At 41.0% G+C, this 144,179-nt stretch overlaps 1 protein-coding gene across 1 annotated transcript; it reads left to right on the top strand.

The window, feature by feature from the left end:
• Positions 1–28,023: 28,023 nt before the first annotated feature.
• On the top strand, positions 28,024–87,152 carry snx7 (sorting nexin 7). Its single transcript, XM_073488381.1, has 9 exons — positions 28,024–28,185; positions 37,802–37,990; positions 39,551–39,661; positions 41,530–41,688; positions 42,022–42,220; positions 42,417–42,616; positions 43,816–43,902; positions 52,968–53,120; positions 86,002–87,152. The coding sequence occupies exons 1-9, from the start codon at positions 28,102–28,104 to the stop codon at positions 86,080–86,082; spliced, it is 1,263 nt and encodes a 420-aa protein (XP_073344482.1). The 5' UTR covers positions 28,024–28,101; the 3' UTR covers positions 86,083–87,152.
• The last annotated feature ends 57,027 nt before the right edge of the window (positions 87,153–144,179 follow it).

Here is a 144,179-nt window from a genome sequence, read left to right as displayed (position 1 = left end):
GCAAATATGATATGATATGAATAGTTTTGTCAGACCATGCTTCTGTCTCCATGAATGTTTATTTCAATAAGTTCACTAACACATGTCCACTCTGGCATCTGAACACTCTCTTATTGTTAGAGGAAGATTTTGTCAAATTTGTCTCTAAGTGAGCTCCAGATGTGTCGGCCTCTTTGCAGTGAGAGACTTTGAAGGCTTTCACAAGGGGAGAGATCATTTTCTATGTGGCACACAAAAATAAGCTTAAGAGAGAGAAATTGACTAAGTTCTCTCAATTAGATTCTTTGTATGCAACCTCTTAATTACCGGAAACTTATAAAGAGCATATATATTTGCAAGCAGAATATGTTTTCATCATGTCACAACACACCACTGAACTTTTACTGAACTCTAGGTCCAAGTTTTATGAGCAGGGAGCTAAAACTGGCAAATTACTGGCACATCGGTTGTGACAGATAACTACATCCCAATTGATTACACAAATTAAATCAATCAATCAATTAAATCAATGAATTGGAATGTCCTATCACTGCTATTGAACTAGAGGCAGTGTGAATGCGTGTGTAATGTGAGTGATAAAAAGAATTTCCCCTTGTGGGATTAAAATAGTATAATAAAAACATTTAAAAAAAAAAAAAAAAAGTGGCAAGAATCCTGTTCCTGACAGTTTTCCTGCTGAGTTTTATAAAACATTTTGGAAACAACTGGCCCCATTTTGTCAGAGATGTTTGTTGAAGCCTTTACCTCTGGTGTGCTCCCGTACACGTTGAATCAAACAAGTATTTCATTGCTCCTTATTGTGTGGTTCATATTGCCCTAAAAGTTTGTTAAACCTGGATTTTAAATTGCTTTCAAAATTGCTTGCTCGATGTGTAGAAACCATTCTTCCATCCATCATCTCTTTAGATCAAACAGGGTTTATTCGCGACAGATACTCTTTTTCCAATATTAGAAAGGCTCTAAATGTGGTCTATGATCCCTCGACAACTACTCTTGCAGAAGCCTTGATAGCTCTAGTCCTTGAAAAGGTGTTTGATGGAGTGGAATGGGATTATCCTTTTTTGTTTTGGAAAAATTTGGTTTCAGGGTGAAATTTATTTCCTGGATCAAATTATTATATGCGTCTCTACAGGCTTCTGTTAGGACGAATAGTACGTATTCAGGAAAGTTTCAAATTTATTGCTCTACTAGACAAGGATGCCCATTAAGCCGTTTATTATTTGCAATAAGTTATGGAACCTTTATCACTTGCTTTACAATCACATCCTGATATCCGTGGTATAACCAGAAATGGTGTAGAGGTTAAGTTAGCTCTTTATGCGGATGACCTTATGTTATTTGTATCTGACTTATCACACTCCATCCCCACAGCGCTTTCAATTTTAGATGCATTTAGTTAGATCTCTGGGTAAAAACTGAATTTTGACAAGAAAAATTACACAAGACTTTGAACGATGGTCTGTTGTTAATCTGTCTGTTGTCGCTAGAATCAACACTATTAAGATGAATGTTTTCCCACATTGTTCATACTTATTTCAGTGCCTGCCAATCTTTGTCCCTTTCTCCTTTTTCCGCAAGGTGGATAGTCTCATCTTGGATTTTGTGTGGAATAAAAAGACTCCCAGGCTGCGATGTCAGATTTTACAGAGGCCCAAGACAGTGGGTGGGATGGTGCTACCTAATGTCCAGTTTTATTATTGGGCAGCAAATTTAAGAAACTTGAATATTTGGCTCCAATATGAGGATATCGAGGCTCCTCCAGTTTGGTTAGTTATTGAGGCCAACTCTGCTTCTCCAGTAACTTTGAAGGCCTTGCTACATTCACCTCTTCTATCTTCTACTTCTATTTACCCGACAAATGTGATTGTTGCCTCCGGTCTTAAAATATGGGTTCAATTTAGATGCCGCTTTGGACTCCACACACTTTCCATTAAGGCACCACTATCAGCTAATCATGCTTTTCTCCTGTCTTTGCTGGACAGTATCTTTTCTGCTTGGGCCTGGATAGGAATAAAAATGTTGAAGGACTTGTTTGTAGATGACATTTTTGCATCTTTTCAACCATTAGTTGACAAGTTTTCGCTTCACAAAGGACATTTCTTCAGATTTGCAACTTTTTTCGCAATTCATTTCCTAGTTTTCCTTCCTTTGACATTTTTTTGGAACCTCTCCCCTCACTGAAGGGGGTGATCTCAATCGTCTATTCAATATTTATGGACCCTGTATGGGCTCCCATCATGCCCTCAAGGTCACTAGGGAGGCAGACCTGGGGGAGGAAATTTTGGATGATGTTTGGCAAGAGATTTTGTGAAGGGTTCACAAATCTTCTATTTGTGCTAAACACAGTTTTATCCAGTGCAAGATTCTGCACTACCAAGGCTCGACTTGCAAAAATATTTGACACAGTCTCCCTGTCCTGTGATCATTGTCAACAGACCCCAGCTAATTGCATACACATGTTCTGGTGCTGTCCTTCTTTAGGTAAATTTCGGTCTGATATTTTTGACACTTCTAAGGTAATGGGGCAGAGGGTTGCTCCTAGTGTTATTACTGATATGTTCGCCGTGCTGCCCTCTTTGCTTAGTTTCTCTACTCCCAGTAAGGACATGGTCACATTCACATCTCTTTTGGCCAGAAGAATAATTCTATTGACGTGGAAGTCTTCTATTCTTCCCAACCATGCAAGCTGGATTAAGGAGGTGCTGCATTTTGTCAGACTTGAAAAAATTAGGTTGTCTTTGTCTGGATTCACTAATGTGTTTGAAAAGACTTGGAATCCCTTGACATGTGTTAATAGCACGGCCTGTCCTAATGTCTTGGATTAAGCACAATTAATTAGGCTTGCCTTACTACTGCTATTTTCTGTCCCTTTTTTTTTCTTAATTTTTTTATGTTTATAATTATGCCCTTTTTCAAATGTCTAAATCTGTATTTTATTTTATTTTACTTATTCTTTTCTTTTTTTAACTATTTTTTATTATTATTTATTTATTTATACTTGTTTATTTAGGAGTAGGTATGTACTGGGGGTGGGGTGTTCACAACAAAAAAAAGGGTAGCTGTAATACAGTAAAATATATTGTAGGGACACCTGCCTCTCTTCATGTCTCTTCTATTAATTGAGGCCTTGTTCTAAATGGAAGGCAAACATTCCTTTACAGATATGTGCTGACTTTGTTTTCAACTAAGAGGCGCCTTGCAGTCTCCCATCTTCACCTGGCAAGGAGGACATTGTTGTCTTTTCAATAAAGCCGTCAAATAAGACGGTTCACAGAAGACCCCCTTCTATTATTTACGACTATCTAACATCGTTTGTCCTCTCCCCTCGGAGACAGTTACACTCCTTTCTTTTTAGGTCAAGTGAGGTTCATCACAAATGAATCCACACTCTCCAAACACCAGGAGGACCAGAGGACTTCCCTTTTCTTTAATGATATGTTATAATTGAATGCCTTGCAATTGTAAATGAGATTAACAAGTTGCTAACTTTTTATTCTCTCCTAATCTAATCAAACACACACATTTTCAGAGTGAAGGTAATCCCCCCCACTTTCTTTACCTAATCCTCGGTTGACATCTAGTTTACGACCATGCTTTTCTCTTATCTGTGACATTCCAATCTGTAGAGGTTTCTGCACTCATCCAGATTTCAACAAAGTTTTAAATTACCATTAAGCCAGAATCTCATCTTCTTAATTATAACAAATTATGAAACAGAAAGAAAAGTTATTAAAACTGATTTTCCCGCTTTTGTCTGCAATGAAATTTGGCTGAGATCAAATTCAATGTGTAAAAATGTCCTGTGTTCCGTGGAACCACAGTACCCTCTAATGGTGAGTCCTGGTATGATTGGGACAAACTTTGTAAGGACCTTTTCCATAATATGTTTTTGGATTATTACCAGTAAATGTCTCTGATATGCCCTGTTTAATAAGTACTAGGCAAGAACTAAAAGAAATATGTATAAGTGATTAATTCTACTGTATAATCAAGTGTGTTCAGATGTTTTCATCAAGTTTTAATTCCTTTTTGAATGTTAAGTGATTTTAACAATGCCATATGAAACAAGCGCGCAGTGATACGAAGGGAGGGAAAATAGTGCCAGGTGATCGTGAGGTCTGACTTTTTTGTCGTAAACGATTTTGTGATGCAAATGTTTTACTCTTTTGAACGGATATTGTTTTTTGAAGCAAAACGCTTTATCTTCGTGGCCCCGCAAACTAGCCGTAACTACTTTCTTCAGCAACAGCAGCGGGACAGACCTCGGCTCACAGGACGCAGTGGGGGAAAAGTCACTGCTGATGCACGACACTGATGGTGAGGATGTCATACAACTTCATGTCAAAAAATCCGAACTATCCCTTTAATTAAATTTCTGTTATTTCAGACTTATAATCTTGTCTAAAGCGTGAATGCTGGCAGCCCGCCCACTTGGGTTCCGCCTGCCATCTAGTGATAACAAAACTGAGACATCGCTCACGCTCACTCTCTTGGAAAACTCTCATTCTTGAAACTCTTACTCCTACTCTCTTGTAACGCTCTTCTTTTAATTTTCCGCTCTCTACTTACTTTTGCGTCACGCTCACTTCAAGACAGCGATCTCCGCAGAATTGCTCATGTGTTGATTTTTCTCATTTTTATAATTTTGCTGTATTGATTCACTTCCTTTAAGTGCTTCAACTTTTGTTAAGTTTCTAACAGAACGAAGTTCTGCTTTGATTTGTTTTATATCGTTAAGTATCGTAACCTGATTTAGAGGAAGTGAACTTAATTTAAATTATCTCGTTTTAAGTAATGACGGAAGATCCGCCTGATCGTTTCATCCTCAGTTATTTTAGTCAAGAAGTTAAATTAGTTTACAAGTCAGAGCCTAAGAACCACCACTCAAAGCGACGAAGAAGACCATCATCTTTATTAAGATCATCATCATTGATAAAGACGTTTCAGTAACGGGCTGTTTCAGAAACCGTGCAAGCGGTTTCCAACGAAAGAAAGACTTTGTGCCAAGCCAATCGGCTCTGCCCCTAATGCTCACAAGCGGTGCCATTTCCGCTGGGCATTGGACCAAGATTATCACCAGCTGACTACTGGAGGAGCTGCGCTCTTCCTCCGACATCGGGACAAGGTCGTCACCCACTGTGACACCGGACAAGCCGCGACTTCCCTCCAGCTATTGGACCGAGACTGCCAGTCCGCAGTTGAGCTACGAACCACCAGAGACGAAACCCAAAGCCCGCTGACCTCCCAACTCTTCAGAGAAAGTATGCTAACCATCACTCATAACAGCTGGATTCACACACATGAAATACGAGTTGGTGTCTTTGGCTTTGATTCAGATCTTTTGAGCTTAAGAGAGATTCGGTCAGGTATTCGTTAGTATTAAAATTACTCTCGTAATATTTAAATGCTTTCACCCAACCCGTAATTTCCGCACATATTTCACTAATAATCTCATTACTTTAGTTATTACAGACTCCTTATTTTTCTGTTACCTGTTGTCATTCGTTTAAATTGCCATTCCATTTATTTACTCTGAATTATTTAGTTAATAAACATATTTAACCATATGTTGTTGTCTGTGCAGGTTTGTTTTTATGTGGAGAACCGATGGAAACTGTGTAGAAGTCACTGCTTCAGTTACCCAGTGAGCAAAAAGTGGTCTAGATCACGTCTTTAAGACGTCATTTACGGACATCCAAGACATCTAAAAGACGTCCTCTGGGGAGACGGAATGAAAGTTTTTTACACGTCTTTTCTGGACGTATAGATGTTTATATGTTGTTTATCGACTAATTCTGGCTGTCAGTGGACGTCCAGATCATAGCCAGTATGAACGTCTATTCTCAACTAATTCTGGCCTAATAATAATGGGGAGCCAGATTATAGATATTATGAACTAATAATGGCCTGACTATTGACATTGCCAGGCCATGATCTGGACGTCCATTGACAGCCAGAATTAGTCGATAAATGACGTTGAGAAAAGACGTCCAGTCAGGCCATAATCTAGACATCCACTGACATCCAGAATTAGTTGAGAATAGACGTTCATACTGGCTATGATCTGGACGTCCACTGACAGCCAGAATTAGTCAATAAACGATATATAAACGTCTATACAATGTCCAGAAAAGACGTATAAAAAACTTTCATTCTGGCTCCCCAGAGAATGTCTTTTAGACGTCTTGGATGTCCATAAATTATGTCTAAAAGATGTGATCTAGACCACTTTTTGCTCACTGGATATGAGATTGAATAAATTGATCTGAAATTGATTAGAATTGTTCCAAGTTAACCTTGTCCAGTCAAATTTGATTAATTCCCTCCGGATTATTCAAATAGATAAAACAACAGAGGTGGTGCCCCATTTAGGATTGTTTTATTAATCGCCAGTGATTAATAAATTACATTTATTAGTAGAGTGTCACCTACATATATGTAAAATAAAGTTTAAAGAAAGAAAGAAATAGATTTGAAAGGTATTCTGCAAGCACATTATTTCCATAATGTGAATAGGGGCAGTGTTCTGAGGAAGGAACCTCAACAGATTGTGAGGAATTCATGACTGGCAAAGTATTTATACAATCATAACTGTGTCCAAACAAGTTTCTAATACAGATGGCTATCTTTCCCATTGTTAGTGAACAGGGTCCAAGAAAACACTCTGTCCTCTGAGTCTGTGTGAGTTTGAGTGGAATAAGTAGGGCTGGTTCATATGGCCAAGCTTCGAGATGAAAACCAGTAAGTAGTGAGTCATACACACCATATGCTGAATTACAAATGAAAAACATTACCTTTCTATGTGTTTTTACTATTGACATTCAAATGATGTTGATGATATTCAGTATTTTTAAATTGAACAATTAAAGGATACATTCACCCAAAAAAATAGTCTGTTGGTGTTAAGACTGCCATTAGGCTACAGCCTTAAGGCACTACCCTCATTGAAATGAATGGGAGGACATTTGAGGACATGGAAGGCATTTTCACCACAATGCTGGATTTGTTCTGAATGCAGCCAAACACTAACCTGCTTGCAAACAGTACAAACACAAACAAATAAGCAGCTTTTGCCTTGTCCTTTTAATGCGAGGGCTCGCAAATGTTCCAACCCCACTATTTTGCAGGGGCACCAATGCTTCATCCTCGGCTTTGCACCGCCCAAGATAATTGTGATTGTTTTAAAGAAATACAACCAAGCCAGAGTATTTTTTTTCCCTATACCAGAATGACAATAGGCTACAGGCAGCCAGACCATTCTCCAGTGCTAACATAGCTGGCTATTTAAAACTACTCTGACACTGATAGGAAGTAAGCAGCTCTCTTGCCATTATCAACAAGAGTTCCACAAGTCGGTGGATTCATTTCCAGATGTTTTCCAGACCAGTCATCCTCTACAGCTTCTATATCACTCTAAGGAATTGGGAGGAGTGAGGCAGTGATCCCAGCAGCCCCTTATAGCACACCATCCACCTCTTGGGTATAATTCATCTTAATTCATTCTTCCTGACATTATCAGGACAGCAAAATATGGATCCTACATCTCATGTGCCCTCTTGTCAGCCAATCATGGTTGGTGTCGGCTCTGATGATGAGCGTGATTTGAGAATGTCTGTCCTTCTCTGTCTCGCTGCTCTACACTCTTTTAAAGTGACTCAGAGGTTGAGCTTGAACTTTCTAACTAAGGAATGCTGTGTTCTAGTCGAGCTGTTTTGAATGCTCCAGTAAGCCCAGTTATTTATTTAAATAGCTTAGCTTATGAAGAACATGACAGGCCTACAGTTCTGCTGTCATGTAATTTATTTTTATAGTGATAGGCTATTACAAAAAAATTGTGAGACTTATGGACACACCCTTTGATGAATGATAGCTACGTCAACTTGCTGTACAAAAAAAAGATGATATCTATCCCAACTCCCAAACCCACACTCCCCCAAATTAGAGTGATGCACTCTGTGTATTGATATGTCTTTGTACACATACTTAAAGATTATGTTACCATGCAGAAGTGCTATTACACTTAACATTGTTTATGTTAAGGTTTTTATGCCAAATGAAAAATAATTTTAAAAAAAACAAACAAACTATGGCATCCAGATCTTTTAGTAAATTACAGAGCAACTTCAAAATAAACAAAACAACTACAAGAACTTTATTTATGATTGATGTCTTCAGTAGGAACCAATGGGAGGTGGGACTGGTCTAGGAAGTAACATATTATTATGTCACTAGATTATGTCACTTTTAGAGCAGCAACTGTGGCCTTTAACAAACAATATATAATTTCCACCAGTAGGGGGCTCCCTATCAAAACAAAACATAAGACATCTGCAGAGTTTTCATTGAAGCAGCTGCTGCTCATCTGGTTGAGCTGAGAAGGAGAGGGAGAATAGCAGTCTCTGTCTCTGGTGAGTGGCAAATAGTGAGAATTTTCTGAATTTAAACACACAGACACACACACTCTCCTTGTGTGCCGTTGCTGGCTAATTTTCACTCACAGCTAATGTAGTAAAGTAATCTGGCAGTTTGCAGTGAATGGACACTGCATGAGTAAGGCTAATAAACACAAATAATCCTGGGGTCAAACTTGCTGTGCTGGTTGTTAATACACCATTAACAACCACCATTTGCTGATGAAAATCTATCTGACGTGAACAAGGACATTACATTGGACACAGCCATGGAGACGGAGCCCTGTTCATTCCTATGAAGGCTGTTCAGTGGCACATGAAGCCAAAATGGCTCAACTTCCTCGCAGTAAAAATACCCGGATCTTTCGTGTTGTGCGGCAATTTGCACCCAGCTAGCTTGAATGGGGATAAAATAATTTAATTATATGGCTCTTCTAGTCTTTCCAAATTTCATTGGACCTAATGGCTCAAATTATGGCAGTCAAACAAGTCATGTATCCACTGTTTTATGGTTGCTTCTTTCGCAATGTTATCGTATGGGATAAATTATTTTTGGGCCCCAGTGCATCACATGACGGTATAATTACACGGTTTGGCCACTATGAAAACTGGCTTCACAGACTGGTGCTCCTCCTGGGGGCTTGGATGTGACTCTGCACAAATGCTCACACACAAGGTAGTTTTTAAGTTTTATTCATTCTTTTTTCTCATTCACTGACTTCCCTAACCCAGAAGTGATCTAATGAAACGTAACGTTACCTTGAGTAAACTTGTGGATTTCTCCAGATTTAAACATTGTTGGAAACACTGGTAAACCAGAGGGATGGAGGGAGGTTAGTGGACCACAATTAATTTACTGTTAAATCCGACTACAAATGTGACAAAAATTTGCTAGCTAGGGTGCTGTTTCCTATCTGTATGATCATGGCTTGTCTGGTGTTAATGGGTTATGTCTGTTTTAAAAATCACCTGCAAGAAATACACAATGGCCAGCAGCTGAGCTTATACAGCACATTGTGAGCTGTAGTTTCCCCGTTAAGCACACTGACCTCTTCGGTTGTAGCATTCGCAGTGTCTCTGGGCTCATTAGGTAAAGCAGACAGGCAGGGTGTCAGCAGGGCACCCCTGTGACAACCCGCCCTGCCATCACCCAGTCTTTCCACTTTACCTAACAAGCCCAGAGACCAGAGGATGAGTGACCGAGAAGAGCAGCAGTAGACCAGGAAGGGAACAGAAGAGGTTGGTGTGTTTAGGGAAACGACTCATAAATCACCATATCAGAAGGGTAAGAAAAATGGACACAACCAGGGCTGGGGGATTTTGCAAGGAAGTAGCAGGATCGATAATAACATGGTAGAGAGAAGTAATAAAGTCTGGGTCAGTAATGTCAGTTACACTATAATGTTTACCTTGAATTTGTTAATATTAGCTACCATTAGCCACTATAAACCAGTGGTCACACCAGACCAAGTAAGGTGGTAGCAGTAAAGTCCTGTGCAGTCCTGAGTGCAATAAACTGTGTTACACACTGGCTATGTGTTGGTACATAGCCAGTGTGTAACACAGCTCAGAAAGCAAATAGATTCTGTGGGAATACAAAGGGAATTTGGTACTTAACAGATTGTTCATTTAGAAGATTCCCACTCAATTTGCATTAAGCAAGAGATGTGGAGTTTGACTGAATTTTTTATGTATAGCCAGTTTATGATAGGATCCATGGACATATTAGTATGTGAGTATTGTATAAAAATGAAGCTGATAAAATCCTGATCCTTTGTTTTAAATTAGGGGTAGAATGTCCATAAATACCAGATACACAATGTTAATTCTAATGAGATATTGTGATTAAACTGTATAAATTGTCCCCTGATTAAAAAACAAAGATCTCAGGTGAGCAAATTATTTCAATTTGTGCAAATCTATTCCATGCCCCCACTACATTTGAACATGCAGTAGGTGGGTGGCCACACTGGCAGCTCAGAAAGTCTCTGTGTTGTCTGAGGGACAACTCAACAGACAGAAGTCTATCTGTCAAAGTCACATTGCGGTGGGCAGAGCAGAAGTACCAAAAAAAAACAAAAAAACAGAGATTCCCAAGTGGCTGTGCTCATTGCAGTGTGTTTCACTGAAAACAAATGAAAGGAATAGACCACACATCATAAATTATCATGAATTGAATAATCAAGGCAAAAAGCTCTGTTGTAGCCTACAAAGACTGCAACATTCATCATATTATTTGAAAGATGGAGCAAACATTTAAAGCTGAACATCCTGCAGGAAAGGTCAATGGGTCACAAAATCAAAAAGGTTAATCCATTTGAAAATGTGCTTAACTGATTTTTATGAAGAAATTTGTCAGATTATGATATATTTTGCCAGCAGAGTTTACATTTTTCCTGAGGGTGGTTTTTGGTTATTTTAAATGGATGTCTGGTGCATGGGTATAAGATCCAATACATCATACAATCAAAACATTGAATAAAAATAATGAATACAATATTCAAAACATGCTGGTTAAGAGTTTGGGAATAAAACAATGATCCCATCATACTCAATTTTTCATGCACACTCCCCTCCAGGTTATGATAAGATTCAACTCTGTCTGTTAAGGTTTTAAACAAGTCTTGTTTCAATGTGAGTAACTGCTCCGATGGATGATTAATACAGATTGGAGTCGTGCAGAGGGATCAGGACGAGGTTTGGGTCAGTTACCGGGCCAGGGATGTAGTTAGGGTTCAGGATATAGAAAGCTGCGGTTGTGATTAGCTACTGTAAAGATGTGTGGTTGAGGTATGGGTAATTGATTAAGGGATGGGAGCAAAATAATAGAGCAAATGAAAGCAAGAGGGGCAGGCCAGGGAAATGCTAGCCATGGAGCCAAAGCGGAGAACCTCAAGTCCCAGAGACCTGAGAGGTTTGTCTGGCCCTCAGTGTCTTATTCAGAAGCATAAGGTAGCCTTCAGCATCTATATGAGACACACTGGACTTCAACCAACTACAGTGTAAACCTGAACCTTTTTAATATAATATTAACCTGACCATGGCACTGTAAGACACTGTGAGCAGTCACATTGGAGAACCAAATTGGTTGCATTTGATCCAAGCTTTTTATCCCGTCACAGTAATGATGTGTACAAATAAATCAGCACTGGTCTTGACTGATCTTGAAATAAAATCCAGAGTCCTCTTTATCTGAGACAAGAAAAACGGGGTTGATTCCGAGACCGTACCGAGACCTTCGAAAGTGATGCGAGGAAAGTTACAAGGGGTAATTTATTGGTCATTATACAGCACATGGTTGCATAATGAAATGAAAGTTGATGAAGTCCTTCATGCTAGAACATATATACAGTTATTTATATAAATAAATACATAAACACAGTGCATCTTTTGAATTTGCGTCGGGGTGAATGTAAGCAGCAGCAACAATGTGGTGGTGATAATATGTTTGGCAGTTTCACGTCAAATGTTTGACATCTGAGTCCATATGGACATATGACCTGTCTCTGATTTCCCATTGTTTAGCTAGCCTGAGTCCCTTTTGTCCATTCCCTTTTCCTGTTATGGGACGTTAGCCAGGAGCAGCCTTAAAACCAAGCTGGATTAGCATGGGTCTTACTTACTGGGGCGGTTCAGTTGGTCAGGTTGGATGGGCGAAAGATGCCATATGATGATGACAGTGAGTGTCTTAAAGTCTGCTGCTCTTCATCCAAAACACCCAAGTGTCTCAAATATCATGATTTTGACTGTGTATTCCTCTTTGTCATTTCTTTTGAATATAGAAAGCATTGATTAAACCAGTCAAAACAATGCATTACATCACTGTGACAGGATCAAAAACATGGCTGCCATACAACTACCAGACAAAGAGAGAAAGCCTCAGTTCCTCATAAAGACTGAGAGTGCTGGATCAGAAAGACAAAAGAATTTTTTATTTTATTTTATATTTTGTTGAGTTTTCCTGCAACATTCATTGGTACAGTATATGTGCTCTGAGCTTCATGCTGTTTGAGACACTGTAGGACTTCATGCTGTATTGTCATCTCCATCAGAATAAAGACTGGTCCAAACACTGCACACCTGCTGAGAATCAAAACAAACGTCTCTCCATTTTGGCAGATACATTTAGGCCTATTGTACTTGTCTGTGTCAGAATAATACACTATTTACTGCTGCATTATCATTATGTGGGCATGTAAGCAGAGGATGAAAAACAATGGGATAGTTAGGGGGGGAAACATTAACACAAATATGAAACAATGTGTGCAGAGAAAAAAAAACAGTGCCCTTCAACAGAAAAGCCCCTCTGGCCTGCATGCGGTCCTAATTAGAAGGCAAAGCTTTTTGACGGTAAATTGATTTTTAATTGTTCAGTCCCTGCATTCATCCAGGTGGCCAAGTTCCCCCATTTAATCTCTCTCTGTGTCTGTCTCTCTCCCTCTCTTTAAGTGGAGCATGTTTGGATCTGCCTGCCACTGTTAGCAGCAATTTCCTGAACAAGAGCAATTCATTCAGCATTAGACAGAGAGAGATGGAGAGAAGGGGGAGAAAAAAACATTGGAAACTGACAAACACAAGAGTTGTGCCATAATTGTGAGTAATGCTTTTCTACTTTAGTCATTTTGGATGTGGTACAGGGCAAACAGTCACAGTGGATGTTTTCCATTGGCTTTGATTTTTTTTTCCTTCTGTCTTAGCTAGAAGCCACTCAGGCCTGTGCGGGCTAATGGCCATGACAGTGTGTAAAAGCAGTTTGACAGCAGTGATCTACGTAAGCCATTGTAGAAGGAGGCCTGGGGATTGGTTGATCTGATTATTATGCTGCTAGTGGCTGTGCATGGATCCTGATACTATGCCAATTATCTGGCAAGTGGAGAACATGGGGAGTCTGTTTTAGCAGGGTTACACCAATAAATCCATTTGTCAATAATGGTTATTTATTAAGGATCAGCTGTGATCCAGTCTACCTCTTACATGATAAGGTTCCTCTCTCATATTGACATGTAGTCAATATGTTTATTTTACTTGTTATATCTATGTTCGATCAATCAATTTTATCATTTTCCTGGGGCAGGATTTTATCACACAAACGTGTAATAAAACATGCCTCATCCTGTCTTAAAGGACCAGTCTGTATTGACTATATGAGTAACTTGTATGTTCCCAGATGAACAAGACATACTATATATAGATGACAAATTATTGATTTTAGATTAAGCTGTGTACATGTGAACAAAATAATTCAAGCCTGGTTTAAGTGTTTAAGTGTAAAATTACTTTTTGCTAGTTACTTTAGTACTCCTGGCTGTCGGGGTTCCCTCCACGGTTGCTTTGCCTCGGCCCCATTAGGCATTTGTGGAGGTGCTTGGGGTCTGTGCCAGCTCAGGTGCATGCCAGAGTGCTGGCATGTGTGTGTGCGTGTGTGTGTGTGTGTGTGTGTGTGTGTGTGTGTGTGTGTGTGGGGGGCATGGCAGTCTTGAGTTGCAATGATTTCTACAACTTTCATTTTTCTCCCAGCTACCTGTACGGCAACAACCTCTCGTCATCGTCACCATCAGAGGCGAGGAAACTAGACGTCTCTCTTCCTGTAGAACACTCACAAAGCTTTAGCAGCACACCATCCCCCTCCATTCTCCCTGCTTTCACAGTGAAAGAAAGAAACAGCCACACTGAGCCTTGGAGAAGGTGAAGTTTCATTTTTAAAAATCAATCAGACAGACAAACTGGTATGAAATGGCAGGGAGATAATGCAATGGTGTGGCGTGGTGACCTTTAAACACAGCCTGCCGCTACATCCCAACCACTGAAAAACCCTGACCTTTGTAGAACCATTACAGAGGCCTCTAATCTGAAAGGTGGGGGACAGGGAGACATGCAAACACACACACACACACAAACACGCACACATACCTAATTTGCACAGACAAAAACACCACACACAAGCATGTACTGCATCTATCTCCTGCATATGTACAGATAAAGACACACACACACACACACAGCATGCACCCTTGTAAGATGAACATATTTACATGTGCACACATACATGCATGCATGACAACAATTAACACAGACACACGGTACAAACATACAGTCACACTGAAGCGTGCATGCAAACACACACACACACACACACACACACACACACACACACACACACACACAAACACACACACACACAGTGAGCAGCCTTCCTGTTGGCTGCAAAGGCCAGATGTGATAATGGCTTCCTGTATGTAAATGCTGCTGGCTGGAACGCCTCTCTCTGCTCCTCAGTATTCCACTCAGGCAGCGCTTGCATCGTTTTGAATTGCAAAATGCCAAAAGTGGAACGACACATTGTTTGTAATGCCATTGGCACTGTGCATTTAGAGGAAATACAGAAAAAAAATCCTGTGGAGTGTTTGAATAGATAATTATGTGCGGTGCTGTGTGTGTGCATATGCAAGTGTGTACGTGCGCTGAGTGCAGACTGAACAATCTGGCCCAGGCGAGTGGAAGACGAGCAGTAATTGTTACTGTAGAGGAGAGAATGAATCGATATGTATTGATTATCTTCTGTCCATTAAGAATAATTGGTGATGTTTGAGCACGTGATGTGATGACACATCGACACAAGTGAATAGGGACTAAAACATCATCGATTCCAAAGAAAATCCATAATTTCAGTCAGTTTAGTTGATGTGTCGCAACTTGATCATCCACAGCTTTGCTTTATTGGGATCAGTCGATATAAGTGGAGATGCACTGTTGGGAATTTCCACCCTATGAATCAAATAACCAAGGATTTTCTTCTTCTTTTTTTCAATATGAAAAACCCTCTCTGAAATTTTAGAAATGTTCAATTTGAGAATGCTTAAGAACTGTAACTGCTGCCAATTAAATGCATTTACATTTCCTAACTAAATCTTCCTTGATATAGATTTCTTTCTCGGAAGTTGTATATTTGATAGATCCAATAGAAGCCAGGATACTGAGACACATCAACATCCTTATCCTGGTTTGTGAACATACAGAACAGTGGTTGAGATAATGACAGATCAAGACCCACTCGCAAACAGGCGATCAGAAACCTGGATACTGTTGATCATGCAAACAGAGATATGAATTATCAGGGTTTTCATGTAAATCCCAAACAGGATAAAAAAAAAAGACAGGACAGAATAGGACTCAAAACAGATGCTTACGTGCATGTAAGCCCAGTTGGTCTTTAATGCCCAAATTGATTTTGCACCATTGTGTCCCGACAACAACCATACATAGCACATCTTCTCCATGCACAGCTACAGTTTATCTCTATATTTCAACATCCTATATGTTGTTAACCAGTATCCTCCCATACCTTCCATTTCTGTGTCTTTGTTCAAAATAATAATAAAAACTTGTAATAATTTAGGAATACAGACTCTCTCTCCTGAATAGAGATTGTCTTTCTTTCTCCCCTAATGTTTGGATGTGCCATGACAGAAATTGATTAATGTACTGTTTGGACCAACCTGAAAAACACTAAAAACAATAAATATAAATTGATAGATTTGAGACATAGAATTACATATGTTGTAATATTATATTATGTAATATACAAACTATGTATCAAGGTTCTGGAGACACACGTGTCTTCCACTCCAATTTCCTTGGAAACATGGAAACATCTTACTAAAACCAAACCAACAATAGCGTATCTCTCTCTTCATCTATCACCTTTAGGTCCTGTCAGATAAAGATTACATGAGACAAAGGGCAATTACAAGTATATGATGAGTCGAAGTCAAATGCACACCACTTGCTTCAGCTCTTTCTATGGTGTCAGCAATCAAATCCCCCAAAAATCAAACACCATGTAATAAAAAAGGGCAATGTTTCAGTCACAAAGACCTTTCTCTTCACATAACACTCACAAAAGTGACAGTCTACTCTTGCATAACAGTCCATAGCTGTGCTGTAGGTGTGTCCACAAGCACATGCAACAGCTCATCAAATCCAAGCCAATCTCCAGAATACATAGTGGCAAAGTACATTTCTGTAAAACCACAGACAAGTTAAACTGTTTCATTTCTTTAGGTTAAAATTTCAATTTCACTCTGCTATGCTTATTGTCTGGTTAGGTTTAGGCACAAAAACCACTTGGTTATGATTACAAAAGGGGCTTAAAATTTGTTGCCACAAACAAAGATGTCCTGAGGTCTCATTAAAAGCACCCAATGTTGTGACCATAAACAGAAACACAGAGCAGATGGTCAAACATAGTTTTTTTCTGACATCACAAACATGACTGGAACTTGTCCCAAGCCCTCCTTAAAAATATCCAGTGGTTACATACTTAGAAATGCTTTATCCTGTGACTGGACTGATTTGGTGAGCTGTTCCACATGATTGAGGACATACCTCCACATAGCTGTGGTGTAAAAGTTGTGCGAGAACTTACTACTTTTTCTGGAATTCAATTAAGAGTATGTACCTTAATGCCAGTGCATAACATGCACATGTCATATCCCTACGGGCCGATAATGTTAAAGGTCCCATATTATACTGTTTTTCATCAATTTCACACAGCTGTCAGAGGTCCAACAACACTGTATTCGAAATGTATTGCCCCAAACCCATCCGTGGTCCTGAATTTCAGCTGTCTAAAAGTCGCTCTACTGAGCTCTACTGAGAACAGGCTGTTTCTGTGCTTGCACCTTTAATGCTAATGAGCTCCGTCTGTCAATGCCTGCCTTGCCTGCTACACGCCCCTCTCAGGGAGAGGATGCCGCTTACGCTAGCGGTAGCATGCGCTAATGTTTACGGTGGATGTATCGCTATGGCTCGCCGAGATGCTGTCGTTCAACCACACCAGTTTGACCCAGAATCGGACCCAGAAGGAGAGGCTCAGAAAAATACAGACTCTGCGGCTGCAGCAGGACTCCCCAACACAACCACCCAGCTCCCATCCCCCACTGACCTGCAACAGGTAACATCTAAAAACAGCTAGCGAAAGCTGTGTTTGTCTCCAACACAGTCTCCAAACTCTTGGACACTGTTCGCATAGTCTCTGTCTCCAGTCTGCACATGTTTCCAGACTTTTGACTGTGACAACCAAGCTCCCTCGTAATATTATTAACATTAAACTTGCTTCAAACGCCATTGCATAGTGGACCGAAGCTGAGCTAACTAGTTAGCCAATTTCAAACTGACTTCACCATACTCGTAGGCAACTGTAAATACTATCAAAACGTGGCGACACTTGCCTGTGGCTCGGGTGCAGTTGCTGGGTCCTGTATGGTAGGGACTGATCCTTTTACGAGGGTCAGTGTCGAGGCAAAGCACTGACCCTTGTTACTGAAGCAGTCCAATGTGAAGTGGTTAGCACGCACAGACTGACTTACAGGAACCATAGCCGGCACGTTGTCGTTAAAAATGAAACACATCCACTGTCTCTTCTGTTCTTCTGTAGCTGGGACAGAATATAGGCACTTATGTTGATTTTTACAACCACCAACAGAGCAATTTGCAGGTCAAGCTCTGAGCGACGACATTGCGAAACACTGCTAACTTACCGCTGGACACACCGAACTTCACCTCGGGGATGAACGCCCCCCTCTCGGATATCTCCGGGGAGAGGGGGGAGTGTTTTCGTGCAGAGGAGCCCAGCCTATGAAAATCACTCCTGTCGTTACGTAAAGACAGAAGCTGAATCTGAACAGCCTGTAGCAGCCTTGTTTTACCAGTGGGTGGGCTGCAGAGACCATGCAGGACTCGTTTGTTTCCTCATTCTGGGAGTCGGTAGGCTCAAGGAGGACCAGTTTATATATGTAGAGACCAGAGAAAACGTATTTTTCATAATATGGGACCTTTAAATCAAGTGTACAGCCTGAATGTTCTGTATATAAAGCAAATAATATATGGCATGCTTGGTATACATTACTCGTGCCAATCCATGTACATCTTTTTGTGTGTTGTATGGAAACAGAAATATTAAAAGGAAAGTAGAATGCATGACCCTGAACAACACAACATATACAGCATGTGGAATGCTGTAGCTGATGAGGTGGAATGTCTACAGAAATGTTTTCTTTTTTAAATATACCTCTATAAATGTGCATGCAATAGGATGAAATGGGTTTCGAGCTGCAGGTTGATAGTTTAATATAACATTGTTTTATTTATGTATTCCATTTTTGTTTTATTAGATTTTCTTTTCTTTTTTCTCTATAATCTCCAAGATTTCTTCTCTTTGAAGTTATAGTGTAGGGGTGAGGACAGGGTGGGAGGTTTAGAGAATATCTCCAGTGGGAATGGGGTTGGGTAACACATGAATGTATGGCTATGTGATATCATGTTGTTGAGAAAGATTATACAAAAAGTAATAAAAATTGAATTTAAAAAAACAAACAAAAAATATATCTTCTATATCTTTTGCAGGAGACTTTTTTTTGAAGGAATAAATGAAGAAGTGAAGAATCTCTGGCTCCTTCAGCCCAGAGAAGCAAATCTTATTTGAGGAAAACGTAAGAATTGAAAAAAAAAAAAGAGAGAGAGAATCTGGCTGGGAGAATCAGTGTTTTCTTCTTTCAGGAACAATGTTTGCTGTGGGGTGAAGGAATGATGAATATGTGCAGCAGCAGCTGTGCTGATGAACACAGAGAGGGAAGTGGAGCCTGTGATCGATGGCCAGGAAGCATCGGGGACAGACTGAAGCGTGACACACAGCATGGCTTGTGCAACAGTGACATCTTTTGGTTCATCCTCTGCTGGTGGAGCTGAGGCTGTCCGTCAGTACAGCCTGCCGGCCAGCCACATTACAGTAAATAGAGATTATGATCACATTATGCAAATGACTGTTCCATCTGTACACCGCTCCCTTGTGTTAGCCGGCACTCTCTCTTTGTGTTGTGACAGTTATTTGAGTCCTCGAGGCTACAGAGAGTTTGACTGTGCAGCCATGTGTTGACAAGCGGCTGAAGGTGATAGGAAGTCTTGCTCTGACAAATACACAGGAATATATTATAGTTTCAGGTGCTGTGTGCTGGCTGAGCATGAAATGAGCTTTCAGAAGTGAGCTGAAGCAGCCAAAAAAAATTTTATGTTCACAGGTTGAGACTTGTAGTTTCTTGGAGGTTTAATCTTCTCTACACTTGACACACATAAGCTAGTACACTACTTTTTAAGTAATGCACACAAGCATAATGTCAAACCAGATGGATTTTTTTGGAATTCAGCTGATATTGGCTGATGGAGTCTGACCTATAGTTCTTATGAAGAAAAATCTTAATGCTCAACCCAATTGCCAGAATCAATATTGGCAATGTATGTTTTTGAAATCATTGATATGTTGAAACTTGACATTTCTTTATGTTGCAACTTTACTCTTCTTAAGGTTCAATTTTCAATTTTGTGTTGTGACAACACTTTGTGAATGGCCTGGTTAGGTTTTAGGAAATATCATGTGTTGGCTTATAATACCTGGTTTTGTCCCCATGAACTTGGCTGAAAATGTCTTCACGTCTCGTTGAAAGCATCCAGTGGTTTCACTACAAAAATTGAAACATGTCTCAAACTGGGGTCACTGGCTTGGCAGCATGTCGTGAACGTGATATGACACATATTATGGAAATGTAATGGCTTGTTTGCATATGATGTTGCATCATTTCATTCTATCGTGCAAACTGCAGATGGAGGGCAAGGAACTTATAAAAGCGATGGACAGTTTGGTGCCAGTTCTATTGTCATCATTGGGAGATGCATGGACAATCAAACTAAAAACCCAACATGGACACTGTATGACCTTTGATAAAGAAATGTCTCAATGTGAATAACACACTTCCGACAATAGAATTACAAGTAGAGTAGAAGAAAAACATACAAAGAAATGAGAGATACAAATTAAACAAAACACCATATAATTAATCTATTGAAACTATCCTTTATATATATATATATATATATATATATATATATATATACATATATATATATATAAATATAAAAAATTACAAAATGAACATACATTACTTTTAAAATTGAATCCTAATAAGGAATTTGCTGGAAGGATATACTGTATATCATTAATTTAAAAATGAATTTCTTTAACGTTGGGTAATATGGGATAATGTAAGTGTTCTGTTTTTAATCTTAGTGCTTTGGCAGGATCCATATCTCTAAAAGCAAGTACTCTGTTGAACTGGTCTGGATAGAAGTCATGAGTCAATGTCTAATGTCAATGTCTGGGAGTTCTCCAGTATACAGATTTGGCTATGTTGATACTTAATTGGTAGGCAAGACTACTCTTTTAGTCAAAATCAAGACTGGTCTTGGGATTGAATTAGTGAGGCTGACAAAGTGTTAGGGTGACAGAAACAAACAAAAAAAAGTTTCCATTTATGTCTAGAACTGATAGAACTGACCAGATATTTCTATTCATTCTCTGTAAAACAAAGATTTATCTTTGTAAAGAATGTATCCGTTAAGTGAGAAGTAAAATTATGTTTGTACAACATTCGCCGACACAAGAGGACTAGCTTGTGATGCTGGATAGCTTAATAGGTAGTTTTTTACATTTAGATTTTTGGTTAGATATAGTCCTAAGTATTTCACCTTTGTTTTATATTTTATTTTGTTTTTTTGATACAATTTTTAACTCATAAAAGTTTACATTTTTTAAAATTAACAATCCAGAAGCTTTAGAAAAAAATGAACTATTAGTATATTAGGGATAGTATAGTAGGGATATTGTTATGAAAAATTCCAAACAGTGACAGTAAGACATCAATCAAGAATGGATGGAGTTAAATGCTGTTTTTCCACTAGCACTTTTGGCTGCTCCGAGTCAAATCAAACTCATTTGCTTTTCCATCACCAGTTTTACTACGCCAAGTTGAGCCGAGCCGTGTCACGCCGTGCGGGCGATGGACCTGCTCTGGAGTAGGGCCAAGCTGTGCCTGCCCCGCCTCCAAGCGGGCCGCGGTGACATCATGCAACTGCAGCCAACCTGTAATAAACACCCATCTCCCCCTCAAAACAATACTCAACTCATGTCTGTGCAGGAAACCTGAGAGAAAGACGTTTTTAAAAGTCAGTGTGTTCAGCTCTCAGTACTTTTTTAATAATCCAAAACACAGATTCTCTCCAGAGATCATAATCTGCTTTAGAAACCATCTCCTTCTCCTGTGCCTCTCGCTAAAGACATGCTAGACAAACCTTCTGCTTAACATCCACACTGGACCCTCGGGCCCCTGGGGAGAATGGCTCAAAACAAGGCAGAGTTGCAGGAGGAGCCTTACATTCAATCACACCCTCTGGAGGTGTGGCCTGTGCAGCCTGCTCCTCATTGCTGTCTTGAACTGAAGCACATGGTTCAGCAGAAACCTCAGCCCAAGGCTGGACAGGGACTTTCAACCTAATCAACCTTTCCAATAGCTTATTTTGATTTCTCTTGAACACCATATATCTGCACAGAAATGTTAAAGTGTGCTGCAATACACAATAAATCCTCTTCTCGACATGAATCAACTTTTTCAAATGTAGGATGGAACAAAACAAAACAAAGCCTGACGAAACCCCATCTTTGAAAACAAAAAACACAAAAAAGACCTCACTGTATTAAAAAAAAGAACTTTCAAAAATTAGTACAAAAGAAGCACCAAACAATAATGTAGTGTTTCTTAACAACAAATAAACTATGTGAGTGAAAAATGTAAACCTTACCTATTCCCAGCCTCCCACCACAAGCCACTCTAGTGATCTGAACAAGTTTTCTTAAATCAAACAAATCTCAGGGCTTTTCTAGTACTCCTAACAAACGGCTCAAACAATACAGCACGGCTTGAGCAGGGTAGAACAACAACAACGAATTGGCACATTACACCACCATACCTACTGGTATGGAGTGTGGATCAGAAGGTCTAGTATGTGCAATATAACAAAAAGGGAAAAAAAGGAAACTAATATTCTCTCAGTTATGTTGTTTGCTTTGATGTATTGAAAAAGGATCTGATAACACTCACCTCTTGAGTTCTGTTGTAGCATGTCTATGAGGTTAAAGTGTACTTTTATTTTCCTGAGGTTTGGAGTCATTTGGGACAGTGTACCACCACATGTTCTACTGTTTCTTCTTGGCCACAGTTATCACATCTGTCTGTGCCATGTTTTCCTACTTTGTATAGTGAACTGTTCAGTCCAGTGTGTCCAAATCTAAGGACAGGACAGGACGGTCTCATCTTTCTTGTACACCTCATTTCTCCTACTTTCATTTGCACTCTGTGGAACCAGCGTCCTTTTACCTCTTCTTCCCACTGTTTTTGCCACCTTTTCTTCAGTCTCTGTTTGATAATGCTCTTTCTTTCGGTCTTGCTGAAGCTGTCTTCCAAATCACTGTCAGCTCTCATGTCCATTGACATTGTTGTGAGCTGGTATCCATAAAAATATTACTGAAAGGCCCATCATTTGAATTATGCATATTGTTTGCTGTATCTCTTTTAAAATGTCCATTCTGCTGTCTGAATGACTGTATTTTAAACTGGTCAATCATGAACTTGAGTCTGAGCAAATAATGGTTCTCAGCGGTCTTGTGTCCTCTATCCACTTTACTGCCGGTAATATAACAAGCAGTTCTCCTGTGTAAACTGATAACCCTCCAGTGATCCTAATTCTGTTACAAAAATATCAACTCCTAATTTACTGTCTAAAATCTTTGATGCATTGATTGCAACTGTCAATATACGTCTGTACAGTATGTGAACTGAGAATAAACTCTTTGTCATTGTTCTTCTTTTCCAGTTATGTAAAGTCCACTATAGCATCTGGAAGTATTAAGAGAGTGAACTCTGAAGGTGGGCTCCTTTGATTGGAAGGCCTGGATGGTGATTGGCCAGCTCCACCTCTGATGAACCTATGAGCAGCATGGCCGAACTGCTCAGGTGTAACCCAATTTGGTTGTTGACACCTGGAGAGACACACAGGGGAGGGGGGAGAGACAGAGCAGGAGGAAAGAAAAACACAAGCACTTTGGCCCTGCCTGGCCAAAATGTTGTGTCATCCGCTTATTGGCTAATGATTCATTCTTTTTCAAACATCTTGATATGCTGAAGAAGAAGAAGTTTTTTTTTGTTTGTTTGTTTTTTTAGCCCTCACCCAAACACTTAAAATAGCAAGCCTTTCTTAAAGTCTAGAAATAGAATGTAACCATCCTTTTCTATGAAATCCTCATAGTCTAGAATGTCTCACATAAAACTATTGTTCTGAGTGATCCAATCACAAGTGGACAGCTTTAAGCCTGTCAGTTCACACGTATTGACATGCTGTGACCAGATCTCACTTCACCACTCTACATGCAAATATACACGTACATCACTGGAACAGATACCTTTTTTACATAAAGAAAGAAATATCTTCATGTATAACATTTGCTGAATTAATAAGAAGGCAGAATTAATTATGAATGTGTTGTAGACAGCGTTTCACAGAGTTCATAAAGTTCATAAATGCAACAACTCTCAAAATTGAGAAGTAGCCCATATTAGTTGCTGTTTAATGCATTTTTTAAATTTGACATGTTTACCATCAATAAAATGTTGGCTTATTTCATAAATTTAATGTAAATTATGAAATCAGTTGAAACGGTGTGTTCGAACAGCTGCCTGTTTCCAGGTAAGACGCAGACCGATCAGACACAGAGGCAGACAGGCTCGTACAGCAATGCAGCAACAAATTGACACTTTTTACAAGGAAAGAAACAAGTTCATGTATTGCATTTAATGCCAAATCTACAAGAAGGCACAACTGATTTAGAATTTGTCATTCAACCAGTTCACAAATTTAACTTTCTCCTCATGCAACTAACTCTTAAAATCATGTGATTTGTGAAGAGAGTTTGAGGACATTAGGGTTACTACATTGATCAAAAAAAATTAAGGGAACACTTTAATCACACATTTGATCGAATTATGGCCAACAAATTATTCAAGTTGAAATTCTTTACTGATGTACATTATATAAATTGTTGAGAACAAAATGATGTAACAACGGTCAATGGAAACCAAAATCATCAACCCATTGAGGGCTGGATTCAAAATCACCAAAAATCTTTTCTTTTTTTTTTTTTTTACAGCAACTCATAATGTGACTCAGTAGTGTGTATGGTGCCTGTATGCACTCCCGACAACATCTGGGCATACTCCTGATGAGTTGGCGGATGGTGTCCTGGGGGATCTCCTCCCGGACCTGCATGAGGGCATCAGTGAGCTCCTGGACAGTCTGTGGTGGTACTTGGCGGCGTTGGATGCACCGATACATAACATTCCATAGGTGCTTAATTGGATTTAGGTCAGGGGAACGAGAGGGCCAGGCAATAGCATCAATGCCTTTGTCATCCAGGAACTGCCTCCACACTCTGGCCACATGAGGCTGGGCATTGTAAGGCCCACTGCACCAACGTAAGGTCTGACAATCACTCTGAGGATTTCATCCTGGTACCTAACAGCAGTCAGGGTACCATTGGCTATGACATGGAGGTCTGTGTGACCCTCCAAGGATATGCCTCACCAGACCATCACTGACCCACCACCAAACCGGTCATGGTAAATGATGTCACAGGCAGCATAACGTTCACCACGGCATCTCCAGACTCTTTCACAGCTGTCATGAGCTCAGCGTGAACCTGCTCTCATCTATAAAGAGAACGGGCACCAATGGCGGACCTGCCAATTCTGGTGTTCTCACACTAATGCCAATTGAGCTGCACTGTGCTGGGCTGTGACGGAGGACGTCTGGCCCTCATACCACCCTCTTGGAGTCTGTTTCTGATAGTTTGGCCAGAAACATTCACACCAGTAGCCTGCTGGAGGTCATTTTGTAGGGCTCTGCCAGCTCTCCTCTTGTGCCATCCTGAAGGAGCTGGACTACCTGTGCAACCTGATTGGGCTGCAGGTACCACCTCATGCTACCAGTGGTGACAAGGCCACTAGCAGAACACAAAACTAGAGTAGAATCAGTCAGGAAGGATAAGGAGAGAGCAATTGTCTGTGGCCATCTTGTGCAAAACCATTCCCTTTTTGGGGGCTGTCTTGCTTTTGCCTCTCCATTGCACCTGTTGTCACTTTCATTTGCACCAAAACAGGTGAAATTGATTCACAATCACTTGTGCTTCCTAAATGGATAGATTGATATCCCTGAAGTTTAACTGACTTGGTGTTATACTGTGATGATTAAGTGTTCCCTTCATTTTTTGAGCAGTGTAGTTCAATGGTTAGTTGAAACAGTCAGTGTGTTTCAACATTGACAGGTTAAGAGAGCCTAAAAATATGATTTACATTACAGTGAACTACATGGAAATCATTCTGCAGGTTGGTGTGGCTCCTTCTTCTTCTTGTTTAAAGAGGATTTCTATTGAGAAGGTGAGTCCTTCAATGTAGCCCAGGACACACGTACGTACACACTGATAAAAGAATATGGTCACGTGTCCCAGACCACCTCTAAATGTGGTCTGAGTGATTGGATCTCCAATGTGTCCTCAATGTGTCTTGGGGACGGTCACACCTGTACTTCTGTCCACTTGTGCTCAGATCACTCAAGATGGATGTTGATACCAAGGGATCTATCTTATACCTGGCACAAAGTGGGACAGTGCAAGTGTCATTTCTAGTTTCAGACACTGACACATTTGTCATTTTCATGCCCAGCACCCATGATCTGTAAATAGCAAATGTACTAAATGTACCGTGCGCCCCTGGGCTTGTTGGTCTTAAAATGAGGTGTGGTCAGTTGCAGTGATGGCAAATTGCGATCTTTAGGCGGCAAAAAGGGACTGCGGTATAGACCAACAAAAAGCTACTTTAAAGCAGGTCCAGTTCTAGCCTGCTGTATTAGGGTGGGCTGGTAGTAAGAACAGGTGGGCAAATTGGGCTGACTAGTGGCTCCAAGTTAGCCAGTTTGGATTCCTCACTGGATTGCACAGAAAACAGACAAAATGACAACTGGAGGTTTGTCATCATCAAGATCAGATGTAAGATCCTGCCATTGTGTCCTCAGTTCTCTCCAGTTTATGGCTGTGTGTTTGTATTTGGATGGATTAAATACAGATGATTCATTTCCCCATGGGGACTTGTTAAAGTAATATTATAATTTATAGAACAATTTCAAGCAGGGGCATTGGGTGTCGGTGAAGTCAGTGACTCAGCCAGTCAGTGAAGTTTGCAGTACTCAAGCCGAGAGCGTTTAGTTTTCCAAAGAGCTTCATGGGTGAGATTGTGTTGAATGCTGAGCTGAAGTCAACAAACAGCATCCTGATGTAGCTGTTCTTACTGTCCAGGTGCATGAAGACTAAGTGGAGGGCAGTGGATATGGCATCCTGTGTAAATCTGTTGGTTCTGAAAGCATACTGGTGAGGGTCAGGCTGGCAGGGACGTTATATTTGATGTGCTGGAGAACCAGTTTCTCAAAACACTTCATCAGGGTGGGGGTGAGAGCCACAGGGCAGCAGTCATTAAGACACAGCAAACTTTTTAGGTACAGGAACGATGTGTCTTGATTTTAAAAAAAATGTGTACACGTAAGTCACGTCTTGTTCATTATGTGTATGTAGTGTAGATACACATATTTTTTTCCTCTTTTTAAATGCACACATTAACTCATGTCAGTTTTTTAAGTATATTTTGATTCATTAACTGCAGCAGTAGGGCAGTTTTCAGGCTACTCTACTCCATAAGGGCAGAAATGTGGCCTGCATGCCATTCTTTGGCACACCACAGATATTTTCTCTTTTTTGTTTCACACTAATCATTATTTTTTAATTTTCTTTTGTTTTTTACTGAAGGTGATGTTACAGTAAAAGATATCTCCAGCATTTTATTTCAGGTTTTATTTCCACTGGTTCGAGTCTCGTGGAAAAATTCCTAACCAGACCTGCTCTGGCTCCTCTGGCTCCTCCTCCTCCTCCCAGCTGAATGCAGGGAGTGATTTCTGCTCTGATACTTCCGTATCTGCGCTCTCAACATTTCAGCTGCGTCAACAGTAAAGCTGGCCAGCACTGTTCCGGAAGTGCCTGTTTTTTTCACCAACAGAAATCTATTTTAAAGGACTTGCTTTTGCAAAAATAATCTTTTCTCAGGCCCAACCAATGTTTGTGACATACTGGCCGAACAATAAACACAGTACATGTGTAAGGAATATTTTGATAAATTAGTTTGAATGATAAATAAATAGATAGCACAGGAGAAATTGCTAAATTAATTCAAAAATGAATTTAAGTTAATCCTATCATATTTCCAAGGATCCAGAACTCATACAAAAATGGACATTTTAATATTTAGATGAAGCATATGGTAGAATCACACTATATTACGACCCGTGTCACAATCAATACATTTAGAATTAGTCGTACACCACAGTATGAAAAACCTAAATATTAAATCGGGAGGCCAAAGAGGAGACTCCACTCACACACACGTTCAAAACAAACAGTACAAGCTTTCAGAAATACCTTTTTTTTTAAATCTGTGAAGCATCTGCAGTTTACACAACAGCTCTGATCACAAGCATGATTTTAACATGATCAAAATAGGCCATTGTAGACGCACTGCTTTTATTTTGAAAACTCTGAGAGGAAGTGCCGTTGGGCCGCCCTCAGTGTCTCTGTGCTGCTGAAGTTGTGGTTAAAGTTTACCTCTCAGGTCTGTCTCATGAGCTCGGCTCTTTCACAAAGTTTGAGAGAGAGATGAGTGGACAGTCCGTCCCCGCGGACTTCTCAGGAAACATGTTGGACTTGGACGAGGACGACGACCTGGAGGTTTTCAGCAAGGTAAGGAAAAAACTGCCGAAAACAAGGCGACAGCTTCGGACGCTCAGCTTCAGACCGTCCCAGTGCCTCTGTCGCTACGTGGATCTGACCCTGGCACTGACAGACCCGCTTTAACTGGAACTGGTGGAAGAATAGAAAGCTCATGTCCTCTCCAGCCCGTGCAGAGTGTAGTCAGAGTCTGCGGTGCACATCGTGACCACACACTGTCACCTCAGGAAGGAACTTAGTAAATTTCCTGCATCAGCTGATGAGCTGACCTTAGGACCCGACTGCCAAACTCCCTACAGTTTTTAAATAATTCAGTGTTTCTTTGCTTAACTGCAGCATTTTACACCAGATGAAACACACCTATAAGTCCATCAGCTAGATTCACCTGTTAATCAAGCAAATGTCTTTAAACCTGACCGAACCATTCAGGTGGAACACTGTTTTGAATTGAATCCTTTAGAAGATTTGATAAAGTCCCAGAGTTATGTTTTAGGAGTTGTGTATGATGCACATAATAACCATAAATTGCATTCTATATGTGATTTGGTGCGACATTCTGCATGCAGGGAAGTCGCATGAATAGGGCCGGTCATATTTATTGTAGGCTGTAACAACTACTTATTTTTATGGTGGATTCTTTTTCATCATCCTCTACTAGCCAAATTATAAATGTCCACATGTAGAGCATTGACTCTAATGTGATACTGTCAAAGGTGTACTCAGGGTACAACATCACCAAGACAATTGGAGGATCATGGTTAGAAAGACTTTATTCTGCGTTTAGTTTTTTGTGTGTGTTTTTGTGCTGGCCTTAATTCAGGTCAGAATGTGAACAACGGGTCTCAAACAGTCTCACTCTGGAGCAACTGCAGCTCTGGTCTATTTAGTTGCAAATCAAGAGTCAGGCTCCATATTCAGGTACAGGGCTGCAGTCAGTATAGAGAGCCGAAGTCCTTCCAGTGGACCTCGTGAGAAGTATTTTTGAAAAAAAAAATTGTACAGCAGTCAATAGGGAGAGACAACTACATTTTTTATACCATTTGAATCGTGTCATGAATCAAACATATGATGTTTGTCAATTTAAAAGATAATTTTCAGTTTGTGTTAAACCGCTCAGTGAACTACATTGTCTCGCTCAACACGTCACTAACACCAACAAGGCCGCGGCCTCAGCTCAGAAAAGGTACTAAAAAAATGAAAATCACAGTAAATCTGCTCATATTGACAACTGCAGTTATGTGAAAGGAGAGTTGGTCAGTTCTGTGAGCTGCTAATATACAGGAGCAGCTCTGCAATGTTTAAGTTATGGATTTTGGTGACTGTTCAATGAGACAACGTCACTAATGCGACTGTTGGCTCTGTAGTCTTTATAATGATGTATTTTCACAGTCTTATAACTCAGACTTTGCAATAGCCCCGCAACGAAGGCTAGCCTCTACACTGCCTTTGTTTGTTCACACTGAACCAGCCAGCGTCGGCATAAAGCCGCTCCACTGTGTCATTTCATACAGCACGGCCTTGCGTAACCAAGTGAGGCGTGATGGTAAACGTCATGACGTTGAGATCTGGGAGGGGGGTTTAGCCTGTTATGTCTCAGCAAACTGTTTATAATCATATAGATGCTGTTATAATGTATTTTGATTGAGATCCTGACCCATCATGGAAAGTGATACGTTTTTTTGCTCGAAAGTATATCACATAATCGCTTTCAGTAAACATTCACACACACACTTCACAAAACGATTCTCAATGCACATCTCATTTAATTGCTGAAATGTGCTGTGGCACAGCCTGTGGAAACACGATCACTGTCTAGAACAACTGTGACGCTCAGATGTTACTTTTCATTACTTTACTACTTTGCTATGTGCATATGTAACATAAAGAAGAGAAATTTGCTTTCTTAAGGAAAAATCTAGCTGGGAAAATCAATATATTCTCATCCTCTAAACCTGGTTTCTTGTTTTTTTGATGGTTAAGAAATCGGCTTACTGGAGAAGGCCCACTGTAGTGTGGTTACTGTGCATGTAATCGCACTGTTATTTCAGCCTCAAGTAAGACATTGCTGAAATTAAATTCTCTTTTGAAATACTTTCCCAGCAAGAAAACGGTTTGTAACATCCCAGGGAACATTGATTTGGTGACGGCCCTACATTTTCGTTAAAATTCATATGACCATGTTTTTTGGACATCTAGGTTACATTAAACTGTTTTCCAACAGCTTTTCAATGAGAGTATTTCAAAGTGCAGTTACAGTTTCATCAGATTGAATTACAATCATTAAAATATTCAAACAATTTTTATGAGTAACGTAAAAAACTGATGAAATTTGTCTGGACATGCAAAGACCAAATCAGTGCTTGCTGGTTTTCGAGAAAGGAAAGAAAAAAAAGCAAGTCACAATCATTTTCTTTATATAGCCCAATATCACACATCTGATTGAGGAGCTTTTCAGTCTGAACAGCATATGACACTCACCATCCTAGTTTGAAATTTTACAGGAAATGTCCAACTATGGCTGTGGTTTCTGCTACATTAATTTCAAGTAAACAGCAGAGCATTTTCTATTCATCACCTACACCACAAAAGGAGCACTCACATCCAGGCGATGAGGGATGTAGAGGCCACTGCCCGACAGCTCCTCATAGCTGCCCGTCAGGTGTGTTGCACGGTGCAGGGTATCCTGTCACAGACAAAACACACCCACAAGTTTCAGTACAAATGTCAGCATTTGGATAGCTAAACAAATGTTTATGCTACCAGCTAAAATGACAACAGGCTGAACATAGGAGTGATGGTGTCCACAAACCTCTGTTTTCCTGCTATTTAAATAACAGTTGTTTTTAGGCAATGCAACCACTAAACATTGTGGCATTCTGACCGAGATGGGCCCGGTGTAATCAGGGGGTTAGGCTGGCCTTTTATTGTGACCAGTCCAAGGCACATGAGTGCTGTTGATCTCCAGATCACAGGTCACAAATTAGTTTTGAATTGATAGATTTTATGACCTTAGACAGCTGATATTATGAGCTATCATATATGTAGTTATCTGACCAAAAATAAATACTTTATTAAGCATTGTAATATATTTTAAAAGAAACCACAGCCAGCACATGACATTTAGTGCAAATGTTCACATACTTATTGAGAAAAGATAATACTAGAAAGTTGGATTGAAAGTTGTCTCTGATAACCCCCAAATAAGATGAATAAAGTTGCTGAGTGACTATTGATGTCAGTGAGGTTGGGTTTACAGTTCTAGTAAATATGAATATACAGTGCATTCAGAAAGTATTCAGACCCCTTCACTTTTTTTTTTACATATTGCTATGTTGCAGCCTTATGCTAAAATCATTTTAATTATGTTTTTTCCTCATCAATCTACACTCAATACACCATTATGACAACGCGGAAACATAATCTTAGACATTTTAGCAAAATTTTTTAGATAGGAAAAACTGAAATATCACATTGACATAAGTATTCAGACCCTTTACTCAGTACTTAGTTGAAGCACCTTTGGCAGCGATTATAGCATTGAGTCTTCTTGGGTATGACGTGACAAGCTTTGCACACCTTGATTTGGGGATTTTCCGTCGGTGGACAGCCATTTTCAGGTCTCTCCAGCGATGTTCTATTGGGTTCAAGTCAGGGCTCTGGCTGCGCCTCTCAAGGACATTCACAGAGTTGTCCTAAAGCCACTCCTGCTTTGTCTTGGCTATTTGCTTATGGTCATTGTCCTGTTTGACGTTCTGAACGCTCTGGACCAGGTTTTCATTAAGGATAAATCTGTACTTTGTAAATCTGTACAGTCACCCAGTCCCTGCTGCTGAAAAACACCCCCAAAGCATGATGCTGCCACCACCATGCTTCCCCATTTGGATGGTATTGGGCAGGCAATTAGCGGTGCCTAATTTCCTCCAGACATGACTCTTAGAATTGAGGCCAAACAGTTCAATCTTAGTTCATCAGACCAGAGAACCTTGTTTTTCTCAGTCTGAGTGTCCTTTAGGTGCTTTTTTGCGAACTTTCACTCAGGAGAGGCTTCCGTCTGGCCACTCCACCATAAAGGCCAGATCTGTGGAGTGTTGCAGTGATTGTTGTCCTTTTGGAAGTTTCTCCCATCTCCACACAGGATTTCTGGAGCTCAGAGTGACCATCGGGTTCTTGGTCACCTCTCTTGCCAAGGCCCTTCTCCCCTGATTGCTCATTTGGCCGGGCAGCCAGCTCTAGGAAGAGTTCTGGTTCTGTCTTCTTCCATTTAAGAACTATGGAGGCCACTGTGCTCTTGGAGACCTTCAATGCAGCAGACATTTTTTTATAGCTTTCTCCAGATCTGTGCCTCGACACAATCCTGTCTCTGAGCTCTGCAGGCAGTTCCTTCGACCTCATGGCTTGGTTTTTGCTCTGGTATGCACTGTCAGCTGTGAGACCTTTTATATAGACAGGTGTGTGCCTTTCCAAATCATGTCCAATCAATTGAATTTACCACAGGTGGACTCCAGTCAAGGTGGAGATTGAAACATCTCAAAGATGATCAAGCGAAATGGGAGGCACCTGAGCTAAATTTCAAGTGTCATTGTAAAGGGTCTGAATACTTATGTCAATGTGATATTTCCATTTTTCCTTTTTGATAAATTTGCAAAAATTTCTGAAATTCTGTTTCTGTCATTATGGTGTATTGAGTGTAGATTGACGAGGAAAGAAAATTGATTTAAACAATTTTACTGAATACATTCTGAATGCACTGTATGTAATGGATATGATTTACATAAATGTTGCTATAGGGCTCCAATTCTACTGAAACTCATTAACTCTATTACTATAACAACTGATCCACTACTGACAAAGCTGAAGCACTGATGTGAATACAGTTATTTTTAACTGTGTGGATACATTTGGCTCAGGTAGTTGAACATGTTTTAAATGTAATATATGTGCAGCAAAAAGCCATATGGCGCTATCACAACTTTTTCACCAGCTCAGACTCCCTCTGCCTATGCACTATGAAATTTGTGGTGCCTGGAAAGAGAGGTAGAAGTCACTGCTTCATCCTCTCCTCGGCTATTACCATAGCAACCAGTTCATCACAGAAATAGATGTTAGTTGTAGCTATTCGTTTCTCCATATTATTTGGTTTTAATAAACTTAAGTTGGTTTCAGTAGAAATTAGAAATAGACCATGGGCTGCCATGTATCCATCAACAGACTGAGCTGTGTCAGGACTTCCCAGAAAAAGAAACAGGGTGAGGGCTCCCTGCTACAGATGTATGGTCGAATGATAACAAGACTAACTGGGGGGGAGAAATTGTCGTGTTTGTCATCATCCTTTTAGTGTGGAGCAGTGTAAGGGAGTGGGGCTCTGGGTTGTCTGCTGACCACAGCAGCATCTCAGCTGTTGTTACAGAACACAGACCTGCAGGCAGCACACTTATGGTTCACTGCTGTTTAAAGTTTAAAGCTGCATAAACTGTATCATTTGAATGTGACAAATCCACTGTGAAAAGGCCAGTGCTTACAAATGAGTCAGACAGATGTCAGCATTTGATATTACATAGTATCTTAAATATGGCCACTTTATTATTAGTTGGCAACCTGTTTTGTTGCCATTATAACCCCAGAGTTAGTGATTTTTTCAATGTCATTATAATCGTTTAAAGAAATACCTGCACCTATAATAAACTTCCAGTGAAAAAATTCTCAAGGTCCAAAGTTTTAAAAATCTCTTGACCACATAAAAACATACCAATTAAATTTTTCACTGAATTTTTAGGATTAATGGCTTGTGAAACAATTAGAGGAATGGCAGTAAATGATATTATATGTTAAAAACTAGGCCGTTTTTTGAGTTATGTACTTGGTTGCCTGTCGTTATAATTCTCAGGAGAGGGTCAGAGTTTCAGGGTTGAAATCTGTAAAACTTTAAAACATCACCTAGTCTGTGAGCATGACCATGTGCCTGAGTCACTTGCCCTTTTCACACAGAGTTGCTGCATTATCGCCGCAGTGGCGGTTCGCCAATTCTCCGCTGTTGTTGTTCACACAGAGCCAGGCAGCTCTGGTGTAAAGACAAACCAGTGTGTAATTCACACAGAAAGCCAGCGCTGTGGATCCAAAAGAGGCGTGATGGTACACGTCATGATGATGACTGTTTTGTGTTTTGTTCAACGTGTTTCCCCCCAGTGTCCACCTGTTAATCTGAACATGTACCTGCTGACTGTTTATTATCATATGGATGCAGTTATAATGTGCTGTGATTGGGATCCTGACCCACCATGCATCCTGGAAAGTGACAGTTACGTTTTCTGCTCTAAATTACATAATTACATAATCACCATCAGTAAACAGGACACTGTCTGACTCTCTCACTTGTGGAGAGGGATGCTGTTTTCTGGGGGCAAGTTCACTGAAGTCAGTGAATATATTACTTGAATCATTTCAGAGCTGTAGAACCCCTTCAACCTCTTACTAAACTCAGCACTCACCAGAAACTCTGGTTCTCTCTCCTCCTCTCCTCTCTGTAACGCCTAACCTTTCTTCTAGTGACATTTGTGCTATCACTGCTGGTCTTTCTACTCTCAGCTGCTTGGAATGTTAATCTATAATCTTGGAATCAAATCTTATTTTACTGTTGATCATACTGCTGTAAATTGCTCTGGGTTAGAAAATAGAGAACAGTTTTAATCTTTATCGCTGAATGTACAGCACACCGTGTGAAAGAGAGGGAATGGACTAATTGGGGATTAATCCAGTCCAAATTTTACTGAGCATATTTAGACTGTTAAATTCTTACCCCACACACCATCTGGATAGGTCTGCAAATTGAAAATGTGCCCACAGGCCCCAGATGGCTCCCAGAGTTAGTAATCAAAGATAAACTGGGTGTATCACTGTTAAAATTCCTTACTTCTGAAAGTAATAGAAGTAAGGCTTCTAAAATGATAATTATTAGCTCCTTAAAATGTGTCTTTCCATGCAATGAAAGACACATTTTGGAAGCAAAGATTATAGTATAACTGTAGTGTGTAATATATTTGATCTTAATGACCGTAAACATACAGTATCTGCATTTCTGTTCAGAAAGTTGTTATTTCTCAGTCAAAATATACTAATACTGTACGGCTGAACAATTAATACACTCTACTGTATCTCATTTTTAGGTGACTATTCTGTAAAGTTTTCATTACTGGAGAGATCCGTTGGGTTGGGCAATATATCAATGTTGTATCGTTATAGTGATATGAGGCAATATATCATGTTGGATTTTGGTTATTGTTATATTGTGATATGTCTAAGTGTTGTCATTTCACTGCCTTGGCAAAGAGGTGTTATGTTTTAGGGTTCGCTGTCCATTTGTCCCTGCCACTTGGACCCAAGGATGAACTGATTAGACTTTGGTGGCCAAAGGTCAAAGTAATTATGACCTCATGGCGCCATTTTCTCATGAACCCAATATCGCAGAAACACATTGAAAAATGAGAATTTCTTTAAATTTGGTAAAATTGTCCAGCATGACTCAAGGATGAAGTGATTTGAATTTATTTGCCAAAGGTCAGAGGTCAAGATCGCTGTGACCTCAGAAAACACCTTTTTGGCCATAACTCAGAAATTCACACGATAATTACGATAGTATTTGAAAGACGAATGTCTAATAGGATAAAATGATGAAGTTATGACATTTGATATCCAAAAGGTCAGAGGTTAAATGCACTGTGACATCACAATATTCTGCAAAAAATGTTTTGGCTCTTATTCAGCACCATGGCTCTGGAACAGCAACTTGACCTAATGTGCCAGGGCATACCACTGCAATGTGGTAATCTATGTTTTTTATTTATTTTGTTCTGGCCATTATTCAGCACCACAGCTCTGGAACAGTAATTTGACTGGTAAGCAGAGGCATACAACAGTGATGCTGTATTTCTAGTTTAAAAGGATGTATAACAGCAAAGTGATGTCATTTTATTATTTTACCAGACTCTTCTACTTGTTCTCATACTTGTTTTTCCCCATTACTGATGATGATTTGTTGGAAATTATCATTTAAGTCCAATAGTCATCCCAAAATATTTTTGCAGTATTGATATTGAGGCATTTGGTTGAAAAAAAAATTGATTTTGCTGCCCAGTCCTTGTATTTATGAAGTGCTTTCAAGGAGATTTTAAAATATCCACTTATAGTGTGTATCTGAATATAGTCTCTTTAATGTAGAATGTTTCAATAAAAAGAAAACAGAAACAAAATCTAAGTTGTTTAAACACAGCAATGGTGAGCAGGAAAAAATGTAATCTTTTCTGACAAAAACGCCTTGCTTTTACTGTAAAAAGTTGTGTAGCCTCCTGTGTATAATTTGATTCAAAGAAGATGATGATGGTTGAAAGTACCTTTTGCAACTCTGGAACCATAGATTAGTACAACCGCCTAAAATATCAGAGGAAGGCCAGAAAAACTTGTGGAGCTCTTCTAATGGCACTTTTGGCCACTCAAAGTGAAACCATGCTGCGTGTTTAAAGCAGGTAGCCCTGCTGTAATGGTATTCAAATCTCTGCTGGGCTGGGTTGATAAAGTCTAACCAAGTCACGCCTTGACTCCAGTTTTTATTTCTCCTGTAGCCAACCAGTGGAAACTGGAAGGTTATTATTCCTGCCAAGAAATGAACAAAACAGCCACCAATAAAATGCTGGGTTGTTGTTTTTATACTTGGATTTTTGTATGGATTAAACAAACAATATAAAATCTGTCAATATCTGAGTTTGACAGGTGCTGGCAGATGGATTTTGTTACGTTAAGATAGACATGAGGATGGTATCAATCTTCTCATCTGACTTCTACTGGTAAGCAAATAAATGAAATTATTACTTTAATACAGTGTAACCAAGGAGCCCTAAAATGATCAGAGCACTGATAGCATTGCCCTGACACCTTTACTGAATTCTATGTTATTGATGGGTGCTTTTAGCTTTAGCGCAAATTTGGCTACACTGCTGGTTGGGTCTGTGGAAAAAAGGATACAGGACTTTATGATAGTGTGACCTACTGTGTGTGATAAATTAGAGGCCTTTCAAGTAAATGCGATATAGAGTTAATAATTACTGTATATCAGTAGCCAGCCTACTTTACATCTGATAGAACATAGGCTTATTGTTCTTGGCAGGTTGTAGGGCTGACTTGAAATTCAAATCTCAGACTTGAGTGGATTTGTTGGGTGCAATGGCGTGAATCAAATTTTGGTAGGAAGGTCATACAGTTTCCGTGACACTGCAGCCAAAAGGTTCTAGAAGTCTGGTAGAGGTTGCTATGATGGTTTTTACTACAATCAGGTCAAGCCCCCATGTACGACTGTCAAAGCAAACTGCAAAGAATGTCACTTGCTTGAATGTCACAATTTGCTTCAACAGATCCAAACAGAGTTCACACAGAGTACCAGTCTGGTACCCGATTTCTTTTTGGCCAACTTGAAACTTGTAAACCTGTTTGTGTAGAAGTGATTCAATGAATTATACAAATGGGGAGACTTTCATGGTTATGCACTCTGTTGTTCACACAGTAAAAGTGACAGGCCTTAAGGAAGTTGTGTTTGCTGTGGACATCACTATTGGCTAACAGTAGCATCCTCTCATTGGTTCAGAACACATCCCTGGCAGATGGGAGTCCCATGCCCAACTCTCCTAGCTCCATGGTCAACCAGTACAGACTGGAGGAGGATGAGGAGGAGCAGCTGGATGCCAACACCAAAGACCTCTTTATTGCCGTCGATAACCCAGAGAGCCATGTCACTGCCATTGAAACCTTCATCATGTACAGAGTTGTGACCAAGGTGAGGATATTGTATTGTACATGTCTGTATGCAGAGGCCTAAGAGTAAAGGCATTTTATCAGCTTTCTTAACTCAGGAAATTATTTCTAGCTCTGCTGATATTTTGGAGAGCTGCAGAGTAGTGCTAATCTGTTAGGGGCTGCAGAAGATCATGGTCAGAAAGAACTTTGCTTGGGAAGAGAGATGTTTTTTTCATTAATGCTGAATGACCATGTTCTTATTAAAAGATGCCACAAAGGCAGAAATGTAATATTTGTGACACACCTTGTTGCAATCAGACCATTAACAAGTAAAACACATGCCGTCTCTGCTAAAACCAAGATCCTCAGTCTCAGTAATTTTGTAACAAGGAAGTTGAAGCTTTGCAGAAGTGATGATTCATTCACAAACAATAGTTCTGCCTTTAGATATCATGCAGATTCAGTTGATTCACCACCACTCTGTGAAGTCCTGGAAAAAACAATGCTACACAGCTTTGTTGGACGATAATTTGACAGTCACAAATGGCTGACAAGTATTCACTTACAGTCTACTGGGCAAATTGCATATTTTTTGCATCATACTATTACACACATTACTCTCTACCCACTCTACAGCGGGTGATGATTAAAACTGCCCACAAGATCATTGGTAACCATCTACAGAGCATCAGTGACATTAGTGAAGTGAGATCTCGGCACAGAGCCCAAAGGATACTAAAAGACAACTTTGCATTGCATTCATTGTACAGCCCTTTGTTGTAGAATAAATAATACCTTGCACCTTCAATATAACCAAGAGAAGGTAGTTATTAGAACTGCCCCTTAAACATTAATGTTTCTGATCATTAGTTTAGGATTCCCTGCTTCAAACCTTATGTGGGGGTGGCTGTGGCTCAGGAGGTGGAACAGTCATCCACCAATTGGAGGGTCGGTGGTCCGATCCCCAGCCCCTGCAGTCTACATGACAAACTGTCCTTGGGAAAGATACTGAACCCCAATTTGCTCCCAGTGGCTATTCCATCGGTGTGTGAGTGTGTATGAATGGTTATTGCTCCCGATAAGCAGTTGGTGACTTGCATGGTAGCCTCTGCCACCAGTGCATGAATGTGTCTGTGAATGCTGACTTGAGTTTAAAAGCACTTGAATGGTCACTTAGACTAGAAAAGCCAGATATACAGTCCATTTACAATTTACCATGTTGTCAGGCGAAGCAACAGATTTATTTTTCTGCTTCACTGTACACAAAGCAGCAGAAAAACAGTAAGGCTTTACAAAGCTAGTCTTGTTTCAAAATGACCTAACAGTAAATCTAACTGTGATGGAAATGGGGAGAGGGGGGATGAAACATTTGTAGAAAGGAGGTCAGAGCTTTGCTATGTACATGTTTCTTCAACCTCTTAGTCAGGAGTGTTTTAGTCGTACAGTAGTTTAACTTTCAGTGCAATTCCTAGGACAAATCCCAGTACGCTTGATAAATATGGGCTCATGTATGTTTGTCATGACAACACTACCACCACCTGACATACCAGGGATAAAGCTTTATGGTGTCTTGGTAATGATTTGCAACTACTCTCTCCAGACCACACGGAGCGAGTTTGACTCCAGTGAGTACGAGGTACGGAGGCGCTACCAGGACTTCCTGTGGCTCCGAAGCAGACTGGAAGAAAACCACCCAACACTAATTGTCCATGTATGTATCAGCTTACAACATCATCTCCTGAACACTTCTGTGCTGCTGCCACTTGGACCAGTTTTGGATGATTACCACATCACACGTCACACACACTAAACATTCATTCATTTTTGCACTGTATGAGAATCAACATGAAGAGACATGACATTTTTTTTATTTAACTTTGATATCTTCTAAGTCATTAGGACAGGTTACAACAACTTATCTGAATTGGAATACGTTTATTGTACAGTATATGCACATTCACGATTCAAATTGTCTTTTAATTTTAAGGTCATGATTCGATTCAATTAAAAGAAATTGAATTCAGTAGTGACGCCTCTGCTGTTGGTCTGTATTTATAAAGACCCACAAAGCAGTCTTTGTGCGCTTGCACAAAGTCAGGGATTTTGTAGGATTGTAGTCAGGTGTATGATCAACCAATTATACCAAACAGGTGCTAATGATCATCAATTTCACATGTAGGTTGAAACACAGTCATTAACTGAAACAGAAACAGCTGTGTAGGAGGCTTAAAACTTGGTGAGGAACAGCCAAACTCTGCTACCAAGGTGAGGTTGTGAAAGACAGTTTCATGTCACAGGTCATACACCATGGCAAGACTAAGCAGAGCAACAAGACACAAGGTAGTTATACTGCATCAGCAAGGTCTCTCCCAGACAAAGATTTAAAAGCAGACTGGGGTTTCAAGATGTGCTGTTCAAGCTCTTTTGAAGAAGCACAAAGAAACAGGCAACATTGAGGATCGTAGACGCAGTGGTTGGCCAAGGAAACTTAGTGCAGCAGATGAAAAACACATCAAGCTTATTTCCCTTTGAAATCGGAAGATGTCTAGCAGTGCCATCAGCTCAGAACTGGCAGAAACCAGTGGGACCCAGGTATAACCATCTACTTTCCGGAGAAGTCTGGCCAGAAGTGGTCTTCATGGAAGAGTTGCAGCCAAAAAGCCAGACCTCCGACATGGAAACAAGGCCAAGCGACTCAACTATGCGTGAAAACATAGGAACTGGGGTGCAGAAAAATGGCAGCAGGTGCTCTGGACTGATGAGTCAAAATTTGAAATATTTGGCTGTAGCAGAAGGCAGTTTGTACGCCGAAGGGCTGGAGAGCGGTACAATAATTAGTGTCTGCAGGCAACAGTAAAGCATGGTGGAGGTTCCTTGCAAGTTTGGGGCTGCATTTCTGCAAATGGAGTTGGAGTTTTGGTGGATTAATGGTGTCCTCAATGCTGTGAAATACAGGCAGATACTTATCCATCATGCAATACCATCAGGGAGGCGTATGATTGGCCTCAAATTTATTCTGCAGCAGGACGACGACCCCAAACACACAGCCAATGTCATTAAGAACTATCTTCAGCGTAAAGAAGATTAAGAAGTCCTGGAAGTGATGGCATGGCCCCCACAGAGCCCTGATCTCAACATCATCGAGTCTGTCTGGGATTACATGAAGAGACGGAAGGATTTGAGGAAGCCTACATCCACAGAAGATCTGTGGTTAGTTCTCCAAGATGTTTGGAACAACCTACCAGCCGAGTTCCTTCAAAAACTCTGTGCAAGTGTACCTAGAAGAATTGATGCTGTTTTGAAGGCAAAGGGTGGTCACACCAAATACTGATTTGATTTAGACTTCTGTTCATTCACTGCATTTTGTTAATTGATGAAAATAAACTATTAAAACTTCCATTTTTGAAAGCATTCTTAGTTTACAGCATTTTTTCACACCTGCCTAAAACTTTCGCATAGTACTTTATATGAAAGTACATCAGAGAAACCGACTATTAGGTTGTAAAAACAATAAACTGTAATCTTCTGTTGGTTGTCTGTATCTGCCTTGCACCTTGCCTTGTCTCCCTGTGTCCTCAGCCTCTCCCAGAGAAGTTTGTGATGAAAGGCATGGTGGAGCGCTTCAACGATGACTTCATTGAGACCAGGAGGAAAGCTCTGCACCGCTTCCTCAACAAGATATCTGAACATCCCATACTGTCCTACAACCAGCACTTAAAAGTCTTCCTCACAGCACAGGTCTCTCTCTCAAATTCAATTCAATTAAATTCAAAGGGGGATTTATTGGCATGAAAGTTTAACAACAATTTTGCCAAAGCATCTGTCCAAACACTTGGACTCTCTCTCTCTCTCTCTCTCTCTCTCTTTCTTTCTTTCTTTCTTTCTTTCTTTCTTTCTTTCTTTCTTTCTTTCTTTCTTTCTTTCTTTCTTTCTTTCTTTCTTTCTTTCTTTCTTTCTTTCTTTCTTTCTTTCTTATTATTATGACATCTTATTTATGGTCTAAAATCATATTATATGTAATACATTTAGACCAGTGTAAACATTTAACAAAAATTGTATTGACTCTGGCAGGAGTTGTCGTCTCACAGGAAACAGGGTCCAGGCTTCCTGAGCAGAATGGGGGAGACGGTGAGAGCGGTAGCCAACTCGGTACGAGGCCTGAGGAGCCGGCCAGAGGAGTTCACGCTGATGCAGGAGTATGTGGAGGACTTCAGTAACAAGATCTGCTCTGTGGACAAAGTCACCCAGAGGATCATCAAGGAGCAGAGAGGTACCCTGAACCACACCATTATTGTTAGTTTCAGGGGATTATACATGAATACTCATAACTTATGATAATAACTACTGGCTAATGAAAACATAATGATGAATATTATATTCCATTTCTGCCAATATATCCTTGATCATTGTGACTGTTGAATCCATCTGTGTTGTTCATGTTTAATTTTTTTCCTCTGTGCTTTCAGAATATGTGGATGAGTTGAAGCTGTACAGCCCCACCTACACCCAGTGGGCGGGGTCAGAGGAGGAGCTGGCGGAGTCACTGAACGGTGTTGCCAGCTGTGTGGAGCGGTGCAGTAAGGAAACAGAAGAGCAGATTTACCATCTGTCTGAAGTCCTTGTACCCGCCCTGCATGAGTACGTCCTGTGTGCTGAGACCCTGAAGGTGAGCCCAGACCACACTGCTCACATCTGACCTCCTCTTCATGACAGAAAATAGGGGGAGACATCTCTGCTCATCCATATGTTCAGCTGGGGCCAGTTCCAGAAAGCAGGTTTAATCAACTCTGTGTATGTTGGCGAGAGGGGACCAGGTAGCCTGGCTGAAGTGCATTCCTCCGCTCAGTTCTGCTCCACTGCTTTTTTCCACTCACACATATTCGCTCATATTCTCTATAATAACCAAATTAATTTATCACATGGAGACTTTTATGTGTTCCTGGAAAAGCAGGACCTTTCTTCTTCTGCAACAATTAAGTTAGAAGTGTAATGTGTGTGACGATCTGCAGGGACAGGTTTCAACTTTTCTGTCTGTGTGTGAGTCTGCTCTCCTCTGAGGAATAAATAAATCTATGTAAAAAGGTAATCACAAACAGCAGTGACACTATTTCTAATAGATCATCAGTGTGTTTTCTTGCCTGATTCACTCGTGGCACACAGACTACATTTAACAGATGCCAAAACGATCACTGTAGATTGCGAGTCGGGAGCTCCAGGGCACAGCGCACTCTATCCGAACAGCTCAATTGGTTCAAATGTGCACCGAAATGAAGAGGGCAACATTTCAGTGTGCCTCACTGTTGTGATATGGCGAGGGCAGAAAAGACTACTGGAAGCTTGTGAAAAAGTCATGGTGAGATGTAGAAGTCCTGGTCCTGTGTACTGGCTCACTTACGGCACTGAGCGTAGTTCACAACCATCATTTCCCAGACTTAAATGCTGGATTGCATTTTTTACATTTTTAAATATATTTATTCCTCTGTAACCCGACAGGGACAAAATGCAGGGGGTAGCAACTGAAGATGAAAATAGGGATCAAACAGACAGTAGTTTACTTTAAACCAGTGACCCATTGTGAATTTTCAGACATTTACTTTACAATCTTACTCAGCTTTAATAAATATAATTCAACATGTGATGAATTTAAAGAGTGTCACTAAAACAAAATTAGAAAGCACCCTGACTGGAAGCATCCAAGATAGGAAGACTCCGCAGTTCAGTCAGCATCATTACTTTAAATTGATTTCTCTACAGCAGAGACCACAGAGATGTTAGGATGCTTTGGAAAAATGTTTGTAAAAATGTGTAGAATCACACTTCAAAACATTCAAACATTAAAAGTAAGTCTTTGTTGGTCTGTCTCAGGCTGTGATGAGACGGAGAGACAACATCCAGGCTGAGTTCGAAGCCAAGAGTGAGGCCCTGGCATCCAGAAAAGCTGACCAAGACGCAGTAAGTGCGATTTTACATCCACACACACTGACAGGAAACCAGACAGACTCCTACCATCCTCCCTCCCTGCATTCCTCTGAGCCAACTGATATGTTTGTGTGTCCTCCAGTCATCTTCCCCAAGATTAGCTTTAATAAAGTGAAGCACAGAGAGGGGCCTCTCCCACAGGGCCACCCTCAGCTCATATTGGGGGGAAAAGGAGCTTCCTGGGAGGATTATCTAGATATCCAGGCTTGTCAGTTGGAAGTCAGTCCTCAGCTCAGTGGGAGTAAGAGCTGTCAATATTATTTCACACTGTAAGCCCAGCAGCTAATCGCGCTGTAATGAAAATTCCCATATCCTCTTTATATGATGACTAGCTTCTAAATGTCTGGAGACAAAGGATGAAGGAGGAAAGTTCGGAAAAGCAAAGGAGAAAGCTATTTTTAGACACTTTACTTGAGATGTTTGCGTGTGTGTGTGTGTGTGTGTGTGTGTGTGTGGATGTGCAGCTGTGCATCCCCCTCACCCCACTGATGTCAGAATCCATCTGTGAGATTTTAATGAAGAAGCAGGACTGAGATTTTACCCCCACAGTATTGTATCCCTGCTTTAACTAGTGTGTGTGTGTGTGTGTGTGTGTGTGTGTGTGTGTGTGTGTGTGTGTGTGTGTGTGTGTGTGTGTGTGTGTGTGTGTGTGTGTGTGTGTGGAGAGGCTTTAATTCAGTCCTTTTAATGTATTTCAGTCTGCTTCTGCCTTTAACAGATCTGAACTAATGAGAAGGGAAATGTCAAACAGAAGCCTTTGTTACTGCTTCCAACAACGTGGCCACACACTGAGTTTAATGAGAGCCCAGGAAACACAGCAGCTTTCATTCAGCTTTATCTGAAGGAGCTCACTTTGATTTCATTAATTTATTTCTTATCTGGAGAAAATGTTGATTTGTAAGAAGTTGTCATTTAAGGAATCAGGCGGACCACCTGTGTTTCTGGATAAAGAACAGGGCTTGTGGTAAAGGTTAATAGAAATGGTTTAGCTGGATCCTGACCAATATATCAGTTGGCTGATATTATACTGGTATGAGGGCATATGCTGTCCAATATGGGCCAATGCAAAAACGTTCTTAAAGAGATCATAATGTAGATAAAGATGCTCAGGGTAATGTATAATTACTAAATTCCCGTGAAGTTGACTGATTCAGTGCACTGGTGTCATTTTGAACAATAAAATTGTTTACTCAACTGTAAAATATCCTGCCTCTATTACATATCTATATCATAAGTGATAACCATATTTGAGGAATCATTGCAAAAAATGAATTTTTAACTCATTTTCAACTCTATTTTAACGTTTCCATTATCAAATGCTGTGGATAGTACCAAAAGAACCACTCCATGCTGTCCTGCTCTTTCATTACCCTTCTGTGGAGGTACCTGACCACTGATTGGTCAGTTAAAACAACCAGAGTCTTCTCATCCTCTGCACTCTGATGGATCTCCCAAGCTGTTTTTTCAGCAGTCTTCTGTCTTGCTGCCTGCAGCCTTTTCTCAAGCAAAGCTTTTTTCCCTGTTGTAATAAACAACCACAAACACAAGAAAGTGCACACCATGTGTGTGTCGTGTGAGCTGTGGGTAGGGAGTGTGTGGTGGAGCAAGAGAGCGTCAGAAAAGAGACGTGAATCCGAGCAGAGCAGAGGAAAAAACGGTCATCAGTTTGTATATGTTGTTAATCTGGCAGTAATGTAGTAATGTAGCTAATAAATGCAGTGGCTCATTAAGAGTTAAGACAGTCTCCTCTGTTGTATCCAACAGCTGAGAAAGTGAAAGCGGTTATCTCATAAGCCCGGCCAGTAACAAGCAGCCTATATTTAAGAATACTGTCCACTGTGAAAAACACAAAACAGATCTCATGTTTAGGTATATTGATTATGAGTTATGTCAAGCTCTAAGAGTACTATACCATATTTTGTTGTAAACAAGGTATAATCACACTACAGTACAGTAGTGTTGGGAACCGGTAGTCCAAGAGTCAGGCATCCATAAGAAAAATAGAATTTTGGATTTGCTTTGGTTGCTGAAAAAGCTGAAAAACCCTGTATCACTGCAAACAAAGGCTACATATGTGCATGACGTGCTAGTGTGGCTTCACTTTTTGAAAGAAAATGACAACATTAACACTAATAACATTAAACTTGGCAGCTAAGGCACGCAGCAATGATAATATTCTGAGAGGAGTTGTGAGTTTGGGTTTCATTTTCATTTTGCAATAAAGGTTTATTATTTGAGTAGACTTCCTGCGCCATCAAGGGCGGCAGCCTGCCACAGTTGCTCCTCGTCGTTCAAGGATTTCCTTGAATTTCTGACCAACAAATAGCTGAATGGACTTGTATTTCTAGATGTGGTCCAAAAGTCAGTTTGGCTGAGGCATTGTCAGCACAGTGATGCACTGACACACAGCAGAGCAAAGCTGATCGGATTGGTTTGTTGCATCTATTCAGTCATAACTGGAAAGCACACTCCATGACTGAGCTGTCTGAAATACAAAGCTTGTGTGACGTCTTTAGTTGTTATCACTTTGTTTGTATCAGTATGTGTCTTCATAACACTGCAGTCACATCTTAACCCTACCATATCTGGACTGCAGACTGGAAAAGATATGAACAGTCCTCCAGAAATGCCATCTGTGAGCAGGGGTTCACAACTGGCCTGACCAATATGATGAGGATCTTTCTGAACTTCAAACAGAGCAGAATTAATTTATTCCCTTCCGTCAACATTTATGTGACCTTTTATTATGAACTTTTTAATGAGTCAACCTTTCCAGAGTCAGACTGAATATGACTCCATGACACAACACAGCCAGCAGGGGGCAGTGTCGCTCTAATTTAAACTCACACTGAGGAACGAGGTGTGATTCACCAAAGCATGTTCCATTATTGTTTAGTTCTGTCAAAAAAGTTAAAACACCAGGACTACTTTTGTAGTTTTACTTTGTATCATTTGTAATGCAAGACTTTTAATTGAATCATGTTATGTTGTTGGTACTTTTACGACCTAAATAGAAACAACTGATTTTCCTGCACCACAGCTTGTTGAACGAGCCACCAGACAAACATTCACTGCGGAAAAGCATAGGCACAGTTTGGACTTTTAAGGTTACAAAAAAAATCTAGAGGAACTTTAATGTGTATAAAAGAAACATCTTGGATGACAATAAAAAATAGGACTAGAAGGTGCATCATATCCTGACTAATATGTGCAATGATTGATGCAATATTGCAAGAATTACCATAACAATCAAATTCACACTAAACCCGACAATAAACCAGTCACAGATCCCATTAGAGTTTCTCCAGAGATGAGCCTGATCATCCACCAAACACTCACCACTGTCCTCTTTTTAAAGATATTTAAGCAGGTTTAACAAAAGGGTAAAGGGCACAGACGGCAGGTAAAATAATACGGAGTCATAAGTAGAGGTCAGATTATTAGAAATCAAAGAGACTGAAAACTGATATTTGGGACCGATATTGATTTGCAGTAAAAATGAAAATCTTTGTCTTGACATTTCAAACAACCAGTGTTGAAAGTACAATTCACTCAGGTACTGTTCTTAACTACAATTTTGAGGTACTTTACTTGATTATTTCCATTTTCTGCTACTTTATATTTCCACTCCACTACATTTATTTGATAAATTTAGTTACTAGTTACTGTGCAGATTCAGATTATCCAGTTTATAGGCTAGTAACTGTGACCTGTTACCAATCAGATATAGTTGTGGGCGGGGCATTGTGTGAGAGAATGCTGCAGCAGAGCCAAAGTTGCACATTTTTAATTTAGTTTATTTTATCAGCAATCTGACAGAAAAATAACTGATACTGATATAAGGAAAAATGGGGCCGATTATCGGTCTTTCCCTACTCATGAGGACAAATTAACCCATGCTTAAGTCATATTGATTACAATCTAATTTCCAAGTATAGGCCTAAATAGTATTGCCGACAAGTTTAATCACATAAATGTCTTTACTGATTACACTATAAACTGCAAACAAAGACATAAATTTTGCTATTTGCATGTTAGTGATGCACTGATCACAACTATATCCATTAGCAATGTGGATAATCTAGCGTTCTGTGAATAATGTTAGTTAATGTTAGTTATGTTAGTTAGTGTTGTTATTACAATTATTACAATTATCGGGGCCGATATTCAGCATGTTTCAGATTGGTATCTTCGATTTTTGTGTCCGATTGCCGGTAAAATAAATTGATTTAAAAATTCACTGCTTTGGCTCTGATGCTGCATCCTGTCTCTGTCTGTAGTCACAACTCTGTGGTCTCACTCAATGTCCCACAACACTATCTGATTGGTTACACGTCACAAGTGATAGTCTGTCAACACTGAATAATGTGAATCTGCAAAGTAACTAGAAACTAAAGTTGTCAAATACATGTTGTTGAGTGGAAATATTGAGTAGCAGAAAATGGAAATACTCAAGTACCTCAAAATTGTACTTAAGTACATTACTTGATAAAATGTTAGTTAGTTACATTTCCTGGTTATTCTCAACTTTGACACTAAGATTTTTATTTTTACTGCAAATGTATATTGGTTCCAAATATGGGTTATCTCTCTTCTTGTTTACAAATAATCAGTTTCAGTATCAGCCCATCCTCTAATAAATACAGACCTCCATCAGAGCTGTCTTCAAAATATTCATTTCAGAAGCTAAAAGTATAATTCTGGTTCCTCTGGAAAGTTTCCTCTATCACAGTCACATCATTAGTTTACCCTTTATTATTACCTTATGTTGTTATAGATTTTATTAGTGCTGTGGTATTATAGAAAATGCATTGCTGGTTTCAGCCACTAGGAGGTTCAGTGAGCCCCTGAACCAACATAAACTATGCCTGTGCAGGAAAGTGCTCCCACTGTTGACTAGATAATTAATTAGCTGTTCAGCTGCAGCACATTAAATAGCATGTAAACATACCTGCCAATGTCATTTGGGTCCGGTTGGATGTTGGATGTTGGATGTTGGTGTCTTCTTTACTCCTTATTACCACCAACAACACACTGTCAGCCTCGGACTTGTAGGCTCCAGCACAAGTTTCTTTACTGTGTTTGTTTGCTGTGTTTACTCTGCAAGCCCGCCCACTGCTGTCCAACAAACATGGATACCAATATATACCCTATAATAATAAAAACTACAAATGTAATTTACATGTTGACATTAGACTGCTATAACTCAATTTTACTTTTAAATACAATACTGAAGTATTTCACATAAGAACCTAAAGAAAGGACGTATAAAACAAGATAAAACATTTCCTTTTCAAATTCCTAGAGTGATTTACTACGTACTGAATACATTTGTATCTACTGTAAGATATCCTATACACACTTACTGCTTCATATCTAAACCCGCCTTGGATATTATGTTACTACTGGAAACTTTTGTAGGGGAGACAAATAATGGTACACACACACACACACGCGTGCACACACACACATGCACACGTGCGTGTTGTGGTTAAGCCCATGTTAAGCATGCTTTGTTTATTGAACTTGACTAAATGCCATTGTCAGTCTAAATGTCAGACAGCTAATCCGCGCTCAGGCTCAGTGAATCCAGCAGCATGATAACATCTGATTATCTGCACTGTGAGGAGAGCTAATATCATGTGTGCTTTAGGCTCTCCATAGTCTCAGACTACATTTACTGTTCATTCTTATTGCTGAAATACACATAATGATCATAATAGGTATTGTATATAATAACACCTGGTTCATTGAAACGAAGGCTCCTTGATGCAGTGGATGTTTGTTCGGTGTCTCCCGTAATTCTCAAATGGTTATGTAATGCTGCTCTAATGGTTTAGATGCCACTAACTTACACTGTGCTATAAAACATAATGTGCACTTGTTTGTAACTCCCCAACTCCCTCCCAAGATTGGGCTGTGTAGTAACTTTATGTGTAGAGGAGGAGAATAACCACACTCAATTAATGTTTTTTTTTTAAAAATGGTAAGTAGGTTTACAAAAGGAAATTTGCATACATTTAGATTAATTGGAGCCTGTCATGCTGCAAATGTAATACATTCCATCATCTTCACATTTAAAGGAGTCATTTATTAAACATATTGAAGATATGGCCAGAACTGTAGTTAAAAACATTATCAACAGAATGTGAAGAGAACAGCAGCAGTTGACATTATGTCAAAAACCAGGGCTCCAGACTGTGACCATTTAGTCGCATTTTGTGACCATTTTTGGAGACAGTGCGACTAATTTTTCTAAAGAGGAGTACCTGTGTGATTTGATGATCAAATATGCCCCCTGTGTATTTTTTATATAATCAACATCATCGTGTCAAACACCAGGAGCAACATTTCTGCGGTAACCTTTTGCCATCTCAGGGGGAGGAGAGACATGTTACTAACCAAACATTCTATAACTGATTACTGAACTGTGAGTTCTTTAAAGGGCCCATTTGTAAGAAAATTTGATTTTGAGTCTCATTCCCAACTTGTCAAATACTGACGCAACCATCCCAAAGCCACAGTGTTTCATGAGTTGGGTGTGAGACTCAAAAATCAACCTTTCTTACAAATAATAGGACCTTTTAACAATTATTTTAATAAAAATATCCCTTATAGCACCTTTAAGGTTCTACTGAATTATTATGTCTGGCACTTGATGCTGACTGCTACAATAGGGTAGTAAAAACAAACTAAATACTGGAGAATCAGAGGAGAGAGGCGCCCCCAAAATTGTTCTAGGTCTTAGAGAGGTAAAGGAAAATAATAGATTTTTATAGCCCTTAAAGGGCAGCTGAACAAGCTGTATTCACATCACTGACATGATATAGCCGTGCAAAGTTGATACTGGAACGTGTTAACAAACAGTTGCTTATTTCGACATCTAGCAAACACAGAGCAACATTAGCATTCATTTTAAGTGGTGGTGGCTTTCACTTCACACATCACCATTTGATTCATGGTTTAAATAATTATATTGACTGGTGCAGCTTTAAGGAGGGACCACACATGTAGTTATGAGAGTCGGGTGCTTTTCATTCATGTGACGATATTTTTATTGAACTGTGTACTTTGTTTTGTCCTGCATGTGTTCTCTTGTTGTGTGTCTTTTTGTATAAAGGCTAATCTAAGAACAGTCATAGTACACAATCTTAGGCTCTAAATGTTGTGGTACGTGGCAATACTCCCGCTACACATTAAATATGTAACATTTGCTCTCACCCTGTTGTCTGAGTGTGTCAAATGTATTACTCCTCTCAGAGCAAAAGGCTATTTCAGCAACATTCTTAAAGGAATAGTTCACTCTAGAACAAAATTTAGTCATTATCGACTCACCCTCATGCTGATGAGAAGTCCGGTGTAGTTTCTTATTCCTCAAAGTGCAGCTGGAGACCTGGGCTACCCTCCTGTAGCAAAAATCCATACAACGAGCGCAAATGGTGCCCGAAACGAAAAGGTCCATAAAACTACACAAAAACTTTGTAATATTCCTCCATACTGCTCGTCCGCTGCAATCCAAGTGTCCTGAAGTGGTGACATCCAGAGTTTACTCGAAACGATGTCATTTAGTACATTTTTCTAGCCTAAACAGTCACTATGCTATATCTGCCTGGAGGCACGCTCTGCGTTCACATGAGTCTCCCTCACAGCGTTTGCACTACGGAAGCCGCGCCAGACAAGATCAACAGAACTCGTGATAGATACACACCGGTATTTAATCCAGCTGTGAGCGACCGAGCGACACACAAACACAAGAGGGATCTGCCTGCACTAGTGATTTGAAACTTTGAAACTCACAGTGTGTAGTTTTATGGACCTTTTCCTCTCGGGCACATTGACGCCCGTTATATGGATTTCTGCTACAGGAGGGTAGCCCCGCGGGTCTCCAGCTGCACTTTGAGGAATAAGAAACTACACCGGACTTCTCATCAGCATGAGGGTGAGTCGATAATGACTGAATTTCGTTCTAGAGTGAACTATTCCCTTAAAGACTTAATGCAAACAAATAAACGGGTGCTGGAATAATTACGTAACCAAAAATTAACATGAAACAAGGAAAAGATTTACATGAAGGGCATGATGGGACTTTTTGTTTAATGAAATGTTTTTGCTTTTTGGACAGTTAGTAGTTGAGACAGACAGAAAACATGGGGAGGGAGCGGGTAATGACATGCGGTTATATGGTGTGTAATTTACACTGGTAATGGACAACTGTTTTTATTTTTACTTGTCATTATGAAGTAAATGTTGATGTACAGTGTTATGGCTGTAGAATAATGACACCATCAGTGTGTAGATTGGTTCACTATAAACCTTGCTTTCAATACTATTTCCTCTGCCACCGGGCATGAAATCTCCCAGGAAAATGAAGGCTGACTGGTGATGCAGTCAGGCTGGCAGCCAGGCATCATTTCTATCTGCTTTCATTCTGTTCTGTTTCCATTATAGACTAAATGAATTAAAAAACTAACGTTTTGTCCTATGTTGTTGTACTCCCCCACACTTTATACTTCTACTGTGCTAGTGCACAGCTTCACAACACCAACTTCTTCTACAAATCCATCCAGAGTGCCATAAGGTGAGGCATTGCACCAAACCACTTGAACAACTGCAAGAGTTTAATGTCTAATGTTTGAGTAACCTCAACTTTTTTGTTAAACCTGTGCATTATTTGATATCCTCCTCTCCCATGCTTATTTGACAGTCACACTAAATCACTTGAAGTCGCTGTGAATCTCATCTGTGCACTCACGTCAGTGCAACTCCACCATTGGCTGATATGTTTCCCTGTTTGGCTGTTACAAAGCAGACCGTTGTATTCAAAATGCTTTGAGTGGTTTGTCTCCTCCCTTATAACATCTCTGCTTTGATGGTGGAATACCCCTTGAACTCAGACTTTCTTTCTGACTTTGAAACTATGCTGTTTACAGGCACATTTGTATAGTATTTGTTTTAAAAGACAGAGAATGTGTTGGTCAGATGGTGATGCTTGGTCGCTGGAAGTGTTTGGTCATTGGTTTGTGTGTTTTGACTTGCAGCTGCAGGAGGAGGTGGATGGTCTAGCGGATCGGGTGGAGCTGGCCAACAACGCCTTGAAGGGAGACTGGTCCCGCTGGCAGAACAGCATGAGAACTGACCTCAAATCAGCCTTTATATCCACTGCTGAGAAGAACATGGAGTACTACGAAAAGGTGAGAGCACAGAACTTTAAATCTCTCCTTGAATTTAGAACAGATATTTCTGTCGGGGTGGACCAGGGTTTATGAAGCCAACAGTGTATTGATTTAGCAATATGAAAAAAATCCTTAACTGTTAACAGTTTATTAGCAAACTACTGCAGATATAATGTATGAAAGGGCAAAAGAGCATAGGGCAAAATTGCATAAACTTCAGTAAAAACTCAGGTAATTGAAGTTATTCAACATACATAAGCATACCCTCTGTAACCTGCGGTAGAGCATTGATATCTGACCTGAACCCGAACAATGTGGCAACAACTGCGCAACCTTAACTGTTTTTCTTCTGCTCTGCCACATTCACCTTCATCAATACTAGGAATGCAACTGTAGTAGTAGTGTAGTAACTTACTGTCACTGTGCTCATTCATATTTTAAGACGCTATAAATTATATCCAGCTATGAAAAGCCTGACAAGTTGGCACGGAAGTACAGAGAGATGTTGCAATTGAGATTCACCATCTTGTCTCGTCTTATTGGTGTAAACTGGCAGGTTTTTAGAACGTTGAAGACCAGCACATTGCAAATAGGTGCAAGTTTCAATCTGTCTCGTCGCAGATCATTGATCTGAAAAGGGCTTCGTCGGGACTCGAGTCAGGCTACTACTTTGCACTAATTGGACAATTTTTAATACCCATATTTATTATTTATTGTTTGTAAATAACAATACCAAACTGTTTATACTTACACTGTTCATATTATAAATACTATGTCATATTGTAAATACCAAGTTCATATTGTAAATACTATGTATATACGAGTTAATTCTATTTCTTATCTCTTATTATATTGTTTATTTTTTACTTTTGATTATTGTTTAAGTGTGATACTGTCCTTTGGCTGCTGTGACTAAGGAATTTCCCCATTTGCGGGACAAATAAAGGAATTCTGATTCTGATTCTGATACTGTCTTGAACTCAATCGGGTTCAGGCCTGAGCTGCACTCTAACCTACATGTGCCAAGTAAAAAAAAAAGTGTTCGTTAAAAAATGTGTAAAAATGTACTATTAGTCAAAATATAATCAAAATTGCAGTATGGCTAAGTGCAATATCCAAATTGCTGGAGCTGCAATTTTTTGATGAGGGTAAAACGTTTGACAGAAGAGCATTATAATAAAGGACATTAGTGCTGCAGAGATGTCCTGGTCTATAAATCTTTAGTTTGGTACAGACGCCAACAAATGTCACATCTTCATGATTTTACCAAGTGCTGTATCATAGGTAACTGGACGTGTTTCAGTTTCTTGAAGACATTTCACCTCTCATCCAAGAGGCTTCTTCAGTTCTAACTAGCTGGAGGGGAGCTGCAGGCTTTTAAACTCTGTGTGGGAGTGTCCTTACAGAGTCGTTAAGGACACGTGTGAGCTCTGAGTTTCAGAGTTGTTAGGGCCACCTGTGGGTCGTTGACCCAACCGGCCTTCATGTCGGTTGCTTGGGCTAGGTGAGCCCAGGTGTGAATGGTTGTTAAGCTGTCTGGACAGCAGAGTCTTGACCTGAGGAGTTGGCCCTCCTGTGTTGTGCCATTCATTTATGGAGAGGTTGTCCACTTGCATCTGAAGGAGAAAAATCATTCCTTTGAGGACAACAATGGAAACATCTTGTCCAGAGAAGACAGATGGTTTGAAAGAGGAGTAAAAGAATCCATCTATGTCAAACTGGAACGACAGTCTTTGAACAGAGGAGGTGGCCTAAGACATTATTTATCACCCACCTACAACGCTGTACTGAATTCCCTCCCCAGACAGCTTAACAACCATTCACACCTGGGCTCACCTAGCCCTAGCAACCCACATGAAGGCCTGTTACAATACAGCACTTAGAAGTACCATGACCTGGATGACTGAGAACCTTCATCAACATCTTCATCTTCAATTTTTTTCAGTGAATAATAAAATTATGTTGCAAAAATTATCATGTGAAATCAAGTGAATAATATCGCATTTGCAATATCTGTCATAATAATTGCAATATGATTTTTTGACGATATCAAGCAGCCCCGGCCGGTATGTTCTGGGAAAAGAGTCGCAGCAACTGTTGTAAAAACTGTAGTCAGACTGAAAGCTGGGGCTGGTTAAAAATATGAATATTGCCTTTACCAGTAAGATCCCTGGCCCTCCAGAGAAACCAATATTTACCTGCAGCTACTGACAATAATCTGACTACAAGCACTCGCTCCATCAGCTTAAAGAAATGTGTTCACTACATCACCCAATTTGTATTTTGGTTGGTAAACTAGCCTCAACCTGAAATTATTTGTTAATTATGGCTGATATTATTCTGTTTTATGAAAGTTGCAGGAGATGTGGCTTTATTCAGCAGGACTTCATGGAAATACTAAACACTCTGCAAATGCAAAATGCTCTTGGAAATGCGACCCTGTTTAATATTCTTTTTCACAACCACCTGGAGAAGTGATATTGTGTTTATAGTATGTCCCAGTGGCAGCATTGGGACTAATTAACCCAGGTCCTCTTACAGATGCTTTTATACCCAGCAAATAATATACATTTGTTTGAGAACTGACTGCTAGTTATTCTGAGAATCAGCCCAAAATACTGGTACCAAAGACCCAGCTGCTTTCATGTCTTTTCAGATATTTCATGTGAAATGGATTTAACCTGAGAGAAGAGGATGGAGATATTGATGGAGGCGAGTAGGAGAGAGAAAAAAAGAGGAGAGAAAGAAGTTGCAATGTAGAAGAGACAATCCCGTATCCAGATTAAGGAGCAGGCAGTTTAGCAGAGACAGCAGGGAATTAGATGTTGAAAAAGAACAATGGAGCTAGTTGGAGGAGCGAGCATTACAACAGGAGGAGAATGAGTCAGTGAAGCTGTTACGGTAACAATCATTGACTCTTCTATAGATTTTGTTGGTCATGGTGGAGTTGAAGCTTGCAGCAAGGACAGACATATGCTTCCATTTGGCTTGGATGTATTTTGTTCCTGGAGACTGGATCTCTGCCAGCAGAGGGTAGTGCCGCTTTAGATTTCTTTCTCCTCAAACAGCTGGCCTGTGGAGGGGTTGTCAGCTCTTATATTTCCTGTGGAAGCTTTTCTTCAACAGTTAAAGGCCCTTTAGAGCATGCTGATTGTCAAAATCACCTCATGTGTTCTGTTTCCCGTTCGTCTTTAATGTATGCTCCATTGCTGTTTTCCTTAAAAGACTGCAGCAGTTGGACCATTTGCTTGTCATTGGTAGATGGTTGGCAGCTAAACAAGCAAATATTATAAGAAACTGAATACTTTATTGTGAAATGTTTTTTATTTTGCATTTTGCCTTTATCTAACAGTGACAGTAGAGATACAGATAGAAAATAAAGGGTGTACGAGAGCGTCTCAAGCCACAACCAAACTAGGGGCATTTCAGTTAAATGGCACTGCTTTGATGATACAATCAGTGTTGGGACAGTTACTCAGTTGCAGATGAAAGCGTATTGTTGCTTGCACAAAGTTTGCAACAGACTACAGCGTTTTTGGCATCATTAACTGAGACAAACTCACTGAGACAGACCTTTCTTCTTTTGTCCGACCAACAGTCCAAAACCCAAAGATATTCGGTTTGTTATCATACAAGACCAAGAATACAAGCTGATGTTGGGATCTGAGATGTTGATATTTATATATTTTATATGGCATTTTTCTTAAAAATGACTGGAGTGATTAATATGTTAATTGATTTGATGACTTTAGACTGTTTGGTGTGGCAAAAGTTGACTGGCTTGCACATAGTCCTGAATATTAGTTGGTGTTGCTAAAAAGCAGCATGATATTTGTTCAGTCAGCCTGTTTTGTTTCTTAGTTGCTGGTACTGGTAACACATCAGAAGAGTGTGGTGTTTTTGGATAGACCTTTTTTTAACCAGCAGTTTAATAATAGGGGATGTGTGTGTGTGTGTTTGTCATATTTTGGTTTTCTCTCCAGTGTCTCTCTCTGCAGAGACAATCCTCTCCCTGCAGCAGCTCTAACAAAAACACTCATCACCCAGCACATTGGCCCCTGGCAAGCAAATGCAATACAACAAATGATTACTGTTGTGTGTGTGCACATGTCTGAGTGTGGGTGTGAAAATGTGTATGTGGAAGCAGCCAAAGAGCACTCGGCACCTGAATGTGAAGGCATTTCTAAAAAAGCCAGTGAAAAAATTGTTTGAAAGTGAGCTTTCAGGCATTGATTGTACCTGATCAATGGATACATCCATGGAGGTGCACAACAATACAATAGTATTTATGAGTTAAACCACACATGAATTTAGCTCTGATGTTGGAACATTTCAGAAATGAAATATTAATGATTCTCAAAGCTACTTAGTTTGAGCACTCGGAAGTTAAGAACAGAACTGTGTGTTCATGCTCCATGAATAGCTTCCCTTTTTCTGATTAGTTCATGAAAAATAAACAGAAAAACTATTTGAAGACATTCAACCACGACAGTACATGGAGATGTTTTTTAAACTCTGCTGTTGAGAAATGTATCTCATGTAGTCTATGTAAAAGTCGACTAGGAGAAGCCTTGGATTTCTACATGTTAAAGTAATATGCTTGGGGATGTAGTAAATAAATTCTGAATATGTAGAGTTTGGATGGTTTAGACACAACAGCGAAAGTATATAAAAAAACGTTTGCTTGCATATAACATTAGCATGCATGGCAAATGAGCTTACTTAGTGTCTCTTCCCAAGAGTTCACATATTGTTAGCTGACTACAGTACTGGGTTCAAAAGTGACATTGGAAAAAGCCCTCATCATAAATAACACATCCACTGCTGGATTAGGGTACATTTCCACACCAGCAGTCCCAAACCACAGCAGTTAGTCCACATGCTAAAAGCCTTTCGCTTGTTAAGTGAAACATTCTGTTCAAAAACACAAACAATAAGGCATAAATCTAACATCTCTGTTGCTTGTCCACATATGTTTTCCACTTACAAACAGCTTTACATAGAACAAAATAACCATGTAGGTCGACTGCAGAAGCAGCTTATTACAAGCTATTTTTACTTTTGTACTTAGGTGACTTCTAGCTGCTTTCGGGGACACACAGTCAGGTTAAACAAAAAGAAAAAGACTGTCAGACTGCCTCATTGTTACTTATAGCACCTCCACCTGTTATTTTCATATTGTGACTTGATAATACCTCAAAAAGTTGTTATGTGGAAGTTGTTAGCAAACAGCTGTACACATCTAGTAAAATTACGATTCATTTAGAGTTGCATTTGTGTCCTCCTGACGGATGTAAGTCTAATATTCTCTCTCCTTTTAAGTTCTGTTTTGGTCTCTACCAACTCCTGAAAAAAATGGTGGGATGGTGAGACTTAACTAAAACAGAGTAGTCTTATAGCCAAAATGAGCTGAAAATGGTTTCAGTTTAATAGTTCAATATGTGCACAGTTGCATGCTAACATGCCCATGTTATAAGTTCAAGGTGATTTATTTGTGCATGGATAACACAGGGTTGCTCAATTCAATCAAAGTTTGTTGTCCCTTTATGCTGCACAGACGTGCCATGGGAATTTCAAAATAAAGTCATATCATTAAGATGATGATATGGATCGATGTTTTCACTTTGCATTGATGGTATTGGATTGTTGTTCATTGAATCAATATCTAAATTAAGATCAATGGATCATTACATCCCTACCAAAATCCCAGCACTTCCTTCTACAATGCTGATGAGTGTTTCTGTCATAGGTCATACATGTATTGACAATAAAGCTGAAAAAAACCTGATTAAAACAAAATGTAGCAAAATTTGAAGGAGCTACAGGCCATCACATCTGTATGTGTTGCGGTTGCCATGGCAGTGAGTGCGAGTGGTAAATTCAGTACTCACTGATTCTTACCTGACAGCTTCTTGGAAACCAAACTCTTGTCTTTCTAAGTCTTGTATCACTCCTTGTTTCTGCCAACCAGTGCAGACTGCTCAATCCAGCCTTTAGAAAAAAAAGAAAACCACAGAGTACAGACATACATTATCTGCTATATGGATGGCAAATTAAACCCATCAACATTTTTTTTCTTTTGTCTTTATTTTTGTCTTTCTTTTGAAGTTTTTTCTTCATCCAAAAGAAATGGTTTCTTGTCCGAAGGCTAGTTGAGGGAACACAGATCAATTGTGCTTTGTGACGCATGTTCCATGACTTGGAACATTAAGTGTCTTTACTGTCAAGTCGTTACATCAGCTTGACATAGCTCAGCCGCTCACTTGCATTGCAATGACTGTATCATGAAATTTATTAAGCAGCAGAGGCCTCTCCGAGAGAAATGCTCTGTCACTGGAAAAAGACAGAAATTCAATTGCAATAATTTATGTACAGTTGGATCCAAAAAGACCACTCATCAAAATACTTACATTTTGCCTTTGTTTTAAATTAAATAAAGTTATTTTTTCATTACAAATGATAATATCAACTCTATCAGCAACAATTTAAGTGCAAAGTTGAGTCTTAAGTCTTAGTATTATGTCTTAGTATTTGGTTTAGGATCCACATTTAGATTTGTCTACTGACAGTCTACACCAGTATGTCAAATTAAAATTCAAAATATTGAGCCTTTATCATAAAATATATAATCAAATAAATAAAAAGTTATTATACAGGTTACTGTTAATCACTTGATCAGTGATATGACCTCATAGTCAGCGCAATAAAATTATGAAACCTCTAGCTGCAGTCAAGACTGTGTCTATTAACACACATATTGATTTAGGGGAAAACGATTATTCAAGTAAAGCAAAAGCACAATAGGAATGCATTCAGTGATTGGACTGTAAAATGTACAGAACCATGAAAACAACGACTTTAGAGTCAAACATTTATAACTATACTCCAAACAAAACATGAGACAACAGTGAACACTAACTACAATGAACAAATAACAAAGGGGTGTGGAGGTAAATGTAGCCTAAGTGGAGCTTAGTTTAGCAACACAACAGAACTTTGAATGGAGGAACCTTACAATATTGATGCCATCATTCAATCAACTGAGAGTATTGAGAGTAAAACTGAAAGTGTTTGACTCCATTGGTCATCATAGTTACTGGGAAATCCTAGTTTGAATTTAGTTCATCCTAGGGATGTAACAGTATGAAAATTTCACACCACGGTAATAGTGACCAAAATTATCACGGTTATCGGTATACCGCGGTATTTTTAAAATGTCTTCAAAATGTTGAAAAAACACTGATACACTGATAAATTGAAATAATTTCACCAAGATTTATATTTAAATAGATTTATTATATATTAAAAGGGTTAGGGTATAAGCAGCCTGTTTTTGAAATGCGTCCTGTAATGTCTGCGTTACAGAGGTAGAATGAGATGTACTGGCAGTAGCACTGGATTGGCCAGCAGACCCTCTCTGTGAAAAAAATGAATAGAAAATGTCATTATTAATTATTACTGTCATTGTTACTTAATACTAAGGGTGCAACCAACAGATCACAAAACTCACAATCTAGATCATATCACTTTTGTGAGAAACAGGTTGGATCATTTTTTAGATCAAAACAAAAAGGATTATTGTTAAATTAATTATGAATACTCTATTTTGGCTCTTATCTCTATCTAGACACTTGTTATATTCACCATTTTATATTATTCTTTATATATAGTCTATTCTACAAATAATCCACAAGTATTATATATTTCTGATATTACTTATATATATATTGGCTGTCTGTCTCTCTGTCTGCTTGCTCGTCTGTTGTCAATGGACTCGGTCAATCTGATTGGTCTAATGGCTGCTGAGCCACAGGTAGACGCTGCTCCGGTGAACGGAGCTGAGATGAAAGTCAGTCATCTCAGTCAGTTTGCATTCACTAACTCAGTCCACCCAGTATGTGTTTGTCTCAAATCCTCCTCACTGCAGCTCTGCATCAATATCTGGGGAATTATTAGGTCGACTTTAAAAAGTAAAATCTACAATTAATAAGCGGTTCAGATAACGTGCAAAAACACGGATCAACTTCGTTCAGTTACACCACTATCTGGTCAGTTTGCATTAGTGACAGCAAATTAGACAGAGAAAACTCGACATACACACATCATGCACCCGAGCTTAAGGTTAATTTACCTTGCATTCACTTAACAGTTGAGGGCGATGGTCGCGCAAATGAGTAAGTAAATTGGATGTGTTGCCGCCCCTCGCAACAACTTTCTTCTTGCAGCTCCTGCAGATAGGGCTGCCATCCTCGACCAGCTGTCCCTGAGCATTCTTATAATAACCAAAATACGCCCAGACTTCAGATTTGGTTCTCTTTGAAGGCGGAAAAATGCCTTGCGGGCCGCTACTATCACGTCCTCCCTCCGCCATGTCTTCTTCACTACATAACAAGTGCACGTTGCACGCTGCGCCTGCGTAGGGAGACTTGGATAAAGTATCTCGCGAGTTTTCCACACCGTGGTTATCGACCGCGGCGGTTACCATGGTAATTAAAACTTAAACGGTAACCTTCACCGTCAGGAATTTTACCATGGTTTACCGTGACACCGGTAACCGTTACATCCCTAGTTCATCCCAACGTAGGCTATGCTTATTAAACCTGCATACCATCAACCATATTCAACCCTGGGAAAGTTAATTATACCTGCATGGCATTGGCATGTCTGATGAAGTTTGAGGATAACAAGGGATGAAGAGGAGGTGTTGCGTCCTTCTGGGTCAGAACACAAAGTTTTCTGCCGTAGTGCTTAATGCAACATTAATAGGGAATTAGAGTTACATTTGGCTATCAATAATAATTAATGGTTAGCAGGACCTTGCATCGCTGCTGTGGGGAGAAGTTCTTTGGGCCTGCTGGAACTGCAGCTGGCAGCTTTTAGCAGCCATTGGGCCCAGAAAAATCCAGCAGAAGAGAAATTGAGGGCAGGCAGCCCCATGGGCAAAGAGGTGGAGAAGAAGAGAGAGAACAAAGGAAGGAGCTGGAGTTTTGACTGTCTGGTCAGTGGGGGGTCTGTCACCCTGACCAGTAGTGGCTCAAAGCTGGGTCTCTTGGCAGTCTTTGCACCTAGGTGTGAAGGAATTCTGGGGAACTGATTTCTGAGTCCATTTTGAAATCTACAATGAACGACTTTATCTGTGGGTCCCAACACTGCAAAACCTAATGACTTGTTCTTGTGATGTCACAGAATGCTTGGCGTTCTCAGTCTTCAAGGGCCTTCATAAATGATCTGTTGGGTTGAGGTCAGGTGAATGTGGAGGACAGTCCATGATAGTCAGGACTCTTTGGTCTTCTTTGGTCTTCAAGTAGTTGTGTCAAAGCTTTGAGGTATGCTTGGCCTCATTATCCTGCTGCAGTATAAATCCTCCTCCACAAAGATCAAACCAGAGGGTGGAGCATGTCTCCAAAAAATGGAGCGGGGATTCGCCTTGGTCAGGGTGGAGTCAATTCTGTGCAGGAGTCCAACTCCAGAGAAGGCATAGCAGCCCCAAGACTTGAATATTCCCTCCTCTATGTTTCACTGTTGGTTTGAAATTAGATTTATCCAGAGTTTATCCTGCCAGCTCCCTTGTCCTAAGTCCGGGTGAGCCACATCTGTTAATAGAGCAGACAAGCAATCGGTGGTGTGTGATCTTCGGTGTTATTGCTGGTTTAATTAGCAACAAATACTCAGACATACACCGGGACATCCGAAAATGACATTTAAACTGTTCGTCAAAGCGGTGGTGCCTCACACTGTTCTCTGCTTGCTTATATATTATTTTCCACTCTTTTGTTGATATTGTGGATACGTCCAAATGCATGTTTTTATCAACACAAAATGTCTGTAGCCTCCTACCCAGGCACTGCCCCTCGCCCAAACCATATGTAGTATTTCAGACGTGTGAACACATCTGACACGGACAGTCTACTGATGTGTGCTGAATGTGTAAATAAACAAATGTGGACGATATCCTGATCTGATTCCCTGGATATTGTCCAAAGTTCATTTTTGAAAGGGGCTTTAGATAGCATTCTTTTATTGAAGTCTTTTGTTGTTTATTTATTGATATATTTATGTGAATGGAACTTTTAACAAGTGACCAGGTCTCTTGTAGAGACAAGAGAAAAGTTGCTACTTTGAGTGTGCATTTGTGTTCAGGGGTTCCTCTGTTGTCTGTCCTTGTTAAATGGCACAAATGTGTTTACAAAGGCTCTCCATGCCCCTGCCGGCTGTCAATCAAATACTTACAATGGCCTGCCCATTTAGTTGTGGAGGCTAACATAACATGTCTGATGTATCTCCAAGACGTTTTTGTTATTTTAAATAATGGAGAATGGAGAAAATAGAGAATGTTAAAAATACATTAAGGAGTGTGGGCGGAACGAGGAAGATGTAAGACGCGTTTCGCAGAGGCTCCGCTGGAATGTGACTTTTTTTACACTTTTATATTACACTTTTGTATTCTTTCTGCCGGCATTAAGCCCTAATACTGCAGTCTTTACTGTATATGAACTTATTTTTTTGCTCGCGGGCACTCTATGATGGCAGGCCGAGGGAGAAACAATGCTTCTAAAACAGGCCGCGGCAGGCCCCAGCCATCACCTGAGCCACAATCCCCAGAGCAGCCAGATGCTAATGCTAATGCCACCCTGTTGCTGAACATGAGGGAGATGATGGACGAAATGCGCTCGGACATCCTCAGTAAGTTTGAAACCATCATTTCAGCAGCAGTTAAAAGAGAGATCGTAGCGGCTTTGGAGCCCTTTGAGAACAGACTTGCTTCATATGGCAAATTGATCGCGGACCTCGAGCGCTTGGCCAATGCTCAAGACACAGAGCTATCCAACCTCCGAGCTAACGTTAGCAAGCTAACCGCCACTGTTGACTTCCTGTCAAAGAAATGCGAGGACCTGGAGGGTCGTTCAAGATGGAATAATGTTCGCGTATTTGGCCTGCCTGAGGGCACAGAGGGTCCTCGTCCCACCGAGTTTGCTGCCCAGCTCCTACAAGACATACTTGGTCTTGATAACAAACCGATGCTGGACCGGGCCCATCGCACTCTACGCACCAAACCCAAGGATGGTGAGCCCCCTCATCCACTCGTTATTCAGGTAAACCTATTTCAAGTCCGGAACCAAATTCTATGTCGAGCCGGAGAAGCTTCCCCGCTTTCCTACATGGGCAGGAGGATCTCGATCTACCCCGACTTCACCCCGGCGGTGGCTAAGAAGCAGGCCGCCTTTGCCACAGTAAAGGGGGAGCTCCATTCCTGCCCAAACATCAAATTTGGTCTTCTTTACCCGGCAACGCTACGCATCACTCTGCCCGGCGGGCAGACCCACAGGTTTGAAGATCCGACATTGGCTTTACATTTCATTGAGAAGAACATTAAAAAGGGAGTCACTCCTGACACTATTTAGCATACATGTTTACTTGCTATTGGGCTGCTATTGTTACTAGTCCTGAGGACTACATTTGCCATTCATCCTGGATGTCTTGTTTTCTTAATGTGTTCAGTGAACTACAGTTCTGATATGACACCGATTTTGTTTTCTTGTTTACTCCTGTCAGTCTTGATTTTCTCCAACATGGCTCATGGTGACCACTTGAATGCAGGAATACCTCAGGCAAAAACTGTAGCACTATAGGTGCCTTACTGTTATGACACAATTGATTGTGAGATGCTGCAAGTGGTCTTTATTGCTTATTTTTCGTATTATTGTTCAATAAGATTGTTTTATGTATTGATTTATTAGTCAGCTTTGGTTACCCAGCTTAGTTATAAGTACATTTATTACAGTGTAATTTAATTGACTTAACTCCATGTCAGAGTTCCAACGGCTAATTAGTTGTAGTTCTTCAGTTGTTTAGTATAGGCTCTCTTCAGAGCTATAAGAGGTGTGACAGAGTGTTTGTTTAGGGGTACATTGCGCGCATCCCGTTTGGGGGGATGCTTCTGCTAAAGTCCATGTGGGTGGACGGACGGGTGGGAGGGGAAAGGTACGTGTTTGTTTTTATGCTTTTGTTTCTGTTTCTCTCTCTTTTTGTTCTGTTTCTTTTTGTCTTACATCAGTTTTCACTTCCAGCTTTGCCTCAGATCATCACTCTTACATAATACTCCTGTTAGCTGGCTATGACCCCATCCAATGCAACATCATCCAGTGGGTGTGCAATTAGATTCACTAGTTTCAACTGTAAAGGGCTCAATAATCCTATAAAACGAAGTAAGATACTGCACCATCTTTACCATCTTGGTGCCCATGTAATTTTTTTGCAAGAGACCCACCTCAAAGTCTCAGACCATTCTAAATTGAAGAGGGGATGGGTAGGTCAGACTTATCATTCCTCATTTCAAGGCAAATCTCGGGGTGCAGCCATCTTGTTACATAAATCTGTTCCTTTTGTGCATTCAAGTACCATCTCTGACCCTAATGGTAGATTTATCATAGTTGCTGGCCAGATTCATAACACCCGGGTGGTTTTGGCTAACATTTATGCTCCCAATTATTACGACAATGCTTTCTTTAAGTCTGGAGACTTTAATTGCTGGCTTGACCCTCAGCTGGACCGTTCCTCCCCCAGAGCTTGCGCTCCATCGAAGTCGGCTAAGGTAATCCAGTCCTTTATGGAGGAATTTGCTGTCACCGAGGTCTGGCGCTTTTTTTAAACCTTCCAAGAGGGAATATTCTTTTTTTTCTCAGGTCCATCACAATTTCACCCGCATTGATTATTTTTTGGTTGATAATAGACTGCTCTCATCGGTATCTAACTGTAAATATGATGCTATTGTTATTTCTGATCACGCCCCTATTACTATGAATATATGCTTTAAGAACTTTAATTCTACGCATGCGCCATGGCATCTCAATACACGCCTACTTTTAAATGATAATTTTGTTGACTTTGTCTCACAACAAATTGATTTCTTTGTGAGTTTTAATAAAACACCCGATGTATCTGCCTCGGTACTATGGGAGGCCTTAAAGGCATACATCAGGGGGGAGATAATCTCCTACACAGGTTATGAGAAGAAACTTAGAAAGGAAAAAATTAACTAAGCTGACACAATGTGAACTTGACAGGTTATATGCTACTTACAAAACTCCAGAGCTATATAAAGAGCGCCTCTGTTTACAGGCAGAATTCGATGTTCTGACGACACAACGTACTACTGAACTTCTCCTACAAACAAAGTCCCAGTTCTATGAGCAAGGAGATAAGGCCAAATTGTAAGCACACCAATTACATCAGGCATCAGCATCTCACCTTATCCCACAAATTCAAACTAACTCACGTAACACCACTGAACCCACGGAAATTAACAATGTGTTTAAGGAATTTTACATGTCTCTCTATTCATTTGATCAAGATGTCACTCCTGATTTTGACAATTTTTTATAAAATTTGGTCATTCCCTCGCTCGATCAATCAGCTGCGGAAGAGTTAGAGAGGCCAATCACTATTGCTGAACTTAATACAGCTGCTTCATCTTTGCAAAATGGGAAAAGTCCTGGGCCAGATGGCTTTCCCTCCGAATTTTTCAAAAAGTTTTGGCACAAGCTTGCCCCGTTGTTATTGGATATGTTCAATGAGTCATTTGAATCGGGCCACCTTCCTCAAACTCTTAATCAAGCCTCCATTTCCCTTCTCCTTAAAAAAGGCAAGGACCCGTTAGCCTGCACCTCTTATCGTCCAATAAGTTTATTGAATGCTGATTTTAAATTGTTATCCAAATTATTAGCACTACGCCTGGAATCCTTCCTCCCTTCTATCATTTCCTCGACCAAACGGGGTTCATTCGAAATAGGCACTCTTTCTCTAACCTTAGACGTTTGTTCAATGTACTTTACAATGTCTCCCCTTCCAACACTCATGAAGCCATAATTTTGTTAGACGCCGAAAAGGCATTCGATAGGGTTGAGTGGGATTACCTCTTCTATGCCTTGGAGAAATTTGGTTTTAAGAATAATTTTATTTCATGGATTAAGTTGCTTTATTCAGCCCCACAAGCCTCAGTCAGGACGAAGAATATCCAATCAGAATATTTTCGCCTCTATCGCTCTACTAGACAGGCTGCCCTTTGAACCCTCTATTATTCGCAATCGCCATTGAACCTCTCTCGATAGCCCTTCGGTCTAATCCCCTTATTACAGGCATATTTAGAAACGATACTCAGCAGTTTCCCTTTATGCAGATGACCTCCTTCTATATGTTTCTGACCTGCCTGTCTCAGTTCCCGCTGCTCTTGCCACCCTTCATTCATTTGGTCAAATATCTGGTTACAAATTAAATCTAAACAAAAGTGAGATATTTCCCATTAACCCTGCTGCTAAGATGTATCCCCTGAAAAATTTCCCCTTTAAAGTTGCCCATTATAGTTTTGTATATCTTGGAGTCCATGTTGCACACAAATTTGAAGACCTCTACAAAGCTAACTTTGCCCCCCTATTGACCCGAATCCAGAAAGCCATTGAACGATGGGTCTCTGCTCAATCTGTCTTTGATTGCACGTGTCAACTCTGTTAAAATGAATATACTCCCAAGACTCTCCTACCTGTTCCAGTGCATACCACTCTTCCTCCCTCAGTCTTTTTTCCGTAAACTAGATGAACTAGATGAAACTGATTTCAGAATTTATCTGGAAAAAGAAGATTCCTAGGCTGCGCCAACAATATTTGCAAAGACCGAAGCCACTGGGAGGGCTGGCCCTGCCAAATCTTAGGTTCTATTATTGGGCTACCAATATTAGGATTCTTAAATACTGGCTTCAATATGAGGTTCTTGATCCTCCCCCAGCATGGCTGGTTATGGAGGCAAGTTCAGCAAAGCCAGTCTCCCTGAAAGCCTTAGTGCACTCCCCTATCCACTCCTCCACTTTTCCCTACACCAAAAATGTGATTGTTAAGACCTCACTCAGGATCTGGGTTCAGTTTAAGCTCTACTTTGGCCTACAGACATTCTCTATTTACGCACCACTAGCAGCTAACCATGCATTTCCTCCTTCCCTAACAGACAGTGTTTTCTTAAGGTGGACAAATTTTGGCATTCATAACTTTAAAGACCTGTATATTAATAATGCCTTCGCTTCATTTCAGCAACTTTCAGATGAATTCTCACTTCCTAAGCAACATTTCTTTAGATATTTACAAGTCCGAAGCTTTGTTCATGACACTTTTCCTAGCTTTCCTAATTTACCCTCTCACTCAGTTTTGGATGGTTTCTTGATACCAATCACCACTCTTAAAGGCTCTATCTCATATATCTATATGAGATAGATATAGATAGATATATCTATATCTCTTAATCTTTTACGTTCAGAGCCCTTAGGCTTAATAAAGTCTCTCTGGGAGGAGGACCTGGGGGTGGCGATATCAGAGGAAGTCTGGACAGAGATTTTGAGATGGGTACATAAATCTTCTATCTGTGCAAGACACAGTCTTATTCAGTGCCAAGTTGTACACCGTACCTTATACTAAGGCTCGACTGGCTAAGGGTGTAACTCCAACTTGTGATAGGTGTCAGCAATCTCCTGCGAACTTAATACACACGCTCTGGCATTGTCCATCTCTGTATAATTACTGGACTGAAATTTTTAATACCCTGTTGGAGGTAGTTGGGGAAAAAATAAGGCCAAATGCTCTGAGTGCACTATTTGGGGTTGCCCCCCCTTCCCTCACTAAGTCCAAAAAGGATGTACTTGCTTTTGCTACCCTGCTGGCCAGAAGATTAATTGTAATTAATTGGAGATCAACAATACCGGCCTGCCATGCCCGCTGGATTAGAGACACCCTTTATTTTCTTAAGTTGGAGAAAATCAGACTGTCTTTAAGTGGCTGCTCCAGTAAATTTGGGAAATTATGGGGCCCATTCCTTCAATTTGTTAAGAAGACAGATCTTCCACTCACCCCTGACTGACACGACTGAAGCAGCTTAGAGAGGTGGATATGTTATTTCTGCTGTGATGAGGGTTATATGCCGCTACTTTGACTTGGGATGTCTGTTGCTTTCTCTATTGCAGTTTACTATTACCTGACTGATGTGCCTGTATTTCTCATTTCTTTTTTTTTGTTGTTGTTTTTGTTTTTGTCCTTTTTGTATTTAATTTTCTTCATTGTGGTTGTTCTAGTTTTATATAAGTTGTTCGGGCATGCAGCAATACCTCAGTGACCACTTTTTCTGTTGTTTTTCTAAAAAGAAAAAATGTATACTTAACTCCTTGTAAATGTTTTAATACAAATGTATACATCTGCAAAACCCATTAAAAAAAGTTTTAAAAAAAAAAAAACATAAAAAAAATCACAACTTCTGTGACTTCAGTAGCACTTTTTAACCTGACGTGTATGTGACTTGTGCCTTCTTCGGCTGTCACAGTCCAAGCCATAAGAAAGGAAAAGTAGACCTGTAACTCTTAACCTGTCCGATTTAGTCCCATGGGCCTGGTGGTTCTGCTAGGCATGTGTCTGCTATGAATATGTGCAAATCAGGGCAGTGCTAAAATAGTGCATGCCTGCTAAGCAAAGTGCTTGTTGCAATGCAAATTATTCTGGTGAAGCATAAAATCGGTACTTGGAAGATTTCATACCTTTTCAAAGCAGGGTTATTCCAGATGAATACATAAATAGACTTTGTCCAGTAGGAGAATCCTTTACTGTGGTGTCGTTTCATTGTGAATAAAATAAAATCTATGCTATTTTGCTTTTTATTTATTATAATTTTGTTCAAATTCCAAGGACTATTTGGACAGGAAATGTTTCTGTGTGGTTGGCAGGATGATTTTAATATTGCATACTCAATGAAGTCAATCCCAACAGACCTTGTTTGTGTAGGATTTTCCAACCCCTTCCCCCCAGTGTTAATTATCGCGCCAAATACCTGCTGTTTTTTGGCACACTTGTTGACCCTCAGAGAATTTATTCCATCTGGATAATAGCTGGTGTTTCTTTATATACTCAGAAGCTTTGTGTGTGAAAGGCTGCAGTTCCTTTTATTGATTTTACAGTTTTATACTCCAGTATCTAGTTTCAGTTGTGTGGGCTGTAATAAAAAAATATTGTTGATAATCTAATAGATATATATTGGCAACGACAGACAGTCCTTTTTGGATTATATATTGTGATGAAAAACACAGAATCCTTTGCAGCCAGACTAATGAATAAAATGTTATTGACCTCAATAGCTAACAAATAAAAAAAATAAATTCATCACACATCACATCATTGTTGATTTTGAAATCTACACATACCTGGTTTTGCAGGTCCACAGGGTGCTGGAGCCTATCACAGCTCATACAGGGTGGGGGTGGGGGGGTTCCAGGAACATCTCTGTGGACTTCTCATGGACATCCATGTGCAGCTTGGACAGTACACTCCATGCCAACGGCACAGTATGAACCATGCAGGCACCGTTGTTTGTAATAAAAATAGAACCACATACAAACATGAGCAACCAGAGGGAACTTGCACAGACGAGGGGAGATCATGCAAAGACCACACACAAAGAGAATGGTAGGTTCAAACCCAGGACTTTCTTGCTGTGAGGCAACATCGGTGACTGACCACTGTGCTTTTATGAGGAGGGAAATGCATTCAACAGATTTGTTGGTCAAAAATACACATAATGTATTTTGTTGTGAAAAAATGCATGTAAACATAACTGTGTTGCTTTGTAAGAATCAATGTAAACAAGTATAGGTTAAAAAAATGGGGCTCAAGGTGTAGCCCTGAGCCAGCTCACTGACTTTGTGGCAAGATTGTACTTCCTTTGTACATTCCCCAGAGCATCATGGGAATTGTTAAGTTTTTGAAAATTATGGGAATGTAGCAATTGACTTTATTTTGTCAGTGACATGATTCAAGGCGGGAATCATGCGCCAATCTACCACCTTGCCGTATGTGTGAAAGTTACAGAGATGAAAATGGGTTAGTTTTCATATGTGCACTTAAAGCTTAATGTACTTATTGTAAGTCGCTTTGGACAAAAGCGTTTGCTAAATGCCCTAAATGTAAATGTAAACGACAAAAAAAACAAAATCATTAACCTGTAACACAGTAATAAAACTGTGAACTTGATCACAAACAAACAAAAAGTAAAACACTCTGTCTAGCCGGGAATGGAGTCTGAAACTATATATTTCTTTCCTTTAGCAAAACTTTCACCTCTGCACACTCCTTCCGTTTCCGCAGCAGCTCAGTGCATAGTCATGGTCCAAATGTATCCTTTTGCCCTGGAAGTCGAATCCCTTCTTCTGCCAGGCTATTTTAATTACCTCCTCCTTCATTCTTTAGATTGAGAACTTGACCAAGATTGATCTTGGCGGGGCTTCAGTCTGAGGTTTCGGGGCGAGTGCCAGGTGCGCTCTCTCTATATTTAGCGCTATAGAAGAAGGGAGCACCAAGCCTTTCAACAAGCCTTCCACGAAAGTAATCACTGATGCCATGCTTTCCTCTGTTCCTTTTACCCCATGTATTCTGAAATTGTCATGATGCAAGCGCCCCTCCAAATCAGTCAAATTAGCCTCAGTTTGTATCTGAAGCTTCACCAGCTCCGACAAAACATCCTTCTGATTACTGGATTCACATCTCGGCTGCATTGATTCATTCCTCTGCTTCTTCCACTCTTCCGTAGATTCTACCAATATCCTCTTGTATGCCATTTAGTTGCTGACTGGTGTCCTCCCTGAATTCTCTTAGCTCTTTCAATATTAAGTCCAAGTTAGCCTCCCGGGTTGGCCCCAAATCGCCGTCCGGCTGCATATTGGCCTCCATGTTGCTAATGCTACTAGCTTGTGGCAGTTGACCTTCTTCTTTGTCGTTGTGTTTCTTACTTTGTGCAAGACTGTTCTTCCCCTTACTGCTGGGCATAGTCACTCGTCCGCTGTAGCTAAACTTGCTTTGACATTTCTTTTAATAAATTGTTGTTATTGGAAGGTCGCTGGTTCGATTCCCCTGGTCTGCATGTCGAAGTGTTCTTGGGCAAGATACTGAACCCCAAACTGCTCCTGATGGCATGGCAGCCACCGCCATCAGTGTGTGAATGTATGAATTACTGTAAGTCACTTTGGACAAAAGCGTCTGCTAAATACCCTAAATGTAAATGTAAATTGTTGCTGTCGGGAACCTGTTCACTATGCTGCCATCACACCACCAGCTAGACCGGAAGTCGCAACTCTGATTGGTGGATTAATATTTTTTCACTCGCACCTCAGTTTAGAATTTGCTGTCCAAATGAGGCTTTAGACTTTTTTTTTTTTTTTTTAATTCAAATGCATGATAACCATATCAAATTGATTGAATCTCTGTGACTTGTTTGGCAGAACTGATAAGTTGACCTCTTCTTTTTTTTTTTACATTCCATAGCAGACAGTGAACAAATCATTTTCTAATGAGTGATCCCAAAGGAGGACATCACTCTCTTGCTATTTGCGGATATTGTTATTCAGGTGCAGATGTGGGAAAGTGTAGCCACAGGGCCTGTGAATGATTTATTGGAGTGGAATACAGAGAGACGGCCTATAAGAATATAATAAGACACCTGCACCTGGGAGGGTTTTGTGACACCTAGGTTGGTTGTGTGGAAAGACTGGGCAATGGAGGGGGAGGATGAATGAGGGTGTAACCAAATATTAATGCTTGGTGTTTTGACATCTTAGCCTTTCTTCTTCCTGTTTTAAATAATAATTTAATGATACACCTTTTTAGATCCGCTGCATTTTACCTGGATGTAACAAAAGGTTGTAGTTATCAGATTGTTTATCTGAGCCTGCTCCCATCACCACAACAGCCCAAGGACAAAACATTTAAAACTGTAAAGGTTGGTACAACAATCATGGCTTTCTGAACCAGAGACGACAACATCTGGCTGTAACATGCTAAACCTCTGTGGAAATGGGCTGTGTTACGACCAGGGCCTCAGGGAAACCCTGGCGCAACATGAAAATGAGACTCCCCTCTTCCCATCCTCCAAGCACCACCAGCAGCAAAGCATTTTTAAATGGTTTTATTAACAAACATAGTTTGTCCACAATCACACATGCTGGTAGTCTGGGACAACAGAGGAGAGCCTACAGGAACTGGAGAGGAGCCGGCCCTTAAACCCTTGGCTTCCAGGCAGGAACCAATCAGCTCACCGGGGCAACCTACAATCACTCAGACACACCTGCAACCAATCACACTCACTCAGGTAAAAGAGGGTTATTGAAACAGACAAAAAGGAAACATTTATGACCTCTAGGGTCGTAACACCTCCCCCCTTAAAACTGAACATCTCTCTCCCAAAGAAATGTTCAAGTTCAAGAGATGCAATAAGAGTATTTGGCTACCTAAAGTCAATCACCCTCTTTCCTGTTGAACCACAGTCTACATAAAAACACTTCTGAACAGGATCAAAATCAAGTCAGTGGGTGCCACTCCCACTAACAAAATGGCCACCACCATGAGGAGAGAACACAAAAAGCAAATACACCAACTGTACACACACACACACACACACACACACCAAAAACAGTCGTATCTGATCAGAATCGCCTTCTAAATCAAAATGGCAAATCTGTTTTTATCTCAGGTCCCATTTCCATACTTGGCCAAAGTGCTGGTCATTGCAGCAGAATCCTGAGCCTTCACAACTGGCTTCAGTCTTCTTGTAGGGCTCATAATGTGGGTTTCATTGACTATTTTACTCTGTTGTGGATCGATTTTCTCTCTGATGAATTTCATCTACTTTTAGAATTATATCTCCCTGATTATTGCTTTTTCATCTCATCCAGGCTTAGTTGTCATTAAAGAGGTAGTCCAGTCAGTTAAAAAAATGCCACCTCTGCCCTCCCGATCGTACTGTTTGCACCAGTTTTGAGGTTTTTATATTTTAAACAGGTGGTTTAGGTATGACAAACAGTGAGAGGAGTCACTGTTTGTTTGAAAACAACAATGGCAGCTTCTCAAGAGCTTAGCATACCTGTTGCTAGCATCAATTTTATCAGGACTGGGGAGTAAATTTAATTTCAAGAAGAGCAAAGAAAGGCACTGAATGATTTCCTTGATGGAGCATATGTTTTCCACCCTTCTCTCAACTGCTTTCATTAGGAGTTTGATTTACCAACTGACTCTGCTGGTAGTAGTGCTCTCCAGCTGTTGATTTGATTGGTTGAAGTTAGCCCATGGTACATCGTGATAGACAGATGGCTCATCCAATCAGCTGCCAAGTATTTTTTAAAAATGCCTGCCCTTTTCCAAACGACTTCTTTCAGCACCTTTCAAGATGGTTATGTGTAACACATCATCTGGCACGTCAGATTAGAGGAGACATAAAGAGCACAAAGAAGGGATAATTGGTGAGGGTTGGGGAGGTTGGGGGAGACTTAAGAGGTATAAAGAGACTCAAAGATGCAAGGAGCAACAGGAAGAAATAAGATGGAAAGTAGGAGGATTTGGACATAGAAATGAGAGAACAATGGACTCAAACAATGGCATGGGCACTTAGTAATGACCAATGAAACATCTGTCAAACATTTACTTGTTCGAGTTTGGCAAATCTGAGGATCAGGGACATTGTGATGGCAATTTCATAGAGTAATCAAGACAATATTGGATAATGAAAATGGTTATTTGCAACACTTCTAATAAATAACTTTACTGTAATAATGACATCTTGAGTGATTTAGAAATTTTGCTTGACCACCATTAAGTCATCATTTTAACCATCAAGTACTCCTGAAATGTATTCCCATATGACATGCATGCACCATTAACACAAACTGACAGAGGAGCAGGCAGGGGTGGACGGGTGTGAACTAGATGACAGGACAAATTCATCCTCACCTTACATGACCATTTTCTTAGGTGTTGTTGTTGCCTTGACTCTGTACCACTGGACGTGTGCACCTGTGAAATGAAGCAATAACAGCCATGAGGTCCCTCAACTTGTCAATGGAACATTTTGATCAGATCACCCAGACAACAACTTCTATCCCACGTGATATCTGGTAACGCCACATATAGGAAACTTTATGCAAACTTCATCGCACCAATCCCAACATCTGATCCTAGAGACCAATAACAGAGACAGGAATTGCCATCTCTCTCTCTATTCAATCTCCTATTATTGCGTGACCAAAGATCCACACTTTAATCATGTGATGACTCTTTATTTGCTGGTGAAGACTGTGAGATGCGGCTGGGATCTCAGAAAGTTTAAAGGTCCACTATCTACCTTTCAGAGGCATATACTATTCCCGAAGGTTTTTAGAGTGTCAGTGTGCCAGTGTGTGGCCTTGCATAAAAGAACAATAGGCGAATGTGTTTTGCTGCCCGTCTGTGTTGCTCTTAGTTTTCTTGCCTGATATCCCCAGGCAGGGAGTTCCACAGCTGAGGGCCCGAACAGCAAAGGACCGGTCACCTTTAGTACAAGTCATGATTTTGCAACCAGTAGTAGGGCCCTGCTGGAGGATCTCAGGCAGCTATCAGGCTCATAGGGAATTAGCAGATCACAGATATAGGCAGGAGCCTGACCATTCAAGGCTTTCAAAACATTTTAAACATTTTAATCCATGTGACTAAACATTACAACAATAAACAGTGCCTCTCAGGCAAATGTTCAGCCCACTCAGTGTAAAGTTTACATTTATAGAAATCAAAAAGCTGGTACCAATGATTAAAAGAACAGCTTTAAAAATCATTTTTTAACACTTATTTCTGTGCTATGTAACTTCAGTGAGCTTCTAGGATCACAGTGTTTAACACTTTACAGCAGTACATCACTCACCACCAACTATCAGTGATTTTGGTGAAACTGCATCATATTTCACAGAAAAATGTTTTCTGGTTCTCCCTCTGATGTCCTCCGGCTGCTCTGCCTCAACACACTGATATCTGGAGTTTCTTCAAAACAACCTGTAGCTGCTGCGTACTGACGCTACACGTTAGCTCTGCTAGCTGACTTTGTTTAGAGCACTAACAAGTGTTGGTGTTTTCACTGCTATCACAGCAGCTTTGGACCACAGGGAGAAGGAGGTTTTCAGGTGCGGAGCTGGAATGGGCACCAGAGCCCAGAGCCGGGCGAGTGGATAACAGAACTGAACTATATGTCTTTTGTTGTTGCACTTGCTTGATGTTTGGCTGCATTAGCAAAGTTGTTGACTTGCCTGTGTTTAATCATAAGGCAAGTCAGCCCATTTCCACAGAGGTTTAGCATGTCACAGCCAGATGTTGTTGTCTCTGGTCCAGGTCATGTTAGCTTGATTTGCTTTATCTGTTCTGAGTTGTGTGCAGCACTTGTGCAAACTTTGACTGCAGCTCTGCTGCATGACAAAACTTCCTGAGCATGCATGTTAACTTCATACAGACATTAGATGTTATGGCATGCTGAGTAGTTGGCACATAAGGTAACATTACATCTGACAAATTTTTACAGAAACCAAATTTGTAACCTGGGGTTACAGACGACAAGGCTGCCAAGCCAGTCACCACGGTTTGAGTCTGTGTTTCAGCATTTGTAAGTTTGAAACCACTGGGTATATCTGATGAGGAAACACAGTGTTTCAACATTTGGAAACATGACATCAGCCATGTTTGTGGGGACAAAAAAAATATTTTTGACAAAAAGTCAGGCCTTCTCCAGCTGTGTTTGTGGTGACCAAAACAGATATTTTAAGCCAAAACATGTTTTCCTAACCCTAACCCTAACCCTAACCAAGTGTTTTTTGGGCCTAAACCTAACCAAGGCATAAACACAGTATTACTTAAACTAAAAAGTTTAAAATGTAACATAAAGAAACGTGAGGTTGCAGCATGAATGAACATACATTTTTAACTTGTTGTGCAGAATTGTACATTGCAGACATTTATCCTAGAGATTGGGTTGTTAAAATGCTGATATGTGATGATCTCAGTGTTCTGCATTCACCATGGATGGCAAAGGCAGAGCCTTGTCAGCATTGCCATGGTTACCTCATAGCAACAGAGACTGGGACTGACATAGATACAAGGATGTTGCTTATATTGCAGGTCAACAATTATGTCAGTTTTTTTTTATTGTCAAATTGGACTAGCTGTTGAAGAACAGTGTGGGTATTTTGGGACCAAATGTGCCAGTATATTCCAAAATGAGTATTTAGATCAAGTATCTCTCAGAATTGTGGGCATGTGAGATGGAAAATCACAGGATGCCACATTTACACAATCATCGCGCACTAAAACAAATGACAACTGACCACAGCTGTGCAGAACAAGTAGAAACATTTTGACTTTAGAAGTGATTAGATGACCTGTTGTACTGAGTTGTGGGAAGCATGCTGAGCACATATAGGAGTAGCAGCTTTGTTAGGCTGTAATATATATATATATTATTATAGGCCTTGATTTAAAGTAGAGGATCTAAACAAGAGGCACTACATCTATTCTCGAGGCAAATGGAATTTTGCTTCACTATTTTGTGTATAAGATAGGTCACAATATTTCCCCCTGCCATCTGTGTGTGTTCGTCCTGGTTGTCTGTGTTTACCTGTTCAGCACCAATGGAGCGTGGAGGATAGCTGTTGGCTAATCAGGCCTCTGCTTTCTTAATGAACCCTGTAATTAGAGCTTTAGCACTGGGTTTGTTTGTGTGTATGTGTGTGTTTAATTAATGGGAGCATGAATTTTATGCTAATATGTCTGTTTCTGTGTATTAGACAGTACATGCATGCGTTTATTTATACCAAACTGTATATCTGCTCCAGTGCTTCCCGTACATTGATTTATTTGTTGTGGTCCGCTTCAATCAGAATATTGAAAAATATTTTCAAAGCCTCAGAAGGCCCTGTGCTGAGGAGGCGCAAAAACAGTTTTTCAAAGACAGCACTTGTTTTCACTTGTTTTTCCAGAGAGCTGAAAGAAATCCAGACTCCACCCAGTCAGAACCTACAGTACAACACTGTGAATTCTGCCTCTTAGTGTGAACTGGAGAAGAATCAGTCCTGTTTCCACCAGCACCCCCTGTTGTTGTCTGATTAATGTGCTAAAATTTCCTTGTTTCTTGGCTTCGTCTGTAGTCTTCCTTAAGCAAAGCTGTGCTGAGTAGACAGCCTGTTAAAAATCCAGGCTCCTTGGACAGATTTAGTGCTCCAGTGGAACATCTGAATCTGCTTGTTATAGCCTGGTGTTATAGCTGCCTCTGGAGCGAGAAGCACCAGTTCTTTGACAAGTATACTGCAAAGACAACATTTGGTACTAACTCCAATCACATGTCTTTGTAGATAAAAATGTTAAAGCATTTAAAGATATAATATGTAAATATTCTGCATTAAAATGTTGAATATATATATATATATATATATATATATGTATATATATATATATATATATATATATATATATATATATATATATATATATATATATATATATATATATATGATTGTTTCTGCTACATTCAGCCATGTGGGGAAAAATATGAGCTTACCTTATGTAGGAGACACTAATAATAAATGCAATTTATTAATCACTGGCGATTAATAAAACACTCGTTAATGGGGCACCACCTCCGTTGTTTTGTCTATTTGAATAATCCGGAGGTAATTAATCAAGTTCGACTGGACAAGTTTAACTTGTATCAATTCTAACCAATTTCAGATCAATTTATTCAATCTCATAAATGAAGTAGTGAATTCTACACATATCCATCGGTTCTCCACATTAAAAACAAACCTGCACAGACAACGACATACGGTTAAATATGTTTATTGACTAAATAATTCAGGTTAAATAAATGAAATGGCAATTTAAATGAATAACAACAGGTAACAGGAAATGTGAAATAACTAAGTAATGGGTTATTAGTGGAATATGGGCTGATGGTGAGATTACGATTTAGGTTGAAGCATTTAAAGATTACGGGAGTAATTTTAATACTAACGAGACCCTAAACGAATTTCTCTTAAGCTAAAAGATATGAATCAGAGCCATATGCACCATCTCATGTATCATGTGTGAATCCAGCTGTTATGAGTGATGTAGAGCCTACTTTCTCAGCAGAGTTGCGGAGTCCGCGGCAGCGGATTCCCTCGGGTGATTTGCGGCTCTAGCTGGCAGTCCCGGTCCAATGGCCGAGGGTCAGCTCGTCCGGTATCAGTCGGTTGGGCACCTCGGTCCTTTGTCTTAGGAAGAGGGCAGCTGGTCCCGTACCGATCCGGTGCAGATCTTGGCTCAATTCCCAGCGGGATGGTACCGCTAGCGAGCGCTGGGGGCTTGTCACAGAGTCTTTCGTTGGAAACCGCTTGCACGGTCTCGGACACAGCAAGTTGCTGTAGTGTCGTGATGATGATTTTGATAAGGATGTTCTTCTTCGTTTCTTCGAGTGGTTCTCAGGCTCTGACTTTGTAAACTAAATTTAACTTCTTGAATAAAATAACTGAGGATGATACGTTGATCAGGCGGATCTTCCGTTGTTAGTTAATGCAAGATAATCTAAATTAAGTTCACTTCTTCAAAAGCAGGTTACGATACTTAACTGCATAAAACAAATTAAAACAGAACTTCGTTCTGGTACAAACTTAATAAAAGAAGCTAATCAATACTGCGAAAAATATAAAGTGAGAAAAATCAACGCGTGAGCACTTCTGCTGATATCGCTGTCTTGGAGCGTGTTTCAAAGTAAAGTAAAGAGCTTCGAAAATAAGTTACAAAAGAAAACTTTAAACAAAACTTAAACTAAACAAAACTGAAAACTAAAAACAACTTTTAAAAACTGACTCGAGAGACGTGATCTCTCCGTTTTATTATTCGCAAATCGAGGCGTGTCTAGGCGGGGCTTACCGGCTTTTGTCTCCAAGATTTAGTGGAGGTGTGAAGATTCACAGAAACTCACTAAACTAAACTTATAGTTTTAAACGTTTCAAAACCGTGCTTCACCTTTCACAGTTTCTCACCATGGCTCAATAGATGTACTTTGTCTATCATGAAAAGGATTATGACGTGATTAAACATTAATTATACATATTCAGCTTAATACTTGTTAAAACAAAGACATATCAGAGTCATTTACTGGTTATAACCATGAACATATTAAACAGAATATTTCTCGTCCAACTGTACCAGGACTCACCATCAGGAGGTGCTGTGGTTCCACCGAACACAGTACAGATTAAACATTAAAATTTGATTTCAGTCAATCTTAATCGTAGAGAAACGGGAAAAAGATCAGTTTTATGAACTTCTCTTACTGTTTCTTAATGTGTTAGAAATAAGATTGTGAGATACTGACTTAATGGTTAATTAGAAATGGTCTGAAATCTGGAAGAATACAGAGGCCATTTGAATGGAATGTCCCAAAGATAAGGATACCAGACATGTCGTAAATAACAGACGGGAGTATTGGCATAGAACAACTCAGCAGAAGGTGTCTGGTATCCACTCTGGAGAGTGTGTTTGTGGATCTGTATTGACACCTTCTGATGACCAGTTCGTTCGTCCCTCCTGGTGAACTGGCAGAGGACTCAACATGACCTGTGATTTATCTGTTTGGAAGGGAGAGAAAGTTCATCCAAAGGCTTTGGGTTGTAAATTAATTAAAACTGTCCTCATTTGAAGTCTTTATGGTCCAGGAAAGCACTGTCCTCTCTGCCAGGAGATAAGATGGCGCCCCTGTAGCCTGTAAATCGTGAAAGGGGTTAACAAGAACAACAGGGCCTCAATGTAATGCAGAGGCGATGGACAGATGTTCCTACACTTACATTACAATAAGTAATGTTTTACAAAAAAATGTTTATGGCATATATTGTTACAGTGCTAGTGCATTTAGCTAACCATTCTGCAAAATTTGTCTTTAAAAATAATGATTTGGACATTTTTCAGCATTTCCTGTTAGGAAGAATGTTTTAAAAATCACAAGGATGCTCAATATTACCTCAGCATTTACTAGAGCTAAAGAAATTTCACATTTGACTGAAGGGAAGAAAACTTTATTGGGTCTGAGGGAGGACTAGCAAGTAGCAACCACCTAGGCTAACTGAGATAATCATGACACCAAAGATTGGTAGACGTGGGAGTCTCTGGATTCTCACTGTTGAACTTGCGCACTAGCGCATTTAAGAAGCTGGAGCCAGCTAATGTTTTTGCTTTTAAAATGCCTGAAACAATTAAACAATTATCAAAACAGTTGGCAACTAATTATCTTTTGATCGACTAATCGAAAAATTGACTAAATGTGCAGCTCTACTGTCTTGTTGGAAGGTAATGTGGGATCTGAGGTATGAGATCCTCTGCATGAACCAGCCTAAGTGATTTAACTTTGAGCACAAAATTAGGTTATTTGTCAAAAAATTATTGGTGAACAGTGTGGCTCATCAACACTATCATGGAAGGAAATTTAAAATATGAAAAATCATAAAAATGCCAAAATACACTGGAATGGGGCTTTAAGGCATATTTTCAAGCAAACAATCAATAACTGACATTGTCAGACCTATTCCATACTTCTGTTAGTGTAACACTGGAAGAAAACTCCTGTTTCCTCTCTGCCATCAGCTTTTATAACAGCTAGATACAGCTAGAGTCCTCAGCAAGCACTGTATAACTTTAATTATGCATTTGGCCACAGGATGATCTACTGTTGACAGAAATGTGGATGTCGAACTGTCAAGTGTTTTAGCTGTTGTTAATAATGTTGAAGGATTGGAGGACACGAAAAAAAACCTTCATCGTATGCCAATTTTATTAAATTGACGAAATAAGACGAATGTACACACATTTATAAAATGTGAAGAGTGTCTACTTATTTTATTGGCATGGATTAGCATTACCTTCCTTCTGTCTCAGTTTTTTCCTGGACAGTTTGGCTCCTCCTGTTGTGGTTCAGCTTGACCAATGACATGTCTGCCTCCTAAAATCATTTCTATGACAAAAAGTCCAGCCTGCACTGCCACAGTGCTACAGAGGTGCTGTGGGTGCTATTGAGAGAAATTGGCTGTTAAATGGAGAGTTGACAGGCCAAGGCTCTGACTTATTGCCACCTCAAAACAAACTGCTATTACCTTGGAAAAACTGACTGCGCTGTATTGATGCATGCTGACAGAGTGGAGCCCAAGTTCACAGATTGGCTTTTGAGTGTGTCTGTTGGTGTGTGCTTGTCATTTTCACTTTCTGGTTGCATGGCTTCCTGCCTCTCCTGCTATCTAGATAACTGCTTTTATGCCATAAAAGTGTGATTCGTTTTGTCAAGTCCTCTGCGATACACATACACATACACACATCTACAATGGGACTCTCTCAGTGCCTCTGTCGATGCAATAATGTGCCTTCACTGATGAGATGGCAAGGGAGTTGGAGAAAAACAGAAGAGAGACGGATCAAAAGAGAAAAGGGAGAAAAGTGCTAGGATAGACATTTGGGAAAGCTCTGAAAGAACACTTTTATATCTGATAGTGCTGACGACAATGCTAAAAGTGGAACAGTGGTGAAGACAGTTATTATGTTGTAAATAATAATAATGAATATTGTTACCTATGTGAAAATGAACAACGCCTGTTTTTCATCTCCAACCTAAAATGTTGTCGGGTAAATGCAAAACATGCCTCAAATAAATATGAACAAAGTCAACATCAGTAATCAGCCACCTGTTGGATGGAGTGTGTGTGTGTGTGTGTGTGTGTGTGTGTGTGTGTGTGTGTGTGTGTGTGTGTGTGTGTGTGTGCGTGCGTGCGTGTGTGTATGTGCTTGTGTGATGTCACCCACATTTGTAATGAGTGAGTGGGTTTATTGCTTGTTATTACCTTAACATTTACTCTAGCTAATAGAAATACCAAATTTGACTGAAGGGCTGAGCTTTATTAGATCTGAGGGAGGACTAGCAAGTAGCAACCACCATAGCTAACTGTGGTAATCATGGCACCAAGAGCCAGTGTTGGTAGGAGTTGGAGTCTCTGAAATTTCACGTTTGGATCTGATTTCTTGTCATGATGTCATGCTTCAATTAAAATTTTGATCTCCAATGGAATGGTGGAGTGCGCTGCACACAGGTAGCGACTGGCAGAAGTAGTCTGCGAAATCATTCAGCAGTGCTGTAAGATTACAGGTGGTAACCTTAATGACCTTCAGCATATATATGAAGTGAGGGCCATCTCCAAAGCAAATGTGATTGTTTTAGCCCCTTAACATCCTTTTATATGTTGAGTTCCAGATGCTTCCACAGGGCGGAGGTTTAGGCTGTCTCAGGGCAGCACAAACAGACAAAGACTGCCTTTTAATCCATCAGCAATTGGCTTTTTAAGCAAAATATAACCTCCATGATCTATGGTGGCAGTGTCACTGATATGGATCTTGTCTTGTGTATGTGTTTGATGTATTATCATTTTGGGTTTGACTACTGTCTGTGAAGCAAATAGCTCCACAGGGACATTAACGTTTTGCTCTATTCCAAATTGATTCAGTACACAGAATATAGAGTTCTTTTTTCAGGCTCTCTCTCTTTTATGATGTTATTTCAAAGTGCATACATCACATTTATCTAAAATGCATGTTTGATGCTTTCCCATAATAACAACACTTTCACAAACCCATGTAGCCACAGACTGCAAAAAATTACAGTTTAAGTTTAGTCAAAACGAGCAGTTAGTCTGTTGGGTGGATTTGGTTTATCAAAGATGCCAGCAAAGTAACACAGTACATTGTCTGTAACTATCCATCTTTAATTGTTAAAGTTACGGCTGAAAATGACAAAACTCACAAAACTACTGTATTGGAACTGGACCAAACTGGAACTACCATCGTTAAACAGAGGAGGGTGCCTCCAACACCACTTGTCAGCCACTAAGTTCTAGGCAGCTTAACATCCATTCACACCTGAACCCTGATGATGCCAAAAACTCCCATGATGTCCGGGTGTGTCAACAACATTGTCATGTGACCTTAACAACACTGAAACTGGGAATTCACATGTGACCTCATTGACTCTGTAAGAGTTAATGCCCACACAGGGTTTAAAGCCTGCGACTCACCATTAGTCAGTTGGAACTGAAAAAGCCTCTTGGATGAGAGGTAAAATGTCTTCAAGAAACTCATGCAAGTCCAGTTTCCCCAATATAGCCCTGTTCAGACCAAAGATGTGGTGACAAGTTCAAACTTGCAACTTCTTGCAATCTGCAATGTTCTGAAAACCTGCCAGTGCACACCAATACGACTATATGAGACAGTGCATCATTACAGTTGCAACGACTCTGTATTTTCATGTTAACTATCGGTCTTCCGGGCTTTTTTAAAGCTGCACATTATTTGTAGCTTCTTACGAGAGAGTGAGAGAGAGAGAGATCAGTCTACTACTATACACAGTACAGTACAGTAGTATTAAGTCAGTTACCTATAACATATCCAAGCACCTGGCCAGCATCCTAGCTCCTTTGATCAAGTAACGCTCAACACCACATCAAAAATTCACAGGATTTCACCAACAAGGTCGGAGAAATAACACTGGACTCAGACAAAACAATGGTTTCTTATGATGTTACATACATTCCCACTATAGAAGCGGTAATACAGTGAAGAAACGCCTGTTACAGGACAGCACTCTGTCCAGCAGAACCAACTTCACCCCAGACCACATTTGTGCCTTACTTGACCTCTGTCTGACAACCACCTGACAACCTGACAAGGTTTCTACAGACAAAAGCACGGCTGTGCCATGGGCTCACCGATGTCCCCAATAGTGGCCAACCTCTACATGGAAGAAGTTGAGAGCAGAGCCTTGATTACCTTCACAGGAACTGCTCCTAGCCACTGGTTCAGGTATGTGGACGACACCTGGGTCAAAATCAGAACAAGGGAAGTGGAAGCTGTTTGACTCTCACCACTGGAGCACAAGCTGGGAGTCATCAGAACCTGAAACCATCAGGCTGACACCATGCCCACAAAGACGGAGGGGAAAGAGAAGGGACAGAAGCACATCATGAGAGCACTTAAAACCTGTTGCTACCCAAACTGGACCTTTGTCAAAACCTCTTAAAGAACCAGAGCAGACAGAGAGGAGGGTACGGAAAAACGTAACAACATCGTCATTCCCTATGTCGCAGGAATATCTGAGAAACTCAGGAGGATCTTTAATAAACATCATATCCCAGTTCGCTTCAAACTTATCAACACGCTGAGGCAGAAACTTGTCCATCCTAAGGACAAAGCACCCAGGCATAAACAGAGTAATGTAGTTTATGCTGTTCAATGCAGACCGGACTGCGGAGTAAAAGAATCCATCTATGTCAAACTGGAATGACAGTCTTTGAACAGAGGAGGTGGCCTAAGACATTACTTATCACCCACCTACAACACTGCTATTCACACCTAGGCTCACCTAGCCCTAGCAACCCACATGAAGACCGGTTGGACCAACGACCCACAAGTGGCCCTAACAACTCTGAAACTCAGAGCTCACACGTGTCCTTAACGACTCTGTAAGGACACTCCCACACAGAGTTTAAAAGCCTGCAACTCCCCTCCAGTTAGTTAGAACTGAAGAAGCCTCTTGGATGAGAGGCGAAACATCTTCAAGAAACTGAAACACGTCCAGTTGCCTATGATACAGCACTAAGAATTAGTTATTGAAATTATGTATTTATGACCTATGAAGAGGGAAGTGAGGAGAGAGCCTCTCCAGAATTTAAAAGCCAGTAGAAGAAGTGCAGCTTATGACACTCTTTCTGTTGGCAGCTGTCGTGGTTGCTGCTTCGGTTTCAAAGGCTTTTGTTACTTGATGAGTGCAAAGGCCTCAGAATGCCACAAATCAAGCAGGTTGCATATAGGCTGTATGTTTAGGGGAAAAAGCCTTGGCTAATTGCCATGTAGTGGTTGTGATTTTCAGACCAAAAGGCACTTGATCTGAAGTATACAGAGGACGTAAACACTGAAGGAAAACTAAAACCAATATTCTGATAAAAATGATGACCGTGGTGTGCCTTCTCTTTCAGTGTCTGGCTGTGTGGGAGTCATTCCTCCTGTCTCAGAGAGTGGAGCCCAGCGAGCAGAGAGATGGGGAAGACACCTCTTAGGTGGAGATCGCCTCCTTTGTCAAAACGGCATAAAGCACACCATCGTCTGTTGTCTGTCCAACACATCTCAACATATGGACTTTGAATCATTGTTGACCTATGCAAACATACATGTTGTACGACTAAAACACACTCTGTCTCTTTTTCTTTCCGTCTGGCCAAAGAAGTTGATCTCAGTTTCACCATTCCAGTGATGATTGTGCATCACTTAAACCAACACTGTGATCCAAATATCCACATAACAGTGTTTACATACCACTGTGTGCTATGCCAAAAGTTAAAAGAAGACTTCTGGCTCTTCTGGACCTAATCTGCTGTTATATGGAACATTATTGTATATAGATACAGTAACTGTTCTCTGTAAACCACCTTTTCTTCACCAGATCTTGACCAAATTACTTTCATGGAACTCAGTGTGTGACATGATTCTAAGAACTTTATAAATGTGACAGGCTATTTTTAATCTTGGTCCGAGTAGTAGTGGTAGTAATGAACAATCTTACCCAAGGTCCAATTACCAGCTTTTTACACATGGAGGTTGACAGTTCTGGGAAAAGCTACTAAGTGGACTGTGATTTAAGATTTTTTTTGTTAAAAGCTTGTCTCTTGCTTGACTTGACTGTTTTTTAGACAGTATCCTCAACAACAAGTTGTACTTAGACTTTAAGACCTGGTTTTAGTTTTGCTGAGATTAGACTACAAAATATCAGCCAATGATAGTCGGACTAAACAGAAGTGGGCTGGTGTTTCCAGGTTTACTGTTATTCATACAATCCTGATAACGTACAGAAACATTTTGATTTTGGTACTGACGACACCTTGAGTTCTTTGTCATGTTCCTCAAGTCATTCATGAGTAGTTGAAGTCTGCCATGTCCTCCAGCTAAGTTACAGCAAGAGTTTCTTATCCCATGACAGAGTGAGCATCTAGATTATTGTGTAGTCTGATCCTTGTAGGCAAATGATCAAAATATCAATTAATATGCTGCCTTAGACTGAAAGCAAGTTCAAGTTTTGTGTCTATAATGTATTTTCTCACTAACTGAAGACTTATCAGTCAGATTTATGCACACCAAAAAAGAAAAGTATAACATTTAACTACAAAATAGCTGAAAAAACATCCCATTGAGCTGATATCTACATCCATCTGAAGTTTTCTTTTCAAGCTAACATGTACGATCAGAATGGTATGAATAACACACACTGCTATTGATCTCCTGTTAAACTTTGAGCAGAGAAGCCTTAAATGCTTTGTGAAATTCTCTCAAGAATGTTTGGAAGTTTTTGCCGATAGAGATTTCACGTTTACATGTCTGATGAATACTACCGTATCTGCAGTGTCTTTATAACAGAATGCTTAAGTAACCTTTTTATACTAATCTTTTTTTCTCTTTTTTTCTTTTATTATTATTGAGTGGAAAAAAAAAAAGTCTGAATAAAATTGATATTGAAATGTTGGCGTAATAATAAAGACGATCTAACACTTTAAACTGTGTTGGCTTCTGTTTATAGACTGTAATGACAAAAGCAAAATTGCTGAATGTCTCTCCCAGGTATTCAGACTCAGTGACTCACACATATCAGTTTTTTGCAGGCTATTTATCCGGAACAAGCATATTTTGTCTTCCCCAGTGTCAAAGTGTCTTACAAAGTTCTGCTACTTGGCAGGGCTAATCCTGAATGTAGCAGCTATGTTAAACACTTCGCCAGTCATTATTCCTCTTTCATTGTGAGGCCTACCCGTCTGAAATAGATATCAAAGGTCAGAGTGCTTGAGAGATTTGCTTGTTTATTTGTTTTGTTGTGTTTGCTAGTTTCTGATCACCACAGTTGTTATTTTCATGTCCAGGGCCCACCTTGTGTAAGTAGTACTTGTGCCCACCTGTGCGCCCCTAGGTGTGTTGGTCTTAGAATGAGGTGGGGTCAGGTACATTGATGACACAGAAAGCAACAGTGTCATAGACCAACAAAATCCTGGTCTGAAGTCAATGGCACAATATTTTCCTGCTATTTAAAGGGCACATTTTTTAGGTGGTAAGATGTGTCTACAGAAGCAGGTTCACAACGCACCTAAACTCTGCTTTTATGCTAAGAGAGCTGTTTTCAGTCATTCTAAATGTTCCCATGCATGCAGTAATGTCAAGGTCACTGCAGCAAATATCATGGCACATTTAAGCAGCAAAACTAAAAACCCAGTCATAAACTTGACAGCACAGAAGAAACTCTCCAGAGGAAACAGAATTGAACTTCTAGCTACCGAAATAAATATCTTACACAGCTCTGATGGAGCTCAGGATCTATCAGGAAGACAGCTGCTTTGCTCCAAAATTTTACAGTACAAATCTGATCTGTGTGTGACCTTTTCATGTGTAGAAGACAGAACATTAATTAGGGCCCAAGCACTGACAGTGCGAAGGCCCTATTGTATCTGTAAGGATTATTTATTATTTTTCTTCCTCCCGAAGGATCGCATATTTGGCGGCCTGAACATACCCCAAAACTCACCAAACTCAGAACATACGTCACATGTGGTGAAAAATTTGATAATTCAAAATGATTGGGGGTGGGTGTCGCCAGGGGACTCCATAGCACCACCTAACGTCGTTTTGTCCGTGCGAAAACATTCTCGGATCATCATTAAATTTACAGGACTTATGGGTCTCAAGGATTTAGCCAGGAATTATTTCTGTCAGAATTTTTGCCGCAACAGGAAGTCGGCCATCTTGAATGGCGTGCGGCGATTTAAATTTTTCCCACGCTGTTTTCGGGACTTTAGGATGTTCGCAGACTCACCAAATTTGGCCCGTAGCTTCTTACCCATGAGTACGTTAATTTGATACCACAACTGCCTTCATGCGCGGCACAACAGCTCAGTAGTGCCCCCTAACGTCCCCCTTATGGCTTTTCCCATTTTGTTTTTTTCATTTCTATGCCACGTACTTTATTTAACTTGTCCTACAGATTTCACGCCACAGACTTCACATTCACTAAGTATCATCCTCAGACCTTGATGATGACACCTTGTCAAAAGCTTTCGCCTCCGATATACCTGGTGGGCATGGCGGTTATAACAGTAAAATCTTTGAGTTAAAGGAACATCAGAACACACTTAAATCATCATTTGCACAATATTTATTTGATTGAAGATGTCAAACATGGTCAGATTTGTGAATTAAACATGAAGGATGAGAATATTGTTGGATCATGGTGGTTACATGACCACACAGTAAAGCCTTCAAAGCTCAACATTTTAGTGGCAAAGGACAATTACTGTTGAAATCCTAAAACAAGTATTGATTTATATAATTGATATGTAATTTTACATATTAATAGTGAGTAATCAGTTGTAGATGAGTGGTGGAGGAAGTAGTCAGATACTTCATTTATGTACAAATACATACAACAACATAACACGTTATTACAAGTAAAAAGTCCTGCATTCAAAACCTTAATGAAGTAAATGTATAATCAGCTGAAGGTATGTGATATTGTAATGAGAAGTGTCGACGTACTTTACTTCACTTACTTTATTTATACAAAACAATAAACCGGGAGGACGTCAGGTCAGGTAGCATACACAGGTAGCATCTTGCTTCAGGCCATCCCCTTCACTTCTTCTTCTCTACTCTACTCCTGCACTGTCTACTGTCTCCTAGCGCCTCTAGCGTTCAGGAGGAAACACCACATATCCCCCTTAATAAGCAAACATTGTCTATATGAACAATAGCTTTCACATTTCAGATGAAACTGTTTTTCTTTGCTACTCTGACTTGTAACATGACATGTATAACACATCTATAAGATTATTTTTATAACAAACTTTTCTTTCCTTATATTCTGACTTATTTTACACTCAGTTACACACAAAATTAACAGTGTGTCCACATTTCAACTCCTGCATAAAGAACAATGGATTCATTAGTAACAGTTACATTCTTACTCATTGAAAACAGAACATTATCAAGTGCATTCAGATATTTCCAGACTTCATTCAACAAACAAAGTCCTTAGTCCACTCAGGCACTCTTCTAAGCCTGACTGGCCTGGCCTGTGGTGTGGATGTCTCTGGTTGTGGTGTATCTGATGGTGTATTCACAAAGTCCAGAGGCAACAGCTCACTGTCACCCTCCTGTGCTGGAAGAGAAACCGGTGCAAGGTAAGATGCGTTCCAGCATCTTCCATCCGACAGCAAGTAGGTATACTGTCCTCTTTTCTCCATCACTCTGAGTGGTTTGGAAAACTTGCACTGGGTTTTAGGAAGAATGCCAGGTTTCTTCACCCGGACATATGACCCACATCTGAAGAACACAGCTGTAGCCCCTCGCTTGCGGTCTGTGTAAGCCTTGCTTTTCTTCTGTGTTTCTCTCACTCTGAGAGCAACCTGTTTTGAAGACAGTGTTTTGTTTGCTGGAAGTGGACGTCCGGCCACATGAAGTTTAGTGCGCATGGGTCGACCATGCAACAGTTCAGCTGGTGAGCGCTGAGTTGTAGAGTGGGGAGTTGCACGATAGACATGTAGGAATTCCCTTGTGAACTCTTTCCATGGCTTTCCTTCTAGTGAGGCCGTCTGCAAACTATCCTTCAAGCTGCGATTAAAACGTTCAATCTCTCCGTTCGCCCTCGGATAGTAGACTGAAGACTTCCTGTGCACAATGCCTCTGTCACAGAGAAACGTTTCAAACTCCCGTGACACAAATTGAGAGCCGTTGTCTGAAACCAGCTCCTTGGGGTCTCCTTCTCTGCTGAAAACTGCAGACAAAAACTGAATAATAGTACGTGAAGTGACATGTGGAACAAAGGTTAGCTCGGGCCACTTGCTATGATAGTCAATAAGTGTAATTGCAAACCGACAGTCTATAGGTGCCTTATCAAAGGGCCCTACCACATCAATAGCTACTTTTTCCCATGCTCCTTCTGGGTATGGCACAGGCTGTAGTGGAGTAGTGTGGGTGACTGCAGACTTGTCATGTGATTGGCATGTAATGCATGCTTTTATGGCTGCCTCGACCTGGGCATCCATGCTTGGCCACCAATAAGCTTCTCTGAGCCTCTGCTTTGTTCTCACAATTCCCTGGTGTGTGTCGTGTGCCAGGGAGATCAGTTTTGGTTGGAGACTGTCCGGTACTAAGAGTCTGTGTGTGCCACGCACCACCAAGTCATCTTGAAGGGAGAGCTCGTGCCGAAGTTTGAAGAATGGTTGTAAGCTTGGCAACAAGCTTTTTGCTGACTTTGGCCATCTTGAAGTGAGTAGTTCACGTAGTTGAGTCTGTACAGGACATGAAGCACATGCAGCTTTAAAGTCAGTTTCAGTGATGGCAGTCAGTGTAGAGGTAAGTGCCACCTCAGTGTCGTCTACCAAGCTAGGTTCTGAGCTTGGCAGTGGAAGACGAGACAAGCAGTCCGCTGTTACATTCTCTCGACCTGGTTTGTACTGAATGTCATAGTTAAATGATAACATCCTAGATGACCACCTGGCTATCCGCATACCTGCTCGTCCTTGACCTTTTGAAGCTAGAAGTGTAGTGAGCGGGCTGTGGTCAGTGCGTAATGTGAAATGTCTCCCCCACAAGTATGTTCTCCACCTTTCTGTTGCCCACACACACCCCAGGGCCTCCTTTTCAACCGTGGAGTACTTTCTCTCCGCCTGGGTGAGCGTGCGCGATGCAAAAGCAACAGTTTTTTCAGAACCATCTTGATGTATCTGGGTGAGGACTGCTCCTAGTCCATAGTCAGACGCGTCCGTCGTGACAACAGTGGGCAGCTCCGGATTGAACAGAGAGAGAGCAGGGCTGTTCACTATAAGTCTTTTAACAGTCTCAAAGCTCTTTTGAGCCTCAGGAGTCCATGTGAATGTCTCTGCTCCACGCAAAAGTGCTCTCAGGGGACTTCCGGTTTGACGATGTAGAGGACGGACGCGTGGGGCATACCTCCGTATAACTTCGTGATAGTTTGTTAATTACGACGTCATTTTTTCAAATATATCTTTAGTGTAACTACCTGTTTTAATTAACGTCGCGCTGAACCTACACAAGAATGAGCAAACAATCTCGGAAAGGCCAGGCACAACAGCAAACTCTCCCCTTTTCTGGTCGGGAAGCTAGCAACATGGCGTCAGAGCCTTCCCCCCTCACTTTGGAAACGCTCATCATCGAACTGGAAAAATCTAGGAAAAGCACCACTGCGGAGCTCACAGCCTTTCTGAACACGGCCCTCGCCCCGATTAACTCAACTCTTGAATCCATTACCACCACCGTGGCTAAACACACCTCTACAATCTCGGAGATGGAAACGGCCCTCTCGACTCACTCGGATAACATCGTTAGCCTGGAGCAAGAAGTCGTGGAGCTACGCTCCAAGCTAACCTCGATAACAGAAGAGCACGGTGCTCTCCAGGCTACGGTGGAGGACTTGGTGTCACGCTCAAAGCGTCAAAATCTAAGAGTGATTGGGCTTCCTGAAGACATTGAAGGTACTAATCCGAGACAATTCATGACAGATTTATTCAAGGAAGTGGCTGCAGAGGCACTATTGAACTCCACACCTGAACTCGACCGGGCACATCGTAGTCTCAGACCGAAACCTCGCCAGGGATCCCGCCCCGTGATAGTGCGCTTTCACCGCTTCATCGATAAAGAGAGAGTGTTACTATGGGCAAAGGAGCACCGCAATATGACTTATCGGGGTCATAACATAAAGTTTTACGAAGACTTCAGTCCTGCAGTGGCGAAGAGGCGAGCTGCTTTCAACCAGGTGAAATCCTTGCTTTTTAAGAAAGGGATCCGGTTCGGCATGATCTACCCTGCCCGGCTGCGCGTCACCTTCAACGGTGTGACCCACATGTTTGACTCCCCGGAGCAAGCGGAGCGGTTTTTCGAGGAACGCATAAGTTTTTTTTTTTTTTCTTTCCTAAATTTTATTCATTTAGTTAGTTCAAAGAGGGGTCTTCTGTTATCTTTGCCTGTACATTTTAGCCGGAGGATTACATTTTAAGTCTGGTACAAATACTGTTCCTCACTTTTCCCCACCTTTAAGTGTTACTCCAGATTGTCCTCATAAATAACTGTTGCGTACTTTTATATGACGTATATCTTGGTTCATTAGGAGGCAGAACGTACTACATGGTAAACTGGTTGTGTGTACTTCAGTCCTGCAACTCGTCTTGTTCTGTTGTGACGAGCTTAGGAAGCAACTTGATGGATGGTTTACAGTTTAAACACTGGCCAATGTGTTTTTGGAGAAATGTGTGTTTTTTCTTTATTTATTGGGAGGTTTTTTGTGTTTCTTTTTTAAAGTTAAGTTCATCTGGATGCTACTGTAATGTTCACTTGGTGCTTAACCAGGATGCTTATCTATTTTCCACTATTCTTATTAATATCTATGTATTTTAAGTGATTAATGGTTAATCCAAATATCTCCCAGAGAGGGCCGAGTGGGTCTGGTATTCGGCTTGTGAGTTGGAATGTCCGCGGACTGGGGGGACCGATAAAACGATCTAAAGTGTTTTCACACCTCAAGGGTCTTAACACTGACATTGCTTTTCTTCAGGAGACCCATTTGCGTATCAACGATCATTGCAGAATGCGTAAACCATGGGTTGGGCAAATATTTCATTCGGCCTTCAACAGTAAATCCAGGGGCGCTGCTATTATTATTAACAAACGTATCCAGTTCTCCCCTGACCAGATCATATCTGATCCCTATGGGCGTTATGTTATAGTAAGTGGCACATTATATCAAACTTTAGTTGTATTGGTTAATGTTTATGCCCCTAATTGGGACAACCCAAACTTTATGACTTCTCTTTTTTCAAAAATTCCCAACTTGGATACTCACCGTCTCATTGTAGGGGGAGACCTGAACCTAGTAATAAATCCCAAACTCGATCGTTCCCACCCGAAAGTGCTTATACCCTCTGCCATGTCGAAGACATTTTCATCTATTATGAGTCAGGTGGGCTGCATAGATGCTTGGCGCTTGCTCCACCCACTCTCAAAAGAATTTTCTTATTTCTCCAAAGTACACCAAGCTTTTTCCCGCATCGATTATTTTTTTATAGACAGGGCTCTCCTACCTGCTGTAAAATACTCTGAATATTCTGCTATCGTTATTTCCGATCACGCGCCTCACACTTAGACTTAGCACTCTTACCTAATATTATAAAACAATGGAAGTTCAACACAGGGCTGCTAGCTAAAAATGAGTTTTGTGAGTATATTTCAAAGAAGATTGATGTTTTCCTTGAGAATAACAAGACTGAGTCCACATCACTCTCTCTGTTATGGGAAACATTAAAAGCAGTAATTAGGGGAGACATTATCTCATACAGCACACATCTCGCTAGGAAAAATAAACAAAAACAGCAAGAGCTTATCGATGCAATTCTCAGCATAGATAGAGAATATTCGGACTCTCCCAGTCCAGAACTGTATGCTAAAAGGGTCAAATTACAATCTGATTATGACCTTCTCTCTACAGATAAAGCAGAGTACCTTCTAAGACGGACTAAAGGGACATACTATGAATATGGTGATAAAGCCAGCCATCTCCTCGCACTTCAACTTAAGCGTCAATCAGCCTCAAATTTCATATCACAAATTTATGACTCCTCTCATTCCCTAATTACCATCCCAGCTGAAATAAATTCCACCTTCGCTTCCTTTTATTCTAACCTATATCAGTCTGAACCTCCTGTAAATAAGACTACAATGGATAACTTCTTGGATAACATTGATATACCTACCATAGATCCTCGTATTAAAGAGGAGTTGGAAAGGCCTATACAATTGGAAGAATTAACTTCTTGTCTTAAATTAATGCAAAATAACAAAGCTCCAGGGCCGGATGGATTTCCGGTTGACTTTTATAAAAGGTTTTCCCATCAACTTGCTCCATTGCTATTAGACATGTTTCAAGACTCACTGAAGCAAGGCTCTCTGCCTCCAACCTTAAATCAGGCTTTAATCTCACTCATTCCTAAAAAAGACAAGAACTTAGATGAATGTAGCAGCTGGAGACCGATAAGCTTATTAAATTCAGATGTAAAACTTCTAGCCAAAGTATTAGCATGCCGTTTGGACCCTTGTCTTCTTGATATAATTTCCTTGGATCAAACAGGGTTCGTTAGAGGTCGCCAACTATCATCTAACATTAGGAGACTTTAGCACTAAATATTGTGCTATCTCCTAACACGTCCCAAACTGCTGAAATGGTCATATCCTTAGATGCGGAGAAAGCCTTTGACCGGGTTGAATGGGATTACTTGTTTTCTGCTTTGGGGAAATTTGGCTTTGGGTCTAAATTTATTTCCTGGATACAACTTTTATATTCTGCCCCTTCTGCCTGTGTGTCAACTAATTTTCATAGGTCTGAATATTTCCCTCTTTCAAGAGGGACCCGCCAAGGTTGCCCAATGTCCCCCCTGCTTTTCGCCATAGCAATAGAGCCTCTTTCCATTGCTCTCAAATCCTCTTCTTGTTTTACTGGCATCTTTAGAGCTGGACTGGAACATCGGGTATCTCTTTATGCTGATGACTTGTTGCTATATGTCACAGACCCAGTTAGTTGTGTAGATAATATTTTACAAACCTTGACAACTTTCGGATCATTTTCAGGTTACAAATTGAACATTAGTAAAAGCGAGTGTTTTCCGGTAAACATAGCAGCTAAACAGATCTCATCAGATGCATTACCATTCCGATTAGCTCATAATAGCTTTCGCTTTTTAGGTATTAATATTTCTCACTCCCTCCCTTTACTACACAAAAATAACTTTACAAAGTTGGTTACGGAAATTAAGACTGATCTGGCGCGCTGGGACTCTCTCCCTCTCTCTTTGATAGGCAGAATAAATTCTATTAAAATGAATATTCTTCCGAGATTTTTGTTTCTTTTTCAGTGTCTTCCAATCTTTTTATCTAAATCGTTTTTGCAAATGTTAGACAAAATGATCTCAAAATTTATTTGGGCCGGTAAGAATCCAAGAGTGCGTCAAACAACACTCCAAAGAAGCAAATCAGCAGGGGGCTTTGCCCTGCCCAACTTATTATTTTACTATTGGGCTGCCAATCTTCAAAAAATCCATGCCTGGTGTAAATCTCCCAGCCTGGACTGGTGCATAATGGAAGATGCTTCTTGTCATCCTTCTTCTCTGACAGCTCTGGTTTGTTCCCCTCTTGCCTCTCGTTATCCTAGTTATATTAAAAACCCGATTGTACTTTCGTCTTTGAAAATTTGGAAACAATTCAGGCAACACTTCAGACTTTCAACACCCATTCCATTAAGTCCTATTCACAACAATCATCTATTTCCCCCCTCCAACACAGATATAGCTTTCACTTTGTGGAGAGAGAGAGGTCTGGTTCATTTCTCAGATTTATACTTGGAGGGATTTTTTGCTGCATTTAATGATCTCCGTATTAAATATAATTTACCCCAAGCTCATTTGTTTCGATACTTTCAAGTACGGAATTATGCTCGCACAAACTTTTCATCTTTTCCTCAAGCTCCAACGGGATCTCTTATCACAGAGGTGCTCTCTCTTCCATTAGCTCGTAGCAAGATTTCAGTTTTATATGACCTCATATCATCTTCGAATACGTCTTCCCCTGAGAAGGCCAGGGATAGTTGGGAGAGGGAGCTTGGCTTCGGTTTGACAGATGGGTGGTGGGAGGAGGCATTGTTTAGGGTTAATTCTACGTCTTCTTGTGCTCGTCTTAGTTTAATCCAATTTAAGGTTCTCCATAAAATTCATTTAACAAAAAGCAGACTTAGTAGGCTATTTCCAGGCACAAACGATATTTGTGACAGATGTGGTTTGTCTCCAGCAGATCATGTTCATATGTTTTTTTCTTGTCCCAAACTAGTCAATTTTTGGTCTTGTTTTTTTAATTTGTTAAACAAAGCCCTCAATATCACGTTAAAACCGTGCCCTTTGATATCCATCTTTGGAGTACCTCGTGTTCCAACTAGACTCACTAAGAAAAACTCTGATGTTGTCGCCTTTGCCTCGCTCATAGCCCGCAGACGTATTCTATTACATTGGAAAAGCCCAAGCGCCCCTCCTACTACCTCTTGGTTAAGTGATTTAATGTCCTTCTTATCTTTGGAAAAAGTTAAACATTCCCTAAGAGGCTCAGCAGCTAATTTCTATAAAAGATGGCAACCTCTCATCACGCATGTTAATACCCTCACCTCTCTGGACCCTGACTGAATCGATCTGATGCATCCAATTTCTTTTATTTATTTTTTATTTTATTGTATTTACTTATTTATTTATTTTTAGCGAACATACTGGGCATCCTGTATTTATTTATCTATTATCTTTATTACTATTGTCAGTCTTCCTTTTTCACCTCCCTGGTTCTTTGTTCTAATGTTCCATTTAAAAAAGGAAAAAGAGTGGATAACAGCTGTGGAATAACTGTATATTTTGTACTGATACTTGTATAATGCTGGTCTCCAATAAAAAAATTATAAAAAAAAAAAAAAAAAAGTGCTCTCAGGGGCTCAACAACAGCAGCATAGTCTGGTATGAATTTGGAATACCATGACGTGAGCCCTAGAAATGACCTCAATTTGGGCAGGTCCGTAGGTGGAGGTGCTTGAGAAACAGCAGTCACATGTGAGGCATCAGGCTGCAGTCCTTTACCTGACACCGTGTGCCCCAAGAAAGACAGTTCTGTTTGTTTGAAGTTGCATTTTGAGTGATTCAGCTTCAGCCCTGCATCATGTATACGCCGAAGCACAGCTGTCAGTCTTTTGTCATGTTCCTCAGCTGTCGCACCTGAAACAATGATGTCATCGAGGTAACATTGGACCCCCGGCAAACCTTTCAGGATCGTCGACATCATCCGCTGGAAACAGCTGGGCGCCGATGCCAGTCCGAATGGCACCCGCTTGAAGCGAAACAAGCCATCGTGTGTAATGAAGGTAGTCAAGCTGCGGCTGTCCTCATGTAGCGGCATCTGGTGATAGGCGCTCTGGAGGTCTAATGTGGAAAACAGCGTTGCTCCTCTCAACTCTGTGAACATTTCCTCCATGTGCGGCAGTGGAAAACCGTCGATTACAACTGACTTGTTAGGCTCTCTTAGATCTACACAGAGTCTTGGTTCTGGTCTGTCTTTTCTTGTAGTGACGACTATGGGTGAGATCCATTCAGATGACTCAACTGGCTCTATAACATCTTGTTCTACGAGTTTCTTTAACTCCTTAGACACTGCATCTCTGACTGAAAAGGGTAATCTACGCAATTTCTGTTGTACTGGCTTGACATCTGGGCGTACGTTAACTCTATGGACAAATCCTTTAGCACAGCCTAATTTGTCCCCTGCAATACTTGCTACTGAAGCTTTTGACTGATTACCAGTTCTGGCAGTGACTTTACCGTCTTTCAGCTGCATCTGTAGTGAGTAGAATAAGTCCCTACCTAGGACTGCTGAACCGTTCTTTACAATGTAAAACACTGTAGTAGTACTGAGGTCCCCAAATGCTACATTAGCTTGTATGCAACCATTCACAGCTATAGAATTCCCACCATAATCCCTCAGCTTGAGTTTTGGTTCCATAAGGGAAGTCTCAGGGAAAAACTCAGTGACCATTTGTTCTGGCAGGATGGACACTGCTGAACCTGTGTCTAGCATTAGCTCAATATCCTGAGTTACTGACCCATGACTACTGACTTTCACTGTACACATTATACTACCAGAGCCACAAGTGTTCACATTCAAAATAGTCACTTCTGGGACAGCTTCCACCTCACTTACATTTTTGCTCCCTCTACAGACCTTTGCAAAGTGTCCTTTTTTCTTGCAGGCGTTGCAGTGCGCCTCTTTTGCAGGACAGCCTTGGAAGTTAGCAATATGTTGAGTTGAACCACACCTGTAACATGTTTTCCTTTGTGCAGTCTGTGAAGGTGAGTATGTTTTATTTTTGTCTTTCTTGAACTTCCTGTGTTGTTGTGGTGCTTGGTGAACAGCGTGCACAGCGCTGTCTGTCGCTCCCTTGCAGATAGTTTTCGCCTCCGACACAGCAGTCTCAATCTGGCGCGCTATGACCAACGCTTTGGAGAGTGTGAGGGGTATCTCCAGCAGTAAACGCTCCCTGATGCGTGCTGAATTAGTCTTTTCAACGACTTGGTCCCTTATCATCTCCTCCTCCATATTCCCGAACTGACATGTTGTCACTAGTTCCTTCAACGCAGCAACGAACTGGTCCGTCGTCTCACCTGGGCGTTGACTCCGTTGTCTGAACTGGTAGCGTTCCGCGACGACGTTCACTTTCGGTGTGAAAAAGTCCGTAAGAGCCTCCAGCGCGGTGGCGTACTTGTCGTCAGCGACCGTCAACGTGTAAAATAGTCTTTGCTCTTCTGCGCCCAAACAATGAATAAGCAGCGCTCTCTTACGTGCCTCCGGCAGTTCCGACTCTGACATGGCGAGCAGATAGTTCTCGAAAGTCCGGATCCATGCCTTGAACGGGACCGGTGGTTCCCCGACGTTTTGTAGAAAAGGCGGCGGCTGGCTCAGGTTCAGGGCCGCCATCCTCGTCGCCAATATGTGATATTGTAATGAGAAGCGTCGACGTACTTTACTTCACTTACTTTATTTATACAAAACAATAAACCGGGAGGACGTCAGGTCAGGTAGCATACACAGGTAGCATCTTGCTTCAGGCCATCCCCTTTACTTCTTCTTCTCTACTCTACTCCTGCACTGTCTACTGTCTCCTAGCGCCTCTAGCGTTCAGGAGGAAACACCACAAGGTACTTCAAGTTTCAAACATAAAGCACAGGTTCTGCTGTCAAATGACTTATGTGTGTGGTTAAAGCCTTAAAACAGTCTTTAAATTCTCAGCATCTGATGGACAAACATGACATTTTTTTTAACTTTGCGAATTTTTTATTTACTTTTATTGCATGCTATTTTTGTTATGCCGACTTAAAGCTATGGTCTACGATTTGAAAGATTGGTCATTATTATTAACATTATTTAGATGGTGGTTATGGTCTAATAGTATGACCTACACAATGTGAAGAGTAAAAGGAACCAAATAAATCCATTTTCTCTAGCACCTGCAAAACTGCAATTTTTCCATCCATTCCCCTCGCTCACTCTCCTGCTCCTGGTCACGTCACGTCTCGTCCCAACCCACTTCCACATTTGAAACTACAAGCGGGCAAGAGGTTTGTTTGGCCCTGAGCAGGTAATCTTTCGTCTTTATTGTGGATGTTGTGACACAGATAACTTTAATGCCGATGCTGGCTTATGACTGTGAAAGCTGCCATTAGTTTTTTTCTGTGTTATTAGACGGCGTCGAAACAATTTCTGTCTCTGCAGTATTGTCAACACTTGTTTACTTGTTCGACGGAGACGTTAGCCTCTATGTTAGCATTGTAAGCTAAAATTGCTATCATGTTTACACCAAATCAGTCTATTTATTTACTCGTGGCAGCTAAATGAAGCAGCAAGTAATGCAAGTAAGATGAATGAATGGATGAATGAAACCCTCCGCTTCGCGTCGGGGTTTCATTCATCCTGTCCGGATTTATTTCTCCATAACAACCTCTTGCCCGGTCACTACTCAACTGTTTTGCTAACCCTCCTCCCGGTCTTGTCCATTTGTTTTCAACGAAGCCTTTGCTAAATCAATATGATGGATTATCATATATGCGTTACGATGTGTGTATTTGTGTGTCTTATCTGTCATAAACAAGAGATTACGGTTTACAGGCACGTTTGTGTCGCGGTCTGGTGCTACTCAGACAACAGCTGGGACACAGCTGGGTCCGAGGCTCATGCAGGTTTAGTTTTCAGCCACAATGTGGAAGCGGTCGTTAGGATTAAAGCTGACGGCAGCATCTGTTAGTCTCTTGGCCCTCGATAACTTTTAGAAGTGGCTAACTTAGCTGTTGATCAATAGTAACTTATTACCTAGCTGTAACGTAACGTAGCTGTAACATGCTAATGACGTTACGCTAGCTTGGCTGTGGAGCTTAGCTGTGGACATTGTAATGACTTACAAGATTTACGTTAGTTTCAACGTGCATTGTAATAACTTTACCTGTAAATCCGACATGTTAGTCCGCTGGCACTATATTTGGTTTCTGCCGGCCGGCTTGTTGCTCTTGTTGCTTGTTGCGGGAGGGGGTGTGTCACGGGAGGCTCCGAGGGGAGAGCAATACGAGCTCGGAGGGCAGGGATTAAGTAGCACAGAGGGGAGGGGTGTGTGTGGTGGGGATGCTTTTTTCAAATCTTTCTCAGATCATAGACCATAGCTTTAATGATGGTATTATTTTTGTTGCTGATGGTGTTCCAGTAGGCCTTGCAGACCAGGATCAGGAACAGGTACCCAGCCCAAGCTCTCTAAGAAGATGAGGAACAACTCCCTGTGAACCTAAGAACAATCTTGAAAGGACACGGGAAGAAACCTCGGGAAAGGCAATTCAAAGAGAGATCCCCTCTCCTTGGATGGCTGGGTGTGTATGCGCATTTGTGCTTGTATATTTGTGCGGATCAGGGTCAGTTTTATACTCAAGAAGCAGTCCTTCATATGGCCTGCTTGCGGCTCAGATCTGGCAGGAGTGGACTGTCCAAGTGCCATCATTCCAGGTGGTATGTGGGCTGGATGAACATAGATGGTGTAGGCCAGATCTGGGCTGCAACAATTTTGCTATCTGAGTCGTGCTGATGTTCTCATTTTTATGCAGCCTGAACTAATTTAACTTTTTTTTATTCTTTGAAGAATTTCTTCTTCACTGAAAGTAGGCTAACCGGAGCACCCGGAGAAAACCCATAAAAGCTCAGGGAAAACCCCAGATAGCGAAAATGGAGCGAAACTTGGGCCAGTTTCAGTTTTTTGACTGTGTTGCTATCTCGGTAGAATGGAGGGAGTTGGGGTAACAAGATAGTTGCAGGATGACTTGGTTGTGTATGATGTAGGCTGGCAAATTGTCCTCAGGATCTCTTGAATAACCCTTTGAATCTTTTCCACACAGAAGGTTTTTTCGGCATCTCCTTTTTCTCCGCTGGGATGCGGACCCACTCTCCCATATAATTCAATCTTGTCTCCTGAGTTTTCTCCTCAACTTCCAGGCGGTGTTGGATGGCGTTGAAGGACTGGATGAGATTGGCCCCTTCGTCCTGCCTCCCCAGCTGACAACTCTCCAACTCACTCTCTGTCTGGGTGAGTGCAGCCTTCAGTATGTTGCTTTCCTCGTTCATCTGGGCCAGAATGACCACGCACTTGTCGAGGTCATTCTGGCTCTCTTTTTGCTGCTGAAGAGCCTCCTCAAGCTGCTGTACTTTAGAGAGCACTTCAGCTTCAGTCGCCTTCTTCTTTAACAGCTGAAACTCCAGGTCCCCTTCCTCTCCTCTTCCTCTTCTTCCTCTCCATCTCAGCTTCGTCATGGACAGCCTTGTTTCTCGTGAGTGTTTCCTTTAACACCTGCATCTGAGTTTCTAAAGCCTCATTCTCGCTCTGAAACTTGGCAATGCTCCTCTCCTGCCTCTGCAGCTGACGACTCTCCAACTCACTCTGTTTCTGGGCGAGTGCAGCCTTCAATACGTTGTTCTCCCCTTTCATCTGCTCTACTTTAGAGAGCGCATCAGCTTCAGTCACCTCCTTCTCTAACAGCTGAAACTCTAGGTCCTTGATGGTGTCCTTCCTCTCCATCTCAACCTCATCATGGACAGCCTTGTTTCTCGTGAGTGTTTCTTTTAACACCTGCATCTGAGTTTCTAAAGCCTCATTCTCGCTCTGAAGCTTGGCTATGCACTCTGCCTTTCTGTTTGTGAGCTGCTGAAAATCTAGCTCAGAGATGCAGATCATGGTCTGCTCTGTCTTACTGGTCCCAGGCTGCTGAACCTGGAGCCCAGGCACGGGAATTGTGGCCTGCTTGGGTGAAGCCCTGACCCCATTATAGGACTTGATCTTGCCAGCATGGCTTGGTTTTGCATGCTGGGGGTTGTAGGGGCGTGGTGCTGTCCAAAGCTTTTTGTTTTGGACTGGGCCCCTTTTAAAATCAGTGTCCTTAACCTCACCTGAATGTATCTCAGGGTTGCAGTATGGTGGTGGTTCCCTCTGGACAGGGCCTGGACCCGCTTGCTGCAGTACAGGTATTTTGCTCTTCTGTTGAACATCCTCAGGTTGCCTTTTGAGAATGCGATTTTTGGGCACAGTAACAGACTTCTTGGTGCTAAAAGACTGCTGATGTTCCACAGTCTTTGGTAAAACTGTCCATATTCGAAATCTACACAGTTGAGCTTAAACAAATCTTGGAAGTGAATTTCATGGTGGAATAACATACACAAAACCATAGATACACTTAGATGCCTCATTGGCCGCTGGGTCATATGTCAACATCGCCGCCATATTTGACCAGGCAAACACAAACAAATACAAGTACATGGGGGAGCTTACTTCCCAAACAACCATTTAAAAAGAATAAGAAGAGAATGTACTTCTCAGTTGGCTGGACCTGCCATTACAGCTGTTGTCCCAGACCTCTATGGGTTTGACTCAGGCCCTAAATAATATATCAGAAATGATGGAATCTTCACCTTTGTAGAATTTATTTTGCGTTTGAATTGTTTTTTGCTCAGGATTGTTTTTAACTAGGGCTGTTGGAAAAAAAAATGTGTGTCAAATATAATTCAAGTAGTAAAAATTGTATACTTTTCAAATGCTACAATTTCTATTCATACTATTAATATTTTTTTTAAAGTGGCAATCTCAAAGATTTCCAGAAGCAGCAATTGCAGGTGTATTTTTGGACCTCACTGCTTCCCGGAGATCCAGTGACGCCTGTGTGGCGTCAGTCAGTTGTCAGTTGGCAGCTTTGCCACACTTCCATAACACCACCACATGAAAGCAAAAAGGGAATGTTGTCTTCTGAGACAGTAGTTATAACACTATTTACTGAATAAAAAATGGTTGCTATAAAAGTAATGTTATGTACATACTAGGGTTGGGCGATGTCTGCCGAATTGGCATATGACGATGTCTACAGTGAAACATCGTGATGGACGGTGACATCGTTGTTTATGAATTTGAGGCAGCGGGTCTCCTCAGTGTTGTCTTCAGGCAGCAGTTGCGTATTAGCTCACCACTGCAGCCGCCGCTTTGCCCACCGTTGCTCTGACATGAATCTCAGCCTGCAGAGGAAACTATCTCCCTTTACCACCAACATACACCCCTGTGCCAGGTTTAAAAGCCCCCTTGTCTCCGCACCACATGTCCGTAACTTAGCTTTGTTCAGCGTCATATGCACAAAACAACATTGGATGACTAGCCAAGGAAGCTAAGCTAAGAAAACTTTGTGTAAAATCAGCACGACTGAGAGAAACAGCGGTCCTTGGGAAGGGAAACACTGCTGCCACAAATTTTACTGAGTGTCTTGGTTCTCTTAACTGAGCTGGTTTAATAAGAAAGTAATAAACGGGACATGGAGACGTAATGTTAGTGCACTGAGCAGCAACATACTTCTTTTAATTTCCTCTCCACATATCACAATCAACAACAACTCTTGCCCTAAGGCAACTCTGAGGGGGCACGCCACTTAATTGAGCTCTCTTGAAGCCTTTTGAATCACGATTTTACAATGGTCAAGGGATGAACGTTCTTTCGATGATCGTTCATTGGGCCAACCCTAGTACATATTTATTCGTCTAACATGTGGCTAACTTATTCTGGTCATTTTGATGCAAACCACCTACTCCCTCTGGCCGACCAACCACTGCTAGGTGAACGGTCACTAACTGTGCGCCACTTGTGATATTTGCTGGGAAAGTCACCACCGACACCCAGTGTACATCCTTGGTATTACAGCAAATGCAAGGGCTTTCATCAGTGGGCCATAGGCTCGATCATCATTGTGTTACCTCATTCGACGATAGTGACTTAACAGATATTTATTTACATGAAAATCTTCGAGATTATTACTTTAAATAAATGTGTTGGCTAATGTGAGTGCATCTTGCTCTGCCTCAGGCCCTCTGTCCATAGCGTTTTATTCTGACAGAAAAGTGCTGGCAGCAAACTCGTGAGGACTGCTTCTTTGCAAATTCATTATTGCATGTTTTTAAAATTGTAAAGACCAAAATAATTACCACTTTATGTGTATGTAAGCAGACATACTAAACAACCACTGTAACCTACATTTGAGTAAAGCTGGCACACAGGTCTTACCTACTGAGGCTGTTAACTTCTCTACGGTAGTTCCCACCTGCCGGCTCGACTTCTTTATCCTCTCCTGTAGCACTAGACGCTACAGTGACTCACTATCGCCCCTCAGGCCAGATGGACTTACTACAACAGAGACGGCCTGTCCTTGGCTGCTTAGGAGTGGATAGCTCTGTGTATCCTGGGTAGTTCAGGTCAGTTATTATGAAAAGTCACCTGATGACAGTCAAAAAGTCATCAGACAGGCAAGACTAATTTACAACAGCTACTCCTCTCAGTCGCTATGGTCTGTTAGTACCCCCTAGTGGCATAGAAGAGAGGGAAGTGAGATTGCACTCGACAAGTTTTTTTCTTCTTGAGACAGACACCAGCAGATTAGCAGTGCCAGCAGTAAACTGTGTGCAGTAAATTGGATTTGGAAAAGCGGTATGATAAGAGTAGAAAACTAACAACTATAAACAAGGAGAGTTTCTTGGCAACTCTGTGCTGACTGCAGTGTTGAAAGATAAGGACTACAGTCATGTCTACCCACAGTGCCCTTCCTCAAGCACTGAATCAGCCAATAGCAGGCCTAAAAAGTAGACATGTCAGGACTGCATTACATCAATCTTCACAGTTTCATACACACCTTGTCAGGATTAAGAGCACCTGCCACTCATTGTGTCTGACATGATCTTTGTTTTCATTTATTGTAACATGCAAAAAAAATCTTAATGATTAGTTTAATTGTTCATTGTTAATTAATTTATCAATATTAGGGCCCGAGCACTGACCAGCGTGAGGACCTATTGTATCTGTAAGGATTATTTTTTTCCTTCCAAACGATCGCATATTTGGCGGCCTGAACATACCCCAAAACTCACCAAACTTGGAAAATACGTCATATTTGTGGGCCACTATTAGAATTCAACATGATCGGGGTGGGTGTGGCCAGGGGACTCCATAGCGCCACCTAACGTCGAAAAATTTGCGCGCAAATCATTTTTGATCGTCATGAAATTCATAGGACTCATAGGTCTCATCAATGTAGCCAGGAATTCGTTTTGTTGGAATTTTTGCCGCAACAGGAAGTTGGCCATCTTGAATGGCGTGCGGTGGTTTTCATTTTTCCGACACTGTTTAGAGGACTTTAGTTTAGTGTTTAGTGTTTGCAGACTGACCAAATTTGACACGTAGGTTCAAACTCAGGAGTACTTTAATTTGATGCCACAACTGCCCTCAGGTGCGGCACAACAGCTCAGTAGCGTTAAAGCCTAATGCCTTTTCCCATTTGGTATGTACAAACAAACTCCTACAAACACCAAATTTTGCCCATGCATCACCAGGCAAGGAGTACCTCGCCTGGTATGGGGGCACCAGGGCCCTCCCCTGGAACCAGACCCGGGGGTGGAGCTCGCCGGCGAGCGTCTGGTGGCCGGGCCTTGGCCCATGGGGCCCGGCCGGGCTCAGCCCGAAAGAACAACGTGGGGCCGCGCCCCTGTGGACTCACCACCCACAGGGGAGAGCGATGGGGTCGGGTGCTATGTACATCGGGCAGCAGGCGAAGGGGGGGGACCTGGGTGTCTTGACTGGCTTCGCAGACTAGCTCTTGGTACGTGGAATGTCACCTCTCTGGTGGGGAAGGAACCGGAGCTGGTGCGGGAGGTAGAGCAGTACCAACTAGATATAGTTGGGCTCACCTCCACGCACAGCACCGGTTCTGGAACCAAACTCCTTGAGAGGGGCTGGACTCTCTCCTTTTCCGGAGAGGCGCCGGGTGAGTGTGGGGATACTCATAAGCTCATTTATTTTAAGTCAAAAATATCACACCAAATAAAAACTGAAGAAAGAAACAAGTGATAAATTAAAAATACAATATAAATAAGGTATTGCACAAACATATTAAAGAATATTCTATTTACATACAAAATAAAAACAGTCTGTATTCTTTGGGAGGAAACCTTTTACAGCACAAGCAGTGCAAGCTATCATTCTTTTTTGAGTACATCAGCCAGCTTCTTCTGATTTTTTCCCCACTGACTAAGACTCTGGTAAAAAAGTCATGTGGACACTTTCTCCCATCTTTGTTTTTGGGAAATGTGTAACTGTTTTTTATTTGAAATGGTCCTCTGTGAACTAACTCCTTTCTTACTTTGTCAGTTAGAAGAGATGGCCAGTCAGCAGGGTCTATTGGTGCAGCCTTTAGTCCTGATGCTGTGTCACTCTGCTGTGCTGAGGTAGAGGACAGGAGCACCTGATGCTGTGTCACTGGCGGTGGTGGTGAAATATTTTAAAAGTGTATCTGAAGAGAGAAGAGAAGTATATGTGACCACTGGATGTTACATTTTAATAAAAAACAGATGCTTGGTGTGTGCTATACATAAGACTAACATAGACTAATAATGAAAATACGATGAAATTCATTCAACTCAGCAATTCAGTCTAACCAGAGTGCAAAAAGCAGTAAAGTGCAGTGACATTTATATATATATATATATATATATATATATATATATATATATATATATATATATATGTGTGTGTGTATATGTAGTCTATGAACGATATGGGAAAGCTAAGGTATGGAGTATTAGCAGTAATACACTTTAACACTGATGTAAACTTTAACAAATATAAACTGTGACACAATAAACCAAAGGCTTACAACTGCCCTATTACTCATAAAGGGGATGGAAAACTCAGAGTATTTTAACTGACATACAAGCAGGAAAACACAGCCAACAGGTTAAAATAACACCTGAACAGACCTGACGTTAACTTTCCAAATGTCCCTGATGAATTTAAGGTGGAGTAACATTAACTTATGTCGATTCAGCTATTTACTGATTATTAAACAATGCTACTACCGTCCGAAGTAAGCTAGCAAGTTCATACTCTGCTCCAACAAGGTAACTACGATGCATTAAACTATTCATTTAATTCACTTCATCACATTGACGTTACTGTACCTCTTTCTTTTTCACGTTTTTCTTCCTCTGCTTTCCTTCTTTTCCTTCCCTGGGCGCCGGATGGTTTCAGTCTTTTGGACATTGTAGTTCCGCTACAGTATCAATAAATCTCTCTCTTGGTCTTTGGGTCACGGTCCGGTCAGATTCAGGCAGCTCGCCTCTCGACCCCGCCTCCCACCCTCAGAGGGCAGGTACAGTGCAACGAGCTAGCCAGGAACCCAGAAAAAAGGCCTCTCCATTATTTAATAGGCTTTGCTATGAAGTAATGTTGCTGTGGGATTATATAATATTTCAAAATAATATTAGTAATAGCACTGGTAAAAAATAGTTTTTTTTTTTTTTTCTCCCCCCGTTTGCGGCGCCCCTCATGGATGACAGCACCCTTAGCATTCGCCTATACTGCCTATGCCCAGGGCCGGCCCTGGGTTTTGTTATTGGACTTCTGTGCTAGTCATGGATTGGCCATAACGAACACCATGTTCGAGTATAGGGTGGCTCATAAGTGTACCTGGTACCAGGCCACCTTAGGCCAAAGGTCGATGATAGACTTTGTGGTCATATCATCGGACCTGCGGCCATATGTCTTGGACACTTGGGTGAAGAGAGGAGCGGACTTGTTAACTGATCACCACCTGGTGGTAAGTTGGATCAGGTGGCGGGGGAGGCTGCCGGACAGACCTTGGAAACCCAAACGAGTAGTGAGGGTGAACTGGGAACATCTGGCGGAGGCCCCGGTCCGTCGGGTCTTCAACTCCCACCTCTGGAAGAACTTTTTGCTCATCCCGGGGGAGACTGGGGACAAGGAATCCGAATGGACCATGTTCAGAGCCTCCATTGTAGAGGCGGCCGCTAAGAGCTGTGGTCAGACGGTCATCGGTGCCAGTCGGGGCGGCAACCGAAGGACCTGCTGGTGGACACCAGCAGTGAAGGAAGCCATCAAGCTGAAGAAGGAGGGCTTTCGGGCTTGGCTGGCCCAGGGGTCTCTTGAAACAGCAGACTGGTACTGGGAGGCCAGGAAGGCTGCAGCTTCGGCGGTCACCGAAGCAAAAACCCAGGTGTGGGAGGAGTTTGGTGAGGCTATGGAGAAGGACTTTCGGTCGGCCTCAAGGAAGTTCTGGCAAACCATCCGGCGACTCAGAAAAGGGAAGCGGGCTTCAGCCCAGGCTATTTTCAGCCGGGGAGGGGACCTGCTGAACCGGACTGGGGATATCATCGGGCGGTGGAAGGAACACTTTGAGGACCTCCTGAACCCAGCTAACACGTCCTCTGAAACTGAGGCAGAGCCTGAAGACTCGGGGGAAGACTCGTCCATATCCCTGGCAGAGGTCACTGAGGTAGTCAAGAAGCTCCCCAGTGGCAAGGCGCCAGGGGTGGATGAGATTCGCCCCGAGATGCTGAAGGCTCTGGACATTGTTGGGCTGTCATGGCTGACACGTCTTTTCAGTGTCGTGTGGAGGTCAGGGACGGTACCTCTGGAGTAGCAGACCAGGGTGGTGGTCCCCATTTTCAAAAAGGGGGACCGGAGGGTGTGTTCCAATTATCGGGGTATCACACTGCTCAGCCTCCCTGGGAAAGTTTATTCCAGGGTGCTAGAAAGGAGGCTCCATCCAATCGTCAAACCTCTGATTCAGGAGGAACAATGCGGATTCCGCCCTGGCCACGGAACAGTGGATCAGCTCTTTACCCTTGCAGGCTTGCTCCAAACTCCAGCATGAGGTCGACAGACGGCTTGGTGCAGCGTCTGCAGTATTGCGGGCGTTGTACCGGGCCGTCGTGGTTTTACCGGTCCATCTATGTTCCAACCCTCACCTATGGCCACGAGCTGTGGGTAGTGACCGAAAGAACAAGATCGCGGATACAAGCGGCTGAAATTAGTTTCCTCCGTAGGGTGGCTGGGCTCAGCCTTAGGGATAGGGTGAGGAGCTCAGACATCCGGAGGGAGCTCGGAGTAGAGCCGCTGCTCCTTCGTGTCGAGAGGAGCCAGTTGAGGTGGTTCGGGCATCTGATCAGGATGCCTCCTGGGCGCCTCCCCATGGCAGTTTTCCGGGCACGTCCAACTGGGAGGAGACCCCGGGGCAGACCCAGAACCCGCTGGAGAGATTACATATCTCATCTGGCCTGGGAATGCCTCGGGATCCTCCCGGAGGAGCTGGAAAGTGTCGCTGGGGAGAAGGAGGTCTGGAGCTCCCTACTGAGCCTGCTGCCACCGCGACCCGACCCCAGACAAAGCGGAAGATGATGAAGATGAGATGAAGATGAAGATCAGCAGTCACAAACATTGATATCTGATAAGGGTCTGGCCATTTTAAGTGCAAAGATGGCACCGCAACGCCCCCTCGAGGATTGGAAAGGGCGCTTAACCCTGAAGCCCCGCCTCCTACATGCACCTACATGAACGAAATTCGGTATGCATATGTATCATGACCAGACGCACAAAACAAGAATCAACACCCATACCCTCAGTCCAACAGGAAGTCCGCCATTTTGATTTGAAGTTGAGATTTCGCCGCTGTTTTGACCCATTTCCTGCTTCGTACTTTAACAAACTCGTCCTACAGATTTAACACCCAGACTTCACATTCACTCAGTATCATCTTCAGACCTTGAAGATGAAAAGTTATCAAAAGCTTTCGCCTCCGTTCTACCTGGTGGGCGTGGCAGTGAGGTCAATTTCGATCCTTCGCCATAAAGCACGAAGTCCTTATAACTTCAACATACAATTTCCCATCTACACCAAATTGATCACACATGTAGAGGGGTTCGGCCTGAATACGTCTATGCATCAATACTGTATTAAGTGAAAAGATGGCTCTAGTGCCCCCTGGTATATTTCAAACTTGAAGCCCCGCCTCCTACATGCACATACATGAACGCAGTTCGGTATACATATGTATCATGACTAGACACACAAAAAACCTTCTTGGACCCATACCCTCAGTCCAACAGGAAGTCAGCCAATTTGGTTCAAAGTTCAGAACGTCGCCATTTTCTCCCATTTCAAACCCATTTCCATGCCTCGTACTTTAAGGGACTCTTCCTACAGATTTAACACCACAGACTTCACATTCACTCAGGATCATCCTCAGACCTTGAACATGAAACATCATCAAAAGCTTTTGCCTCCGTTATACCTGGTGGGTGTGGCGGTGCTGTCCATTTTGATGCTTCACCATAACCAGGAAGTCCTTATAACTTCAACATACAATTTACCATCTACACCACATTGTTCACACATGTAAAGGGGTTCGCCCTGAATACGTCTATGCATCAATACTGTGTCATATCTATAGCGCCCCCTAACGCTGGGTCATGTGAATAACAACTTTCTCCGATCTTCATGAAATTTGCAGGACTCATAGGTCTCATCGATTTAGACAGGAATACATTTTGTGGAATTTCTTCCAACAGGAAGTCGGCCATCTTGGATTGCGTGCTGCCATTTTCTTTTTTCCAACATACAATTTCACATCTACACCAAATTCATCACACATGTAGAGGGTTTCGCCCTGAATACGACTATGCATCAATACTGTCTCATATCCATAGCGCCACCCACTGGACACAGGAAGTCACTGCAAATTTCACTGTTGTGTTTTGGGTGACACGTATCCTATTTAGGTCGGATACGTGCCACAGCCCGATGTACGTGGGTCGAGGGCCCGTTGATCACTGCTTGCAGTTTTAATTAACATTAAATCCTGACCAATCCTATTGGCATGTTGGGAGATTCAAATAATCAATGATGTTAAGCTGCTGCATTTCGTATGTAACGCTGGCTCTTTTAATGGAGAGATGCATTTACAGTTTCCGCAGCTGGAAGATCGCTGTAGGTTATGTAATTAATATTTTCTTTATTAAAGACTTATTTCACCCATCTGCATTCTACTTATCAGAATAATTATTAATATGACCCGTCTGGTCTGATCTGCACATCACTATTATACAACAGCACCTGGCTCTTAAAGGGAATGGGAGATGACAACCTGATTGGTTTAATTTATGTTACGCCCAAAACACACCTGACTAAGAGTCTAAATATAAACCCTGAGACTACTGTTCCAGACCACTTCAAGACCAATGTTATCTTCTCATTTAAAGCAACAAAACTGGGTCATTTTAGCGACTGTAAGGACATTTTGCAGCCATATTTGTGGCAACAAATTGAGTATTTTGAACAGGCAGTGGGCCATTTTCCAGTTGGTTTGTGGCAGCAAGGCAGGGTATTTTAAGCCAAAACATGATGTTTGTATAACCCCAACCAAGTAGGTTTTGTGCCTAGATCTAACCAGACCATAAGAATAGCATTGTCACAACATAAAAAAGAAAACTGAAATATAAAGAAATGTTAAAGTTGAAAATTAAAGAAACGTGAAGTTTCAACATAGCCTTAGGTGTTGATGATAGGTTGCCAGTCATCCAGGTGCCATATCGTAGGCAACTGGACTTTTCATTTTCTTAAACAAGTCTGGTTGCATACAATATAGCACTTAGAACTAGTGGCCTTACATTACACATAGTCATTTGATGCATCGTTAGTATGAAAAAATAATTGGTCAAATTAATTTTGCTATGTATGCTAAGATGGTCTCATCAAAAATAGATTTTAATTAGAGCTGTCTTCATAAACCCATACCAGTAAAACCATATGCATAGAAGCACTAGTTAGAATTACTAACCAAAAATATTTGGCCACAATTGATGTCAAAAGGTGCGTAGTTAACATACTATACAATATCAATGTTCAAGTGGAAACCACCTTTTCAGCTTTGCTTTTATCATTAAGGAAAAATGACATTCACATTTTGTATATTCCTCTCTCCCTGCATGCTGAGGACTGTAGCTGTACATGCTACCACTAAGTAGGTTATCCTACACACTTAATCACATTAAAAATTCAAGAGGATTCTTTAAATAAAGCAGTGCCTTGAAAATTAGGTCCTACAGAAGCGCTTTTTTCCTAATGCAGAGGGGAATACAAGTGAGGGAAAAGATAGAGAGGGGGGAAGGAGAGAACATGTATTCATATATGTACAGCAGAGCTCTACACTGATCTTAAATGTACTGATGACTGTTGTGCCCTGCATGGAGGTCCCTGTAGAGAGAAAGATTATTCAAATGTTTTCATTGGTACATGACATTTTAAATGTGTCCTTGTAATTAGCTGAAAGATAAAGGCACAACATGTTTGGTGACATTCTGTATGTTTCTTAATGACAATAAGTCCCATGAAAAGACCCAATGCACCAACAAGTATTGTGTGTGTGGATCCAGATCCTGATACGTCTTCTCCCTTTGTGCTATAGAGTTGTGTTGTTGTCCATAAACACTTCAAAACTCAATGAGCCACGCTGTTGCACTGCATGACATGTTCCCTTTTTACCATGAACACACACACAGTTTATTTGGGCTCAAACCCACATACACCTGCCAGAAATACTCACTAGAGCACCAAAAATAAAAAATTAAATCAATACCTTGGTGTTGTTTCAATATTCCATCCATTCTCACTCACAAAATAACTGTAATTTAAAGTTATAACATTAAAAATTGCTGCATATTATCCATACGTGTCTATAAATAATTTAATTGCATGAATAACTGTTGCACCATTACAATAGCTATTCTAAAGATTTGCATATTGCACCAACATTTCTAGTACATAATGGTGTGTTAATTAATTTGCTAAGCCATTTATATGAAATGTTGCGTCATTATGACTTAATGATAGGCCTGATTTAACTGTAGACTCCATATTCAACAGCATATCATCCTGAACACACCGTCATGTCCACTAAAAGTGATTTGTTGCAGTCACTCTGACATCAGCATTACTTTCACTGCTCCACAACACCTTCATTTTGAAAGACAGCCAGAGGGGAAAGAGATGTCTGAAGCAAAATCACCTTATGTATGTATAGTGTTGTGAATCATTCACTGTGTTGACAGATGTAAAGTGAGGCTGAGCATCAGCCACACATGTTAACATGTCCCAGTGTTCTATCTTTCAGTGAAGAGCAAACATGTTTATTTTATTTCTGTGATTATTATTTCACCGTATTATAATGAATGAATTATGAGTTGAATATATTTTTTATGCTAACACCTGATGCAACAGAGTGTCATCACAATACACCTCTGAAGCTGCTAAATGGCAGCACTGCTGCGTAGGATTACATTATACTGTAACTGACTGCAATCAATGAATTCACCCTGTTGTGACAAATAAATGACTATATAATGTTCTGATGTATGATTTTTGATACGCATTAACCTGGTGCTGCACTGAGGATTACAACCAGAAAATCAGAGTGGAAAACCTCTGCGTAGGTATTCACAATCTTGTTCTTGTTTCAGAACTCTTCTTATAAAGGAGACTGTGGAACACCAACTACTATTTGCAGGTTTCAACTCATACTGTTTTGGATACAAGAGAATATTTTTCAGTGTGATAAATCCTGAGCTCCATCAGAGCTTTGTAAGAATATTTATTTCATCAGATAAAAGTTTACTTGTTTCCTCTGGAGAGTTTACTCCCAACTTTGAATGGTGTTCCATTGTACTTTTTCTTGTAGGAGGCTGGAAATTAGTCCTCCTATGAGGTGTTTACTCATTTGACCCTAATGAAGAAGCCAACGGATTCTTTCATTGTCTCATGAATGTAAACTTTCTTTATCAGAAGTTCCAAATTGCTACGGCTCCAGCTTGCTTGGATAAATTGTTTTGAAAAAAATATAATTTGAGAAATAAATGACAGCAATCAGTGCTCCAATGAAATATTGCATAATAGTACATTTAATTACGGCTATAACTACTAATTTATTATCAATCTATTGTTCGCATGAAACATCAGAAGTAAATATCCAAATGACCCAGAAGCCTGTTTGTTCATCTGGCTTCTTCAGTGTTTCACACACTTCAAACAGTCTTTACTGCACTCTGTAGGACACTCCCTCACTGAACAAGCTAATGAATAATGTATCTTCTCTGTTAAAACGCTGGCTCTTCTACAAGCAACAAGGCTGGTATGTTCCACTCTTGCCTCATTACTTGGGGCCCTTGGACAGCACATATGGACTAATGGAGTATCCCTCAGGTGGAGAGAGGATTCATAATTCACCAAGGAAGAAAATACTTCATGGCTACAGTGTTGGCCTGGCAGAGAATGAGTGTTCTAGATGAACTAAAACCGAGTATACTGCTACTATTTGACATACGCAGTGTGAGGAAGTCAAACCAAGTATAGCAGCATTGAGGGTCTTCCAGAGGCCCTGCAGGCAGAGTCTCTGTGTCAGCAAGTACATGTGTATGTGTACATGTCCGTATGTGACCACGACACACACATGCACACTCACATTATTAATGTATTTAACCATGCATGCCCTACTTCTTCTCTGTCTGTTGCCAGTATGGGCAAGGCATATGGAGTGTGACAATATGGTTTTTATGTTTCCTTCCATTATGAGCTTCATTATGTCAATCTTGTTCTTGCATGTTGTATATTCCTAATTCAGTTTCTGTTTAATCAAATTACCAAAAACCTTATTGGGGCCAAATCCTAACCTAACATTCTCACAGAGTGAGAGGAGAAGGGATCTGAAGAGGGCAAAGAAGCAGGTGGCATATACAGTCGTGGTCAAAAGTTTACATATACTTGTAAAATGTATATCATGGCAGTCTTCAGTTCCAATGATTTCTACAGCTCTCATGTTTCTGTGTCCAAAAAAATCCATTCCTTTACCACTTCTGATGTGCATTTGGGATCATTGCCTTATTGGAACACCCGACTGCACCCAAGACCCAATCTTCTGCTGATGATTTTAGGTTTTCCTACAGAATTTGGAGATAATCCTCCTTCTTCATTATTCCATTAACTTTCTTTAGAGCAGCAGATCCACTGGCTGCAAAACAGCCCCACAGCATAATACTACCAGCACCATGCCTGTCAGTAGGTATGGTGTTCTTGGGGTTAAAGGCCTCACTTTCTCTCTTCCAGACATATTGCTGCTCACTGTGGCCAAACAGCTCAGTTTTTGTTTTATCTGACCACAGAGTTTTCCTCCAGAAGCTTTGTTCATGTGATCAGCAGCAAACTTCAGTCGAGCTTTAAGGTACCACGTCTGGATCAAGAGCTTCTTTCTTCCACGGCAGCCTCTCAGCTCATGTTGATGTAAAACACACTTGACTGTGGACACTGACACCTGTCTTCCAGCTTCTAATTAATTGCAGACTTGTTTTGGGTGGTTTTTGGTTGACTCTTAACCATCCTGACCAGTTTTCTCTCAGCAACAGATGATAGTTTGTGTTTTCTGATCGTGGCAATGACACAACTGTGCCATGCACTTTATACTTACCAACAGTTGGTTGTACAGTTGATCTTGGGACCTGTAACTGCTTTGAAATGACTCCAAGTGACTTTCCTGACTTTTTTAAATCAATAATGTGCTCTTTCAGATCAATGCTGAGCTCCTTAGACTTTCCCATTGTAGTGTTTGTGGCTGAGTCTAATGGGTGTATTAAACAAGCCCTATTAAAATGGGCCCAGAAAAGTCATCAGCTGTCATCAATCAGAATCACTCAGAAGAAGTTAAGAGGCCATGCTACAAAGAACATTTGATTCACACAACTTTCTGTAATCACCAAAATTGATCGTTCAAGTTACTGTTGATCCAGCAGATTTGGTCACATTGTCAGAAGACCTATAATTCAAAATTCATTATTGAACCAAACTTCATGAATGTTTTTGTAACAAAGTAGTTTGTGTTCCACTCATTCCATCAGGAAAAAATGAGAGTTGTAGAAATCATTGGAACTGAAGACTGCCATGATATACATGTTCTTTACAACTGTATGTAAACTTTTGACCGCGACTGTATGTATATTCATGCAAGAATGTTAGTACATAGGTGCAGGGGGTTTTCCAGTACCTCATAATGTATAAACAGGAGTATGATCCCCCAGTAATCCCATAATATCCTGTTTCTACCTCTATGTCGTTTCTTATGACATGATGGCCAGGTGCAGTCTTGACTAATAACCCTAATCAGTTCTTTCTTTGTGACACCAGAGAAAATAAAAATGGGAGCAATAATGTCACCAGAATTTAATTTCCTTATGTGGGTCTACATGACGTAGATAAATGCAGGATGGTACCAAGAAAACGGTCAAATCAGTGAGTTTGCTGTCAGTCCATAACACTCCATGTTACCTTTGGTTTGTTTGTAATAAACCAGTGAGAACATGAAACAGATCTTAAAATAGTCAGGTGCATCAAAAACAGGCAGTCAGCTGTAAACTGACATCTGGTTTATAGACCCTGCTTCATCTTTGTTCACACAGTTTTTCTTTATGATGAGGGATTATTATCTACTTATCAGGTAGACTCATTTTCAGTTTGACCTCCTAATAACATTGTAACATGGTCCTCTCTGACTGCCTGTGTTTGTTGACTCACCAGAATTTGTTGGACACACTTTCACATCAAATCATGTTCTAACTAGGGTTGGGTATAGAACTTGGCACTTTCAGGGGTACTGTGCGAAGAACAGTAGTACTACCAAGTACTGATTCACATAGAATCAATCTGTGCTAAATTGAGGTACCTGAGAGCACACCTTCAGAGTAACTTTATAGGGAGAAAGAGAGAGCGAGACGTCACCCCTGAAACAAGTCACAGTGAGTCAGGGCAACACTTGCTGCAATACTTGTTATGTAAAATACAAAGATGACCAGGGCAACATGTCTAACCTGAGGAAACACCTGGCCAAACATCAAATATATCTAAATGATGAAGAAAGCACCGTGTTTGACAGCCTGAAAGCCAGGTCCCCTGCAGCATTATTGTATACAAGCACTGCTGATGGGCTGCCCTGTACTCTTTGTTATTAATGTTCCTTTTGACAGTTATTTATATTTTTTTATACATTCTAATACGGGGCAAATAGGGTTGGGCCATACGGCTATTTAAAATATATGGATATATTTTCAAGTGAGATATAGTGTTAGGCAATACTGTTTATATCAATATAGGGTGAAGTTGCACTTGACTACAAAACACCTATCTTCCATAAAGCGATGCCGGTGTGCATCTCTCTCTGCACCGCTCCGCCTCACTCACTTACAAGTTCTCTTGCAACATTGAGGGTGACACAGTGCCTCCACTCTGTTTTAATCAGTCTATAAATTAGTCTACGGTGCGACGTTGGTCTGTATGTTGCAAGCGCTGTGATGACAAAGCAGTCTGAGAGGAATGAAAGTAGTGCTGTAGCACACGTGCAGATGTGTTGATAAAAATATATAAAAACAGTGATGATACAGACGTTGCATACACAAGATAAAGGCTATGTAACGCAGACAGTGACTCCCTGACTCTTTTTGTACATGATTTGTACATTAATAAGATGAATAGCCCAAATAGTTAAAAATAGGCCTGTTTAAGAAAACTTAAAAGATTATATTAAAAGGCCATGGAAAACAACTTAACTCCCCCCACAAAGAATTGAAGTGTCTCAAACTACTATGGACGTACACTGTGAAATCTGATTAAGTGACTTTACTTAAAAAAATTGAGGAAACTGATTGCCTAAAAATTACCAATAAAGTAGACTAATAATTTTAAGTTGTTAAAACGTTTTAGCTCATACAACTTAAATTTAACAGTTTATTTTACTTGGTAATTCTGAGGTATTCCGTTTCCTTGATTTTTTAAGTAAAGTCAACTTTAAAAATGTACAGTGTACTTGATACTTATACACTCATGCTACAGTTTTGTTGCCTGTGCTAAAAAATGTTCAACTTCTGTAACATCAGTGCTGTGTGCAAAAAAAGTTATCGTACAGCCCTGCTATTTATTTTATTAAATTTTTCATTTACACTGTAAATTTTATATGTTGGCTTTACTTTAAAAAGTCAGGAAACCGATTACCTCAGAATTACCAAGTAGACTATTAAATAAGAGCTCAAAAGTTTTAACAACTTAAAATTCTACTTAGTAATTTTGAGGTATTCGGTTTACTTAAAATAAAGTCACCTTATCTGACCAGATATCCCACCAGTTTCTACATTTGAGTCCAGTTATCCAGGTTGACTAAAGCACTCAGTTTCTCCTGCTGCTTCAAGGTCTTTGAACAGCTTCCTCCATTGTGCCAGTCATATTTGGTGACTTATTTTTTACAACTGAAATTACATTTTTGTTGTTACAGAGAGAGTGAAGTACTCAAAAAACACCTTGAATTCGGTACCGGTGCCGGTATCGGTTCAGATGTGAAGGTACCCAACCCTAGTCATAACTAATAGAAATGGTGGCCAAAACAATGAAAAAATTGAAAGAAATGAAAAAGCCCCAAGCTGTGATAAAGTAAAATTATCCTTTAGCTGTTGTTCCTCATGTTCATGTTTTCATCATCTGGTCTTTTAAACCATTGTTTCAATATCTTTTATAAGTAAAAGCAATGATTATTATAACAGTTATGAATATGCATTAGAGCTTAGACTCTGAAACAATACATTTGCCCCGAGGCCTGTTGAAATTAACAGAAGGAACATTGTATAATTCCTTCACTGCCATCTTGTCCTTCTCTGACCACAGAATGTGTTCTTAAAAATGAATCACCACATTCTCCTACAATATTTCATCCTGGGAGCACTGATGGCCCGGTCTGCTCTTTCTATTTCTGACATCATGTGAGCACTGCGTCCCACACAGTGAGCCCCGAGGCATCTGGAGATCCAGACTCACAGTCACAATGACATAATACGACTTAATGACTGCGGCCCACTCCTGACGCTGTGCAGGCATCACTGCTTCGCTATGTTATAGTCTTGTTTTCATTTCATCAGCCGGCCCAACCCTGTTTATGATGAATACTGTTCGTGTGTTAGAGTGATTTGTTGTGTGGAGTTTGTCCTTCCAGTAGCTGAAATGAACCCTCCGTCCTCAGCAGTTACTGCGGGAAGAAATCCTTCCTTCACTTTGTAGATTTGTGTCCTTCTTAGCACGGCACAAATCCTCAGTCTGAAAGCCTTGCCATTTAACAGGACTCGTGAGTGTGTGTAATTGCATGAGGATGATTGCAAGTGCTACTCAGTGAGATCGATATACAGTCGCATTACTGTGCAGTGACTCATTAGCCACAGAGCTCTGAGGGCAAAAAGGCCTCACTGAGAATCTGGATGAGTGGAAAGAAGAGAAGAGGATTTATCAATCCTCTACATAATGATATTGGACAACTTATGGCCCTGTTGGAGCAGTTATATTAAAACATAATCTGCCTTATCCTTTATCAGGTTTAGAAGATGACTCAAATACACAATGCAATGGCATAAGCCATAAAGAAAAGCTAATAAAAAGAGCAAATTACAGTATAGGATTTTATTCTGCTGCTAGCTTTCTTCATATCATGTTTGTTGTCCATGTAAAAGATAAAAAAAAAATGTTTTGTAGACCGGTGTTCATTTAAAGGAATAGTTCAACATTTTGTGAAAGATGCTTATCTGCTTTCTTTCTGAGAGTGACATGAGCTAAGATAAATATAACTACAATGAGTGATTTACAATTCTGTTGTGCGTTCCCAAGCATGGCCTGTGTTTGACAGAAGCTCTGTCCTTGCATTTATCCAGTTTCAAGCTGGTTTCCAGCAATAAGTTCACATCTTTTGGTCCTGACTGTTTTATACTCCTATTCTTTAATTGGCTAAAGATTTAAGACATCAGACCTACAAATTTTATCTTAGGGAAATTGTTAGGTGGTTGTCGTCATGATTCCCATCTTGGCTGCCGCTCTCTACTGCCAAATATAACATATAACATTTTTTAATGCTCTTCTTTTTTTCAGATTATTGGATTACTCTTTGACAAAGGAGGCAAGAGGAAACTGAACATCCACTGTCCTGTCCGGGCAGCCCACGCACACCTTCTACCCATCCGCTCTCCCCTGTCCAAAACATTAAATATTGGGGATTCCATTTTCATAAACGCAATCATACACTGTCTTCCTAGAACCACAATCCCCAACATGCTGAATAAACTTCCTCACTCCGAACCTCTATTAAAGAGGCCGCATTATGCTTTTTTAAATGTTTCCTTTCTCTAGTGTTATATGGCTTTTTTGTGCATGTAAAATGTCTGCAACATTACAAACCCAGTCCTCCTTAAAAGTGCAAAATTAAAGATATGGCCAGAATTTGAAGGTAGCTCCAATAATATAAGGCACCCATCACCAGAGTAACCACTAACTGCTGCTCACTATACTCTTTGCTAGCTATTATTGGCTGTAGCTAACTATCATTAGCTAGTTAGCACAATTGGCCTGGAGCTGGTGTTTGCTATACCATTGGTCCTATTAGCTAATTAATGAACAGACTAGTTAATTCCTGTAAGTTGACCACAATTATATTTGTGTAATGTCCCCTGCTACACTAATGAAACCTGCTCCTCCTGCTTCACCAACGCAGTCAGTGGATTCTGTCTCCTGTATTGTTGACACAGCCTACAGCTTCTGCATCTCCTGCTACAACGACACAACCTGCTCCTCCTGCTTTGCTGATGCAGTCTGTTGATCCTGCCTCTACAGGATCGCCAGGACCACGTTTTTCCTGCAGAACTTTTGAGGTGCTGCCATGGGTTGATTAATTTTTCCTCAGGTTGAATGGACCTGTTTTGGATCCAAATAACATGAATAATAAGTAATCATATCCAAAGCAGCCTAATCTATTTGCATCCAAATCCTACCAAAATGACTCCAGATAAGCAGGTACACAATACACATGGGATACATCACACCCAAATACACAAACTCATGCACACATAGCCAGGCACACACTACCCTGCTGCCGCCTGCTCTCATTCCCTTGTCCTCTTCAACTGCTCATTGTACTACCAACAATCTTACCTTAACAACAATGTGCTCCCTGGCCCTACCCTGGGGTCACCACTGCTTGGCATACTGCTGAGGTTCAGGCCATATGCCATGCAGAGACATTCGTGGCATGTTTCATCAGGTCTGGCTCCTCCCTGATGACCAGCAGTTGCTCCACTTCTTGTGGCATGATGGGGAGAAAGAGTACAGCCCCGATCTCTACGAGTGGCTTGTGCTGCCCTTTGGGACCACCTGTAGCGCCTGCTGCTGAGAGCAGTCCTTGCCAGTGGGGACTTTGAAATTAGAGAGTGGTCCAGTAATGTGCCTGAGGTTATCTCCCACCTTCCTACATAGTGTTGTCACGATACCAAAATTTTGACTTTGAAACCAATACCAAGTTTAGTATCACAATACTCGATACCAAAACGATAATTGAAACTGAAATGATACTGATTAGATACTTGATACCTAATAGATCAGAAACAGAATATCCACAAGGGTTGATCACATTCAAATTCACAGTTTATTAACAACCTTGCAACACTGTGAGATTGCTGTACAAGTCTCAAACAAACTTGTTTTTTGCTGGATCTTCAAGTCAGAAAAACAACAAATTTAGTGCCAAAATGTTCAGAACACCTTCAACTTGTAAGGGCAGGTCCGATATTTACCTCAATTTCAATGGTAAAGAAAATAATGGACACATTAAACCTCCACATCTATACAGGAAGTGAGGACCTGGTTAGTCTCCTTTTGAAATGTCTCTGGTGTTAGTTAGAACAAAACTATAGTAAACTGAAAAAATATGTATGAAATATATTTATTATATAAATTTTAAGAACAGAATACAGTATCTTTCTGTAATAACATTTTTCGAAAATTATAACACTTTCAAATAGGCATGCACATTGCACTCTTTCAGAATATCCTGTGATATCAGTCTATGTTTGAGACAGCCAGCTCCTTTGGCCTTTTTAGGTTCTTGGCCAGGAATACAAAAGAGACCACATGCTCCTCTGTCAGCCTTATGCGCCTGGGACTGACATTGATATCAGGGATGCTGAAATTGCATTCTGAGGCACAACCAGAAGTTGCAATGCACATATATCTTTTCGCAAAATATGCAAGGATGGGCAGGCTCTTTTCATGATCTTTCCACCAAGAAAGTGGGTCTTCCACTGCACTTATCTCTTTAATTTAGCTGTAGGTGCCAAATTCATTCATGAGTCTTTCAGTGGGGGTCTTTTCAAGTTCCACTCTCTGAGATTGTTGTGGTTATGGACTCCATATTATTTTTTCTATGTGTTTGGCTGTGTGTCTGAGTCTCCTGCGGAGGCTGGATGTGGCGTCCTTGATTGGCGGGAGCTCCTGCAGCTCAATCACCTGCAGCTCATCTCCTCATCAGCGGCAGCACAAAAGTGCTGGTCATCTCTTCCCTGGCTGCCAGATTGTTAATCTCTCCACATAATGTTACTGATGGCTTCACTCTTTGGGCTTCCTCTAGCAAACTTACTTGAGATTTACCTTGTTCTTTCTGAGACTAACTTCCACCTTTCCTCGTCGCTCCTAGAGTCTGCTTCCAAGAGCTCCAGCACCTCCGCCACTCAGACGCCCGGCCTCTCTTGACTCAGCCACCAGCTAAGCCACCTCACGGATTCCCCTCCTTGCCGCATGCTCACCTGAGCTTCACCCAACCTACACCTGGATCCCCAGCTAAGTCTTCAGCCCAGCCACACGCCAGCCTCTGCTCCTTCTACTTGCTGTGTTCCTACAATAAAATCCTTTGAACCTTTCCCCTGCCTTGGTCTATGCTTTTGGGTTCAACGATCACCTACGCAAACTGTAACAGAACGACCTTCAATGTATCTCAGTTAAAACCGGTTTCATCCAGTAACTTCAGCCCTCCGGCGGACCTCCCTCCACCCACTAGACTCATCGACGACCTTCCAGTGTTCACTGTCAACAAAATCCTGGATGTCCGACGTTGGGCTTCCAGAACCTCGTTGATTGGGAGGGTTATGGTCCGGAGGAGTGCTCCTGGATCTCAAGAAGCTCATCTTGGATCGTACCCTATTTTCAGGACAGTTTCCCCATAAACCAGGTGGGGCGCCAGGAGGCACCTGTTAGAGGGGGGTACTGTCATGGTTATGGACCCCATATTATTGTTTGGCTGTGTGTCTGAGTCTCCTGCAGAGGCTGGGCATGGCGTTTCCTTTCCTTTAAATCCTTTAAACCTTTCCCCTGCCTTGGTCTTCGCTTTTGGGTTCGATCACCTACACGAACCATAACAATTGTACTGTTGGCCCCCTCTTTTCCAACATTATGCTGAACAGAAAGCTTTTCAGGTCTGTTGTTTTCTTCTTCTCCATTGGTTGTTTGTACCACTGAATCTTCTTGGTCCTCCTGATCATGCTCTGCTCCATGTTCTCCTCTAGGGAGGTCAGCTGTGAGACTCCCCTGAAGGAGCTCATCCTTCACCTCCTTTTCCATTGCTACAAATGTCATCTTAAACCTTGGATCAAGATATGTTGCCGTGTTGAGCATAAGTTGTAGCCTAGGATCTTTGTATCTCCTCTTTATGTCATCTCTTATCTTTCTTTTACTGTCACATGTTAGTGTAGTGTCAGAATCTTTGTCTTCTAGACAGGAATATACCTTCCATAATAGAGGCAGGACAGAGGAGAGAGTTGGATCTTTTTCTCCACTCAAAGCATCTGTGAAGGCACTCAAAGGAGCTAGAACACCCCTCTCGGTTTCCAACATAGTGATGTCTGTGTCTCTGGGCATGAGGTGATTTTGCAGTTCCCCGCCAGGACTCTCTGCAGTGTGGTCAGAATACAGTGCTGTACAGCCTAAACACCAAGATTGCATCTCCCATGATGATCTGATAAACTGGATGGGAGCAGCCATGTAGGGGTTTACAGCTCTGCTTGTCCATAGATCTGTTGTGCATATCTAGAATGGTTTGTCTGCCAGTTGTGCAGCAAGAATACTTCTGGTTTCTTGGTAGAGCTTTGGTATTTCAGTGTACATAAAGAAGTATCTTCCTGGCATGTCATACCTTTTGTCCAACTCATGCACAAGACTCCTGAAGCCAGTTTTTTCCGCAGTAGACAAATACATTCTGCTACTGCCCTGTCAAGTCGTTTGGCATCTTCTCCATCTTTGGAATACTTTTTGGTCAACTGAAGGGTAATAGTAATGGTAGGCTGACTTGTGGTTGATTGCTTGGTGGTCTCACTTGAACTATGTAATTAAAAATAACAGGACCCAATGAGACACATGTACATACAGTATGCTGTTGCAAAACCATGAGACCCACAGAGTGTACAAAGTACATTAACAATTTGAACTAAACATAGCACAAAAAGTAAGGACATTTGTGGAAAATGGTAGATTATTTCTTTGTTGTAACAATGCTTCTTGGCGATAAATCTTATACCGTTGGAAAGCCTGTTTATATCCCTTTTAAATGGTGCCACATTTGTAAGGAACATGCATTTGTTTGATGAGCAGCAGAGCTGAGTATGCGGGTTGCGCCCATGAAAAATTTGCCAAATCTTCTCTGCCAAACAGCTTATCCTGCTGTTGACTCTTGTTTGGTGTTGTTTGGTGGATTGGATGATTGAACTCTGAAGAAACAAGACATACTGGCAATTTAACAATTTATTAATTTAACAAACAGGAGCCTCAGTAGTGTGTGGAAGAACCATACAGAGCCACAACAGCCTGGCACCTCCTCCTCATGCTGGTCACCAGCCTTGATAAAATATAGAGAAAGTACAAGTGTTATTTGTGGTAGCAAGGTCTCATGTAGCACCTAAAATAATGCAGGATTTAGGATTAAAATATATTATTTATTGTCCATAGTTAACTTTTCAAGTTTTTAATACTCTTATCAACATGGGAGTGAACAAATATGCTTACTTTATGCAAAAGTATGTTTATTATTATTGCAACAATCCAAAACAATGTCAAATACTGTTCAGAATATTCTCCAGAATAACCGCAGAGGTACTGCATGCTCAAAAAATATGCTGAAAGCATAACATGGCAACTCAAGCCCAACAAGCAACAACAGATGAGCATATTGACCTGAATGTAAGATTCCTTAGTAATACTAACACAATGTAGTGTACAACTTTACAATCAGTCATCACTTGCGCGCGAGGTCGGACGCTAGTGCACCTTGGCTGCCGCTCCGTCTCCGAAGAAAAGTTTTTAAAGTTTTTAAAGCCTTTTGAACCTTAAATCCTTACCTCCACCCGAGTAGGAAAGGAAGTTTCATGAGCTGGTGGTTCTGCTACCTGCTCCCTAGCAGAACCACCAGCCTGACTCACACCGGACCACCGCTGGCGTCTAAGCTCGCCATTCTACCTGACAAGAGGTCCCCTCCTGCCGGCTCCTGCTGCCTCCAGGTCTCCCGAGAGGGATTCCTGCCATGGTCTCGTCTTCCTGCTAACGGGGCAGTCATTCCTGCGGTCTCAACCTGCATCATCTTCCGCCAGCTCGTGTCCACCTGCTCGTCCCACTGGGATCTTCCCATCCCGGCGTGGTCGGCTGCCGGACCCTAGCTGGTTTCCTCCGCTGACCGCCACCGCATCGGGCTAACGATCTCCTCACCTCGGCGCCACCGCTAGGCTAGCACACCAGTGGGGGCCTCCAGGCTTCCTCTCCTCCTCACCAGACTGCTGGTGTGCTGTGGATTATCCCGTGGATAATCCTCGGGTACACCTCGCTACTCCTTCCCTGGACGCCCTGCTCCTGGACACAAGTTAGCGCTAGCTTTCAGCTAGCACTCCACAGCCAGACCATGCCGCTGCTATACTCCAACTCCGACCTCCATGCTCTCAACCACCACCTCCGCCCGGACTGCATGTACACTATCATTGAAACTGGACTACTACGCAGCGGCCGGCCTCCACACAGAGGTTCTGACCGTATGTTGACCTACAACTCTTCATCCGCAAACTCCATCCCATCCATCTTGTCCTGCTGCACCACCACTTCCTCGTTACGTAAACACAACAAGAAACGACACGTGAACCCATCGAATCTCCGCCCACTTCCTCAGTCCTCCCAACCTGTCAAAGCAACGTCACCTGAAACTGGCTTTGCTCAACACCCGCTAACTTAGCAATAAAAGCCACATTCTGCATGAATTCATCACTGACAATAACCTGGACATATTCTGCATGACTGAAACCTGGCACAAACCCCTGGACTACTTCTCCCTTAATCAGACCACACCCACCTCATTCACTTACATTGACAAACCTCGACCCGAGGGGCGGGGAGGTGGTATTGCTGCCATCTACAGAAAGGACATTAAAACATCCACAATCCCCATTCCCGCTGCCCATTCTTTTGAACACATCGCCTTCAAACTCTCTGGTCCCACTCCTCTGGTCACTGCCATCATCTACCGCCCCCCCAAACCAAATCCCTCCTTTATCTCCGACTTCTCAGATTTTCTGACCCACCTATCTGCCATCTATCCTTCAATTCTCCTCCTAGGCGATTTTAACATCCACATGGACACAGACACTGCCACTGACTTTCTGGACTTATTACACTGCTTCGACTTCACCCAACACGTCAACTTTCCCACCCACAGCCGTGGTCACATCCTGGATTTGGTCTGCTCCACTGGTCTCACGATACATCAACTCTCTAGTCTCAACCTCAACATCTCTGACCACCTGGCAATTACCATGGATATCGTCATCCCTCTCCCCACTCCAAAAGACAAACACAAAATATCCTACAGAAACCTGAAATCCATCCCCCCCTCAGCCCTCTCAGCCTCTCTTGACAGTCAAATATCTGCCTCTCCCCCTCCTCTGCATTCTTCTCTCCCGCCTTGATCCTCCCTCAACATCACCGGCACTGCCTTCTCCTGGTTAAAATCTTATCTCACTAACAGATAACAGTTCGTCCACATCAACAACTGCACCTCCTCCACTGCTCATCTGTCCCAAGGTGTCCCCCAGGGTTCGGTGCTTGGTCCACTCCTCTTCATCCTATACATGCTCCCCCTTGGCAACATCATACGCCGTCATGGTCTCCGTTTCCACTGCTACGCTGACGACGTCCAAATCTACATCTCCACAAAATCCATCACCACCGCCACCCACTCCACACTCACCGACTGCCTCACTGAAATCAAATCCTGGATGCAAACTAACTTCCTCCAACTGAACTGCGACAAATCGGACATGATCATCATCGGCCCCAAATCACTCATCAAAACTGCTCACAACTTCTGCCTCAACCTGGACAACTCCACCCTGTCTCCCTCCCCACACAGTCGCAACCTCGGAGTCATCTTTGACAACAACCTCTCCTTTCAAAAACACATAAATCAAATCACAAAAACTGCCTTCTTCCACCTCAAAAACATAGCCCGTCTCCGCCCATCACTCTCCTTCTCTGCTGCAGAAACCCTGATCCACGCCTTCATCACCTCCAGACTTGACTACTGCAACAGCATCCTCTATGGCACACCATCCAAACTGCTAAATAAACTCCAACATGTCCAGAACTCTGCTGCTCGCCTGCTCACCCACACCCGCACCCGTGACCACATCACCCCCATCCTCCAAAAACTCCACTGGCTCCCTGTCCCACAACGGATTCAATTCAAAATACTCCTCCTCACTCACAAAGCCCTCCACAACCAGGCCCCCCCCACCTCACCGACCTGCTCCACCGCCACAACCCGTCCCGCACCCTCCGCTCCTCCGGCGCAAATCTCCTCACTCCACCACACAGGACCAAGCACCGAACCTGGGGCGACAGAGCTTTCTCAGTAGCTGCCCCCTCCCTCTGGAACTCCCTCCCCACACACATCAGAGACTGTACAAACTTCACTACTTTCAAAACACTCACCAAAACTCACCTTTTTAAAACTGTTTTTAATGTATAACTTGTCTCTTTTTGTATTTTTATTGTGTTGTTTTTATTATTCTGCTTTTTAACCTGTAAAGTGTCTTTGAGTACCACGAAAAGCGCTATACAAATAAAATGTATTATTATTATTATTACTTGTAAAGGTAAACTAAACAATTTTAATTGGCCTGTCCCATCTTGGAAAGCAGTATTCAGTTTTCCTGGATACAGCCATGTGCTGTACAGACATACTGTTATTTCAATCAGGAGAGACTTGTTATTTCTTTGAGTGAACAAGAAGATTTATTGCCATGTGTACAGGTGATGAAGCTGTGCGTAGAATAGGAAACCCCCCAAAGAAAAGTGAAGAATAGAAAAGAACGACAGGAACACATTTTTTGATGGGTATCGATACTTACCTTACATATTTCTAGCAGAAGAAGCATAACAGTATTAGATGGAGAAAGCACTGCTGGAAGAAAGATGTAAATATTATAATCTGCCCCAGTGCGTAGAACTTAATGCTTATGAACTCATGAACTCATGCTTAAGACATGATCAGCATGATTAAAGGCTGGCGAGGACCTGCCTGAAATAAAAGGTCATGCAACCAAACGAAAATTAGGACAATGACAAACGAATAATGTGCATATATCTTGAATGATGTGTGAGATCATGAAGACCATGAATGTGAACAAATAAATAAAAGGTCAAGACCAAACAGAAATTAAGTCTGAAAGACCAACAGAAATGAAGGTCTGACGACCGTTGTCACTTGTCAGAGGTAGGCTGAGGGCGGGCGGGAAGGTGTTGCAGGAAATTATAGGGTTGCTTCCAGCTATCATCACCAACCGTTCTGTGTCCAGTACAGACCAGTTTAGGCGGCTGTTGGATTGCGATGTGAAGCGCGGCTTGCTGGAGAAGCTTATGTACAGGTAGAATATCACCGATGAGGGCCAAATAGGCATCTAGTTCTTGCCTTCTTTCAGGGAAAGTAGAGCAGATGACACCGCGGTAAACGCCTGAAGCAACATGAAACTGCCCGATAGATAAGTCTTTGTTTATCCAGGGATTTGCAGACAATTGCCATGACATTTTTTCCCGGTGGCGGTAGCTTTATCGCCCTCGGGGGAAGGCACAATGAGACTCACTAAATCGATGTGTTCACCTTGGATTATTTATTTATTTATTTTTACGTTAGCCGGGGGGATATGTGTTACCGGTTCACCCTCCCCTTTAAGGCGGTGGCCTTGTGGGTAACCTGAGTGTGACGTAGTGCATTGGTGTGTGTTGAAGGAAGCCACTCTCCGTCATGGCAACAAGTGAAGTCTGCATGTTACAACAGGTGAGCCAGCATAAAAGTGTCTAAATAAGGTCAGGGCTCCAGCATAACCATGTATTGTGTTACTGTGAAGACTGGTTTAAAGCTGCTGAGTTGGACGGTATCTGAACTCTTCACTCTTCATTTGTTCAGCCCGGGAGTTGCCCAGGCTGCTAGAAGCTAGAACTAGCTAATAACGAGCTAAGATATATATACATACAGTGGTGGAAAAAAGTTTTCGGACACCCCATGCATTTGTGAAATATTGCATTAAGAATCACTCTTAGGTCTTCAAGTTTCTTTTGGTACAGTCACAGCCAAAATACTAAACAAATCCTAAAAAAGCCATTAAAAACTTAAAATTGATTGGTTCCATAAAAATACATAAGAAATTTTGAGTATTGGGTCATTTTGGTACCAGTGATCCACTAATGAAGGTGGTGCTTTTTATTAAAAGACACTTTTGTTGCCGTGCTTAGTGTCTATATAAAGCCAGCACATTTGAAAGTTCTTCAGAGACAAAAATGGCTAAAACAAGGAACCTAACGCAGGAAACACGCCTGAAGATACAGATTCTCAGCCAGGAAGGGTACAGCTGTCGCAGATAGCCAGGAAGTGCAGATGCAGTCCTTCAGCAATTGGATACTCTCTGCAGAAATACAGACGAACCAACAGCTTGGAAGACAAACCAAGATCTGGGCGTCCAAGGGTTTCCTCAGCAAGAAATGACCACATCCTGATCCGCATGTGCAGGGAAAACCACTGAATGACATCACAGGAGCTTCAGCAGCAGTGGTCAAACCAAACTGGTGTCCAGTGTTCCACCCACACTGTACGAGGCCGACTTTTAGATCATGGCTTAAGGTCCTACAAGGCTGTCAAGAAGCCCCTGATCAATGAGAGACAGAGGTTAGCCCGGCGTCGTTGGGCCCAAGCACACAAGAACTGGACAGTCAGGAATTGGAAGAAGATTCTGTGGTAAGATGAGTCCAGTTTCCAGCTTTATCTTCCTCCTGCTAATGTGAGGGTACGCAGAAGGCCAGGCGAAGCATTATCTCCAGCATGTACAGTACCTACTGTGAAGCACGGTGGAGGCAGTATCATGGTTTGGGGATGCATGAGTGCTGCTGGTGTTGGTCATCTCACTGTCTGTGATGGCACATTGAACTCTGCCAAGTATTGTGCCATTCTCGAAACCCACATGCTCCCTTCTGCACGTGCACTGTTCCATCGAGGTCAAAACTGGATGTTTCAACAGGATAATGCCCATTGCCACACATCCAGGGCCAGTAGAACTTGGCTGCAGGAGCACAGTATCCAGGTCTTAGAGTGGCCAGCTCAATCCCCGGACATGAGCCCCATTGAAAATCTGTGGTGGATTATCAAAAGGTCTGTTTCAAAGCGTAAACCAAAGAATTTAGAAGAATTAAAAGCAGTAATTCAAGAAGAATGGGACAAGATTACCCCTCAACAGTGTGAAAGGCTCGTGGGGAACATGCCAGCCAGGATCAGAGCTCTACTGCGTGCTAATGGCAGGACTACTAAATATTAATTTGATGATGTGATGGTTTATTTTTTGTTCAGTTTTGAACACATTCTCTGTTATTTGTTGACTTTGATACCGACAATGTTGAGAACTGACAACTGAGAAACGCCCATGTCAGGTGAATAGAAGGAGCAGGGAGAGAGGTGAATGTAAAGATAGTGTTCCTGATTGAACTTGTGCTGAGCTTCATTTGTTAATACCTCCAACAGGCAACCTTCCAGTAACTGATTACGCTCCATTTTTACATTTATGATTTAGCATGTATTAAACAAACACGTTTGTAAATGTATTTTTAGATAGAGAGAGGCTGTTTACCCCTGCTTCAAGTTGTTATGCTAAGCTAGGCTAACCACAACCATCCTTAACACAGAGACATGAGATATATTTTCTTCTTTTTACCTCATCTCTGAAAGAAAGCAAATACGTGTATTTCAAAATGTTGAAGCATTCCTTTGTGTTTAGGCAATGAGTAAACCATAGCCACACAGAGGAAAAAAACTGGGTACATCATTCAATAAAAATGGCACTTAATACTGTCAAAACTAAAGCATCATAAACCATGTTTTTGTACAACTATGGTTGAATCCTTACAAATAAAATCATATTTTTAGAAAATCCCCCTTGCACATGAATCATATTTACTAGACTGGTGTTCATTTAGGTCACCAACATCAGTGAACAATGAAAGATTTAGAAAGGATTTAGCCAGCTGTGTAAGTGTCTTCAGATAATTCCACAGTGTGTATTGTCATCACTTGTCTGTCTTCTCTGAGAAGACGGGCTTTTGATAGAATACTTGATTCTCTATGTATGACACCACAATTCTCAACGTCATCATTTGACAAGAGCAACAAAACATTTGCCTCATTAAAAATCATTCCTGTGGGGCTGAATTGTCAATCATCTCCACCTGTTACATTCAGCCTAACCCCCTGCAGACACTGCTTTCAGTGTAATTGACAGTGCAGGGGATCTATCTTATGGTAATGGGAATGCACACTTCTAAACCCCAATTCCCCTATCGCTGTAGCTCCCTGCCAATCTACCTCTTTCTGTCTCATTCACTCTCTCCTTATTCTCAGGGAAGAAAAAAGGATGAAAGCAGCAGTCTCAGGAGGTAAATTACTGACACAGGAGTAAGTAATCAACCCCCCATTCAGCCTGGCAGCCTTTCATTCATGCACACTGTGGCAGGCATGGGTTGGGCGGTATCCAATATTTGATACTGTTAAACCTTCCCCAAATTTTACCCAAGGTATACGGTATTACCGTCAGCTGATTACAAACCACATTGCCAATCACTGTTATACCATTTTCCGCCACAAGGTGGCTGCACTGCTGCAGTGCACTTCAACTGTAATTTTCCATCTTATGTAACATTACATTTTAACCCTCTGAGGTCCAGAGTATAATTGGCCATTTTTGACTACTTTTTTAAAAGTTTGATTTTTTACTGTGAAAACCACAAACATGTTTAACGAACCATTTTTATAACTTAGAATGCAAATATAAATTGTTGTTTGCTAAATTTGTACATAAGTTTTTGAAATTTACAAAGTTATGTAACTATTTACTTTAAAATGCATGCAATGCCTCAGGCGTTTTTTGTAAACTATAACCATTTACAAAACAACCAGGTGTCACAATAACATGCCACACAAATTATTTGTGCAACTCCAAAAAACAGTTCCTGTCCACCACAAGACAGAGAGGCACATCACAGGCCTGACACTTCCAGGGTGTCACCAAAACAAAAGATGGATCACTCACTTCATCGTCAAAGTCCTCACTCTCTGGCTCAGACTGGCTCCACTTTCAGTAGTCGCCTCATTGTTTTGACACACAAAACAAAAAAACTACTACACTACACACTAAACACACTTCACTACACACTACACACTAACTATACACTCCAAACCCGCTAAATGTTACAAATCTCTCATATCTCAAAACTCATTGTTGCTAGCTGCTCGATATCGCTGTCTCTCTTTCGCTGCCATCACTCCGACAACTTTCCCCTGTTCCTCAGCAACCAAATGCCATTTTTTGATTGGTTGATGTGGTGCATGTTCCACCAATAGGAAAAATAGGCTTAGCCATGTTTTTTCGCTTGCAAGCACTTTCGCTTGCGAGCACTTTCCTGAGAATAGCCTGTTTTTACTGTTTCTTCCTGCACCAAACGCACACCAAACGTGATGACAATATTCAGGAAAAAGCATGGTGTGAATTATTTATCATAGGTCTGGTTTTACTTGGCCTATCAACAAAATAAAAAACAAAACAAAAAAAACAAAACAAAAAAACTGGTATATAGTTTGAAGTCCGCACTTTTGACACAAGTTGGAACGGAGACTCAGCGAGGCTGCGTCTCGCTGCTACGTCATCTTAAATCGGTCATGTGATTTGGATGTGCCGGCGCGTCCGTCGACTTCAGAGAGTTAAGCTGGTTAACTAATACTGCTTTTCCACCAAAATTGGCAGGTCTACACAGGGGTTTTAAACGTGGGTCAACCAGCTAAAAATTGCCTATTGACCCCATTCCCACTGCCCGCAGGCAAGGAAGCCCGTCTGTGATTTTTATCTGAAGCATTATGTTGTATGTCACTGACGTCACGTTTCATGTCACGAATGCACCAGAAACAGTTGTAACAGAAAAGAAAACAACAGTACAGTCATTGTGAAGGAAGCGTCTGTAAAACGGTGGATACATTCTTTTGACAGCACAACCCCCGCGAAATGACTCGTTTCACTATCATAATTTGAGCCATTCAGTCCAATAACATTCTAGAGGAGTCACACCTTTAAATGATTGTATCCCCCTTCAAGTTAGCTGGGCGCTAAACAGGAAGTTAGCCAACTCGGTCGGCGATCCAGGTATTTTCATAGCTGGGAAGTCAAGCTTTTTTGGCTTTAAACGACATTGAGCAGCTTTCATAGGAATGAAGTGGAAAAGGGGTATAATTAGCCAACAAAGCTAAAACTTAGTGTTAGCCACGTTAGCTCAAGGTTATTCATTAGCCAACAGTTCATGGCATTGTTAAAGTCCCGTTAGGACCAACAGTCAATTCATCTAATGTGTTTGAAAATGTTTGGAAGTTGATAAAGTGAAGTTATGAAGTCATTAATGTTGGATTATGTTACTTGCCCCACCATTTCAACATTGTTGTCATTGCCCCCAATTCTAGTCATATCCATATTAAATAAAAGACAGAAGTGTGCCTGTGTTTCTTCTTTTAGCCTGTTTTTAATTTAAGTTACTTGCTGCACGAGTCCTTAATTCAGTAAATACTCTCTGGGGAGCCAGAATGAAAGTTTTTTATACGTCTTTTCTGGACCTTGTATAGATGTTTATATGGCGTTTGTCGACTAATTCTGGCTGTCCGTGGATGTCCAGATCATAGCCAGTATGAATGTCTATTCTCAACTAATTCTGGATGTCAGTGGATGTCTAGATCATGGCCTGGCCCGACGGACACGATATCAACCTGTTTTGGACGTCCACAGACGTTGCCTGCTCAGTGAGTATATTGCCTGATATGAATTGATATGAAAACTTTCAGTTTTTTATATAATTATATTTGTAATTTTCCACATTATAATATAATGCAGAAAAATATGCTTGGGATAATTTAGAATTATTAAATTCCTTATTAATTGTATTGTTTCAGTGCACTGATTTCATTTTAGATGACACATTTTATTGTTAAACTGTAAAATATCCTGGCTATGTTACATATCTTCAAGTGTTTGATAACCACATTTGAGGGATCGTTGCCAAAAACCTGCATATTGGCCAATATTTCATAATCGGAATTTTTACTTCCTAATATTGGTATCATCAACTTAAGTATTGATCGGGTTGTGGAAAGAAATTGATCATTCTTCACATTTTTGTAATTTCCTTATTTACTCTCCATTCTTCGGTCTTTAAAGAGGACCCACAGCAGCTGTTTGTCATTGAAATGGTAAAGTATCATGTCCCACTTTCTTTAACTATTTTGGCTTTTATTTAGCCTTTTAGTATTATTGAGGCATAACATTTCTGTTGTGCTTTGAGGTTCAAAATTAATTTAATGTTAGCTGAGGTCTTCACCAATGCTGTGGTAATTTGCTCCTCCGTCAAAGTGCAATAGATCCTTCAAGAAGGGCCCCTTAGTTCTTTCCTCGTCGCAAGAACGAGTGCTTCACTATGTAGCTATGACCAAATGTTCAATTTTAATTATTTAATTTTTTTATATGGATGCACAGCAGGTTTCTTTTAGATTCATTTTTTCTGTTCTTACCCAGCACTCTTACCTGCTAACTGGTAAAAAAAAGGTTTGGTGTGCATCTTTGTAAACTTTTTTATTTTCAGGAGGGTGTTTGTAGCACAATCTGGTAGGCCAGATTTACTCATTTTTGAGAAGACCCCACACTATTACTTTAGCAGGTTGGGACCTAAATCAGTGCCATCACCAACGTCTGTTAGATCCATCACACAGGTGCAACATTCAAAATCATCCAGTTAAAATAGCGGTGTAATCACTTGCACCAAACCCAAAACAGACAAAGAAACAGACAACCAAAGAAAATGTCTTATAAGTCAGCAGTACGGTGACAGAGAAAGCTCATTCAAAGCTTACCTGCCCCTCTACTCATTTCTCAGTTTGTATATCCTAGATTCCTTTCCTCCGCTCCTCTCCCCGCAACTCTGTTTGTCCGTTTTGGCTGCGGCAGTTGTGGTTCCAGAAAACAAACGCAGCCGGCTGCAGCAAAAAAATTGAAACCGACTTAACTTTTGGAGAAATGCAGCCTGACGTCACTTTGCAGTGGCCAATCACATAAAATGGTCATCAGACTAGCAGCATGAATGGCCAAAACCACAGTGTAGTGTAAAACATAATGTGTAGTGAAACACTTTAGATTACAGCATGATGTGATCTATATAGTATTCATGTTTACTGTGTGTGTGTGTGTGTGTGTGTGTGTGTGTGTGTGTGTGTGTGTCCACATGTGTTAGTCCATGTCCAGCCTCAGCAGGACAGGCTGTAATTGTTTAGCAAGTGTGAGCACTGCCAAAGGGCTAAATGATGGTAATGGATCCAGAGACCTTCCATTATGAGAGCTGGGAGGACAGACGAGTCCTGTTCTGACTGAGCAGCAGGCTGTTTGACAGACACAGCTGCTGCTATATTTAGGCTCATATTGTTAATAAGTGGAGAATCCAAAGTACAAAAGCTTTAATGTATTCTCTCTGAATGAACAGTATGAAGTCACTTTTCAACACAGTCTGATCTCTTGGCCAGGTTACCATGAAATTCACATTGGAATTTTCATGTCCCCAGAGGATGGTTAATACATTTGTTGACCCACTGACTTTTTGTCTAAATATGACTCCAGTTTCAAACTCCCATGATCTATGAAAAACTATCTTATAAAACTATTGGACAGACTTCCCTGACATTACATGTTGCTATTATTGGTCCCTAGAAATTAATCCTAATGTGTTGGTGACCACTTTTGCAAGTTCCACCCTCAGGCTGCTGCTACACAGAAAAATTTGCACTTTTTCAAAAGGGAGTTTTCTGAGTGCTCTCTAGAGTACGAAGAATTTTAATTTTGGAAAAGTTGAAGACCTTCAGGTAATGTCATCATGTACAAACACAGGATATCTAGTGGATGCGCTTCCTCTTAACCTCTCCTCTATATTTACCCCCGCCAAGGAGGTTATGTTGGTTGGTTGGCTGGTTGGTTGTTTGGTTGGTTGGTTGGTTGGTTTGTCAGCAAGATTACACAAAAACTACTGAACTGAACTGAGCTGAAAAACTTGGATGGAGGATGGGACCTAGCCCAGAACAGACCCCATTAGCTTGGTGCTGATTCAGATTGAGGGACGGATACAGGCATTTTTTCTCACTTTTTTAACATTGCAACATTTTTGTTGACTTCTCAGGGAATAATGCATTGATCTTGATGAAAAAATCTTTTGTATTAAGGTGGTTGCTGTCTATGGGTGAGAACAACTTGATGCAGATTCTTGATCTGGTTAGATCAATTTATTGTTAAGCGCTTATGGGTGGTTTAAAATTTAGAGTGATACAGGGTTATCAAGTTTGATATTGGATTGGCCTTTTTGAATTAAACTGTTGGGCCTTGGCAGAGGTATGCATTCTACTGAGTGGCATTCTAGTTTGTTTCTGTGGTATTTATTCTACAAGCTCTTAATGAAACAATGTAAATTCCCAAATAGGTGTTCAAGTCACTTTCATTTAGCTGTTTTTCTGATACTGCTACCCTCCATGAAACAGCTGTTGGTGTACAAGTGAAAATAGTGCCATAGAAATGTACATTATGGTATGTTAAATTCACCAAGTGATTTATTAAGAAGTACAGGTCAATACTATCATCTTTGATGGGTTTTACGCTTCCTTTATGTGATTGTGCTGCCAACGGCTATTATTTGAATACTAGCTTTCAATTAAAGACTTGTGGCTGAGAGATAGCTAATTTTGTAACAGATTTCCAGTATGAAATCGAAGGAGAAGACACACGAGTGAATCACTGAATTTTGTTTTGCAGTTTGCTGTTTACAACTCAAGGTTGTGTGACGAAATGTAGTTTGTAGTCCACTTATGCCACTAAAACAGAAGTTACATGTATGAGTAATAATAAATTAGTTTGTCTGGTGTCTGGTGATACAGTAGCAGATACTTCTGTATCTTTTGTCAGATGGCAGCAGGGTGAACAGACAGTGACTGGATGGGTGTTGTCTTTTGGCTCTGTGCAGACTTCACCAATGTCACTGATGCTCTGTAAATAATACCAGTGATGTTCTGGGCAGTTTTAATCACCCACTTTAGAGCCTTCCTGTCCTGGGCTGTTCACAAACCCTGACAGTTTGTGATGTTTCCAGTCAGGATGCTTTCTATTGCTCCTCTGTAAAAGTTGACAAGTGTTTAATTTAACCATCTAAATTTTCATTAAAAGGTCCAATTTTTTTTTTTTTTACAAAGATTGTGTTTTGAGTCTTAATCTCAACTTGTCAAATACTGAAGCTTTGGGATTGTAGGTCGGGTAACAGTCAGCCTTTTTTTTTTTTTTTTTTTTTTTTTTTTTACAAGGGTGGGGATATGTGATAATGACTATGTTAGGTTCTCTGTGATGTTGGTTCCCAGGAACCTAAAACTGTTCACCTGCTCCACCTCAGCTCCACTGATGAAGACAGGGGGATGTGTCTTTACCTCTTTTTTTCTAAAATCAACAATATGCTCCTTGGGTTTGCTGATGTTGAGCAGTAGATTGTTCTCTGTGCACCGCTCTGCAAGATTGTTGATTTCATCATTCTTTGTCATCTGGCTGATGATGTTAACGCCATCTGCAAACTTCACAATAGTGTTCTCTTGATGTCTTGGAATGCAGTTATGGCTGAACATGATTAGGAGGCAGCTGAGCACACAGCCCTGGGGGGCTCCAGTGTTGACCACTAATGTAGAGGATGTGGGACTGCCAACCCGAACAGCCAAGATTCTTGGGGGAGATTGTATTGGTTGCTGAACTGAAAAAAACCCAACAACATTCTGATGCAGCTGTTGTTATTTTCAAGGTGTGTGAAGACTGAGTGGAGGGCAGTGGATATAGCAATCTCTGTGGATTTGTTGGTTTTGAATTTTGGTGAGGTTCTAGGCTGACTGGGTTTATTCATTTGAATTGTATTTTAATCCACACTGTCTCTTCTGATTGAACTGTTAGCTGTGTTCCTTGGTGGTCATAATCAGTAATGATAAAAAGGAAACCGCTGATATCATTGAATGCTAAGCCTCAGCAGTAGTTTGATATCGGTAATACTGCTGCCACTTCCTCAACTAAAGCTGTAACAGCACACAAATTGATAATTTATTAATTAATGAAAATCAATTCTTAGGGCTGCACAATATATCGTTTAGTCACATAGTCACATTGCCGGAGACAATGTCTGTCTAATATTACAGAATTTAGTCTGGTTTTAATGGTTCATGGATACATCAGGAGTCTGTTGCTTGTACGTGACATGAAGGCTCTGCATGCACAGCAAATCAAAATCATTCTTGATCAATTTACTTACAAAATCACCCCAAATACTCTAGATTGATTAATTCTGTCCAGATAGAACTGTTCAAGTTATCTGGAAGAAATTCTTTTTTTTTTCATATCACAATATATATTGCAGAAACTTAAATATCATAATGTCAGTTTTAATAAATAGATAGATCATATAAATAAATAGTTTTTGAGATGTAGCCAAGTGCTATAATGAGCTAGCAGTCTTTATTTTTATGTTTTTTTTCCTGCTTCACTTACACCTAAAAGTAAAACACAGAGGGTCTGCAGTGCAGAAGAAGATGGAGGGAATATCCCTTTAAGGTCTTTATGTTGAAAAACAGTCCACTGCAGATCAATTATACAATGAACATATAATCAAGCTGCATTATTATAATGATTGTTGAGTATCAGTCTAACTGTTGGTGGTGTGAATGTTTTCCTTCTTACAGTTAGACACCGCAGGCGGTGAGTCAGAAGCGCCCACAGTGTCAGACTCGAGGCTGAGTACAGTCATCCATCAGAGTCTGGGTCAAGGTAGACGCTGTGCTGATGTTTATAGAGCCAGCTCTGATGGAGAGCTCTGGCTCTGAGGAGCCCCGGCTCATAGACAAGCTTATCTAACTGAGAAATATGGTGAGACAGCTCACTGCTCAGAGTGCAGAGGAAGAGAGAAAACCCACAAAGATCACCTTCGTCTGATGACAACAGTTGCCTAAACAGTTTTATTCCTGACTACCTGGGCTTTCTATAGAGTCCACCATTGTAGAGTGAATTCATTTCATACTTGGGCAAGGATAACTAATACTGAACATGTGAGGTCACTTCCAGTTGTGTTTTGTAAAAGCTCCCTGAAATGTCATCTTAACTTTCTTCTTGTGAGGAATGTCCTGTGGAAAAGAATACTAGAGCGGGATTATATTCTAAACCATAAACCAATGAGACATCAGTTACAGATAAGAAGGAAACGGTCTGAAGGACGAACAGAGGGCTTCATTTTATTAAACATTTCAACCACCACAGATCATTGAAATAGTATAAGATTACACTCCTCAATGCCTCCAAACTTACCTCCCATTTTTCTTTTTTCACTAACTGAATGTGGAATTTTTTAATTCACAGAGGATCATGTGCAGTGTGAAAGGTGTCAAGTGTTTAGAAATATTTACATTTAAACACCTACACGTCCATGACAACTGATGATGTCCATGTAATATGATATGATTGAAGGCTCCAGAAGGATCTTATGGTGAGATTGTTTTGTCATCTGAATGTTGACTTTTACAAATCCACCTTTGATGGTTTGATTCTTCATATAGCACAATTTTAGCAGGTAAACTAGTGATGAGCATGAAGTTATTAATTTGTTTCAGTTGTTGATTGTTTAATCAAACTTATCAAACACAATGGGTTCTTAAGAGCCTGTTTTTGGTTTCACAAAGATTCTGACACAATTGTTACAGAAGTTGCAAATTCATCAGTGCAGCAAATTGCATTCGTCGAGTGTCTCAGTGGTACTGAGTTGTTTAAACCATTATTTCCAGTATTATTGGATTTGGTTTTTGATTTGTTGATAAGCTGACTGAAGTTCTGACTTTAATCAATAAAGTGATCACACAGAACATTACAGTTCATTCTTAGTCTCCCTCTTGTTATATCACACTCCTCACTGGTTTACATGTAAACAAACAACTAACAGTATGTCAGTATGCAGGTGTAGGTCTGTATTTTCAAACACTTTTTAGGCTTCTTTAGAGTATGTCTTAATTAAATAAAATCATATTCATTATTAGATTATGTCTTATATCTTATCTTAATAGAGACTAATCCAGTGATTAGGCCTATTGATGTCATTGTCAATTTCCTACCAAATATCACTTAGAGTGCATTTTTATATGTTTTTTTTATCAACCAATCACACTATTTAAAACAATGTATCACACCTAGCAACCGGGTTGATTAAGATGGCATGGGCATGGGGTTGACTATGACTATGACTATGCATTTTCAATTTTGTGAATTTCTCCTTTAGTTTTTTTGTGGCTATAGTAGTGATGACTCTGATAAATGCTTTTTGCTTCTTTTTGAAATTAGTCAGAAATGTGTCTTGCTTTCTACTGTCTTTCCTATTATTGCCATTGGTGTCTTGCACAGAGTCACCATGGACTGAAATATCAGAGCTGCATTCATGTACATTATGAAAAACAGCTACCACAAATTATTGAATTACGATTAAAAGGCCAAACTGATTTAACTTGTACACTTTGATACTTGAAAATATGGGCCAGTATGTGCAGATACAGTAGCAGAGCACTACCATGTTTTCCTATACTATGGTTATGAACACTCTGAGTCATTAACTTCATAATGACAGCATTTTCTCTGGGTAAATGATCCACTTCATCTTACATGCTGTTTGATGCAATGAAGCTATTTCATCTGCGGCGATCCAGCGCTCACACCCACAGATAAGTAGCAGGACCAGATTAAAGTCATTCATTTCACACTCTATATATGAATGCATTCTTTCCCTTTCTCCCTGCCTCTCTCCCCCTCTGATCTCCTCACATGATGATAATGAATTTCACACACGCCACTGGCTGAGGCAGGATCTCAAATCAAAAATGTGGATGTTTGGAATTAAGGATTATGGTGGCTCGGTGGCCACACTGCAGCTGCTATGCTGGCATGACTGCAGTTCAGTTCTCCTCCATCAACCCCTGCTGTGTCCACACCCTGGAGCTGAGGCAAGGCACATCCCCAAGCACCCCCACCTCCATGTCTTTGCTTCATAGGCTTTACTGAGCTCAGGCTCACTGTCTCTGCCAGCGTGCAGCATCCAGTCACTCACACTGAGAAGTCCCTTAATATCAGCATGCATGCAGATGAGGATGATGATGAAGAGGCAGCTCAGTGGTACTGTAACACTTCAAGGATCAACTATCAAAGCCCATATCTCTTCCAGTGTGATAGATCTGCAACAGAGAGTCTCAGGAGAAGGCTTTGTCACCACTTGACCACAGTAGATCCCTGAACTCTCTCTTATTCTTTCATTCACATCAAACACATCTACCATCTGTTCAAACGATAAGGTGTAAAGAATGTGTCATGATTGACACAAAATTCTTAACACAAAGTCCACTTGCTGAGTTTTTGCAGATCTTTCAGTTTTTCATGTGCATGTGCATCACTTAGATGATTTTTACTTTTTGTGATTGTCGCTGTTTGTGTCCCATGTGAAACCAGAAGTGAACGTTGACTTATTATTTTAACCTAAACCATGATCTTCCTAAACCTAAGCAGGTAGTTTTGTTAAAACCGAACGAAACTGCAACTGAAACCTGAAAATTATTATTATTATTTTTCAAATACCTGAAAACAATACATTTACCAAGTTTAAGAATAAAAAGTCAACAAAACTGTTGAGTCAGGTAGAAAAAATAAGAATCTTTACTACATTTTTCAGCCTGACCATCTATATACTGTACCACCTGATTTCCCACAGGCTTTTCTGGCAGAAAATCTCCCATATAACCACCCAAACAGTCTTGCGAGGCAGACTATCACTTCCTATGCACATAGATGTGAGGCCAAATAAGCAAAAAAACAACTTACACTCAGAGCACAAACTCTTCTTGTTTGTTTGTTTTTACTTAGGGATAAGGGGCAGGAGGGAAGGAATGGGGAATATACAGTTTACTGTCTTGCTGGTATACTTATTTACTGGTGCTGACTGTTGTACATGCCTTGTAAATAATACAATTTTGATTTAAGTAAAAAAGGCGCACTGGCTGAGATGGTCACAGAGTTCACTGAAGCGTGCCCTGCTATGTCCTGCAAAACCACGGCCATCCGCCTGAAATTGCAAGGTTTTGGTGAGACCCTTCCTCAGGAGATGGAGTTAACTTAGACGTTATGGAGATGGTTCTGTTGTCATCACATGACCACTCACAAATAACATGTATAAGAATAGAGATAGTAATCTCTGTCTCTGTTCAAAGATGGTGAATGTCCTCCTTTATCTTTCTCCAGTTGATCACTGACTCCTTGTGTGGCCTTTGACCTCTTCCCAGTGGATGCTGACAGTGGTTTTGGTCTGGTGTTCACCAACAGATGATGTTGTTTCAGGGGTTTACTCAGTCTCTTGTCCAGGTTGATCATGATGAGCATGATGATGTCGTACACCACTCCTTGGGCGTCCTGTCTCTCAGGTGTACCAGTACGGATCTAAAGGTGTTGGATGGTTTGGGGTTAATGCTGAATGGTCTACAGTCGCAGTCATTACTGTGATGGTACACCCCAAAGTATTTTC

This window comes from Pagrus major, chromosome 19, assembly GCF_040436345.1.
Source record: "Pagrus major chromosome 19, Pma_NU_1.0".
Classification (NCBI taxonomy): domain Eukaryota; kingdom Metazoa; phylum Chordata; class Actinopteri; order Spariformes; family Sparidae; genus Pagrus; species Pagrus major.
The sequence above is the reverse complement of the archived record's forward strand: the minus strand, read 5'-3'. Positions and strand labels throughout refer to the sequence as shown.

Excerpts from the sequence above, each read along its gene's own strand:
- snx7 (XM_073488381.1), top strand. The coding sequence starts at position 28,102 with ATGAGTGGACAGTCCGTCCCCGCGGACTTCTCAGGAAACATGTTGGAC. Across the intron at positions 28,186-37,801 it reads ACCTGGAGGTTTTCAGCAAG|AACACATCCCTGGCAGATGG; the intron begins GTAAGGAAAAAA and ends TCATTGGTTCAG. Across the intron at positions 43,903-52,967 it reads GAAAAGCTGACCAAGACGCA|CTGCAGGAGGAGGTGGATGG; the intron begins GTAAGTGCGATT and ends TTTGACTTGCAG.